The 109,354-nt window shown below is 31.7% G+C and overlaps 7 protein-coding genes, 2 long non-coding RNA genes and 1 other non-coding gene across 22 annotated transcripts; 8 read left to right on the top strand and 2 right to left on the bottom strand.

Annotated features, from left to right (window-relative positions):
• The first annotated feature begins 24,465 nt into the window (after nucleotides 1-24,465).
• On the top strand, nucleotides 24,466-30,512 carry LOC108329106 (UBP1-associated protein 2A). Of its 4 annotated transcripts, XR_008247024.1 has the most exons (3): nucleotides 24,466-25,959; nucleotides 29,364-29,900; nucleotides 30,231-30,512. XR_008247024.1 is itself a non-coding variant. In XM_052873112.1 (2 exons), exon 1 carries the CDS (start codon nucleotides 24,565-24,567, stop codon nucleotides 25,957-25,959), a length of 1,395 nt encoding a protein of 464 aa, XP_052729072.1. In that variant the 5' UTR covers nucleotides 24,466-24,564; the 3' UTR covers nucleotides 30,231-30,512. The 4 variants fall into 4 exon arrangements, 3 of the variants coding, with proteins under 3 accessions (XP_052729072.1, XP_052729073.1, XP_017418624.1); XM_052873112.1 differs by lacking the exon at nucleotides 29,364-29,900; XM_052873113.1 differs by lacking the exons at nucleotides 29,364-29,900; nucleotides 30,231-30,512 and adding an exon at nucleotides 26,484-26,861.
• A 1,985-nt stretch (nucleotides 30,513-32,497) lies between these two features.
• On the top strand, nucleotides 32,498-36,604 carry LOC108328150 (uncharacterized). The gene is made up of 8 exons (XR_001832088.2): nucleotides 32,498-33,219; nucleotides 33,381-33,486; nucleotides 34,367-34,584; nucleotides 35,222-35,311; nucleotides 35,503-35,572; nucleotides 35,803-35,893; nucleotides 36,156-36,212; nucleotides 36,394-36,604. It is a non-coding gene; the product is annotated as an uncharacterized LOC108328150 (long non-coding RNA).
• A 17,853-nt stretch (nucleotides 36,605-54,457) lies between these two features.
• LOC108329775 (ABSCISIC ACID-INSENSITIVE 5-like protein 2) lies at nucleotides 54,458-58,990 on the top strand. The gene is made up of 3 exons (XM_017564149.2): nucleotides 54,458-56,066; nucleotides 56,168-56,239; nucleotides 58,466-58,990. The coding sequence occupies exons 1-3, from the start codon at nucleotides 55,269-55,271 to the stop codon at nucleotides 58,544-58,546; spliced, it is 951 nt and encodes a 316-aa protein (XP_017419638.1). The 5' UTR covers nucleotides 54,458-55,268; the 3' UTR covers nucleotides 58,547-58,990.
• A 1,231-nt stretch (nucleotides 58,991-60,221) lies between these two features.
• Nucleotides 60,222-63,389, top strand: LOC128195473 (uncharacterized). 4 transcript variants are annotated; one of them, XR_008247057.1, is made up of 6 exons: nucleotides 60,222-61,158; nucleotides 61,713-61,747; nucleotides 61,832-61,961; nucleotides 62,041-62,166; nucleotides 62,303-62,388; nucleotides 62,957-63,389. It is a non-coding gene; the product is annotated as an uncharacterized LOC128195473 (long non-coding RNA). The 4 variants fall into 4 exon arrangements; XR_008247056.1 differs by having other exon boundaries at nucleotides 60,223-61,158; nucleotides 62,060-62,166; XR_008247055.1 differs by having other exon boundaries at nucleotides 60,224-61,158; nucleotides 62,120-62,166.
• Nucleotides 63,390-67,909: 4,520 nt separating this feature from the next.
• LOC108326946 (myb family transcription factor PHL7) lies at nucleotides 67,910-73,658 on the bottom strand. Of its 4 annotated transcripts, none has more exons than XM_017560577.2 (7): nucleotides 73,125-73,658; nucleotides 72,445-72,669; nucleotides 71,568-71,644; nucleotides 71,411-71,459; nucleotides 71,266-71,323; nucleotides 71,105-71,174; nucleotides 67,910-70,271 (listed from the first exon to the last, which is right to left on the bottom strand). In XM_017560577.2, the coding sequence occupies exons 2-7, from the start codon at nucleotides 72,653-72,655 to the stop codon at nucleotides 69,903-69,905; spliced, it is 834 nt and encodes a 277-aa protein (XP_017416066.1). In that variant the 5' UTR covers nucleotides 72,656-72,669; nucleotides 73,125-73,658; the 3' UTR covers nucleotides 67,910-69,902. The 4 variants fall into 4 exon arrangements, with proteins under 4 accessions (XP_017416066.1, XP_017416067.1, XP_017416068.1 ...); XM_017560578.2 differs by having other exon boundaries at nucleotides 71,417-71,459; XM_017560579.2 differs by lacking the exon at nucleotides 73,125-73,658 and having other exon boundaries at nucleotides 72,441-72,636.
• A 730-nt stretch (nucleotides 73,659-74,388) lies between these two features.
• LOC108329559 (translocase of chloroplast 34) lies at nucleotides 74,389-79,799 on the bottom strand. Of its 4 annotated transcripts, XM_052873214.1 has the most exons (10): nucleotides 79,709-79,759; nucleotides 79,549-79,605; nucleotides 79,218-79,326; nucleotides 78,985-79,092; nucleotides 78,766-78,890; nucleotides 78,368-78,632; nucleotides 75,875-75,904; nucleotides 75,028-75,096; nucleotides 74,770-74,931; nucleotides 74,389-74,668 (listed from the first exon to the last, which is right to left on the bottom strand). In XM_052873214.1, the coding sequence occupies exons 3-10, from the start codon at nucleotides 79,314-79,316 to the stop codon at nucleotides 74,555-74,557; spliced, it is 972 nt and encodes a 323-aa protein (XP_052729174.1). In that variant the 5' UTR covers nucleotides 79,317-79,326; nucleotides 79,549-79,605; nucleotides 79,709-79,759; the 3' UTR covers nucleotides 74,389-74,554. The 4 variants fall into 4 exon arrangements, with proteins under 4 accessions (XP_052729174.1, XP_052729173.1, XP_052729176.1 ...); XM_052873213.1 differs by lacking the exon at nucleotides 79,549-79,605 and having other exon boundaries at nucleotides 79,709-79,799; XM_052873216.1 differs by lacking the exon at nucleotides 75,875-75,904 and having other exon boundaries at nucleotides 79,709-79,755.
• A 308-nt stretch (nucleotides 79,800-80,107) lies between these two features.
• LOC108328557 (uncharacterized) lies at nucleotides 80,108-81,900 on the top strand. The gene is made up of 3 exons (XM_017562437.2): nucleotides 80,108-80,500; nucleotides 80,628-80,752; nucleotides 81,627-81,900. Exons 1-3 carry the CDS (start codon nucleotides 80,200-80,202, stop codon nucleotides 81,828-81,830), a joined length of 630 nt encoding a protein of 209 aa, XP_017417926.1. The 5' UTR covers nucleotides 80,108-80,199; the 3' UTR covers nucleotides 81,831-81,900.
• A 1,429-nt stretch (nucleotides 81,901-83,329) lies between these two features.
• On the top strand, nucleotides 83,330-84,631 carry LOC108328531 (metacaspase-9). Its single transcript, XM_017562410.2, has 2 exons — nucleotides 83,330-83,785; nucleotides 83,942-84,631. Exons 1-2 carry the CDS (start codon nucleotides 83,431-83,433, stop codon nucleotides 84,535-84,537), a joined length of 951 nt encoding a protein of 316 aa, XP_017417899.1. The 5' UTR covers nucleotides 83,330-83,430; the 3' UTR covers nucleotides 84,538-84,631.
• A 4,696-nt stretch (nucleotides 84,632-89,327) lies between these two features.
• Nucleotides 89,328-89,409, top strand: TRNAS-GCU (transfer RNA serine (anticodon GCU)). Its single transcript has one exon. It is a non-coding gene; the product is annotated as a tRNA-Ser (tRNA).
• A 14,454-nt stretch (nucleotides 89,410-103,863) lies between these two features.
• LOC108328374 (uncharacterized) lies at nucleotides 103,864-107,062 on the top strand. Its single transcript, XM_017562235.2, has 3 exons — nucleotides 103,864-104,088; nucleotides 104,194-104,724; nucleotides 106,694-107,062. Exons 1-3 carry the CDS (start codon nucleotides 103,935-103,937, stop codon nucleotides 107,023-107,025), a joined length of 1,017 nt encoding a protein of 338 aa, XP_017417724.1. The 5' UTR covers nucleotides 103,864-103,934; the 3' UTR covers nucleotides 107,026-107,062.
• Nucleotides 107,063-109,354: the final 2,292 nt, after the last annotated feature.

Raw genomic sequence — 109,354 nt, 5'->3', positions numbered from 1 at the left:
TCTTTTTCACAATTTACCAATTTATTTATAAAAACATATTTAAATAAGAAATTTAAATATAGTTAAAGAAAAGAGAGGGGTTACAATTATACATAAGATAACATTTTTTTAAAAATATATACATAAGATAACATTTTTAAAAAAATATATACATAAGATAACATTTTTTTAATGAAAATATTATACAAAAGATATCATTTACATTGCAAATATCGAGATGTTACAAAACCAGTATAAAAATATTGTGTGTATTAGTTTATGTTTTTTTCCATTTCATTGGGATAGGTTGATATTATCAAGAAAAAAAATTGCATGATCTATTATAATAATTTGTATAATAACATAAAATAATGCATCTGTTATTATTTGTAATTGATTATGATTTGTTAAATTGATTAAATTCGAAATCTGATTAAGTGATTTATTTTGAATTCTTTGTTAGAATTTCACTAAGTTAATTATGTTTTTGAATCAATTAAAATGTATGATTCAGAAATCATGTTTTGGTAAAATCCTTAGTCAATCTGAATTAACAAAAGGAAACTTTCAAACTAAACATTTTTTTAAAGGGTCAATTCAACACCTTTCTTTTTCTGGCTGAGTACTCGTTTTAGTGATCACACAAACGACATTTGTCGTTAACAATGTATTTATTGTTGTCTTACACCTATCTTAATGTCATGTCATTATTGTATTCTTATAAAAAAAGGGGTTCATAATTAGATTGTATGGGGTTGGGCAATTAGTCAACAGCATAAGACATTAGACATGTGCGTGAAGCTTCACAAAATTATGGAAATGCCAAGATGTACTCCCATGTGTATTCATTTAACGAATGGAAAAAGATATTGTTGACAAACACATATGCGGATTAAAAATTGAGGGAAATGATAAGTATTATTAGCATCATACATTCAATCACAAGTGTATCCATTACGCAATAATAGATAGTAAATAATTATTGTTTTCTGAAAGGAATGGTGCAATCCATATATAATTAATAACAAATTTAAACAAAAAAAAGTTATTCTTAAGTAGCACGATAGGCTCATTCAGTATTATTAACCTAAAATGATTATATAATATTTTAATGTATATTTGTTAGCGTAAATATTCACATATTAACCTAACATATGATCAAATATTGATAGTTTGATTACATTATGATATTCTTTAATATCATATATCTACAAATATTTGGATAATCAAGTAAGATATCACATTATTATGATTATTCTATTGACTATCATATATCAGTAGTTTGATTATTTTTATAATTTTGATATTATATATTTTTATCGCATAAGTCATACGGTCCAAAAACTCTATAAATAATACACATTATATTTCACTAGAAAATATACAATCACTCATATTCATTTTCTTCTATTCATAAGATTCAAACTGCTCAGGATCTAGTAAGAATACATATGTAAAAACAAATATCAATCCTTGTGGGATTTTCTCAAACACTTGGAATGCATAATAGATTAAGAATGATATGGTATATTATTGTTAGGGTTAAACTTCACTAAACCTCATTCTCATGGACATCTTTACTCAACTTATTTTTAATTCAATATTAAACCTCATTCTCATGGACATCTTTACTCAACTTATTTTTAATTCAATATTAAAGTCGTCACATAAGTTTACTAAAATCCAAAATTTTTAGTAGATTGAGTGTAAGTTTTTTCATTCAGAGTCAATTTTTTTGAGCATTTAATAGAAAAACATGTTTTCACAATAAGGGTTTATATATAACAACTAAAAACGAACATTTATGTACTAAAGAAATGGTAGACCATTTAATTAACTATACTAAAAATGTCAATAAAATATGTTTATTAACAACTACACTGTATATAGACTTGAGTCAAGTTCCTTATCTATAAGGATAAACATTTGAATTCTTTATAGATTTTGCAAGAAAGTTAAAAATGAAAAAGGCTTATATATTATATCTATTATAATCATGACGTAGAGTTGGTAGATGAAGGCTTTCAACAACACTGATGATGGTATTCACAATTTTTTAACCCCACAAACACTACGACAAAATGGTGAGATAGAGAAATATCATTGTAAGAAACTACCATAACTTTGTCAAATTCTAATTCAATTATTAAGCACTAATGGGCAAAGGTAATAAATATAATATGTCATTTACAAAATAGAATCCACATCATAGCTATTATGAAGAAAACTCACAATTAATTATGGAAGGATAAAACAATTGAATATCAAAGACAACCTTGAAAGGAACAATGTTTAGGTACAATGAAACTTCAAAGCCTATAATTGATAACTTAAGAACCAAAGTTGTGAGATAATTCATTCATAAAAGATCCAATAACCATAAACCTGATAAGATATTACTAGAGTTGAATGATTCTTACTCTAAGTAGGTTGATGAAAAAAAAGTAAAAGAAGGAGACTTTTCTAATCAACCAACAAACGCAAATGAAGAAACACCCAATAAGCAGCTAGACATTATTGATAGAGCACCAATAGGTGATGCACCAAGTCACAGAGAATTATAGGCTTTACCAACTTTATCATAAAGAAAGAACAATCGTGTGTCTCTATTAGCATCTTCATTTTATATTTATAGATGATCAGAATGACGCGGTTGTAGATAAATTTATATTTAATATTTTTGTCATAATTTTCATATTATACATCTTTAATCTCGCATAAAATTCCTTAATATTAATGTGTTCGAATCTTCTGATGAAAAAACACGTTTCCTTTTTGTTTATGCTCATAAAAGTATAACCTCTATATATAAAATAATATCATAAATAATATATTTTCTATTACAAATAAGTGTTGTTGTTGATTGATATAGATTCTTATCATATTTTACTTAAAAGATAATCATAGCAAATATTTATCCAAATGTATATATTAAACCTTTTAAACAAATGTATTTCTTGAAAGTTCACATGATACTTATAATTTGTATTAATTGTTTAAAGACAAAATATGTATATGCATGCCTAAAGTAATATTATAATGAAAAATAATCAATTCTTAATCATATTTATTATTATTAAAACTCTTTAAACGATAACTCATCAAACTTTTTATACTATTGTCTTTACAAATAACTTAATTAGGACATTATAATAATAGAATTTACAAAGATAAAATTATTATTTTATAATTTAAAATATTTCTTCAATGAAACGGTACATTCCAAACTAATATATATATATATATATATATATATATATATATATATATATATATATATATATATAAAAGAAATTTAAAATGAAGTAATAGAAAGAAATAAATCATTGTCATCAACCTTTCAAGATTATGCTTTATTTTTATTTTTTTACAATCAATGGAATACATTTTTTTTCTTTTATAAATACATAATTTGTTATTGTTTAACGCTATAAAATAATGTCACACTCGAAATTATAAAAGTTAAGCTATTTTTTTCACTTAAATTTTCTACCACGTAAAAGTATATTATTATTTATGTAGAATAATGACGAGAGATGTAGAATTGAATATATGTGGGTCCTATTAATAATGGATCTACTGCGAAATCACATGGGATTGGTTAGTACATTTGGATTCTGTATGTATAATCATGGAATTGGAATTGGAATTGGATGAATTATGTACATGTCTTTGATTAGGAATATGTATGCTATACAATCTCCCGACACTTCATATGCACTTGCAGAGGAAAAGCAAGACAATTCATTTGCAAGTAAGTGAAATTCAAAATGTTATTTTAAACCTGAACCATTTTTATATTTACTTTTCTCTAAATAAAAAAGTGAACTTATTAATGATTTGTTGCTAGTTCTCATTTTATCTTTAAATACTTATATGAGGATGTGTTGATTTATGTGAAATTCATTATAAACATATAAACTATTTTGGTGATGTAAAAATTAGAATATATATATATATATATATATATATATATATATATATATATATATATATATATATATATATATATATATATATATATATATATATCAATTATTTAACTTATGTAGAAATAGGAGAATATATATAGGCTTTATTTGGGTGGACTTTTATTCATAGTTGGTTAATGTTAAATTTTGTGAGGCCTTTAAAATAAAGTTTTTAGATGTAGTAAGTTAAACTATATAGGCTTTATGTTTAAAAAGCTTATTACACATTGGAGTTATCTTTCTTCTCTCATTAGTGCAGAAAAGGCTTTAAACGTCTGTTATTTTGACCTTTTAACGTCGGATCCACATCCGACGTCTTTGTGGGTGACGTTAATCATACGTCAGACAGTGTATACCCGACGTCTATGTAGACGTCGGGCTGGATATACCAGACGTCTATATAGACGTCGGAGGTGGATATAACTGACGTCTATATAGACGTCGGATGTTGGATATAACAGACGTGTATATAGACATCAGATCTAGGCATATCCGACGTCTATAGGCCCTGAAACGTTTTGTTCACTGTAACTCATTGGACGTCGGTTTATGCATTTACAGACGTCTATAGACGTCGGACAATGCATTAACCGACATCTACTGGGTGTTTTTTTTTTAAATTTATTTATTTATGCAATAAAACCACACCTGAAAAACAGAAAATTGTCCCAGAATAATATACTATAATATATATATATATATATATATATATATATATATATATATATATATATATATGCATTTTATATAAAGAAAGTTCTACTTAATGTAAAAAACAATCCAATACCAAAACTATCAAAATATAAACTTAAACTAAACCAAAGTAATGTTCAACAAGAAATATAAGTGATCCTAGCTCCATCTTTGCAGAAGATAAGTTGTCCACTCTTGCCTTATCTGTCTAATTGTGTCCTCTGGTATAGAAGATGTACTCTTGAAACGCTGCAAAATGAAGAAAGATTCATTATGGTTTCATATATGTTTAAAGATGAATTTGATTTGTAATGTATTCAAGGTATGCATCATTACCTCATTCCAGCCATCTGTAATAACACCTCGAATGATGGTCTTAATCCAACACATGACATAAAAGTCACATTCCCATGAATCTAGCTGTTGGTTACACTAAAATGACAAACTAAATAGTCAAGAATTTAGATCATTCAATAACATAGAAAATGAATTAGAAGTATAAAGGACTTACAATCTTTGGATACAAAATTTGAACTAGTTGACCTCGAGATTTAACAATAACTCTATTTAGATTGAAAACACAAAGTAAAATTAATATAACTATATTTATCATAAAAGTTTAAGGTGAACATCAAATTCAAAGTCATTTTTGGAGAAACACTTACCCTTGAAGCATGGTTCTCAAGTCAGTTTTCATCTTCTTGTGCAACGAACAAAACCATATAATTTTATATTGTTTGGGAATGATGGTCATCAGTTGCCAGTGCGACCTATCACGAATGACAAATAGTTATTTAACTAATTAAGTAAACTTTAATAATGAACTTTTACATATAACAACACCTACCCATCAATGTATGGCACAAGGTATACGTCTCTTTTTGACTCATCCATCCATGTCTGCAAATAATGTTGTTTGCTTTTAAGTGTGTTACCAAAAGATTGAATGGTCTGAGGTTCAACAAATTCGTACATGGAAGACCGACCTTGGTCTACAACGATTGTGTCCATGTACCTAAAACAACAAAGTTAAGTTGTTAAAAACTAGGAATCTAAATAAAACTAATATGGAAGACAAAATTAACTATCTTACATGCACCACAGTTGAATGATGGAAATATTCAACATCTTGTCTCCCCCAATCACCTCCAATGCATCAGTCAATGTGATATATACTGGCACATGGGGGGAGACCAAATAATCTCAAATCCCAGTATAGTTCTAATGGTGCTCTCTTCAACCTGGGTAATCTTGTCATTAGCTTTGATAGAGGATCATCCTCCGCTTCAGCCATGTCATCATCTTCATGTATGACTGTATCATGAATCGGCTGCTTCTGAAGACGTGTGAACTGAAGATAAGAATTTCAAAGTTATCAACAAATATTTTTAAATTTAACATAGAAATAGTAATAACAAAGACATTATACATGTGGAGTAGCAATGTGTGACATGATCAATGTTCTAGGCCAGACTATAAATGATCCTATGGCCTCCCCCACAAAATGAATTTCTGGAGTGGGTACAGGCACCTGAGCCTGGGGATCCTGAACCTTGTCAATCGTCACACACACGTGGTGGGGTAATATGGGAACACCATGAATAGTCTGTCCTCCCTCAAGCACTCGTCCAACAACCACAATGCATGGGGGATCCCCATCAACCAACAACTCATATTGATCGCTATACTGAGTAGGTTCTACAGCAGAGCATGATCCTCTAGTGCTGACACGAGGTGGTGTGGGACTTTCAGCGGGCCCCATTGTGCCCTCCATCATGGAATGCAGCTTCTCTTCAAGCGCTCTTTGTATTTCTTTTTTTTCTTGTAGCTGCTCCATGAATCGTTGCTCCATTGATCTCATGCTTTGGTTGAGTCTTTCCTCCCACTGAAGATCCATATGCCTCAATGCCTCAATGCCTCCTGACTCATTGATTGAGTGTTTTTCTGTGTAGGGCCAAAGTAGTCACGAAGACCAATCACCCTAGGAACATTGATTAAGTCTTTTCTATTTTTTCACTATGATATGTCACTTATATCTTGTTTATTCTTCTATCAAAGCCTGTTGTTGGAATTATTGTGAAGAGATTTACAAATCTCATATATCAAAATCAAGGATATAATAAGTCTTCTTTCTTCCTTATTTTGAGAAGTTCAATCTATGTTTTTCCGCTCTCTTGATTTTCTTTTAGTTGTATTTGGATTTTCTTTACTCTCATGAATTCTTTGTGTGTTTATGAGTCCAACCATGTTCTCATATAATTGATTTTATCTTCTCGTGCGTATGTAGATAGGTTTTATGTGGGTGGAAGTTGCGAAAAGATGCTTTAGAACTTAAAAATACCCTTTCAGGTGAGGGAAGCTAAAATTTTGAACTATTGCATGATGATTTTTGTTTGGTCTATAGATGTGTATTGATGTGGTAATTTGGTATCTTAAATTGGCTTGCTTATTGTTTTTATATATTGGTATGAAATGATTATCCCTAACTTACATGTTTATATATGTATGTATGGTTGAAATTGGGCTTTTCTTGGAAAGCATGTTAAATGAGATAAGTTTGGTTGAATCAATAATTTATTATGAAATTGAAGATGTTTCTGACTTGGTATAAGCTTGATATTTGTTTTTTGGGATTTTTGGAACTGAAAAATTACATAATTTGAGTTTCTGAATTATGCAAACTCACTATGCGAGCCTTATACCTCATTAGGTGAGTTGGGTTTTCCTGTTACGAGTCATTTCGAAAAAAATGAGATTCTTGCTTTGTTAATCCAAAGATATAAATCTTTTTTTATTATTGTTGGGATCTTTGGTTTGATGTCTGTAGTTAAAAAAGGTAATCTCTTATGATTGTCTATTTTAGGTTTCTCTTTTATGAAAAATATTTTCGTGAGGAGGTTTTTGTGCATTATTATGGCCTTGGGTTGATCTTGATAAAAGTATGTATTTTGGGAATGATAAATGTGTGTGATATGAAGTGTAAAGCATGCCAATGTGATTAAATAATTTTATATATTTTTTGTAGATATGTGTTATAAATATATGAATGAAAAGGAAATGAACGAGGAGTATAAAAAATATGAAAAGTTTCAAAGAGGTTATATCCTATGAAATGGTATTAGAGGAATGGAATGAAATATTTCTAGGAGGTTATTTCAATATAAAGGGATGTGATATATTGCTTTGTATGTTATGTTTTGGTTGCATGAGGAGGAAATGTACGGTAAGATAGATAGTTATACAATTGTTAGGGACACTCTTCTGAAGCTCTCTATTCGACTGTCAGACTCATATAGAAGACGATATCTAGATGGTGAAGAGGTAAGCAGATTCCTATAATTGGCTTTAAAGATGACAAAACAGGTCACCCGACCTAGCCCAACCCACCACGAGTTGGTCACTTAGTGAGTCAACTTAACCCGGTTCACTTAGTAGTGAACACAAGAAATTTGAACTCGACCTTATCACAAGTTGGTTCACTTAATTAAAAGAAAGTTACAACTTTTTTTTTCTTAAATCTAACAAATTTTTAATATGTAACCAAAATCTAAAAAGTCCAAACATATTTTAAAAAATTATTTTTTTTACATTTTAGACATGGGAATGAGCCTCTCTCCCCCCAAATTTTAGAAAAAAAAAGTTTGCTTGTATTTTAGGTTAGACTGTTAAGTTAAGAGTAAGGTGAGTTTTTTTTATATCTAGGTTGATGAACCAATTTCTTAATGGATCAGGTACATTTTTAGATTTTATTGAAATTTGAATTTTTTTTAATTCAACCCGACTCAAACCTGTAGTGGATTGGGTTAGAAAAAGAGTTTTAACCCATTTTGATAACTCTAGCTGGTTTAGAGGTTAGCTACCATTCTCTTTTAAGTTATAAGTGAATTAACCCTATCAAAAGGAGGTTTGATGATTTGATAAATTTGGGCTGGTCTTGACATATCATACCATATTATTTTGAAAGTTCTACAATAGGTGCATAGCTTCTAGTATCCGGCCAATTGCATAAATATCCAAATATTTACTCTAATGTTATTGATTGTATATGTATTTTTCATTTGTGTGATGACATGAATATTGGATTATGTGATTGGTTGGTTTAGATTGTGTTATAAACTATTTTTATAAGTTTAAAGTTATTATTAGTTTACTTTGTTTGTTGGTGTTTATTGTGTTCTTTCTTTTAAAATTAACGTTATTATTAAGTGAGTAAATGATGTTACTGTCACGTAAGAAAGAAAGTAGTATGATTATAGTGTTGTAACTTCTTCAACAACTTATTTTGGTCATGTATTTTATTTTAAAAAATCTTATGTGAATAAGACTATATATTACTATGTTTTTATGTTTATGTATGTTTTATCCCCTTTATATGACTAGGTTTGCTTTATACTCAATCATATAAGAATTTGAGAGAATAAAAATGTCTATTTTATCGGGCTGTTACAAATGTAAAAGAATATCCAAAATGTCAGACATGGATTCAATTTAATATAAAATATTTATAATAACTTAAACATATTTTTATATTTGATGAATTATTAAGTTGTTTTTTATTTCTAAAAAAAGTTAATATTTTCTTCCCTAACAATTATTTTGTCGGTAATATTTTGAATAGTGAAATAAAGTGTTTTAGTGATTTAGAATTAAAAATATTAAAAAATGGATATTTTATTAAGTACTAAAAATTATTATTTACAACTATATTTCAACTGTGAATCATTTATATGTTATTTAAACTGTGTATCATTTAACCTTGCTTAGTTAATAAATTTTAACATACATTTTTTTTAATTAATCATAACCATGCTTTTCTTTTATACATTTTAATATACGTTTTTTTAAACTAATGACAATCAAATCAATATAAAGACACTCTTGATATACTGATTTAGTTATAAATGATGTCAAATGGATGAAAATAACAACTCAAGAATAGCATAATATGCATTTGAAAAAAAAATCCAACTGGCAATAATAGAGTAAATGAAAAGAGTACCGCAAAATAAGAAATATACATAGACATAAATGTACAAGAAATAGATCTACTATTATCATTAAAATGTACAAGACAATCTCTAAAAAGTAAATAAACAAAAAACAATGCTCGGCATATTAGAAAAAATAAAAACTTCAAAATAAAGTTGGAAATAAAATCGTTATCGAAACGGTAAAAATTAAGAACACCTTTTAAAAATATGTTGATATTAAATATGAATATGAATACAACATTTTATAACTTTGAATATAAAATTAATGCATAAAACAAAATATTATTAAAAGGAAATAATACTTTTAAAAATATAATTAGGTTACCAATAGAAATAGCAATACAATATTAATTATATGAAAAGAGAACAATTATTACTATCATAAAAAAATTAAAAAAGAAATATTTTTATTATAAATAATGATTAAATATAATTTATATCTAGTATCATATTGTAAATAAAAACATTTTTCTGGCACTGTGCATCTTCGAAAGAAATATAGAAGATGATAAGAAGGGTGTCTGTTTTCCATCACCTAAAAATAGTTAAATTAAATTAATTGATGACTTTTAAGAAAAAATTGTTGCAACACTTTGAACATTTGTTTAGTACGTGTACTGTCTAGCTAAGATGAGTATTCAAATCAATCAAAACCAAATAATGGAATCTCACATGCCCTAACAGGGCATTATTTAACTTTGCTCTTTGCATAGGACTTAAACTTTTCCAATTTAGAGAAATATGCTCTCAACTCAATCATCATTCTCATTTTTTATAAAATAATACCATTAAGATTAATTATTGTATCTAATGTTCAGATTATTTTATTATTTTGATAAAGATTAAATATGTTTTTAGTCTCTTAATTTTCATTAAAAATTGAAATTAATTCATTTTTAAAAGTTTCATACCAATTTAATCTTTTATTTTTAGAACTACATGGATTTAGATCTTTTAACCAAATTTTATTAAATTTATTTGATGTTTCAAACGTGTTTCACAGTTAATATTAAAGTGAAAATATGTCAAACAGTGTAAGAAACTCAAATGTTATCATGAAACACTTTTGAAGTGTCAAATAAACTTAACAAAATTTAGTTAAAAAGACTAAATTCAAATATTTCTAAAGTTAAAGAGTAAATTGGATCAAAGTTTTCAAGATTGACTATTTTCAATTTTAGTTGAAAGTTAACCAATAAAAACATATTTAAACCTTCTAAAAAAATTTATTTTTAAATTTAAAGTTAATTTTACAAAATGAATTATAAAGTGAAACTTCTATTTATTTATATATTATAAAGTTGTACGATTTGATAGTGATTTTTCAATAACAAATAATCTCATACGATAGATTTAGAATTATTTTAATACTATAATGAAAACTAAATTTTAATACATGTTATAATATTTACACCTACTTATATATTTATAAATTTATTATATGTTTAATTGGTATGACATTTTCAATATATGATATAATTTTTAATACATGTTGTAATTTTAAAAGTCATCTCAAAGAACTAAAATGAGCATCAAAATTAATGAAAACTGAATAATGTAATCGCAAATTATTAAAGCATTTTTAACTTTGCTGTGTGTGTAGGGTTCAAACCTTTTCAAATTAAGGAGTGATGTTTCAATCACCAATTCTCCTTTAAGTCTACTGATGTCAGTAATAAAACTTTAAATTTTTCTGAGATAATATTATTAAAATAAATTATAATGTAATTCTGCTTTAAATTTAGAAGTGTTTACATATTTTTGGAATTAAAAAATAGCTCCAAATTATATATTTAAATTGTTTTTTTTAAACAATAACGAGTATTAAGTGTAGAACGAAAGTGATTTTGTGAGGCGATTGAAAGCTGGTGGATTTGGGACTAGACGAGGGAAGTGGATTATGCATTAAGATTGTTGAACAAAATCTAACGGTTGGCATGCAATGGACACAATAATGCATGAGAAATGTTGAGTGGTTGAAGGCAGAGACAGAAGGGAACAAAGAGATGTTATGACTAGTCCAACCCAATCTGATTGACAGGTTAAATGCGATTATTCTTTAGAATGTTTTATATTTTTAAATTATTTTATGTATTTATTACAATATAATTAAAATTAATTAATTTGATTTACCTTTATATAACAGTATATAATTAAAGTGTTTCTTTATCTCGTCAAATATTATTCTAAAAATAATAATTTAAACTATAAATATTATTAAAACATTATAGGATTTTAAAATATTAAATTATCAATCTATACAATTAAAAGTAATAAATAATTTTTTTTAAAATAGTAAAAAAATAATGAAGATATTGTTGATGAATTATAGATTAATTCACCTTCAATTTACCTGAAACTCTTTAACCCATACAATAAATGAGTTGAGTTCAGTTTAATCCATGAAAAACTAAACTTTTTCCAATTTAACTCAACTTGAACCGTGATAAATCATATTAGTTTATAGATTTAAACCTATTTTAATTTCTCTACTTCTAAATAATATCGTGATACACTAAACAATATATCCTTTTTTATCATAATTTTAATTAATGTATATAGCGACCGGTAAGTTATAAATATTTACTTTTTATTTTTTTCTTCTACAATCAATGTAGAAAATTTTAATTTATATTTCTTTTTATTAAATGTGAGATATATACTGATCAATGTTATAATTGATATAATGTCCATATATTATCAATCAATGTTGAAATTATCACATTTCCTATATGTTTGTTATTGTTGTTTTAATCGGGGTAGAATATTTTAAGAAATAAAAGAAAATTATTTATAAAAAAAGTGTGAAAGATATTTTATTATATATGAGGCAATTCTCTATAAACACTTTTAGCATAGAAAAATAAGAAGAAAAAATAATTTTTCGTAAATTACCTTTCCAACTAATTTACGACAACTTTCTTATATGACTTTTCCAAATATTTATTTTCAAATGGTGCCTAAGCTAATTTCATCTTAAAGACAGGTTTATTTTATTTTATTTTTTAAATATAAGATTTGTAAAGTGTTTTTTAATAAGGAGTTTAACTGAAGTTGTTTAAAAGTGTTTTTATTTATTTTATAAAATTACATATTAAGTGGGTTGTAATAGTTGATTTTTTCAGTTTCATTTTAATCCAATATCTACAGTTTTTGCACGCGATCTATTATCTAACTGATCATAGTGAGTATAACTTCAAAATAAAATTATTTCAAAAAATTTGAATAAAGATAAGTAAGGGATTATTTCATAATTATAAATATATTTCTATTCACTCTACTTTACTTTTCTTTTTTCCTATTCTCTTAAGTTATTTGTGAGACGGTAGTGAATAAATAACCATTTTGACCTATTAGAATTTGTTTTAAAGTAGTGTCTTTTTTTAAGTTCTTAAAAGGTTTTAGTACATCATTGAACCAACATAAGACCAATTGCTGAATACAACCCACTTTTTAGTTACACACCCCTTCATATCTTTTAATTTTTTTTCTTCAGGTCTTCCTTTTCATATAATTAAGTTTTGGATTTTATTTTTCGTAATCGGAAAATGTTCCGAAGATTTATTTTGTGATATTGCAATGGCAAATTCAAAGTAATTTTAAGGCTCTAGAAATTGGGGTAAAGAGTAGTAGATGTAGTTTCTAAAAGGTTTAAATCCTCGGATGGTCCTCGTATTTATATGGGAATCTCAAATGGGTCATCATTTTTTTTCGGTCTCAATTGGGTCATATTTTTTGTAAAAATGAGCTAATTTTACTCTAACCGTTAAGTACTCTTAGACGGCGTTAAGTTTAGCTGAGTTGTATTTTATATTTTGATGTTGTGGCATTGTTCATTAAAATTGAATGGCTGATGTGTTTTAAAATTGTTCACATCACAACTCAAATCAACTTCTTCTTCTTCTGTCTCACCACTTTCTCTCTCTCCTATCTCTTCCAACGCTCAAAAGCTGCAATCTTTCTTTGTTTTTTCCTCTTCTACTTCATCTTCCAACTTCTTTGTTTTTTTATTCAAATTCATTATTATCTTTCAATAAATTAAATTAACTTATTTTTCATTGTTTTTTTTTCTTCAGATCACTAGTTTTCATCTGAATCATCATTTATTTTTCCTGACCAATTATCGCGTTTCACATAATCCGAAACACATGTATGGTAAACAGGCTTTATTCTTCTTGACCAATATCAATTACGCACTAAACATACACTACTTCTAGCTTCTGCAGTATTTTTCCTATTCTTCATTACTTACCTTTATGGTATTTTAGTCAGTTTTTTCCTTTTATGAAAAAGTGTTTTTTGGATGGGAAGAAGGTCTGCATAACCGTTAAATATTCATCTCCTCTTATTTAATAGTCTTTGAACAGAAAAGGCCAGTATGCATCCGATGTCATGGATGCATGATGCATCAGCTGCCATGTTAAACTTTGCTTTCGAAAGGAAAAGCAGAGAAATAAAGTCAATTATTTTATTTATTTTTGTTTTTAATGGATGCCTCATTCATACAGGTGGAACCCTTTCAAAGTCTTCAATCAATGAATTTTGCATCCTGACCCAATTAATGTCAGTAGAAGCACCACGCATCAGCTACTTTACAATTAAATTAATTAAACACATAATTAGATATTTTTGTAATTCTAAAATTCCATTTACTGATGAGTCAAAGTCCAAAGTAGTTAAAGTAGAGAAGAATAAAGGATGGAGCAATGGAGAGATATTTTTAATCCAGAGAAGGAGATGATAATGAAAAATGATAGAAAATGGAGAGGACTGGAAAAGTTGGAAGATGAAGTAGAAGAGGAAAAAACAAAGAAAGATTGCAGCTTTTGAGCGTTGGAAGAGATGAGAGAGAGAGAAAGTGATGAGACAGAAGAAGAAGTTGATTTAAGGTGTGATGTGAACAATTTTAAAACACATCAGCCATTCAATTTTAATAAACAATGCCACGCCATCAAAATATAAAATACAGCTCAGCTAAACTTAACGTCGTCTGAGAGCACTTAACGGTTAGGGTAAAATTGGCTCATTTTTACAAAAAATATGACCCAATTGAGATCGAAAAAAAAACGATGACCCATTTGAGATTCCCATATAAATACGAGGACCATCCGAGGGTTTAAACCTTTCTAAAAGATAACACTTGATTATTTATTAAAAAATTAAACTATAAATAGTTTTTTAATAATCGAGTTTCATATTATAAAAATATTCTATTTCTCTAAAATTATCTTAGAATTTTCTTTGTCTTCTTTCTAGGTTTCTAACCTAATCGTTCATCTTATTGATGATCATGAACCATTAAAAGAGTTATAACAGAGAACTTTATATATATTTTTAATCAAGATTAAAAACATGGTAAGTTTAATTTTACTTTAATTTTAGATGCATTTTAGCATAGGTAGAGTTGACCGTAAAGATCATGCATGTATCTCAAACTTGTGCAAAGTAAATCTCTATTTAATTGTGATCTTGGTAATATATTTAGTTCTTTGATCTAATGTTTGTGTAGCTACTTAAAGGATCTAGATATAAAGCTTTATGAACATCTATGACAGAAGGGTGTGTTCTACAACATATAAAGGAATCTAGTTTTAAATTTAAATATATTGTTGTGTGATGAAATGAAATTTGTATGATGATGAATTGTTGTGTGGAACTTGATTTGAAATCATGTCTTTATGGTTATTTGTTAAGTTGGTTATGTACAACTAACAAAATGCTTCAGATGAATATCAGGGTCAAATTAGTTAGTGCACTAATTGGTTCTCCAATCAAGCTTATATGGTTACTTGTTATATTCCTTCAGTAAAACTATAAACTGCTCAACATGTTATGAATTCTTGGTTTGGTGAGTGGTTATCCAGAATAAAATGCTTAATTGTATTGGTCTCTTTTGCACAAGAAGGTGGTCAACATCATTTCAATTGCTCTCATATCTTGCTGTAGTTAGTGATTAGTTGTATTCATGCTCTGTGGTTGGTTCTTATAGTCATTATGTACAACTTCCACAATGGTTAAGTTTGAAAAAATTGGTCGCATTTATTGGTATAGAAACACTGGAACAAAAAACCTTGAAAACTACAGACAGAGAAAACGTGCACAACACCAGGAGTGAGGCAATGAGGCAAAACCCGTAAACCTTCACACCCACGGAAAACCTGTAGAACCACCAATTGATGGGGAGCGAGACAAAACCAATGACACCGAGAGAAGAACAAAACCAACAAAGGTAGAGAGAGAACACCAAATCCAACAAGAAAAGGGATACAACACCAAATCCAACAAAGGTTAGGAGCAAAAATGAAGTGGGAATGAAAGGGGTAGCAACGAACGTGAATAGCAAGGGGAGAGAAAAAAACCTAATCCAAAAGAAAAGTTCGAACAACAGGGAGAGTGAAAGAAAAACTTTCCAAAAAGTGATATTTTTCCCACTTTTCCCTCAATCACTGTGCAAGTTTTTTTCCAAGGATGAGTTGTTATCGTGTGCATTTTGTTCCAAAGGATGAACTGGAACCGTGTCAAATGAGTGTAAAGTACATGTGGACATGTCAAGCTACTACTACTTATAATAATAATAATAATACTATTAGAAAGTGAGTTTATGCCTAACTCATCCCCACAAAACCGACTTTATCTCTAGTTGATGTGGGACTTCCAACACACCCCGTTCACGCCGAGGTATAGACATCTCGTGCGTGATAGTAGAAATTGGGTGGTCCAATAGCGGCCCGATTGCGGGTGGAAGAGAAGAATAGAATGCCCACTTAGAACTCGCTAGGATAGGCTCTAACCATGGCTCTGATACCAGCTGGACAAGGAATGGAACCATCAACAAAGCCAAATTTATTCTTCATTTGTAGTGCCATAGACATCGAGCGAGCCCATCCATGATAATTGTGACCTTCAAGAATCGGGGAAACAAGCACCAATGAAGGATTCTCATTAGGATGAATGTAATAGTCATATGTTGTATCTTGCAACGATGCGAGAGTAACAGAGGGAGTAGCCATAAAAGGAGAAGAAAAAGGCAGAAAAGCCAAGAACGAAAGGTAGAAAATGAAGATCTGGACAGGAAAAGAATTGGTTGCGGAAGAACGTGATAAAAAATTAATTTTCTTCTGATACCATGTTATGAGAAAAGAAAGGATAGAAATTGTATTTCTTATTCCATAAGAAGAGAGTACAATTTTACATGTTGTGGAAGCTAAAGCTCTATATTCTGCTTCGGTTGATGATCTAGATATAGTACCTTGCTTCTTGGATTTCCACAAGTTTCTCAATCTAAACCTTCTTTTTCTACCTTCAATGGCAAAGGTAAACCCTCTCCTGCCAATGATTATGGCCGGGGAAGATCTTCATATCAAGGTTCTCAGGCTCGTTATCAAGGTTCTCAGGCTCGTTCCTCAGGGGGAAGGTTTGGTGCACCTCGACAATGCACTCACTGTGGCAGGACAAACCACACCATTGATACTTGCTTTCTAATACATGGATTACCACCTGATCTCAAATCCAAAAGAGTCCACAATGTTACAACAGATTCTTCTACAGTAGTTCCTTCTTATAATAATTCTCCGGCACAATCACATTCCGCAATTTTGGGACTTTCTCAAGAGCAAATTCATGGTTTATTGGCACTTCTTCCTCAATCTAATCCCACAATCCCACATTCTACTAATCTAGTGAGCTCTCATAATGCTTCCACTTCTTCTCAGGCTCAAGGTAATATCTATTCCAAATGGATTCTAGACACAGGTGCTACTGATCATATATCTAATTCTTTGTCTCATTTTATTTCTTATCATAGAATCTCACCAATTACAGTATCACTACCCAACAAGAACTCTTCATTTGCTCATTTTTCTGGCATTGTTTCACTTAGCCCACACCTTACTTTACATAATGTCTTGTTTATTCCTAATTTTTCTGTCAATCTTATTTCGGTCACAAAGTTAACTAAATCTCTATCTTGTAAACTTAACATTTCTGAATTTTCCTGTGAAATACAGGACAAGTCAACCCTGCAGATGATTGGCAAAGCTGAAGAAAGAGATGGCTTGTATGTCATGATAGTTCCTGCACCCACACCCCTTGGTTCACCAGCTGCTATTACTTCTGAGAATTCTATTGCTTGTTCTACAATAAGACATAACTCTATAGATATTTGGCACTATAGACTAGGGCATCCTTCTTTTTCTTGTTATACCAAATTACGCAACATGTATGCCACTTTACCCAATACAAAATACACGCATTGTGATGCTTGTCATTATTCTAAGCAAAGAAAATTACCTTTTCAATTAAGTACTACTGTTTCAAAAGCTCTTTTTGATTTAATTCATGTTGATATTTGGGGGCCCTATAGTACTTCTTCTGTTGATGGTTTCAAATATTTCTTAACTATAGTGGATGATATGTCTAGATACACATGGATTAAATTAATGACAAGTAAATCAGATACAAGATCACAACTTATTGGCTTTGTTTCTTATATAAAAACACAATTTGGCATTGATGTAAAAGCTGTTAGATCAGATAATGGTAATGAGTTTGCAATGACAAATTTTTATAGACAAAAAGGGATACAACATCAATTATCATGTGTTGAAACACCTCAACAAAATGGAGTCGTTGAGAGAAAACATCAACACATTCTCAATGTTGCTAGATCTTTAATGTTTCAATCCCATTTGCCCATAATTTTCTGGTCTTTTGCTGTTCGTTATGCTGTGCAACTCATTAATATTTTACCTTCCAAAGTTTTGACATATTTTTCTCCATCTCAGCTGTTACACAATGTTAAACCTGACATTACTTACTTACGAGTTTTTGGCTCACTTTGCTATGCTTCAACTCTTCAAACTCATAGAACAAAATTTCAACCTCGTGCAAGAAAATGTGTTTTACTGGGTTTTAAAACAGGAGTGAAAGGCTACCTTTTGTTAGATTTCAATTCTAGGGAAATTTTTCTATCAAAGAATGTAGTATTTTATGAAAATATATTTCCTTTTCTTACTAGTGACAAGCACTCACCTATTAATACACAAAATTCCTTGGATTTTGTCACCAAAATTATTTCACCTCCATCACCTCTTTTCTCAGAAGTTACTGATCAACCCTCTTTACCACTTACATCTCCTCCTTCTATTGTTTCCGACCCTGTTATTTTCTCTTCTCAGCCTGTTTCTGTTGAACCTGTCACTACTACTCCACAAAGGAAATCAATTAGGCCAAAACATACACCATCTTACCTGCAGGACTATCATTGCAACATGTCATCTACTTCTTCCGCCACTCAGTCATCCACAGGTACCTTATATCCTATATCTTCATATCTATCATATGATGCATTATCATCTCTTCATAAATCATATGTCCTTAATCTTTCCCAAGTTAGTGAACCTAAAACCTATAACCAAGCCATCAAACATGATTGTTGGAGAAATGCCATGGATAAGGAAATTGCAGCTTTAGAAAATACCAAAACTTGGGTTTTGACTGATCTACCTAATGGAAAGCAACCTATCGGATGTAAATGGGTATACAAAATAAAGAGGCATGCTGATGGGAGTATTGAACGATACAAGGCAAGGCTTGTAGCCAAAGGCTACACACAACAACAAGGTTTAGATTACTTTGAGACTTTTTCACCTGTTGTCAAACTCACAACAGTAAGATTGGTTCTAGCTTTAGCAGCTTCCAAACATTGGTATTTACATCAACTAGATGTAACTAATGCCTTTTTACATGAGGATCTAGATGAAGAAGTATACATGTCTCTTCCTCTTGGTTATAAATCTGAAAAACCAGGACAAGTTTGCAAGTTGTTGAAGTCTTTATATGGACTCAAACAAGCCTCTAGACAATGGAATTACAAGTTGACAACTACTTTACTTTCTTTGGGCTACACACAATCAAAATCAGATTATTCACTTTTTGTCAAAAGTGATTCTGCTCATATTACCATCTTACTTGTTTATGTAGATGATATAGTTTTGGCAGGTGATGACATCCAGGAAATCCAAACTGTGAAGGCTCTATTGAATGCAAAGTTCAAGATTAAAGACTTAGGCCAACTCAAGTATTTTCTGGGCTTAGAAATTGCAAGATCTTAACAGGGCATTAATTTGTCACAAAGGAAGTATGCTCTAGAGTTACTAGAAGATGCAGGATTGTTGGGGTGTCAACCTGTTTCTACTCCTATACAGCCAGGCACAAAATTTTCCAAGACAGAAGGGAAACCCTATTCAGATGTGCAGGCCTATAGAAGACTTCTTGACAGGTTACTATATCTAACCAACACAAGACCAGATTTATGTTTCGTTGTTAGTACTCTCAGTCAATTTCTTTCCAATCCTTTGGAAGATCACTATGCAGCAGCAATAAGAATCCTGAGATATATCAAGAACAATCCAGGACAAGGATTATTCTTTCCCTCCAACACAGAACATGCTCTCAAGGCTTTTAGTGATTCTGATTGGGCTGTTTGCCCTGACACTAGAAGGTCTGTGACTGGTTTTAATGTGTTCTATGGTGCATCATTAATTAGCTGGAAATCCAAGAAGCAAGGTACTATATCTAGATCATCAACCGAAGCAGAATATAGAGCTTTAGCTTCCACAACATGTAAAATTGTACTCTCTTCTTATGGAATAAGAAATACAATTTCTATCCTTTCTTTTCTCATAACAAATACTTATTAGTTTTTACATGTTGGTGTTGTGTTTATGTAATACCCAGTATTGATAAATATTATCAATTTTTCTAAAAAATCTCTTCAAATCAATTTATAATATATAAGTAAGAGTCAACTCTGAATTTATAAGGTTAAATTAAATTTAAAGTCTATTTTCTAATATGATATCAAAATTATACATTAGAGTCTATTTTAACAAAAATTGTTATTTGTTGAATCATTCATTAATATTTAGTTTCACGTTCGAGATATATATACTTGATGAGAGTGAAAAAATGTGTTAAAAATTCAAATCATTAATTGATAATATATAAATAAATACAAAATCTGATTTACAAATTACAGTTATAAAATTGAATTAGTCTTAAACCTAATCTTTTAACAATTTTATCTATAATTAGTGTCATATCACAAATACAAAGAGGGGACAAGAAAAAACAGAATAGAACAAAATTTATTTATATAGGATGGTGGTAGTTCATGGATCTCTGACTAAATCAAATGGATACTAAATTTGGGCTCTTGAAGAATCTCCTCCAACCGAATTCCTAGATCATTCTCTCCTTGCTTTGTCCTTCCCAAGTGCCAACCTGATTTATCTGGGCTATTATCTGAAGAGGAAGCAGCAATGGTAGAAACTTGGCTTCTGTTCTTGGTACGGACAAACAAAGAGAGAAGAAGTACAATAGAAGCCATGGCAAGGAGAATGAAACCCTAGTTTAAGTTTCATTTATCATACAACTAACCTCTGTGAAATCATATGTTTATAAGTAGAGAGATGTTGTTGATGACTCACCAAGAATTGATGAAAACTTTGACTTTTCATCACAACAAAATTGCATTGGAAACGGAGCTACAAAGTTGGTTAGGAGTTGTTGTTTCATGGGTGCTCTTTTCAACACCTGTTTTTTTGGACTAATTATGTGTCATTAGCTCACCAGTAAAAGAAGATCACCACCACCCTTTCAACCATGCATTCTTATTTTTTATTTAATTTTATCCCAATATTAATTAAAAGAAGTTATATGGTCTTTTATTATTTCTTACGTTAGACCAATATTAATTAGTTAGAAAATTATGACTTCACACAATCAATTTTTTTCTTATTACAAAATTATTAATGTATACTTGATCAAATCATCATCAACTAACAACATTAACATCATCTAATTCAAAAGATTCCATTGATTCTTTCTAACTAATAAAACTTGTAAAATTTGATGATAGTTGAAAGTATTTTTTTTCTAACTTTCTATTCAATCAATTCAAAAGTTCTTTTGACTGGTATCATTAATTAATATCATTTGAAGAAACATCATTAATGTTGATCAAATAAATTATATAATGTTAAACAAATAAATATTGATTAATTTCAACTAAGAAATATCGCTAATATATATCTATAACTATATAAAGAGGATACACATTTTTAGGATGTCTTCTTTTATTTATTTTTTCAATTTTATTCTTTTAATTACTCTTTTTAAAATTTAAATAATTATTCATATTTTCAGTTTTATGTAATTATTTTTCTGAATTCAAATAATTATTAATTATAACATAATTACTTACTTTTTTAATTTAAATAATTACTTGTAATAAAAAATTATTTATACAATATTATTTATAATATTTATTATTTCAATAACTAAAATTTATTTTATTCATAATTGTATTTATAATTATATTTTTTTACTATTTTAATTATTATTTTTAAAATTTAAATAATTATCTATAATAATACTGGATAAATATAACTTAATAAATATAAATTTACTTTATATATCAATTTAATAAAATTATAATATCATCACCCACAAATATAATATTATAAATATTTAAAAAAATACGTATAAATAGACGCAATATCCTTTGTTTACGTTAGTATATAAATGAAAAAACAAAAACTTCAATCACAGTGTGATTCTCGCAATATCAAACTAGCAATCTTTCAATCAAGTCATACAGAGAGAATAAGGAGGAAAAACATACTTTAAAACTAAAAAATATAAAAATTACATTTTTACTCTTTCTTTTTATAGGAAATTTGAAATTCTGTATTTTTTAGACAATCAAATTACTTTCATAGATATGAAATTTTTTAATTTCTTTTAAAATACTCTTTATTCAAGTACGTTTTTATGGTAAAACATTTTAAATTTTCTGTTAAAATGAATTATCTTCTGGAATTTCATCTAATAACACTATAAGGCTTCTTTAATCTCATGAATTTTATTTTTAGATCGAATTGTGTCTATTAGTATGCTGATGCTGAAGAAGAACTATTTGAAATGTGAATTTTATAATATGTCATTTTCATAAATATAAAAATATTTGTTAATATATATAGAAATAATGTATTGAGCATATTTAGTACACGTATATCATAATATACTCAAAGAATTGATAAGCCGAAAATTAAGTGCTCATACAAATTGATTCATAACCTTTTTCAACTTTAAACTTGAGCCCTATGCAAGAATCCACAGTCCAGAAAGAAAACTAAACTAGTTCCCTTTTAAGTCGTTCAATTCAAACAAAGAATCCCAATGTTTGGTTTCTCTTAACATGGAACACTGGTTAAACCATTATACGTGTTTATCTGATCAACAAGTATAAACTCTGGAGAATAGTGAAATATTAACAAGATTCATAAACAAAGATTCCAAGTTTCATTGAAACTAGGAAAACAAAAGAAAACCATGTAACATCCTATTTTATCTCACACTTAATATTTTAATATTTCATAGTTAACACATTGTATCATTATTATATTTGTTCATAAAGAAATATAAAGGAGTTCACATAAAAAATAAATATTCTTAATTTCAAACAAAAACACTCATGAAATGACTAGAAACTATTCTCCATAACTCATGAAATAAAGTGATAATCAGTTTATTTAAAATCGTGAAATTAAGTTCTCTAATCTAAGTGCACATCTCAAATTCAAAATCCGAGCAGTCAAAATGGAGTAATATATCTTAGAAATCATATATAAAAATTTAAGCTTACTTTAATGGTAAAGGAAGTGGGGATTGAGATTTTACCAAAGTAACTTGAAAAATAGAAAACAAGAAAAACATAGTAAAGAACAACCAACACCCATACAAATAGACAAATAGCTAACATTACTAAAATCCAATATGTTCATATCTCATATTACCATAATCATGAACCTAAAATATACATCTATCATGCATAAAGAAGAGAGTCAGCTCCCCCTACCTCTTGTCTTGAATAACTTCAATTCTTCTATTATGTAAAGTATCTGAAAAACACTAGAAATGGGAGGGTTGAATAGTATCAATGATTTTTTTTTGCAACCCTTTTGATATAGGACGTTCGTCGAGTTTTGAATTTATCAAATGAATACTTAAACGCTTAACCTTGTAAATGATTATAAAAAAATAGTTTTTTAACTTGTTATTCAGAACGTATTACAGAGTTTGTAAAAACTTCCTTAATTGAATAAGAATTATTTAGAACGAAATGTTATTTTATTTAAAAATAAAAATGTAACTAGATAAAACATGCCTTAACACAGAGAAAACATAATTAAATCAATTTTATTTTACTAAAAAATAAAATAAAAAGTAAACAAAAAAACTATAAACTCATATAACATGCCTTAATACGGAGAAAACATAATTAAATCAAATTTTAAAAGTAAAACTTAATTAAAAAAATCTATATGAAAACTTTTAACCAAAATTAAAATTAAAAAACTAATTAAACTTAAAATAAAATATAACTACCATAATAATATGCCACTACAAACATCATACACTTTACCACTTTCGAAACAATTGTGATGTTGGTAATACTACTATGAACCTATGGTGCACGCTTTGGTGGGTATTCTTTCCATAACTAATTTTGAATGAGATAAGATAATTCCAATAAAATAATTTGCTAAAATTAATTAATAATCTCAAAAACAACTCTTAAATAACTTACGCACATCAAGGAATAATACGTGTAGATTTAGAAAATCGACAATTAAAAAAAAATTTAAGAAAATAGGAGGAAACCTGAGTCCATACCATCCCCTCAAATTTTCTTATCGGGGAAAAGCAAAATAGAAAAAGAATTGTGGCGACTAAAAAAAGGATATAGAAAAAAAATAAAATAAATATATACAAGAGTATCATGTCATAGTGAATGCGATTGATTCCAAAATCCTCATCAGAAAAAACCCTAGTGCCACCCCTGCACTGCACTTGAGAAATCACCGATGGGGAAGAAGCGAAAGGTAGCACCCAAATCTTCTCAATCCGCTGAACCTCCGCTCAAGCAACACCAACCTGAACCCCAAATTGCGCCACCCGAGTATGAGGAAGTCGAAGAGGAAGAAGAGGAGGAAGAAGAAGTAGAGGAAGTAGAAGAAGAGGAGGAGGAGGAGGAAGAAGAAGAAGAAGAGGACGATGAAGAGCAAGAACAGCAGCAAGATGAGGATGACGACCCGATCGAAAAGCTTCTGGAACCTTTAAGCAAGGACCAGATCTTAAACCTTCTATGCGAGGCGGCGGCAAATCACCGCGACGTGGCGGACCGGATCCGCAAGGCGGCTGACGAGGATCCCGTGCACAGGAAGATCTTTGTCCACGGGTTGGGGTGGGACACCACCGCGGGAACCCTAATCAGTGCGTTCCGGCAGTACGGAGAGATCGAGGACTGCAAGGCCGTCACGGACAAGGTTTCTGGTAAGTCCAAAGGTTACGGCTTCATCCTCTTCAAGACGCGGCGCGGCGCGTGCAACGCGCTAAAGCAGCCGCAGAAGAAGATCGGCAATCGCATGACGGCGTGCCAGCTGGCGTCCATCGGCCCCGTCAGTAGCAACCAGAGCCAGCCGCAGGCAATGCCTTCCTCAGCGCCGACGCTGTCATCGTCGGCTTCGGAGTACACGCAGAGGAAGATCTACGTGAGCAACGTCGGTGCGGAACTCGATCCGCAGAAGCTTCTGGCGTTCTTTTCACGGTTCGGGGAAATTGAGGAGGGGCCTTTGGGGCTGGATAAGCTAACAGGAAAACCGAAAGGGTTTTGTTTGTTTGTTTACAGGAGTCCGGAGAGTGCGAAGAGAGCCTTGGAAGAGCCTCATAAGGACTTTGAGGGGCATATTTTGCATTGCCAGAAGGCGATTGATGGGCCCAAGCCTGGGAAGTTGCAGCAGCAGCAACACGGGAACGTGAATGCTCAGGTCCAGCGGACTCAGTTTCAGAGGAATGATACTGCCAATGCAGGTGGCGCGTATGTTGGTAGTGCTGCAGCAGCGCAGCCGGGACACTTGATGGCCCCCGCTGGGCCAGGGATTGGGTTTAACCAAGCGGCGTTGAATCCGGCTTTGGGGCAGGCGTTGACGGCCCTCCTGGCATCGCAAGGGACGTTGGGGCTGAATTTGTTGGGGAGTATTGGAACGAGTGCTGCGGTGAACCCTGGTGTGCCTGCTGCAGGGGCTGGAGTACAGAGTGGCTACAGTGCTCAGTCAAATATTAGTCCGGGTGTTATTGGTGGATATGGGACCCAGGTGGGGTTGCAGGCTGCATATCCGAATACGAATCAGCAGATAGGGCAGGGTGGTTCTGGAAGAGGGCAATATGGTGGTGGTGGTGCGCCTTACATGGGGCATTAGGTATGGTTTTGGTTTTTGTGCTTGATTTGTGTCTTTGATGTTTGATTTGTTTTCCTGCTTGGCATTAGTTTTATCAGTTAGGTACCATAATGGTATTGTCACTGGGAATGTAGGATATATTTTGGAGAAATTGAAAGCACTGTAGTGGTTTTTCCTTTTTTGGTATCGTATACGGTGTTTTGGCAGAGAAGAAGAAAGTAGGTGGGTAAAAAAGAAAAGGGAAATAGATGAGGAATAGGGTAGAAAAATAGGTTGTTTGATTTAAGTAAGTAAGAGAGTAGAAATATTTACATTTGCGATTTTTTTGTTTTTTTACATTTTATTTAATGTACATTCCTTGTAATCGATAATGATATTTGTGTCATAATCGATTATATGGGATCCAATGAGTCTAAAGCATCGCACACATAGCCTGTTTAGTCACCACCAAACAGGGCATTAAGGCATACATTGTCAAATTTTCTAGTGTGGCAAATAGGATTTTTTGATTGCATAGCATGAACTCAAATTGCTTATTCTTTCAGGTGACAATAGTAGCCTCTTGTGATCTAGAGTTTATATGCTGGAGCACGATCTTATAGTGTTCACTCTCGTTTATTGATTGGATTATGGCTGTTTCTATCTGTCACTGGACATGGAGGATGAAACAATTAATTTGGACAATGTAGACGGATATCTTAGGAGTTTGATTGAGGAGTGTAGTTATGGAAATCTTTTTGGAAAGCAATGTAGATAAAAAAGGTGCATTAGGAGTTGAAAGTAACTAACCGAGAATAAAGAACGATGATGAACTAGGGATAGGTCGTAGTTGGACAAATAGATGATTTCTATAGTTTTTCATTCATAATCATTGTTGTTTATTCCTTGCTTTTTCTTTTGGATTATCTTTTTCTCGTTTACAATTCCTTTGTTCTTGACCTTTTCGCATCTTTTGTTGAGTGTACTCCTTTGTAGAGCTTGTTATAATCATGTTAATATTTTGTATGCTGAAGTTCCCATATTCAATAGGGAGATTACATCCTTTCTCTTTGACCTCTTGTCCTCAAATATAATTAATATGTAAATGATTGTGTTTGCTATTCTTTTTTTCTGTTGGATTAAGAATGACCACTTAATGGTCGGGCAGCTCTTATTGATTAGTATAGAGACATGGTGTGTTCTACAGCACATTGTATAATACTTTATATCCACGGTCTATATGTAGGAGCTTAAAATGTAATTTTTGTGTGTTTAGTAATATAATTTTTTGTCAGTGTTTTGATTAAAGTATATATCTTTATTACCTTGGACCAACTATGGAATAGACATACAATAATATATAGATAATCGAAGAAATGTGACTTCCTTATAGATTTGATTAAGAATTTTTAATTTTTAATTATAGCAACAAAAAGCGGCTGGTAAATTCTTTGGTATGTTATGAATATTTGCTACAAAGGAAAATAGAATTGTTAATTTTATGTATATATTGTCATAAATTGATTCATGTTGTTGTCCCTTGGATGTGGAATAGTAGGGCCCTACATGAGAAGCTTGTGTCTAACACTCTTTGAATTGTGTTCGTCAATTTCTTGAGAACAGAGGGGATTTGGGTCTCTTATTTATTACCTGAAATTCTGGTTGTAAGTGAAACAACAAATTTTCAAGGTTATTGCATATATGTCCTATTTGTTTAAGCAAGCTAATAGAAGTTAATTCTGTGATACATCTTTTTGTATATATTTTTTTCCCAGAAGCTAGAAGCAACTTTTTGAGTCCACCTCGAAAAAATTACATATATATTGTAATTTTCTGATACATCTTTTATTTATGTCTTTCTTCCATACGCTATTTATTTTCTCTTCTGGATAAAAACTCTGAAGCAACTTTAGAGCCCGGAATATAATTTTTTTAACGTATCAGTTTTAAAAATATTTTTCCTTGTAAAAGCAAATGGACCCTTAACGACATGCTTTTGAAAGTCTAATATATAATCTGTTAAAACTTTAAATGTTCCTCGGAGTTTCTGGTGGATTCTGTAGAACAGCATAAGCTTTACTGTTCATATTTTTTTTTTCCTGCTTATCTCTCTTGTTTGCATTGACATCAGTGATGTCTATTATATTCATCAGCTCATGCCTATTGCGGATAGGGTCATATTTTACTAATTTGTTAAATGCATTGTATTTAAAATTGAGATTTTCCCCAGGAGGGGGGCACAATTGTGAATACAATGTGAACCAGTGCATCCTACCTAAATAAAAAGTTGTTTTTAAGCTTAAACTATTTCGTTGAGAGTAGGCAATGGGCTCATTCATGTTAGGTGCTTCATCTAGGCCTTGGGTTGGAGTAGGTAGCCACCCTGCTTAAATGTTAGTGTCATGCATTGGTGTTCAATATGTGGACTATTACTGATTCCAGTTTCATGTTTCCCCAGACATCCCATGCTGTCTGACCATATAAGATAACAATGTCTGGATTAGGTCTGACGGCAGCAAGAGATTCCTAATCTTTTTGAATGCGTTTTCCATGTCTATGTAAAAAAAATGGTCTTGGTTTTTTCTCACCGTTTCATATTTTTTTCTGTCCTATATTTCCTTGGTAAGTGATTTTCTTTATATTTGCAACACATTTTTTTTTTTTAAACTTTTACAGCTGTGATATTCTCATTACCTTGAGATGTCGAAATTTTGATCTTGGAATTTGATTTTCAATAGTTCCCAGCCAATTTTGCTAAAGCGTGGTTTTTGAACCCTTCCATTTTTTCCACTTAAATTGTTTTTCATGCTTTTTTATTCATTTTTGCAGATTCCTCATAAGTGCATCAGTATTTTATTACTGGCCTGGTGATTCTTCTGAAGTTTAAGGAGCTGATGCAATTGGCGTGTTTATAATGAAATGTTACTTACTAGAATTATCAGAACATTTAAAATATCAAATGGAGTTATGTTTTCGCCACGACTTTTTCTTGTTTTCTTCCGTTTCAAAATATTGTAGTATTTTGACTTGTTTAACTTTAAAAAAATCCTATGGAACTGTTTTTGTATTGGAGTTAACGTTTTATCTGAATTATGGAGGAGCTTGGGATGCTGAACAAACTATATTTTGAAATTTATGTTTGTATTGACCGTTGCGCTTCAACTTGGTATTCATAAGTAGCTTCAAGTGTTTTATATCATTAACTGATACTGTTTTCCTCTGTTTTTACTATTTTATTTGTTTCTTACTTTACCTTTTCATTCTTCTTTAACCTGTGATCATCAAAATGAAATGTCATTGTATGTCAAGTGCTTTAGGATATCAATATCATCATCCCCTTGAGACGATAGGTTAAAGCCAACATATCAAGTCATTTCTTTTTCATTTTGTTTTTATTTTACTTCTGTTAACAGTGTGTGCACCTAATCTTTGCAGTTATTTTGCAGGTTTGATGGCCATGCTTTAAATATTCACCAATGTAATTTGATTAGGTTAAAAATAACAAAATAAACATGTTTGGTTCTCATTTAACTTGAAAATGCCAATCTTGCTTTATCATTTCCAAGCTTGTTTAAAATTGTCCTTTGAAGTTGTCAATGCTGTGGATTTTTTGTTGATCACTTTGGGGTTTCTCTTCTCCCGGTGATATGTCTGGGAAATTGTTTTATTTTATTTCTCAACCAGATATGAAATGGTTTTTTCCAATCACTCTATCAGAAATGTTAACTGGTTTTATGAGGCTGACGATTATAATTACTTTCATGTTTGTTAATTTATATAATGGTTTTCAAATGTTTTGCTAATATCGGCTTTATACACTCTTCGATTCTAGAAATCCTTTTAAACTTGATGTAGTGTCTTTATATTGGGAAAACCAAAATTTCCTAAAGTTGTGTTTTATGATAGTTAGTCAGCTTTGTTATATTGATGGATTGATGTCCTACTTACCGTCAATTGAATAGGTGGCTTTCATGGACTGAAAGGTATGATACAGTGTATTGTCTCTAATTTCTTATCTTTATTTTCGTTGAATGACAAGTGTTTTGACATTCTTTAAGTTTGTTTGGATAAACTTAAAAGTATTTATAGAAGGATCATTTAAAGAAAATAAATTGAAATAATTTTTATTATATAAGTTAACATAGTTTAGATATAAATTCTGGTGTTGAAACTTTGTTATTGGTTTTTCCAAATGTGACTTTTTTGATTTATGTAAATATATTTTTTGTCTAAAATTGTTGATGCAAAAGTTTATGTAGACATATTTGTTGCACTACTTACTGGATATTTGGAATTATTGTGTATTTAAATAGGAATTTACAGAGGGCTGTTGTTCAGTTTCTCAATCTTTGCTGCTTTTGCCTGAGTGTCTTTGTATTGGAGAAGATCTGTCGGAGAAAAATAAATTCTCAGTGATCCTATAACTGTTCTTGTTTGGACGCTGCTATCAATATATTGAATAGAACTAGGGACATGTTTGGATGAACTTTCTTACGGATTCTTCTATGAATCAAAAATAGGGAAAACATGGAACTAATTTCTTGAGGTAATATACTTTTATGGGTAGGTTAATCTTATTTTATTTTTCTTTTATCTTTAGAGTTTATTTAAGAAACTTCCTCAAATAGGATTTACATTACCACTGAAGTTTCTAGGAGATGCCCATTTCATTCTTTGTAAATTTGTGATGTTATTGCATTCTTGCTTTTTTTAACTGCTGTAGACTTGGATTAGCTGTTTCAAATTAGACGATAAGTCTATTTTGAATTTTTAACCATAATCTTCGTAAAAGAATTCTACAACCTATTTCTATATTAATCTATAAAATCTGGCAAGAACGATAAATGTCCCATTTCCTCTAGGTTTGTAAGCTGTTGATCATGCCCACGGTATATCATATCATCTCTCACTTTAATGAACTCAAAATGACTCGAAATTTAGTCAATTGTGCGTCTTCTTAAACTAAATTCTAGTGAATTGTCATTTAGTTTATAATTGGCTTCTTAAAATAATTGAATGAATTGGTAGTCATCATCAGTGTTACTTTATTTGGATCAAGGTGTCTAATATTTTCTTTATGGATTTTATTATAGTATATATAATTTTTATGGTGTTTCTTGTTCATTATGTTAGGTTTGAGATTTATTTTATATATTCGTTTCTTATGAAATTTTATTTTTTATTCTTATTTTAAAATTTAGGATTTTAGATTTTATGTTACAGCATGTTCCAATGAGATCATGGTACCCACAATAAAAGCGTCCTGGTTGGTATTTTCTTTAGCTTAATTTTTGAATTACGTAAGTTATTTAATTGATATAGAAAATTAAATTTATTTGTTAAATTGTAAATTTTAAAAGATTTTATTTTGCCCCGTATTATATTTTATTAATTTGTGGAGTATAGTAATTTTACACCTTGATATTTATATTAATTTTTTAAAATTATCTTTATAGAATTAAATTCTTACGACCGTCATGCTTAGGAATAAAATTGTGTAAATTTGGTCTCTGAAAATATTGTATATGACTTCTCATAGTGTAAATTAAACACGTCAGATGACTAAGTTTAAATTTGTTTAACTTAAAATGAAGACAGCTTTGTAATACCATGTGTTATTTGTTGTGTTTTATAAATAAAAATGAAAATCTACATCATTAATAACCTTGATATTCGTATATATATTGGATGTAATTGGGTGGAAATACGTTTTGTTATCCCATATCTATTTTTAAAAGGAAAATTTATTTTCATATCCAAACATAATGAGTATTAAATTTTTGTTTTATTTCCATTTTAAAATTAATTAATTATTTGAATATGCTTTTTTACAATTTTAATATTAATTAATTATTTTTATAAAATAATATAAACTACGGTAAAAGAAACATAATATTACTAAATTAAAAGGAAAGTATTATTTTCAATATCAAATATTTAAAAAATTTATAACTAACTACATTTTTCATTATAATATCAAATAAAATTTCATAAGAATCAATATATTTATTAAATTTGCAAACATAAACTTAATTGATAAAATTTAAAAATATTTTTATAAATATAAAAGAAAACCAGATATTTAAATTAAAAAACATTTCAAATGTTTGTTTACTTCAAATTTTTAAATTTTAGCTAAATATTTTTTTATACACTAATAAAAATTATAATACATTGATTAATCAAAATTATATAAAGAATAAAGATTAAATTAATAATAACTGAAACTTAGTAAGATTTTTTTAACTTTTGAGTTTTAATACTTGGATAAATATTCATGAAAATTATATTAAATTATTATATCATAATAAATAAAATTTATTTATACAATTATTGGAGTAAAATTACCAGAAAATAAAACTAATTATATAAAATATCAAAATATTGTACATGATAAAATAAATAATACATAAAAATATTAAAAAAAATAATTCAATGTGTATCTTAGAAACAATTTTAAACTATTGAACAAAAATGTACAAAAAAAATAAATGTATAATTAATGATATGATAAAATGAAAAAATATTTTAAAATAAAAAATTTCAAATATCAATTTAGTGGAACGGTTGGTAAGAAAAGAAAATTGTTTCAGTGAAATGTTCTAACTAAAAATAAATAAATAATAAAAATAAAAAGATAAGTTTTATTGGCTTAATACCCTATTTTGTCTCCAGTTTCACTTGAAAATGTCAAATTAGTCCATCCTTTAAAAAGTGGGTCAATTACTAATGGAAAAGATTTCATTGATATAAATTTTATTAGTTAAGGACGTAATTGACGTACTTTTTAAAGGATGAACTAATTTGACATTTTCGAGCGAAACTGGAGACAAAATAGGATATTAAGCCAAAATTATTAATTAACATACATAATTTTTTTTTGACATTGTGAATGTGAAGGGCACACCTTTCGCACACCATGGCGGAACCCACCAACCGGAATCAGAACAGGAGTTGTCTGAGAGTTCTGAATCCGCAACCGGAATCAGAACAGGAGTTGTCTGAGAGTTCTGAATCCGCCATCGTTGACTCAGCACACCATGACGGAACCCACCGAACCGGAATCAGAACGGGAGTTGTCGAGAGTTATGAACCCGCCGACGTTGATTCAACATTGAATGGTGAGCCAAACCAGAAGCGAAGTAGAGATAACCACCATGACGAAATAGACTGTGTGTCGAAGAAGCAGAAGCTAGAGCAGAAGAGGAAAGGGAACATTTAAACAGAGAGGATGAAGAAGAGAAGAAACCCTCGGGTCTGGTGAAATTAGGTTTCATAAGTTTCCCGTCCTTCCGTGGAAAGGTTCGATATATTTTTGTAGTGACGGTTTGGAGTGAATTCACTGCTTCACAATCTCCTATATAATAAATATTTAATCTTATTGCTTCATCTCTTGATTCGTATATATATTATCATAACAAACCTAGCAGTGTATAACTCTTAATCGAATGATCTTCTCTCAGTGGCAGCAAGCATGTCAAAGTTCGACATGTCTGATGCAGATTGAGCTGATAAATGGTGCTCCAGATCAAGGTGTTCAATGGCCTGACTTCCCAATTACTCAGCAAGGTACTATCACACAATAGTATATCTGTTAATTCATTTATTTGATTTCTACTTATGGTTGCAATTGGCCAGGCTAATTCTTTATTGCAGGAATTGCCTGCAAATACTGAAGCTGGAATTTAATGGTTCCACTTTAACCTAGAGAATTTTAATATTAATGGAGCTTTTAAGAGTATTCGTTTTCATTTTTAGTAAAAATTTGTTTCATTTTTTGCTTTAACAGTAACGAACAACTCTGTGATAAAAATATGGCAAAATATATTACTTTTATAAGCAGTTGCATGACACTTAATGATCAACAACTCATACGAGAGAGTTGTTGCTTGGAAAGTACTGAATGAAGAAGAAAATGCTCACTGTATTTGCTTTATGTTTATGAACTGGTCTTTTGTTTGACCTTGTGTTCTGATGACAACTGTGCTTATGTACTTAAAGTGTTAGATGAAGATTTACTCTTAAGACAAGAGATCTGATAATTGGTCATTTACTGTATTTGCTCTAAATACTTGGCTTGCATATTATATGACTATTTATCTTAACTTGTTTGCTTATTCAACCTCCAACTAATATTGAATACATAATGTTTCACCTTCTGATATGCCAAAAATTTATAATGATGCCCTCAACTAATATTATATGTTTCACCTTCTTAACTTGTTTGATCTACCGTAGTTCACATGCCATGAGGCAATAAGAGAAGTTATTTACTTCTCTATCGTAGTGCTATGCACAATTTACAATTATCAAACTCTTTCTATATTGAATACCATTCTGTTAAAATAGAATACAATTGGATGTGAGCAGTTTCTGCCTGGTTCTTTTCTTCTCAAGAAAGTGTAGATTTTATCAAATAATTGAGAAAAAAAACACTACACTTATGCAGAGCACGGTGAAGGAATTCAAATTCTCCATTACGAAGTTGGACAAGAGTATGTGGCTCATCCGTGCCTTGGTGGAATGAGCTTTCTGATTGTGGAAAAAAAGGACTTTCAATTAAGCCAAAGATGGGGAATGCTTTACTTTTCTGGAGCATGAGGCCTGATGCAACTTTCAAGCTTTCAGGCACGTTGGGTTACGTAGCCCCAGAGTATCTTTTAGATGGTACGAACTGAACTCATATGACATATAATTTTATAGCATATGCAATGGTCTGACAAGTTATTGGGCCGATAACTTAAATATACTTTTATAAATAAGACCTGTGTTGTCCACCAAAAAAATGATGATGATTCTACTTTATAAAAAAGATTTTAACTCTCTAAGAAAAAAAATAGTTATTTATTAGTATTAATGATTTTAAGTTTAAAAAAACTTCAAAAAAAATTAAAAATAAATTTTAAAAAATTATGATATATTTTAGTATAAATTATTTTATTAGTAAATAAAAAAATATTTTTAAATTTATTGTAGATGTTTCTAAACCTTTAGGTTGCCAGTGGTGTAACATGATTAAACAATTAATGTAGCATTGTCCCACTTCCGTCTCAAAGTGGAAGCCTGTATGTTTCAAAACATACTCCAGTGCATGTCGACCATATAAATCCTATGTTGTACATATATGTAGCACTACCAATGTTGTCTATTGAGCAAGATATTTGGCCACCATAACGAATTTATTACGTATCTTCTCATCTCATTCCTTTTATATTTGACACTCTAGTATGTTGTTCATAGCATATCCAGATATATTTCTTACAATTTCACTTAGGTGTGTTTAATGGGATGTAATCCTTGCTAGGATCCGATGGTCTCAAAAATGATAATAGCTTCCAGTCAACTTGGGTGTTCAAAGGAGATAATCACCATTGCTGTTGTTCTTTCCGTCCAAGTAAATCTTTTTTCCCTAGTCATTGCTATTGTTTTGTAAACAAATTTCATACATTTTTGTTACAATCTTTTATTTTTTTGCTGAAGTTGGGAAATGTTAAAATGAAATCTATCAGTATATCATCTTAAAAGTATAGTTAAACATTAATGTATAGAGTAGTTGACCTTAATTTCAAAAATCTATGTATATAGTCCATCTGGATCTCAGAGAGAGATACAAAAGGAATCTGATGAAGCAAAATTGAGATTTGCTGCTGCCGAGGTAATTTAACTTAAGTCTATGTATATTTATATCTTTTGATGATTGGTACATACAGGGTGACCATGTAACGTTCTTTAATGTATATAAGGGGTTTCATCAATCTGGTAAATCTTCACAGTGGTGTCACAAGAACTATGTAAATTATATAAACAATATAGGCATTTCAATATAGTTCATGCGCTCGTTTCCTTTCCAATATTGATGTTGACATGGCTGCTTAAATTTCACAGAGAAACGTTCTTGAAGTTAGAGAGCAACTCAAAAGAACTGCAAAGAGGATAGGACTAGTCTTGAAATCTTGTGAAAGTGATATGCGGGCAGGTTGGTTTTCTTCTTTTATACTTATGGTTTTGATTATTTTTTAAAAAGACTGGATTCAATATTCTCTTGATTTATTAGTGTAATCATTATTTTACTAATTATATATCTATATCTGGAATTCATGTTGGAAGATACTAATTAATGTTTATTTTCTGCTTAATTTAATGTACTGCATGGTGTATCCTAATCTTGTTATCTCTCTACTGGTCAAGTTTTGTCAAGCTTTATTAATTTGTTCTTGTATGTGAATTTGGATTAACAGTTTGAAAAATCAGCTGACCCGGAGCTTCCTGGGCATCTTCTACTGGAACAGTATCAGGTATTTAACAAGATGTGCCAAATTTGTTTTCCCTGGCAAGATTTCCAAAATTGCTTCTGTAAAGCCATTTGTGGGCTTCCCTTGAACATTTCATAAATTATTATTTGGAAGTTGCAAATATATTTGCAAAGTTCCTCAAGTTTGCAATTAAATATAGCTCAGTAGTATTTGAAAATTTCAGATACTAACAAGTGGAATCATCAGTGGAGATCAAGTGGTGGTCAAGCGCATATTCTCGTTAATTTCTCGACCATTTTTCCAAAAAAGCTCAAATATTCTGGGAAAGTACTGGATCCATACATTGAAAGATTATAGTTATATATGCTTATGCCTAAGCCCAAAGAGGAAGGTGTGCCAGAATTTTTTCTGGGAATTTCATTTTGTTTATTCAATTGAACGTGTTCATTAATAGAGTATATTATTATAAAATGATTGGATGAGATCATCATACAGGAAAATTGATTGAATGTTAAATATAAATATATGATTTTATTTATTTTTTTTAAAATGATTTTTCGATGGTTTTGGGAAACCCCTGGTAATTATCGACAGTTTTGAAAAATTCTAAACATTTTGAAAATTGTCGGTAATTGTGACGTTGTTTTTCTCAATAGTTTTTGTAACTGCGGGAAACCTATTTAATGGGGGTTAAAACCTCCAGTAAGGTAAAAAAGACCCTTAGTAAAATTAGACATTTTTGTAGTGATATATATATACATACGTGCCTTTTTGATTGAAGAACATTCATTCAATAACAAGAAGTTAATGTGTTTGTGGCAGATAGATATTCATCGTCGTCTTAATAACAACTTTTTGTATTAGTTTTTTTATTTGTTAGTTTGGATTTTTTATGTTATATTAAAACAATTTTTGTTAGTTTAGACTTTTTTACATAATTAAACAATTTTGTTCAATTATAAATTTCGTGGAAAGATGTGAGATTTTATATGTATGAGAGTGTATCATTTTACAATGAATTAACAATAACCGTAAAATATTTATACATCTTTTCACATTATACAAATATTAGGATTGGAGTAAGTCAATATAATTGGTAGTAACAACAATAAATGGTACAAATCTTTGCATCCTACTTGTATAAAAAGATAATCACAATCACACCTCGAGATAACAGTGGGTTTAAAAAAATCTTTTTGTAGGTGAACTTGTAAAATTAATATTAGTATATACAAGTTATTTTAAAATGAAACTAAAGAATAATAATATTACTTACACGAAATGACATCCATGAATGTGACCAATACATATTAATTGATGTTGTCTTATATAAGAAGGTGGTGTGCTAGTGGGAAGATTGTATAATTTTGACCATATGACAGACAAATTAAGAGGATATTATATCGATTAGCAATTAGCGTAACCAATGTCTGATATAGTCATCCACTTGTCCATATTAGTTTGTAAGGAATGAAACAAATTGTTATGAAAGAAAGATGTAACAAATAATAAATAAAGTGTCAAGTATAGGAACACTAATGATTATGGCTCCATTAGCAAAGACCTCTGAGTTCTTCAAGTCGTTCATAGCTTCCCACTAATGTTGCGTATTCATCAAGCCACTAACTAAGTTCTTTAAATAGGTCATGTCGGATAAGAGATCATGACTCTTCACCTAGTCCCAACGACGCAACAATGCATCTATAACCACAATGACCATCAACAACGACATCAACAATATCGAGAATGTAAAGGTGACAAATTTGACAAAACTGATCTATCATGGACACTCTCCTTCATTTCACAAATTTAGCCTTAGATTGCAAATTTTTTTTCTCAGATGAAGTTTCATCAGTGGAATGCAAGGTGTCTACGTGCTAAAAATATGAGGAGTCACACTTTATAGACCTTTCATTCGAACTTATGCAATAGAGGTATCATATATGTCATTATAGGACAAACAATTTTAAGTAACTCTCTCTTGATGTTCACTTTTCATCCAATGTTAACCTTTTTGAAACGTTCTTGTACCATATCATGTTCACGTTGAATAAATAACTCTAACTGCGATTCATTTGATACAATATTTGAAAAGTTTAATCTGGTCCACATGATATGAATTTTAGTGAGAGGAATCATCCTAGGGTTATATCATGCTAATTCACAAGCCTAGGGTAGACTGTAGGTTCGTCTCAAAACACATCCACAACTTTTACTATCCAGTCTTATATGTTTTACTCAATTGAACTCCTCAACAATGAGTCCCAAAGCATATCTCGACACACATCCAACAAGTCTTTTTATCTATTTCCATTAAAAACTTCACTTATAAGATTAAGACTTATTTCAAATGATGCCTATATGTTATTATGTTGGAGGATGATGGCGTGATGAATAACATCCCAACATGAATGCTTCTCAATACTTTCTTGAGGCTCTAGTGAGCAAACTCAATTCTGATAGACATAGCATGAAAATATCATAAAACGTATAACATAAATAACTAAATAAAATAACATTAAAACATATCTGTTTGATGTTGTGTTCCCTAAATGCACAACTCTGTTTGTTCACGTCTTTTGAAAAGTATGACTTACACGAAATAATCCAAGTGTGATTTACATATTTAAAGATTAAAAGCCACGAACTACAGGCATCAAATCCATGTCTTTGTCACTAGTAATCACATGTGGATTGTCCTCAAATGTCATAAATAAACTTCTAAGCCTTTCCAAAACCCAAGTGAAATTATTTTGTTGTTCACTTGATAAGAATGCAAAGGCCACTGAGAAGCTTAACCTTGTAGATGTCACACCAACAATCTTAAGCAAGGGCACCCGATATTTGTTTTCCTCGTATGTCGTATCCATCAAGAAAACAATATTAAATGCATTAAACAATTTCACTGCATCAGGATGTGTCCAGAAGAGGTGACTTACCACCTCAGATTCATTGACACATATACTTCAATGAATGTATTTATCACGATCTAACATCATCATCAACTACTGTAATTCAGTTATTGATCATATCAATGATCGTTTGTATGTATACCTTGCATTATAAATTTGCTTGATTGTTGTGACATTACAATCATTATTTCTTTCAAAGTCAGTAGTATATTTTCAAGCTTCACTTGACTCAATAAGTAATGATTGTTTAGTGGGATTTAACCTCCCAACAAAAGGGGGACCAACTAAACTCTCTACCAAATCATGGTTATAATATATGCATATTACCTTCAATACTTACCCTTCTCCATTAGAATGTGACTTTCCCCTCAACTTGAAAGGACACTCACAATTTCTTGTGCCATATATACTCGGCTGAACATTAAGTTTGTATTTTCTATACTTTTCACCCCTTTCACATCCTAACAAGACCAATATCTTTCTTCCAGGTTCACCATTAGTTTTGTTAGATCTTATAGTTATGACAACAAACCCAAGATGAAAGGCAATCCCTTGAACTCATTCAATTAAGTCATCTTGTGAGAAAAATATTTGATCAAATGTCAAATTATTTGTGTAATCTCCTTCTACTACTTCATTGATGAAAGAAAACAATCTGTCGCAAAACTCAAATTTACTCATGAATTTATATCGAAAGGATAATCTTCTATCTTACAATATAATCACCTATAACATAATATATTCACCACTCAATACCTCATTTCATTGATAACAATACTAATAATAATACTTAAAGAATAAAAAAAAATTCTAACAAATTTAAAAGTAAATTAAAATAATACAACTAAAATAAATCAACCTTAATCGGGTTTCTAAATTCGACAAGGCTTTCACTAGATTTTGAAATCTGATGAGACCTTCAACGAATTTTGAAATCTGCTTAAACTTTTATTGGATTTCAAAATTTAACGAAACCTTAATTGGATTTCAAAGTTTGGTAAGATCAAATTTTGAAATCCAATGAAGACAAAAGTCCTTGATTTTTTCTAACCAAATTTCCAAATTCATGAATTTCTTAAATGGCTTTCGACATCCGGTTTGCATCCTAAGCTTAGAAATGCACAAAAACCAACTTTAACCATGTTAAAACGCTTATACGTTACTATGATTCCACAAAGAAGAAGAAGGGGGTCACAAAGAGGAGCACGAACACTAGGGCATTAGGGAACAACCACTGCACACCACGAAGATAAGTACCAGGAAGGAGAAATGGACCACTAGCATGATGAAGGAGAAACTGAACAACAAAGTCATTGGGAATGCAGGACGAGAGTAAATATAGTGATAGAATTAAATCAAATTTGGTAAGCAGTAATTACTGCTTACTTACTTTTTTTTTCTTCATCATTTATTGGGAGGTAGATCTGTTCACGTTTAAAAGAAGGGTTCATAAGCTTAATTTTTACCTTAATGGGAAGAAGGGTTTGAGAGAAACACGTTTAAAAGATTTTTAACTTAATTTTGTTTTTCAAACTTAATAAGCTCAAAGAATATTTGAAACATAACAAATTTATTGCATTTCTTTATGTACTGCTCTAATTTAATGTGCATCTCATGGGTGGTTAAATAACACAAACACCATTAATGTATAATACATATTTTTAACCTAATTTTTTGTTTCTTTCCCATTTATGTCTCTTCCTTTCCTTGTGGTTATTGTTCTTTCCTCCATGTCAGTGTTCTAGACCGGTTGCGGGCACCCTTTTCGTTTCTACCATCAACTGTTTTTGTCATAGTGTTTTACCAATGTTATTGTTGTAGTAAAAGAAGGTTCTTATTTGAATTTTTTTACTTTTGTTGTTGTTCTGTTAGTTACATTCTAGAATTACAATTTGAGGAAATGACTAGATTTTACAAACTATAATGTTTTCCAAAAGTAAATATTTTTTTATTGTGTAATGTAGAAGACATTTCTGACTTTAGAAATACATTTGAATTGCTCTTAAATATACTTTTCAAAATTTAATAGATTTTAGACTGTGTAATTTAGAATACAATTTTAAATTTAAATATATTAAATCTTTGAAATATACATTTGGAGTAATACATTTTGCTTGTTAAATTTATAATGCATTCACATTTTTATGATTTTTTAAATAATTAAATTGGATAATATATGATTTGTTTTAATATAGACTGACATGTACTAAGATAAGAGGTGATGTTTCTCATGGTAGGACCTACTATGTCAGTTTGTAGGAGAGAATGTTGATGTCAGTGAGCTAATGTAATGGATGACATGATTATTAAGAGGGAATTTTTTGGTGAAGCTATAGATACATCTCTTCTTGCCATCTATGTTGATGATGATGCCAAGAGACTATCGGAGGTGAGAAAAGAAAAAAACCATATTATACTTAGTTGTGATATTTAGATTTGTGGTAAGAAAATGTTATTTTAATAATTTTTTTAACAAATTTTTTACCATTTTTTATAACAGTTTATACGATAATTTATAATTGGTCCGTTTTAAATATATAAATTAATAAAATAATAACATTGTCAACAAATTATTAAAATATCGGAGTTTTTTGTGGTATTCTTCGTATAAACAAACATTGGTTGGGAAATCGAGGTTGCGATGGACTGTTTATCGGCCTTTGTGTTGTGAAGAGTGTCACAAAGATGCCAATAGTTTTGACCTTCCTGTTGGTGATATACCTTGGATGATGTCTCAATATTGGATGTCCCTGCAATTACAATTATGTTGGTTGAGTTGCTAGATGTATCGTTAGCTAGGGCATTTGAATTCTCAGGCTTATTTGTAATTTCTTGTATGAATATCTTATTGTTACATTATTTTCATTATTCTTCTTTAAAGTAAGTTAATGATTTTCGATTCATTAAATTTGTAGTCATGTCAATGACCAATAAATATTTATTAAGTTTTAAATATGCCAGCATATGAGTAACTTACAAATATATTAACTAATTCATAATTATGACTCTTTTCTATTATTTCAAAATTTATCATCCTCCATTGTTAAACGGTTTACTCCTTAATTTAATCATATTTTTTTCTCCAATTACAATAAAATTACAATAATTTGTAAATCTTTTTTATTTATCATTTCTTTCACATCCTAAGAACATATGTATGTTTTTCATGTTATTTATTTGTTGTATCAAATATTACAAAATCAAATTTAAAATTTACTTTCAGCAATTCAACTCCTATATAAAATACCTACACAAAATTACATTATAACACGCAATCTCTTTCGATTAATTCATTTTATGTTGTCTCAAATTTTTTTGAAAATTCACTCATGTGATATAACTTATTAATTTAATACGATGTTTTGGTCTAAAATTCTTTATTTCTATCAACAATCATTATTGAAGTACTTGTAAGAATGATCACAAAGAAATGTTAACTTTTGATGTTGTGCAACGATTTAATAACGTAAGTATAGACTTAAAAAATAACACTAGTTTAAGTTTTAAATTAGTGAATCTGAAACTTCAAATTTATAAATTTGCAATCTAAGATACATTTAAACTTTTAGATTGTATTTTAAATTGTATAATTTGAAATTTAAAATTTTATTTTGAATCCAAAAAGTCAAATTTCTTTTATATATGGCATTCTCTATGAAATCCAAAAGAATTTCCAAACGGTATTATTTAATAGTCAAATTCAAAATAGTGACTAGATAAATGTTTAAAACAAAATAAGCAACTCAAAGATCTAAGCTTCCCTTTATCCACTATTTTCACTTATCATAATCTTCTACTAATATCCACTCGACACTTTAAATGAAGTATGTAAAAACACTCAAAAAACCTAGAACAATATAATAATAAAAACCGACAATCTCCATCCATTGACATTTAATACCTTAACACCCACTAGACACTTTAAATATATGAAGTATGTAATTAGAACACTCAAATAACCTAAAAAAAATGGATAATGATACTTTGCCAACATTTTTTTGACAATATTTTAACATCATCTACTTGCCATTATGTGATTGATCCAAAATTACTCCACAATCAATAATAATAATCATAAACACTAACATGGACCAATCACAGAATTGTTGGGTACAAACAAAGTCCCACATCGGATAAAATAAGAGATGAACATGAGTTTATATACACATAACATATCTTCATTGTTAAGATGCCTTTTGGAGTGGTACCAAAAGCAAATCCGTAAGGGCTTGGCCCAAAGCGGACAATATCTATGTGTATGTGTGTGAGTTTCACCTCCCTACAAGAATGACACGTAGATGATAATACCTTAACCCTCTTTTTGGATGAAAGATCTCAACCATTCCAAGAAATTGAAATACATAAAATTTGAATTACTTACAGAGATGATAATACTTTAACCCAATTTTTGATATGGAATGACTTGTCACAACTTTCGATATGGGTCGATTCTTGAAGATTCAACCTAGGCCGACTAGACCCAAACTTCATCACAGATTGACTCAATTAGACCTTTGATTCGAATAGACTCAACTAGACCTTCAATTAGTGCAGGCTTAGCATAACCTTCGATCAAGGCCGACTCGACTTGATATTTGATTGGTGTCGGCTCGAATCGATCTTCAACCAAGGCTGACTCAACTTCGGTCGAGGCCAACTTGGCTCGACATACGACTATTGCCGGTTGGGCTCAACCTTTGGCCCAAACCAACTACTCAACCTTTGGCCTAGGCCAACTGGAATCAGCCTTTGGTTCGGTCGGCTCAACTCGACCTTAGGTCTTGTTCGATTTGGCTTAACTTTTGGTCTTCGTTGACTTGGTCCAACCTTCAGTCAAGGCTGATTCGACTCGACCTTCAGTTCTAGCCTACTAGGCTCAATCTTTGGTTTATGCCAAGTCAGCTTGACTTTCAGTTTATGCCGAATTGAGTCGACCTTTGGTTTATGCCAAATGGGCATATATCAACACAATTTAACCTTTAGCTTGGGTGACTTGAGTCGACTTTGGGCTTGGATCCATTCAGCTCAATCATTAGTTCAGAACTAGTTGACTCGACCTTTGATCTTGACAAAAGATCGAGTCAAGCCAGTTTCGATTAATTGTCGAGTCAGCTTCAACTAGATGGTGAGATGACCTGATTCAACCTAAATTGATGAATCGACTTTTTAAACTTTCAATGGAAAACTCTTAATTTATAGAATTTTAATTTCCTTTAAGTGAATTTTAAGTTTTATTATTTTAATTATTTAAAACAGTCTTTTAAAATTTCTCACTTCTAATTTTATTTTAATATCCTTGTCTAAACAAGTCATCTAAATTTAAAAAAAATTAAATTCTTCAAATAGAAAACATTTAAAATTTAAATTCTTCAAATAAAAAATTACTTTTTTTTTAAGTTTCATACGAGGATAAATAAATACCCCAAATTTTGGCACATATATAATTTAGAAAATATGTAGATCTATTAAATGTATCAGTTAAACTTGATCCTGATAACTTATTTAATAGATTTATGGTGGTTGGACTAATATTATAAATAGAAAGAATTCCTTGTTATCCAATATGACTCTGTTTAAAAAAAAATAAAATTGAACTCATGTTAACAAAATAATTTTAATTTTAAATATAATAATATAATATATAAATATAATACATGCATATTATAAAATAAAATAAAATAAATATTAACACGATCATTTTATATACAATAATTATTTATGAAATGAACTAAATCCATAAATTTACAGGCTATATTTTAAAATGAATGGATTATGATTCAGTTCAATTAATTAAGTTGCAGATTTTGTAGTTTAACTTGATCCGTTTATTGTAAACCTTTTAGTTTTAAGTTGATATGTTTTGCAGCTATTTTAGACCAGTCCAGTGGACTAAGCTCATTTTCAAATCTCAATGTCATGGTTTACTAATAAATACAATTTTTTTTATATAATTTTTTTGTCTAAGACTATAGTGGATATCATTCCAATATATGCTCGTGAATTTGATTGATTCTTCCCATGCATGTGTTGGAAGGTAATTTAGAATTTAAATATTCTTCTAAAGTTTAAAATTTTGCAGTCAGGTCTTCCTATTGCAATGACTTCTTACTTATCAGTTTAAACACTCTGCATTGAGACAGATTGGTACTCCTTTATCCCATGGAAACAAGAGAATGTTTCTAGATAACTATTTATATTTTATGTTTATCAAGAGAGAATGTTTTTACATTACACATAATATCATAGGTTTTTCTAGGAAGATTACACCATTTTCAATTCAAAATTTGAAGTTAATGGAATATTGGTCTACTGTTCCTGACCATGAATACTTAATGGTGATCTTCTTATAATGTTATTTTAAGACATCAATAGACATGTCTGTCTGAAATTTCTGAAAAAAAAATTCGATACAAGTAATTTTTATATCAATTTTTTTTATTAATACTGTATTTGTAAACCGACCAACAAAACGAAGAATTGACTTTCTCATGAAAGTGTCTAGAATTTACTAGAAAGACTTAATAAAAAAAATTAACTTCAACAGATTGACGTTTCCTTACAATTTTCATGTCTCTATTAAGTATGAGATTTAGACTTTCCGAACCCAATAATCTTTTGAAATGTTGCATTATAATGCTTGTTTGAAGCAGTGATATTACAAGTAAAGTAAATGAAAATATGAATGAGACATAAAATGAAGTGTCTATATAAATAAGTGGCATGAATGACTTATAGAAGAATATGATAGTAGTGTGGCATTTCAAAGTTGATTGAAATGGTGAGATCAGAATCTGGTTCTGAATTCTGACACAGGAGTGGCCTCCAACTTCCTCGAGAACATGAAGGAAAGTGGACACACAGACAATATCTTCTGAACTCATATATTATATATATATTTATAGTCTTCAGACAAAAACTAAATAATAAATATATTATTTGTGTGACTGTGATCGAAGCATGGCTATGTCTCTTTATGCATAAAATAGCAGACATTGGTTTGGCAGATCCATGGGAAGAGAAAGAAGTTAGTTGATAGAGAATTAAGAATGTTATAGAATATTGAGAGTGTGAAATGGGTAATTATCTAAGAATGGAAAAAGGTAAACGAAAGAGCAGAACTAGGTTTGTTGTTGATATGTGGAAAGAAAACATGTGCACGTGGAATTGGTCCTCGGTGGAATGCGCACGCGCATTCTTATGCATACATTACATGTGCCTTTCAATCACTTTGTCCGTTTGCTCCTTCCTTTCTTCAACCCTTCTTTAACATCATCTTTTCAAAACTGCTAATTCTATGCTTTTTTATATCTCGATCGTCTGTAAAAACAATGCTTGCAAATGCTGCCTTCTATCTTTCAAATACACAAAATATATTATAAACATATTTGCAATTGAATATCTTAAACTACTTTGTATTTTTCTTATATACTGTGGTTAAGAAGGAGTTGATTGGCTAGTTAGAAGGGAGAAAAAAAATTATAAGTTGATCCATAAGTTAAAAACAAAAAAAATTAAAAAACTATAATAAACTATTTAGCCAAATAGCTTACCTTACAAAATTTTCCTTTCCATCCCTCTTTGTGTCTTAATTGATCTTATTTTATCATGATTTCTCAATCAAGCCTTGAAACTATAAAATCAAGATCAAACTTAATCTCTGAATTTTGAGGAGCTTTGAAAACTATATGGAAAATTAACGAGAAGTTTAAGTATGAGAAAGAAGTGTTGTGTTCATCTAATACGTTATGGAAAGTTGAAATATCACAAGAAAAAGAAAAATCTAAAAAGAAAATTTGAATGTATTAATGAGAAGAGATAAGAAATAAAAGGAGTGACAATTGAAAAAATGAAAAGAAGGAGAGGAGTTTTGTGTTAAGTATCAACCTTGATGAGAATGGAATGGTTAGGTTTACATTTTCAATTCTTTCCTCATTGTTCCTCATTTTTTATGATTGTTAACATGGATTCTTTCTTATCATACCTTCACTTTAACCATATTACAAACTACATGAAAGTCCTTTTAATCTTGATTGCATTATGTTTTAAGTAGTGAACATTAGATATCTTCGTTTCCTTAATGCTCGAAACATGTTATTGATTGGTTTAGATGCTTTTAACTTTGACAGATAACAATTTCTTGCTCACATCTTTACTTATAATCTTGAACAAGTGCTAACAACGTGTAGAGTTTTATAGGCTCAATCTCAACTAACATAATTTTCTCTTATTCTTGTTGTTTCTTCATCTGATGTCCTTCGTCTAGTCTCTTGTCTTTGTCAAGAAATGCAAACGTCTAAGTGTCGTTGACTCAAGTTTTACACATCCATCTTATGACTTATTGTACTTCCTTAGGACTCTCACGTACATATTCCTCAATCTTAGTTCAATTTTATAATTCTTATGAATTCTAGGAATTGTTGCAATAATAGGTAAAAACATGAGTTTTATAGCTAAAAAAGTGAACTAAGACTGTTCATAAGTTTTTTGCTTAAATACTCTTTTGATATTTATTTTGGTCGATTTTGTTCAATTATGTTCAATTTTGTCCTTTTTCATGATGTTGTCTAAATTGTTAACGGAAGATGAACATTGTGTGTTACATATCAGTTTATGGAGTTTCTTAATTTAAAAGAAAAGATTTTTTCTTGATTTAAAAAAGTTTCCATGTATTAAGTCAACATTGTCCATCATATCAAGTCAATGTCAATGTCACGTGTTAAGGCATTATCATATGTTTGTCTTTCATGTTGTTTATTTATGTATCAAATCTCAATGACAATTACAAAATCAAGTTAAAAATTTACCCTCACCAAATCAACTTGTATATAAAGTATATACATAAAAATACATTATAACATATGCCTTATGTCACATTTTTTTTTCACAAATAATAAATTTGATTTATCTCATATGTTATAAAAGGTTGAATGAAATCTCTTTCAATTATAGCATCTTGTTGTCACAAATTTTTTAAACAATTTACCCATGTGAGATAACTTATCAATTTAATATGATGCTTTGATCCAAAATTCTTCCATTTCTATCAACAATCATTATTGAAGTACTTGTAAGAGTGATCACAAAGGAATGCAACTTTTGATACTATGGTACGATTAAATAACTTAAGTTTTAAATTAGTCAATATTAAAGTCCAAATTATATTATAAATTTGTAATCTAAGATACATTTAAACTTTTAGATTGTGTTTTAAATTGTATAATTTGAAATTCAAAATTTTATTTGAATCCAACAGTTAAACTTATTTTATAAGTGACATTCTGGATCGTAAAATCCAAAAGTTTTTTAATCTTGAGTGCATTTTGTTTTAAGGAGTGAATATTAAAGATCCTCATTTCCTTAATGCTCGAGACATGTTCTTAATTTGTTTAGATGCTTCTAACTTTGGTGGATAACAATTTCTTGTTCACATCTCTACTTATAACCTTGAACAAGTGCCAACAGTTGTAGAGTTTTATAGGCTCAATCTAAACTAGCATAATTTTCTCTTGTTCTTGTTTTTTCATCTAATGTCCTTCTTCTAGTTTATTGTCTTTGTCAATAAGTGTAAAAGTCTAAGTGTTGTTGACTTAACTTTTAGGCATCCATCCTACGATTTAATGTACTTCCTTAGGATTATTACTTATATATTCCTCAATCTTAGTTCAATTTGAGTTATATTCTTCGTTTGGAGAGTGCGAGTTTATTTGGGGTCAAAAGACATGAGAGAGTTGTCTATGTGTTGTAAAAAATTTTACACGGTGTTATTCTTTAGTTGTCATTAGACAATGACTGTGGTTTTTATCTGTTTTGGAGTTTTCACGTTTATTATTTTGTATCCTTGTGTTGATCATATTTCTCTATTGGTAGGGTGATTCTCGTGTAAAGAAGATAATGTTGTTCATTAATGATTGGTTTTTCTAGCAGGAGTGAACCAGAAGAGGGCAAAGAATAAGTTAGTAGACCTCATTGCCATGTCAGAAAACAAGGAAATTAAAAAAAAGATGGATAAGATCATGCATAAAAAAATAGATTTTTAGTAGGGGATTTCAAAGAATTCAGTTGTTAAAAATGTTTCATGGAGAGTGTTGAGTGATAAAAGAGGAAGCAAAGGCATAGTAGATGGAGACGTTGGGGAAATTTTCTTTTTGCTAGTCTTTAATTTTCTTTCCATGGATTGGTGATGTTCTTTTAGATGATCTTTAAGGTTTCTATGTATTGTTTTCTTAGGTGAAGCTATAATATTCGAGTTAATTTTTATTTACATCCAGTCATATCATTCACTTGTTTTTTTCGTTCATTTGATTTACCTTTCTTTTCCTTCTATCTATCTTCTCATCAGTCAAGTTATGTTTGTTATGAACTCATTTAGTATATGTTATCTTCTAAATTCATTTCTTACTTTTCAATTCAACTCGTTTGTGAATCTGAAGTTGTTTAACTTTTATGCTCAGTTCATTTCAAATATTACATTTGCTCTGCTTTGGTTTTGCTAAAGGATTCATGGAAGAGCTTATGCTTTGTTTAAAACATTTTTAACTTCTTTATCACTCTCCTTAATCTTCTATTATTGCTTCAGTTGTTATTTTAGTTAGTTTTTATTTTTGTTTTTGTTTCTTGTTTCTTGTTTCCAGTTTACTCATTTGATCTATTTTCTTCTATTATGTGTTTTTACTTTATGTTTAGTTTATTGCCAATTTTACTTGTTGTTCAACATTCAACATCTTACATTTTTGTTCATTCTTCTGTCTTTGGATTTTATTTTATTTAATGTTTTGTTCTTTTACTCGTTTTTCACTTTTCTATTTCATTTCATCTAATGCTCTTCACTTCTTATCATCTAAGGCTTTACAATTTCACATTGTCTAACATCTTTATATTATGAGTGTATAATGCTTGTTTTTGCATCGTCTAATGCTTTTACTTTATTTTCTTATCATATAATGTTAGATTGGTCTAGTATGTTATTATTGTACATTATCTCATGCATTGTATTGTTTGTTCATTTATTTTCATTCCGTCTAATGCTAAGTCCTTTAGTCATTTATTTCTTTAAGTTATGTTATTTGTTGAATTCATCTAATGCCTTTATTTTAAGCTCAAATTTTGTTTGGTGATGCTTCTACAACAAAGGCTTCCATCACTGGTCCAATTGAGAGCACAAGAAGAAGACGAAAGAGTGAGTGTTGTGTGTGAGGGAGAAGTGTTGTGTGTAAAGATGAAACTAGGTGAAGGTGTGCATGGAGGAAGAAATGGATAATGTTTTTTTTTTTTGCATGGAAGAAGAAGAAGAAGAACTGAAAAAAATCTCAAAGTAGTTCCATTTGTAAATCGACACATACAATGATACATATTGAAGACATATGCACCTTCAATTGGCAATCCAATCCACTTCATTGCCGATGGAAGCTTGGTTTTTCACTTTCACTTTGCTGTCAATGGAATCCACAAATTGTCTTCTCATTGTCTTGTCGTAGATAGAGAAATCTCTTATTTTCATTTTTAGTTTCTTATTTTTCTTATCAGCTCAAATTTTCACATCACTAAATTCTTATGTGCACGTGAGTATAAATTGTCATTAAACCATGTCTAAGCAGTCAACATTAACGATTTAAACATTATTAACAAAAAAGGACTTGATCAATGCACATTAATGAATTTGTGGACGTAATTGACACAAAATTAAAAGAAGGGACCAAGTTGATACACTCCCACCAAATTAAGAAGTATGTATATGAGTAATTAAGCCTTTTAGTTTTTATGTTATTTTTTTTAGTGTTGACCTTTCTTATATAAGATTTAACTCCAGTGTTTAACATAGTGTCCAAAAACCAACACCGATTACCTTTTTAATTTTTAAAATTTATTATTTGTAGTGTTAGCGAGTGAAATTTTTTAATATAAAAATTAAATGAGTATAGTTTTATGTCTCTATAGTCAACGCTTTTTATTTGTTTTTTTTCTAAGCTTTATTAACTTTGCATTGTTAGTGTAGACTGGGTTGGATTGTGTGTAACTTTTTTTCTTTTGTAATTGTTTAACTTATGCTACTAGTCCCTTTTTAGTTGATGCTACTATGGTCCCTTTTATATCCCATGCTATGTTATTGTAACTAGTTCTACACATTCTTGTAGTGATCATTAATATAGTTGAATACACATATAAACTCATCAATATATAGTAACACCTTGTTGAACGAATAAACTTCTTCACTTAAATGATATTACACTCTTAAATATATAATAAATGCATAATAGAACCTGGACGCATCTTCTTTCTCCATTTCAACCTCGATTAGGGTTTCATTCTCCCCTTTCCAAAAATTAGGGATCCTTTAAATTTACTATTTCTAACCTCGATTCTCGTTCAAAAATTTGTATTCTCATATTTGTATTTTCCCAAATCTTACATACGACAGCAATCTCCTTTCAAAAACCCAATTCAAAGTGAGGTTCATGTAGGGAAAACAATTGAATTTAATTTATGGTGGTGACCTCACTTGTCTGTCCTTATCTATCGTGGAGGTAAGGTTTTCTTCATCCCCTTTTGCTTTATTCATTGAAAGGATTCGTTGAAGATGTATGGTTGTGGTTCATAATAAAAATGAGAAAATTCATCATTCTTCCTTTTTTATGTTGTTCTCATGATACATAGGAAGGTTGGCCTTAAAGCCTTTCAATTATGGTGTTTAATTCGTATTTTCCAATTTTGGTACTTTATTAGTGAATTTTCCTTGTTATTATGCTCATGCTTGGTAATGAGAATTTGCTTGATATTGATATATTAGCTTTCATTCTTAGAAATTTTCATTATTAGGAGTTTTCATGGTTAGGAATTTTTATTATTAGGAATTTTCATTATTAAAAATTTTCATTATTACAAATTTTCCTTGTATATGAGTTGTCGTTGTATAATATTAGTTGTTTAACAATATATAATTTATCTTTTTGTTAGTTTAATATTATTTGTTTTCATTGTATTGGTAGGGTTTATTTAGGTGTAGAGAATAAAGATCTCTACACTGATTGAATACAATTTAGTTATTAACGAAAAAATTCATCAATAATGTTTCTCTCAACTTATCGACATATTATCGTCTTCATTATTTACAAAAAAAATATTCTTTAATCATATTTAAAAGTCGTTATCAAAGACCAAATATTTGCCTTTAATTTAAATTTAACAATTGAGGATATGTTTTGGTTATTACCAAGAAATTCGACTCAGAGGGCAAATTACCAACGACATAATATCCATTAATAATTCAAAATTATAAGTTATCGATATATTTGACTACAAATTTTGATTATGGACACTAACAATTTTATAGTGTGAAATTGTGAAAAGTATACACAAGTTCTTAAAAGTAATAAAATAACCATGACAATGAAGCACTAACTTAAATTAATTTTGGATGAAATATTTGAGAATAAGATGAGTTTTTTTAATTAAAAGAAAAGATAAAAAATTTCACATCTAAAGTTTAGATTTATTAAAAGTTAGAATCCTCCAATCCGTATTATTATTTTCAGAAGAGAAAGAAAAACTGTTATGAAACTCTTATTATTTATGGATAAGTTAAAAAAATATAGTAAAAATAAATCTTTGAATTATATTTCAACATTCAAGATTAAAAGTTAAATATATGCAATTTTTTAAGTAATGCATGGCCACATCAAGGGTTAAAATTGAGCATGCTTGAAGTAATAAGAAAATGAAAAAGATAAAAAGTATCAATTTTCACTATTTGTTTGAGAAAAAGAACTAAAAAGAAAGAGAAATATTTTTTTGGTACTATAATATACACACTTATCCCCTAAATTGACATGAAATGAAAGAGTTGGTCCCTCTTATTTATCTTTTTAATTTTACTTTCATAACTTTTTTAAACTATTTATTTTTCTCTCTAATTTTTTAGACCAAACTTTGGAACTAATCACCAATCCCTATTCTTGCTGTTCAAATCAAACATTGAAATTTCAGATTAGGACTGTTAGTTAGTTATACTTCCATTCACATAAATAGTGTCATGTTTCTTGAAGCTGACATTTCTATACCCAAAAATTTCTAAGACACTGTACACTGCAATTGAACAACAAAATTTATAACTCATATGTTACACTCAGTTCAGTCAATTATTTGAAGAAACATATCAGTTTTTATAATTTTCATTTATGTCAATTTTTTTTTACATGAAGCTTCTCTATTTACTCATAACAAAAGCATAACATCTTTGAAATTAACTAATTAAAAGGTAATTAATGTTGCTTTTAAATAAACTTTTATAAGATTAATTAAGTTCTGAGATTATGATAAATTCGGTTTCTACTTTTTTTTAGTGCTCAAAACTTTTATATTTTCTAATTGAATAGATACAGTTTAACTTTTCTTTTACACCAATGTTATCTTGTCCTACTTTTTTTTGAAGTATTTAAATATGAAAATTTTGTGTTTATTAAAATGACGAATGATTTTTATTTATAACGTGTTTGATAATAAAATTGTACTGAGTAAAGAATTATCTCTTCTATCATTGATAAAACATTTCTTATTATCTAATAAATTCCCAATTATAATAATAAAAGTTATTTCTATTTTATATTAAACACACGTGTAGAAACAAATTAACAGGATAAAATAATTCTTATATTACGAAAAAATTAAATAAAAAAACTCAATTAAAAGTATAAAAAATTTATATATTTAATATAACAAAAATTTTCAATAATAATTTAATTAAAAATATTTAAATTTATTAAAAGTTTAAAACTTAATTAATTTTTCATGTAAATTCAAATCTGTAACAAAATCTTCATCATTTTCATTTCACAACAGCCAAGTGAAAATGAATGGAGGTAAGATTAAAGCGGAAAAGACAAAATAAAATAAAATAAAAACGTAACCTTTGTTAACATTTATCAGTTGCGAAGATACCCTGCAGTGTCGGATTGAAGAATCAGAGTGCATATATATTAAAGCTTAAAATTTGGATGCAACTCTTTAAACATTTTTTAACGAGACTGAGAATTATTAAAATGAAATTCCAATTTGAGCAAGAGAAAAAGAAAACTGAAAGAAATATATCATAATAAATCTTCGAACTTTGCATTTATATTTTAGCCCATTTATATTTATATTTGAGGAAGAGACGAAGAAAGGGTTAAAATCTAAAACTGTCAATTTATTAAAGTTTGAGAGATTAGAAAGTGGAAAGAGAAAAAATGATTAAACTTTTAGTAGTTAGAGAGTGAGAGGGGAAAGAGAAGAAAAGTAGAGAATGTTAGAATATTATGATACAAGTTAATGTTATATGATTATACAGTAATTATTGAATTACAGTGCATTAGTTATAACACATTATCTTTTCCAAATAAACAGTGATTGTTCCTCGCTTGGCGTGGTTGTTGTTCCCAGTGGCAAGGGAAAATTGAAAGGCCCACCTTGTTGTAAGATTCAGATTGGATCCTGCAGCAGCAAGTAGGTGAAGGACTGAAAGTGTAGTACCCTCAGATTTTGTTTTAACTTAGCAAGTCAGAATAGTCTATTCCTTCACCACTTTCCAAAATTTCTTTATTCATTTCTAAATTCTTCTTTTTCCCTTTGAAGGGAAACCTTAATCATTCTTTTGCTTCAGATAAGCATTGTTCTCTCAGAATATTCAACAACACTCCCATTTTTCATACAAAAAACACTTCTTTCTACGCTCAGGGTCCTGCAGGATCAATTTTGGCCTTTTCTTCTAGGACACACGACATAGTAGTGGTGGTGATGTAACAAAAATCATGACATGCATATTCAGTTCTAGCTTTTTTCTCTGCTGTGGGTCTCTTCTGCATCATCATTTTCTTTGATTCCTAGTTCTATTTCATATCTGATCTGGGTCACCTTTTTCCTATTCTGGGTCCGGTTTTCTCCCACCCCATTTAACACTGCCTGCTTTGTGTTTGTTTCTTGTTTTCACCAAATCTCAGAATTCAAGACAATATCCTCGTCTTTTGTTTCTCCGGATTCTAATTTGGTGCCAAGTTCGTTCATTTAGATGTCGCGAGAAATCACTGGATAGACTCTTTTCTTTTGGTTTTCAGGTGTCTCTGTTGCAATTGAGTTGTGGGGGGATTGTGAATTTGGGTTTTATTTATATTTGGAAGCGATACATGTAGACTTGTAGGGTGGTTTTGGGGTTAAGATAATGGGATCTCAAGGTGGGGCAATCCAGGAGCCAAAGAATGGGTCTTTGGCAAGGCAAGGGTCTTTGTACAATCTCACCCTTGATGAGGTGCACAACCAGCTTGGAAATTTGGGGAAACCCTTAGGAAGCATGAATCTTGATGAGCTGCTCAAGGGTGTGTGGACTGCAGAATCTGGAACTGATGCATACATGCAGCAAGGTCAGGTAGCTTATGCTGGATCATCTTTGAATCCTCAAGGGAGTCTAACATTGTGTGGGGATCTTAGCAAGAAAACAATTGATGAGGTTTGGAGAGATATGCAACAGAAGAAGAGTGTTAGTCAGGAAAGAGAAAGACAGCCTACACTGGGTGAGATGACTCTGGAGGATTTCTTGGTGAAGGCTGGTGTGACTACTGACCCTTTCCCTAATGACGATAGTGCCATGGCCATGCCAGGGGTTGATTCCCAACACAACACATCACAACATGCTCATTGGCTGCAATACCAGCTCACCTCAGTGCAGGAGCAGCCACAACAACAACATCATCAACATCAAAATCAGCAGAATACTATGATGCCGGGTTTTTCGGGTTTTATGGCTGTTCAACAGCCTATGCCGGTTGTGGTGAATCCGGTTCTGGATGCAGGATACTCTGAAGCAATGCCGTCTTCTTTGATGGGTGCCTTATCTGATTCACAATCTGCAGGTAGGAAAAGGGCTGCCTCAGGTAATGTGGTTGAGAAAACTGTGGAGAGGAGGCAAAAGAGAATGATTAAAAATAGGGAATCAGCAGCTCGGTCCCGGGCTAGAAAGCAGGTTATTTTTGTTTTTAGTTTTTTTTTTCATGGTGTTTTTGCTTTCAAGTCTTATTTTTTACTTTTCTCTTTTATACAAGCTGCGCATATTTGAATGGGCAGGCTTACACACAAGAACTGGAGATTAAAGTTTCTCGTTTAGAAGAAGAGAATGAAAGGCTTAGAAGACAGAATGTAAGTTTAGATTCTTTTGTTAGTCTGTGTCGTTGCTTTATTCTTGTCTGCTGGTAGTTTTTGGTGTCAGATTGATAATGCCATATGGTTGGACAATGCATGGTTGAAATGTTGGCGATTTAGTTTACCTTGCCAATGGTTTTCTATTAAGTGGAGTGTTTAAACCAATTGAACTTCAACTACAATTTAACAATTGACATTTGGTTTATCATTGTGTATATTTAGGATTACAATTACATTTTTTTAATTATTTTGATTTTGCTTGGATACGATCTTCCTCTCTTTTTAATTACACTATTGAGGTGAAGCAGGCCATGACCTTAGGCTGGTGATCTGCTTTTGGTCTTGTCATATTCTCTATTTTCCTTTGTTCTGTTCTTTCTTTCCTTATGCATGCATTATTCTGAATCTTCTTTATTTGACAATTGAACCTTTGTGTCTGTGTGTGCCTAATTTTTCTGGGTTTTGGCCCCAGAAGACATGCGATTTCAGGACATGTTCATTTTATGGTGATAATCTCTTTCTTGGAAACAAGTTCTGATTTAATGATGATTTCTGAATTTGTTAGGTCTAAAATATTTTCTCCTTTCTTTAGCAAGGAATTATTTTTTTTTTCCGGATTAATGTTTTTGAGGGTGTATATTGTTAACTCTCTGTCTGCCATGGCTCCAAGGAATTCTTTTTGAAATTTTTGGGTAAAAGAATCGCAGAAAGTGTAGGTCTTTATGTTGATGACTTTATCAGTTTGTGGTGAGAGATAAGGTGAAATATTTAGCGTTTGATTGTAGCACGTCTTTTGAACACCTATACAAAGAACAGATCAGGGTTCTTTAAAGTTGGACATAGGACAGAGGCTCTAAGATTTTGTGATCATATCAGATGAAAAAAAAAGTGCTGAGAAGGGTCATAAGGAGGTAGCTCAGCAGACTTCTCTAGAGCTCACTGTTGAGTGACAAAATAAAAAAGAAAAAAAAATTGTGTACGAGTAAATACTTCTGATGTTTTTTCTAACCCTTGATTACATATAATTCCCTAACAAACAGTTCATAAAACATTTGTGTTACATCTAACTTCCAACGTTTAAATTGTTTCCAAACTTGAGATTAGGTGTTTGACTTCTCTCCCTTCCTTATCTGGAGATGTATTCTCTGTAGTAGTGTGGAGAGGTACGAAGATTTCAATGTTAAAAAGATAGATTCACTTTGGCTAAAGTTTGGAGTACTTTATGGCTTCAAGATATGGCCAACCATTTTGCTTGCAGTTAGTCTGGCTGACACATTTCAAGTCAAGGCTACAAGAATCAATATTAATGCACAAAACTAAACCTAGTTCTGTTGAAATTGGGAGAAATAAGTTGAGTGGTAATGATCTTGATCATGAATCTCTGCTTTCTGTTAGTGTTTTGAATTGTACAATTGTAGAATGATTTGATTTTTGAAGCATTTAATTATGTGTCAGTTCAGAACTATGTCTGCAGCCTTAAGTATTTCCATTTGGAATCACCCAACCTTGTACTGATCACAAAAGGGTGAATTTATAATGTGAGCCTACATATGATTGCATATTGTTGTGATATTATATCTCTGTTGGCATAAATCCTTTTTAGTTTGTTTTCAGTTTTAATGTAACATTTGGTCTTGGATCCATCTCTTCATTGTAAGTTTACCAACTAAAGGGAACCTGCCAGTTATAAAAGTCTTACAATGAATGTTCAACTATGTGAATTTCAGATGAAGAGCATGAAAATGACTATGTTTAGATCGTAAAAATGACCCTTCTTTTAAAATATAGAAAAACAGTTCTATCATGTGTTCATGATTAAGCCAATTGTCTGTGGTTGTCTTTTTGTGGAATCAAATGGAAATATCTGTGGTTAGATTTTAATAATAGATGAGCATGCATAATTTATCCACACCAGTTATATATCTTAGAACTTTCTTGGACAAGCATTCGATCGTAAAACTTGAAGGACATAGCTGTGTCTGTAAGATGGCATTACCCTTCCATAATGATCTTTGAACCACAATATGGTGTAATGTAAGCTCATATTTTGAGGTTGCAACTAACCAACCATAATTGTGTGTTTCTTTTTCTTCAATTTTCTAAACTATGTACATTGTTGAATAAAAAATAGCACGCAAAAATAGTTTTATGTAAGAGCTTTGGAGATGATTCTGGATGGTTTATCTCTCTCATAATAACTGTTTTTTATGATCTTTCTTTCAGGAGATAGAGAAGGTATTGCCAAGTGCACCGCCACCAGATCCTAAGCATCAGCTGCGCAGAACTAGTTCAGCTCCCCTTTGATGGCTTCACTGCAAACCAGTTTCTACCAAACTTCCATGCACTTCCATAGATCTCATTTGCGACATATATGTTTGGCACTCAAGTTTCCAACATTTGGAAATCTATTTTTCTCTGGGAAGTGCTGCTATTTATTCTCCTCAGCATGTCCCCTTGTAAGAGTGTTTTCCTATATGTACATTTTCCAACTTACTCTGCACTATAAGCATGCTTTAGTCTAATTTTGAACACAATATAGCTTTAATACCACTTCTAAGGACAAAATATAGATGTTGTAGTATAGATGATTTGATGTTGTTCTTCGGTTAAATTTGAAGTTTTTATGTAACTTGTGCTTCAGAAGTTCATATAAAGGTTGATGCATGTTACTGAGATGAAATTCCAATTTTAATTGAAGAACATAAATAGAAACATCTATAATATTGCACTTTTGTTTTGATCTTTTTCTTATGTCCTATAACCAGTTAACCATTTTGGTTTTATATACTAATTTCTTGAGGATAAATGCTAGCAACTCAGTGCATTCTCACCTGTACAAGGCAAATGTCAACCTTAGCACAGAAAATGGTTTTTGATTTGAGGTTACTAACTACAGCATGATTGGAAAATTGACGTGAGGTTCTAATCATATTGAGGTGACTACACCAAAAAAGAAGTTTGAGGTGAGAGAACGTGATACCAAAGAAATGAATAATATGATTGTTTTAAATCAAAATTGCTTTGGTAAAGTATATTTGACTGAAAGTGGGACAAAAAGGTGCAGTAAACAACATTTGAGTCCCTTAAAATAAGAAAATTTCTGTCTCCAAAAGTGCAATGTTTTAATATTATAGTCCAAGAATAAAAGCACATGTATTCACCAAAAAATAAATTAGTCTGAGATTAATAAGTTGGGTGATTTAAGTGATATTCTTTAATGTATGTTTAAAAATTCAAGTGACACAAAATAGTTGAGTTTAGGTATTCATCTGATATTTTAGAGACTTATTTTGACTCCTTTTTTTTTTAGTTTAGAGCATGTTTCAATAGTATGTTTAGCTTAATTCGTGTGTCTTGTAACTGTGTAATGAAATTCACTCCAATGGGAAAGTTGCCAAAAGACATGTTTAATCTAATTTTTTTAATCCTAAAATTGATCTTTTTTACATATATGAATTGTATTATTTTGCTCGTAGGTTTTTAATCAATTGTTTAAGCAAAGTCAGTTTATGCTCCAAAACTAAACCTTTTTAAGCAACTGTCTTTTGTATTTATCAGCCCTCTTGAACACTATCGGGGAAGATGATTTTTGAAATTAATGTGATAACGTTTTACTTCAAACTTATTTGTTACTACATTCAATTTTGTAAAAGCTCTTTCAAAATTTAGTTTGTAAATACAAGTCGATACTTAGAGGGCACTTCTGAATTCATAGGACCGGAGTACTGTTGTTGCCAAATCACTGTTTCATTGCAATTGTTAATCTGAAATGTTTGATGTTTTATAGATTCGTGAACCATTATTAACACCTATAATGAACACAATTCTAACTAATTAGCCATTTAAAACACTTCTGGTCTAACTAGATTTTATCGTTCTTAATGGACCTGCCTTCAGCGTGAGGCCTTATAGATTCTCAATAACGACTTTGCACGTTTAAAATATATAGTGCATATTTCTTAGGGAAATGATACTTCGACAACCAATTTTGACAACATTTTGACACGGGCCACGTGTCAAAATGCCATTGGTTCAGGTGGAAAATGATTTCAGAATTTTATTTGACGTGGAAATGCAGTCAAGTGGCAGAGAGGTTTGAAATTGGAGGGTTTTATTTTCAGTTTTGGCAATTTGAATTTGGGGCATTGGGAGAGAGAGAGAAGAGAAGGTTGAGAGAGAGCGGGAACCCTAGAGCGAGAGTGTCGTCGGAGTCCGTCTTCCTCGGACCAGTTCCTCCGACCACCCACGAGTTCCGCTGGAGTCCGTCTTCCTCGGACCATCTAGGTGTGCCACCGGAGTCCGTCATCGTCCGACCAGGCACGAGTTCCGCCGGAGTCCGTGTTGGGGCATTGGGAGAGAGAGAAGAGAAGGTTGAGAGAGAGCGGGAACCCTAGAGCGAGAGTGCCGTCGGAGTCCGTCTTCCTCCGACCAGTTCCTCCGACCACCCACGAGTTCCGCCGGAGTCCGTCTTCGTTCAACCTATAGCGTTCCCATTGAGGGTCGCCGCAGCTCCGTCTTCGTCTTCCGTTCGACCCAGCCACGACTGCCGTCGGAGCTCGTCTTCTTCGACGTATACCGTTCCGATTGAGGGTCGCCGCAACTCCGTCTTCGTCTTCCGTTCGACCCAGCCAACCAAGCGTGCGTTTTCAGCGTCCATTCCTCCCACCCTCTTCGTTCGACCTATAGCGTTCCCATTGAGGGTCGCCGCACCTCCTTCCGTTCGACCCAGCCAACCAAGCGCCCGTTTTCAGCGTCCGTTCCTCCCACCCGCTTCGTTCGACCTATACCGTTCCCATTGACGGTCGCCGCACCTCCTTCCGTTCGACCCAGCCAACCAAGCGCCCGTTTTCAGCGTCCGTTCCTCCCACCCTCTTCGTTCCCTGTGTCGGACCCACTGGCAATCATGTTCATTAAAGGTTGGTTTATTTGTATTGAGTGGAATGAATTTGTAATAGATGTATGATGTTGTTTATGTACGATGTTGCTTATGTATGATATGGTGTTTGTAAGGTGTACAAATATGACATGTTGGATGGCGGTGGAATGTGATTTATGTATGATGTTGGTGGTTTGTTAATACCCTTTGTTGAATAAATAAATTGTGTGGTGATTGATACTATGGACATGAGAACATAAACATTATTGGTACGACGATACTGAAAATGTTTGTCCCAAGTGCCAAAATTTATGGAATAGAGGACCTCCAAAAATAATGTAATGTACTTTTTTTGCCTTTGTTGTAATATAGATATTTGATAAGTTAATAGATGAAAGAAATCTGGTTGGATGACTTTGATTTATTAGAAGGTCCTTTGATATAAATAATGATATTGTGTGGTTGTCCATTTCTTGTTAATCCTTTCCAATTTCACGTATAATTGAACTGTATTGCATTTTGTAGTGTTATTGTTTTGTATAGATGTTGTTTGGTTATTCTTACATTGTTTTTGTAATTTTGTTGGATTGGTAGTCATGGATTGCACAAAAGAAGAAGGTTACAAGAATGTAAGTAGATTTAATATTATTAACACTTATAACTTTGTTTGAAAAGAGGTTATGATGGTTTTATTGTTTGAAAATGAATTGTAGTTGCGGTTGCGGGCATGGAGTGACACAAAACCAATAGTGGACATTAATTGTATACTACGCTAAAGTGATAGGAAACCGATCTTCACTAGCAGAGCAATTAGCATGTCTGACGTGTGAAAATGCTATATTGGTATATCATTTCTTCTTTATTTTTAGTGAATCACTTTTGTAGCTTTGTCACCAGTTACATACTCTCTACTGCTCTTTAGTGATCAATTGTTCATGTAGGAACCATTACATGCTTCCCTAGTTGTATCAATAATTATAATTGGAGAGAATCATTGACAGGGCCTTTATCGAAAAGTGATGGATATTGAAACCAAACTTTTTTTTGTGTAAGTGCTACCCTATTTATAGATAGAAGTGATATAATTGCTCTTATAACGAGACTTGGTACTTAATATTTGTTTATTCCCTTCTCTTATATTTGTCTCCCATCACTTTATTATTAACTTGGAGAGTTTGAAACAGCAATGCCACCTTGGTGACTGAGTTTTTCTTCATTGATGCAATTTTCCAGCAAACACCATCTGCTTTTGATTGGAACTCCTCTCTAGGTATATTTAAATTCATGTCATTGTGCCTACAATGATTTACTTATGATGTCTTGAACTGTTTTAACAACATGGGTTCATTTGAAATTGTTTGGTTTGTTTTTTTGCTTCTTACTGGGGTTTTGTTTAATGTCTAGAAAGCATGTGAGTCTTGTGATAAGAGTGAAGAATTTTATTTTCTTAAAGTCATTCATGCCGTAGTGGATTTGTTTCTAATAATGTTTTATTTACAACTTTAAATTATTAACCAGTTTCATTGATGTGATTTTTTAGCCTTTGGGTATAAGGAAGATAAGGTGCATCATGTTAAATTTTAAAGAAGATTTCTTAGGCATAGAAAAATGACTTACGAAGACTTAGTTATAACACTATACATTTGCCTCTCCCCTCCCCTCTTTGAAATAGTAAGCAAATGTTTATAAAATGTAATGTAGAGTGTCTTATAACCTCACATCTCTTAAGACTATTGCAACCATATGCACAAAAATAAAAAATTGTAATAGTTTTTTAAGACACCGTAGGATGTTATGAATAATGTATGCATTGGTCTGATCAATATTTATATGTGCAGGATTACGACACAATAGTAGTGGAAAGAAAGATTGAACTATCTAGAGGGCAGAAACAATGGGTGGAAATTGCACGAGAATAGTGAAGAATACAAAAAATATTACTACTATATGAGGCCATTAGTGCATTTGATGCATCTGAAAAAGTGGTTCAAGATGCACTAGAGCGTGTTATGGTGAAGCGAACCATAATAGTAGTGGCTCACAGGTTATCCACTACAAAGGATGTTGGTTTAATTGTAGTAGTAAAAAGTTGTGTGATAGCATAGAAGGGAACACATGAAGCATTAGTGAGCAATGAAGGTGATTATGCTTCCTTAGTAGCATTGCACGCAAGTGTTTCTACATTCTAGTTTGCTTTCACCTTTTGATTTTATCCGAGAAATACCGCTCTGAAATATTTTCATACCAATAATTTTGCAACTTTAAATGTCACTCTCTGTCTTCATTCTGCATGGATGTTCACACACACACACACTATATATATATATATATATATATATATATATATATATATATATATATATATATATATATATATATATATATTTCATTTTTGTTAACATATATCATTAATGATTTTATTAAATTTTTTGTTATTCCATTGACTATCCAAAATTTGTATAAATGTCTCAATTTGTAGTTTGAAGCACGATAGCGTTAACTTGATAATAATATAAAATTCTTTTCTAGACTTTTTCACATTTTTAATATCACGTCATTTTATTTTCTACACTAGAATTTTATTTTACTGTAATGCACTTTAATTATTTTTTTATTGATAAATAAATAAATTTTTATTTGTAAAAAATATAAAACACCACTTAAAATCATTAAAAATTATATTTAAAACATAGAAAATTAAAAATATAACAAAATGTCAAATTTTTAATTGAAATTTATAAGAGTTTTAAAATAGAAAGTAAAAAATTAAAAAAATAGTAAAAATATAGAATTTTTAATTGAAATTCATAAAATTTTAAAAATAAAAAATATATATACAAATTTATTTAAGAAGAACTATAAAAATAGAAATTTAAAAATATAACCATTTAAGATATTTGAAATAAATTTCACTATTTTTATTTTATTAATTATCCACTTCAAAATCAATGTCATTTTCATAGTTGGCTTTTCTGTGCAAAACTTTTGCCTCAAGTATCCACTTATTTTGTCTTTGCTACCACTACTGTTTCTACACCATGAGTTTTACTAAATATGGTTCCTTGGTCATGAACTTCTATATAAATACATAATAATTGATTTCACATGACTTTTAAATTGAAGAAATGATGAGAAATAAATTAGACAGTCCAAAATGAGTGTAATCTTCGTCGTTGACCTGCCTATGCAAAACTTTTGTCTAAAGTACCCACTTATTTTGCCTTTACTACCACTGTTGTTTCTGCACCATGAGTTTTACTAAATATGGTTCCTTTGCCATGGAATTCTATATAAATGACATAATAATTGATTTCACATCACTTATAAGTTTAAAAAATGATGAGAAATAAATTAGGTAGTCCAAAATGAGTGTCATCTTCGTCGTTGACCTGCCTGTGCAAGACCTTTGCCTTAAGTACCCGCTTATTTTGCTTTTGGTACCAATGTTGTTTGTGCAACATGAGTTTTACTAAATATGGTTCATTGGCCATGAACTTCTATATAAATGGCATACTATGTGGTTTCACATCACTTTTAAGTTGAAGAAATGATGAGAAATAAATTAGGTAGTCCAAATGAGTGTCATCTTCGTCGTTGACCTGCATGTGCAAGACTTTTGCCTTAAGTACCCGCTTATTTTGCTTTTGGTACCAGTGTTGTTTGTGCAACATGAGTTTTACTAAATATGGTTCCTTGGTCATGAACTTCTATATAAATGGCATACTATGTGGTTTCACATCACTTTTAAGTTGAAGAAATGATGAGAAATAAATTAGGCAGTCCAAAATGAGTGTCATCTTCGTAGTTGACCTGTCTATACAAAAATTTTTCCTGAAGTACCCAGTTATTCAAATTAAAGGTGTTTGGACATGATACTCAATATTTAAAGTTGGAAAAATTTATGTTCAAGTCAGTGTTGATACTCAATATTTAACGTAACTCTCCACTTATTTGAACTATGCTCCCACACATATATTGAAGGTATATTTCTTTATTTTTAACATCATTTGGTTACTTAGGCAGTATGTTTTGATCATGATGGGGTGTCCTTGTTCAAACTAAAGGTGTTTGTACATGATACTCAATATTTGAAGTTGGAAACATTTATGTTGAAGTGAGTCTACCCTGGTGTGCATAACTACTAACGTAACTCTCCACTTATTTGAACTATGCTCCCATAACTTCATAATCTCGATTTTCTATTTCTTTTAAGTCTATCTAAGCATATCAAAATCGCTAATATGTGATGGTATTATTAAAAAATAAAACTTAAACAAACAGTCCTATTATTAAACAAATTAATAAAAAAAATTCACAATTTCGTCACATTTTCATTATGCTTAATTTGAAAGTCATCATCATAATGATTGTACAGTTTAGGCAATTTGGATATTAAATTTTCTCTATAAAAAAGTCATTCATTACAAAAAGGAATGCTTAGGGAACAAAGTCGTCACATGGCTAGCTAGCTACTTGTAGAATACTCGACTTAGGTGACTTTTCTAGCCTTTTTAATTTCTACACACACGTGAAGAAAAAAATACTTCCATAATCTAAGGTCTGAAGAATGATTTTGAAATCATATTACAAACAGAAAATACATCAGAAATAATTTTGTAATTTCATTGTAGTTGAATGTAGATATTCTAACCATATCTCGATTATTTTATTTCTTTTTCCAATTTTAATAACAACATATAACTCACCCTTTATAATCAGAAAAAATTATCAAATCAAACACATTAACTTACTGTTTGATAAACTGGAGGTATAATCCTTAAACATATGTATATATATACACCTACGAAAGAACAATGTTTGAAAAAGGTTTTGTTCTATGTACAAATCTAAAAGAAAATCCAAGGGAATGGGTAATTTTTCAAAAAGGTACACAATTGGCACCCATTCCCATGTTCTGTCGTAAGCTTTAAATTCACTTGACCTCCTCATCTATGATGATGCTGTGGATTTCAGAATTAGGTGATAGTTTGAACTTGAGAATCTTGTGAAGCTGACAAAAAGGTTTCACTTGCTTTGTTGAAGTTTGACTTGAATCAATTAGTCTTGTTATAGAGAAAAGGTTCACTTCAAATGATCCTGTCTCTTCATGAACCACAAGGGCATCTGCATGTTATCAAATAACTTAATTTAAAGGGGGAAGTAAATCAAATTAAAACTTAGTTCCATAAAATCATGTCTTCCATAAAACATGAGCATCTTAACAATTTGAAAGGCATCGTTACTGAGTGAATAAAGGATTATTATTATTCTGAAAACATATATAATTCAACAATTGATTGACAGATAGAAATAAATTAGAATAAATATAGAAATAAAGATATTCTTCATTGCTAAATCTTCTACAAGTTCATTTTAAAGTTTACTCGAGACTATAGCTGCACCATAGGTGGAGAAGCAATAATACCAACTTCCAAATATAGATTACATATACATGATCTATTACTGCTATATAAAATAGTACATAGGATAACATGATGGATGGGGAGTTAATTAACGGATGCTACTAAACATGCCGACAGATAGAGCAACTGAGAGAAATTTGGGAAAAAATATAAATAACAACATTGTAGGAAAATGCCCATGATTTTCAATCTCAATGAAGACAGGAACTAAGACATTGTAAATCTTTTACTTACAAAGAAAATGCGGAAGAATCAGATTAGCAACCTAGACAACACAAAACTATAAAAACAAAACATTGATGGGAATATCTTTCAAGGGAGGAATTACAGACTTTTAGGTGCTTATAGAACTATACAATAGAACCATACAACAAAACATAGATGGAAGGGGACATATTCTCCCATCTTAGAGTTCCAACATTATCAATCCCTTACATTACCCAACATATTCTCACAAGAATAACAACCAAAATTAACATGGGAAGATCTTTTGAAGACTAGAGATTTTCTAATTACTATATAACCATAAAACAAAAATGTGAACGAGCAATATGGTATTCTGCTAGAAAGTTCAACTGACCTCGCTTGATAGCGTGAGACCCTTGACAAGATGAATCCAGCCAATAGCCACATAGACCAGGGTTTCCAATGAAACTGCAAATAAAATGTGACGTCAAAAAAAGCCAATAGCCACAACTCCATAAATCTCAAAACAATAACTCCACAATCATACTTACATCAAACAAAGTCCAAAATACAAATAATGTTATTTAACATATCAATGAAACAATAAATTTTTTGCAGAAATAAGCATTAAAAACTTACAAGTTTGGTTGGCTTGGAGTGTGCAAGTGTTGTACCTGCAACGTAGTTGACCTGGTTGTGCAAAACATTTGCCTGCAGTCCTCACTTATTTTGTCTTTGCTACCACTGCAGTTTCTGCACCATGAGTTTTACAAAAAAATGGTTCATTGGACATGGAATTGTATATAAATGGCATAATGATTGTGTCAAAAGAACTAAACCAGTAAATGGTCAAAAAAATTAGAAAAAAACTTCATACTTTCCACCCAAAAACGCCATCAACCACTAAATCTTCTACACAACTTCAACCCACACTTAACCATACCTTGAAAGGGTCCGGCGACACTCCGGCGATGCTCCGGCAGCCACCGCAAGGGTCCTCTATTCCATAAATTTTGGCACTTGGGACAAACATTTTCAGTATCATCATACCAATAATGTTTATGTTCTCATGTCCATAGTATCAATCACCACACAATTTATTTATTCAACAAAGGGTATTAACAAACCACCAACATCATACATAAATCACATTCCACCGCCATCCAACATGTCATATTTGTACACCTTACAAACACCATATCATACATAAGCAACATCGTACATAAACAACATCATACATCTATTACAAATTCATTCCACTCAATACAAATAAACCAACCTTTAATGAACATGATTGCCAGTGGGTCCGACACAGGGAACGAAGAGGGTGGGAGGAACGGACGCTGAAAACGGGCGCTTGGTTGGCTGGGTCGAACGGAAGGAGGTGCGGCGACCGTCAATGGGAACGGTATAGGTCGAACGAAGCGGGTGGGAGGAACGGACGCTGAAAACGGGCGCTTGGTTGGCTGGGTCGAACGGAAGGAGGTGCGGCGACCCTCAATGGGAACGCTATAGGTCGAACGAAGAGGGTGGGAGGAATGGACGCTGAAAACGCGCGCTTGGTTGGCTGGGTCGAACGGAAGACGAAGACGGAGTTGCGGCGACCCTCAATCGGAACGGTATACGTCGAAGAAGACGAGCTCCGACGGCAGTCGTGGCTGGGTCGAACGGAAGACGAAGACGGAGTTGCGGCGACCCTCAATGGGAACGCTATAGGTTGAACGAAGACGGACTCCGGCGGAACTCGTGGGTGGTCGGAGGAACTGGTCGGAGGAAGACGGACTCCGACGGCACTCTCGCTCTAGGGTTCCCGCTCTCTCTCAACCTTCTCTTCTCTCTCTCCCAATGCCCCAACACGAACTCCAGCGGAACTCGTGCCTGGTCGGACGATGACGGACTCCGGCGGCACACCTGGATGGTCCGAGGAAGACGGACTCCGGCAGAACTCGTGGGTGGTCGGAGGAACTGGTCCGAGGAAGACGGACTCCGACGACACTCTCGCTCTAGGGTTCCCGCTCTCTCTCAACCTTCTCTTCTCTCTCTCTCCCAATGCCCCAAATTCAAATTGCCAAAACTGAAAATGAAACCCTCCAATTTCAAACCTCTCTGCCACTTGACTGCATTTCCACATCATATAAAATTCTGAAATCATTTTCCATCTGGACCAATGGCATTTTGACACGTGATCCGTGTCAAAATGTTGTCAAAACTGGTTGTCGAAGTATCATTTCCCTATTTCTTAATACTATCTTCTAAGTCATCTAAAGAGTAAAATCATTCTTCTGTTATAATTAAACTTAGAACTAGAAAATCTTGCGTGATATAAAGCTATAATGGTTCAACATGGTGACAAACTTTCGATAAGAAATATTTTTCAAAGCACTACAGACTAGACTCCCATTCCAAAAACTCCTTTTATTTCCACTTTAACGAATAAACAGTTTTATTGAACAGTTTTTTTCTTCAGTACATAACCATGACTTTGAACTAAGTTAATAGCTAATTAGTAATATCTTGTAAACTTCCAAATTATATACTAAAATTGCTGTAAGTACATATGAATAAAAGTAAATAAAATCCTTCTATATTTGTTCTTCTGGGGCTTTTAGTACAAATAGTAAGAACAAGTTTTGCACCAAACAAGGGTATTTAGTTTATGGATGAAAGCCTCTAGCCACATTACTTTTGTCTTTAACAAATTTATTATTTTATAGGTTTGATAGCATCACATTGACGAGTCTAACTGTGCCAAGGCCTGGAAGATAAGTAATATAAAGGGAAGCTTGTCACAACTATTTCCATCAATAAGAACTAAGTGCCATCTCCCATGATTAGGTCGGTTACAAGGATCAAACAATGTCATCTCCAGGTATTTGATACTGACTTGGACCATAGCAACCTGAACATCAAGTATCCTGCACCCAACAGTCATCATCCATGACCCACACAGCATTTCTGTTGGGTGGAAGAGTGCATTCTTTATGACTCTCACAACAGGAGAAGAATGCATCTATATCTACATTAATATGTACAAATGGATTGCATGGAAATATATAAATATATATATATATATATATATATATATATATATATACAAAGCATGATTTGTATTTTCTACCAGAAAAATACACTACACATTACAATGAAGACAGAACCTACAAAAGGAACCTAGTTCTTACTGTCCACTCTCCTTATGTTCATCTTTGTTTGTCTCCAAATCAAATCCAAACCCAGCATCATCATACAAATTTGGATCCAACTGACCAACATTGCACTCATTCTTTTGTTCAGTCTTCCTTACATGGGAAGCAGTGAAGCCATCCTTGGAACCATCATCGATTCTCTGTTTTTTACGAGGGGACAAAGTGCTTGCAAGGGCATCACTAGATCCAGAAGCCTCCGAGTGCGGATGAGTTTGCTTATCATGCGATAAAGGAAGTGTTTCGGAGGTTGTTAAGGTATTACCTAATTTCTGCTGTTCCTCTATGATCTTTTGTAAGTATTTACCCTGTGCTTCAATTCTCATTTGTAATTGCTTCTGAACCTGGAATACATATAAAAGGCTTTATTATCCAGAAGTGCTTACTCATAGAAGCACAGTGCTGAAAATTAACAAGCAGCAGTTATCTTAAAATCGGTGTACGTAAGTCCTGAGGCTACATAATTCTTCTTCATATAAGAATAATTTAATAGATACTTGTGATGAGTCCACTCAGCTAGCATATGATGCATGATTCACATATACAAACATAATTGGCATTTTTCAAAGAATTATGTAAAATATAACAATCAAGCAGTGTCTTTTATTTATCCCTGATGTACTTACGCATCGTACCAAAAGTTTTGGTGAATGAAGAAAATATAATTAAAAATTAAATCTTAACCATTGAGGTAAAAATGGACTCATCTCTCAAATGATAAGTAACATCTGAAGTTTTCCACAGTAAGTCAAATTTCGGTCAATCACTCATCAATCACATGAATGTTTATTCAGTCATTTCTTTTCAAGATACATGTCACATGTTCCAATTTCATTCAATCAACAAAAAATCAAAGGAAATGACATATATAAGGATGGCTGAAGTAGTGTATCCAAGTTTAACCATACAATAGGCGAAATTAGATACTTGTAAAAACATTTTCGAATGCTGTATGAACTCTAAACATAAGAGAAATGAACTGTATGTATGCTATCATCAGGGACATACAAGAAGTAAATTATTCCATGCTATTCTTAAGCCATTATTTTTGTACTATTTCCTGTTCACAGATTAGTATGTACTATCATTGTTTCTTTTTTGGTCTTTTAGCAGAGTGTTGTAGGCTAAATAGGGTTCTCTTTTAACAATTAGTAAATATTTAAGATAGGTAATAAACCTCAAGCTGCTCATGCAGACGTTTCTGAACCTCCATCTGCATTCTTAAGGCATCATTGATTGGCATTCCCCTGGAGGCAGTAAAGATTTTAACAAAAGATTAAAAGAGGAAGCACAATAACGAGTTATAGATTATCTTAGGAAAACAATTGGGATACCCACGGAGAAGAATCTGCGCCAGAAAAGCTGTCTCCAGAATTCCTCTTCTCATCTTTAGAGTCTAAAAAGTTCAAAACGATTTTTTTAAAGCCCAACAGATTCTAACTAATTTGTTTTAGGGAAGCAAGGACAAGAAAAAACAAGGCACCTTTACCATCAGCTGGTGATTCAGGTAAATACTTTGCAAGACGATATTTCTACATAAAATAATGTCATCAAAGAATAAATAGGATCAATGTAAAATTAAGTATAAATGTTGACATTTTATGTGCACAAGCCTAAATTATTAAACCATATGATAATACCTGTAAATGGCTTTTAACATGATAAATGGTCAGTCCAGGAACACCCATCACTCTAAGGACACCTTTTGGTGTTGCCCCTGCCGTGAATAATTAAATCAATTTAAAAAGTTTACAGGAATATAGCTATATTTTTACAGATTATCTAAGTTAAAGAAGTAAAAGCCAACTCAAAAAGGAGATGAAAAAGGGTAGTATTTTCCATGAATGGATCCACATCAAATAAAAATAATCAGCCACTAAAATATGAAAATTCAAGTTCTGGAAAATGTAACTCTGCCATCCAGTGTTGCATGCACACAACGTGGAAGCCAGAAGTTTCAAATAACAAGATTAGTTGTCAAACAATTGATTCCACAGAGTGAAAGGGACACTAGGAATTAATCCAACATGACTCACCATTGCTGGGTTTTTTTTTATCACAAGAGAATGTGTATCAGATCTGACCACTTTCTCTTAAAAAGAATATCGTCTCTTCCCTCAAGAAGTTTCGAAAACATTAAAAAGGTGAACTGAGTTTGAAGAAAAATAAAACTAGTCATTAAAAAGAATATTGGCACTAGTCATTTATAAAAAAGAGATTAGCTCTCATTTAATGGCTACATTAAATAGAACTCAATTCCTGCAGTCCAAGCATGTTATTATCAACTAGAATAACCTTGGACTGCAAGTAACCAAAAGAGAAATTATCTCAACGGTTACTGGAATAAATTGATCACAGCATTCAATAGGTTACATTACATACTAAATACTTGACAATCGGACAAGCAATTCCCATATTGCATTCTCTTTCCTATACGCTTTTGCAAGAGAATAATAAATTACCAAGGAAAACCCTACATAAAGTGCATCAATCTCAATATTGAAAAGAAATACCCACTATCTGGTCCACCAAGTTGTGTAATGGCATCCACAAAACGGTCATGAAGATCAGATGTCCACCTTAAACGCTGTTTCCCACTTCCTTCCGCCGGTGTGGCATTTTTTCCAGCAGATCCACCCAAAACCTCAACATTTGCAATTTGTTCAGCACCACCTTGAGATTTATAGGGCACCATACTAGCCGATGGAAACTTCTTTGCGTGGTACATAGTTATATTACGGGCTACAGTTTACAAGGAAAAAAAATCAGAAAAAAATGAGCTGCTGAGTTTTGCAGAACCAACAAAACAGAATCATCAAATTTGGCCCGCTCTATTGGCATAATCTGCTGAACTTACAAGAGAAACAAAATCAAATCACCAAACTTTATCCATCATATTGGTACTTCCACAAAGCACTAGAACTAAGATTTTAAATTGCTATCCAGTCTAAAACACCCCAAAACCTCGATGTTGCGGTCAAAATCACGGTCTTGGATCGTTATTTAGAACCTTGACTATAACTTACACATAATCCATGGACTTCACATTGATAAAAACACAAATAAAGCACTTAAACTAAATTGAAAAAGAAAAAAAAAATAGACTTAGGTGAATTAATGGACAGTAAAACTTCGTGAGACTACACTAGAAAACTATAAATCTAATAATAAAGGAAATTTAATTAGATTTAATTTACCTAAGCGAGAGTTAAAATTGGACGAGAGATGTCGAACGCCGAGATTGTGGAGGGTTTGAGGAGAGATCTAAGGAAACTGATAATGAGATAAGAGTTGGGAGAACTCATTCTCCAGCCCGAAATCGACGCATTAGAATTGGAGAAAACGACGAAGAATTGAATTGGCGGAGGCAAAAGTGGCGTTGTAAAATTTTGCGGGAATCTGAGAGAGAAAATGGAAATTTTCTCGGGAAAAGTTAGAGATTGGGGATTGGTGGTGGTGTTTGTGTTGTGAGTGTGATTTTTTTTGTTTTGTCTTTCAGGAAATGATTGGATTTGAGAGAAAGAGAGAGACCAGTTATGAATCCCAGCGTTGAATTGAACAGACGGCGGCGTTTTAAATGGACGGTGTCGTTAACCAAGGTGGCGGGTCCCACGCGCCTGTCACGTGTCACTGCTTTTTGGTTGTATTTGTTTGTCGTCGTCTCTCTTTGACATCAACGCCGTTTAGCCCTCCCCAATACTTAAGATTCCTTGCATCGGTGCAGGAAAATGTGGCCTGGCCGACTAATAATATTAATATATTTCTTTTATTTTCTATAATTGTAAATAATTGTATTCGTTTTATATCCTTCCTTCTTTTTACTACTTTATTTCATTCATGTCTTCATACCAGAGTTGTTAATTTTTTAATAATCTCCTTCAACCATTGCTCAGAAACCAATTTCTATAAATTTCTAAACGTTCAATATTAAAAGATAATAAAAATAGTTCTATAAATTGGTGACAACATTTTAAAATAATTATAACTTTATATTTTTTTCATGAAACTTCAATTTTATAAACCAGACCATTTGAAGGGTAAATTTCAATTTGAACTCTCAGTCAAAATCAAACCAGCCCTAAATATTGAAGGAGCTTAGAAAAACCACAAAAGGTTATGCTGTAAATTAGCCCAAGTAAGAATTCCTGATGTTTCATGCACTACTTACCCACATTTCGCATAGGGCACTCATTTTATGCACCCACAAATTTGTTTCTACCAATTCCTGTTGAGTTTTCCAATATCTGAAAAAACACATACCAGAAAATAGGAAGAAACACCTGATTTCAAGGTTTTTAAAGCTTCAATGCGACCATTGTAGACAAAAAATAGTTGATACTTTAGGCTACAGTTTTAGTATATCACAAGCTATCAACGATGGTAGTTAAATCTTAGAGATGTTTACAAGACATTAACTACTAACAAACTGAATCATGCAAAAAGCAAATTAAATTCCCAGCATACAGGAAATCCTCTAAAGCTTGATTAAATTCCTATGCCGCAAACTACTAGCAATTACAGTAAACCAAAACCATCCAAGTTCACTCATAAAACAAGGACAATAAACAAATTTGTAAGCAAAGGAAGCTAAACATAAATGGAACTTAATGGGTACAGAAGTGCACAGCTAATAAAAATCTCTCTTCCGGAATGCGGCATCGCGTTTCTCCCATGCTGGCTTTCTCTCATTTTCAATGTCCCTCTCGATCAGTCCTTTTATTGGCTTCATGACAAGGAAATACTGAAGAGAGGATAAATAAAATAAACAGAAGAGAAAGAAATCAATGCTCCCATCAGTGTAATGAGAAAACAAATAAGCCTCAAAGTTCATAACGTGCTTACTTGAAGAGCAAACACGAGTGGAATCCATAATTTCCCTCTCTGATTCGGATTTGGCCCTTCAATCAAATTCTTATCAACATGAATAGACACACTTTTGTTCAATGCGATTTCTGTGATTGTTTGGACTAGATGGGGAATCCAAGCAGTCCCATTTGGAAGAACCTAACACCAAGAAGTACACGTTATCTCAATCAGACTAAGCAAGATAAATGAATGAAAAATATATAAATAATAAATGCAATGAATCAAATATCCAACCTTTTCATCGCTGTCATTTTTGTTGCATCTCCCACTGTTCTCAACTAAAACAACAGGCATAGAAGCAGCCTAAAATTTTACCCAAAAAGAAAGCAATATATAATAAGCATGGAAATTATGAGTTATAATAAACACGTGCACGAGAAAAGGCATGTTCAAAATGCATCAGATAACAATTTTTGAATTTCAAATTATTAAAAAATGAAGAAAACAAAGAAAAGCCGGAATTTTTTCTATGTAAGAAAGAAACATACATACAAGTTTATACCCAACAAAAAAGTTAATTTATACATCAGAACAATGCTCTCCCAATTCTTAGAATATCTATCAAATAAATATTCAGCATGACAACTTGTTGAGTTTAAAATAAATAGAAGCTTGAAAATGGGCACTGTCTCATAACAAAAATAAGGATAAGCTACGAATCCTGGTAGGTTGCTTTATCCATCGGCATTATTCATTTTTCTTTCTTTAAAATTATTTAATAAGTATGCTTACGTCTCTAGCCCATTGATTCAGTTCTGTCTAATAATACCCTCAATAATTAAGCATCATCTTTGCTGACCAAAAAACAAATTATGCACGCTATAATTTAATTTTACAATAATGTTTCATTGATGTAATTTTTTTCTACAACAATGTTAAGTGTTAGCACATCTAGGATGTATTGTATTATATATTTTCAATAATTTCTTGTATCACTGAGTCCATGACATATTGTATACCTATCTTGTATTAATTATCTTGGCTTCATAAAGAATGATGTATCCTCGAAATTCCATATATTTAATTTCAACAGATATATCCTTGACAGGATAAACTAAATAGCATGTCAAATTTAACTCACCTTACACTCAAGAAAAATCCAAAGGGGCACCTACACTATAGACAGAGGTCAACCGGGAATGTAATAGAGCAGAATACGAGCAGGGATTAATAAAATTATGAATTAACACAAAGGGGTAGCTTGCCAACAGATATTTATGCTCATTGTATCAAACTAGAAGTCAGAAAAATAACTACTACGGCGATATGGCACAATGGGACAACGCTACTTGAATATTAGAAATACAAGTTAATAATGTATACTGCACATCATGGTTATCAAACTCACTTGTTAAATATGTGTCCACTCATGGCTTCTGAGTAAACTCGTTTCTCAATCAAAATCAATAGAATCAAGTTTGTAACCTATTTGACAAGTTCGACAAGAAAAAATTTTAAATCCAAAACGACTTTGTATGGAGGGTGTTTTTGAAAAAAACTCATCAGATTAGGGTTCCAGATTAAGCCCCTTCTTTCTTCTTCTGAACTTGCTCTATCGCACACTACAAGCCCCCCTCTTTCGCACTCCTGTCATTTCACCATCTCTCGCCATCGCCATCGCCCTTGCTCTCAACATCATGGTTGCCGTTGTTGCTCGTCATTACCTCGCTTGCCGTCATTAACCATTGCCATTGCAACTCACGATCCTATTCTTTATTTTGAAAGCAGGGATAATGTGGGAGGAAAGTGTGGTATATGGTGGTCTGGTAGTTTTAGGATAGAAGAAACAAGAGCTAATATATTATATTAGCTATGAATTAATTCTTAATTGATTTTTATAATTAGGAATTAGGTTTTTACCTAAAATAGATAAATGTGGTATATGGTGGTCTGCCATTGTTAAACATAGATAAATGCTAAAAATACCTAAAATAATTTAACATTAATTACAAAAGTTTATAATATTAAGCTAATACTAACATGAGTTGATGACAGATCAAGCGATAAAGAAACTGGATGGCATCCCCTGCATTGCACAACTTTTTTGAAAAACCAAATTGGGAAAGAGGGTAAAAGAGAGTAGACACACAAATCAAGGAATACAAGCTAGAGCGCATCCCCAGCATTGCAAAGTCTTTCGAAAAAAATAAGGCAAAGAGAATAAACGAGAGAGTGAAGTGGAATAAAAAGTGAGCCCTGAAGCTCTGTCCAGAGGACAGGTGACAATGGCTGGACAGTTTTAGAACACTATTCATAAAGAATAGTAATGAGGTCAAAACTCACGAGAACTTGGATGACAAGGGGAATAAACAAGAAAAAACGGAACAGTAAAATGAAATACCAGTGTCTGTCCGTTGGACAGAGAACAGAAGACGTAGGCAGAAAAAAAGTACAATTAGAAGCAACCAAAACTGAAATCATAGCTGCTTCAGGTTTGCTGGAAATGAAGGTGCTCTTTGCGGTGATGCTGTTAGGTTTCATGTTCACTCTCAACTTTTCACAACAAAAACAGAGTAGGTCTCTCCCTTTCTCTGAAATAAAGATTAGAATGTATATAGAAAGAAAAAACTGACCACTCGTCCCACATATTATGTGCAATGTAGGAATTTTCCTCAGTCAACAGTAGTGGAAGCGATGACCACAAATTTTGGAAGTGACCGATATCCATGACTGAGACACCGGCCAAACAAGCTCTTTCCTATGGAGTCTAGAATAGCGGTCTGGCATCTCTATTCATTCATGTCCCACAAATAAATTATACAAGTAAATATTGTATACAGAATATATTATATTTTAAACACAATTGATAATGAACATAATAAATTTAGTTAACATTAAATATAATAAACATAATGATACAAGTAAAAACATATTATAGTTAATATGCTAATTATATAATGTGGACTACATATGAAATAAGAAAAATATAAACTGAGAAATAGATACTCTCATATAGCCCAGGTAGTAGTCCATCACCTTTTACCGTCCTGGTTCAATTCATAGAATTGTCACTTTCGTGGTCAATTCTTAAAGCTTAAAAAGGCATATCAGATTTAATATAGTTTGAGAGGTATTTAGAACTGTAATACGTTGATAGTTTGCACATCCTCGACTTCTTTCAATTCTCACAAAAAGTCTTGAGAAGGTATGCCCTTTTCAGAGTCTTTTACTTCAATGGTTACCTGGGACGCAGTTAAGCCAAAACCCACTTGAAGGCTTAATTTGATTTATAGACTTTTAAGGTTATTGACTTCTGTTTTTAGCTTTATAACGTGAGTTATGATTACTAATTATGGATATATCTTTCATTTCATGTAATATTAATATTTGAAATTTAAATTATTTAGCTCTTAACTACCATCTTGAAAATTGCAGCGATCCTGCTGTCTGAGATCCCACTATGTCAGTTTTCGGGTTGGTAGCACTGCCCCCACCATTTGGGGTTTATGACTACATGCCGATTCAAGGAACAGGGCACTAAAACAAAAAATGCTTTGACTTTTAATGCTTACTTACAATTTTGACAAACTTAGATGCATTTGAAGTATAAGATTCAATTTACAGGAATAAATACCTGAAAGGCTTCTTTCTTTATCCTGGCACCTGACCTAAGAACCTTCAAGAGAGCCTCAGATCTTTGTGAGAAGAAGTCATCATAAGGCAATCCATCTGGTGGAGAGAACTGGGCATGCGTGAGTGCTACTATAGCCTTGTTCCATATTCCTTTGCCAAAACTATCTGTTATAGCTTTGGCAACCAATTTATCCAAGTTGTCCACTCGATACACATCCAAGCGATCCACATAAAGCAACACATCTATGGTCTTGTTCAAAAGAAAACTACTCACACACACACAGAGATTCCAAAAAACAAAAAGAAAAAGAGCAGACACAGTTAAAAAACATATCTAAGACCATATACATGCTTACAGGTAAAGCATCACATGATAAATACAAGCAATTAAGCACATACCGCTTTATTATATCAAGTGCCATATCATTGATGTAGCCCCCTTCAATGAGACCAGGAGTGTCGATAATGTTCAATGTAAAACCAGCCCTTGATCGTGACACCATCACAGGTCGTGGCCCTTCCGACTTCGCCACAAAAGAACAACATCACATAAACAAAAAATCGGACAACAGCACAATAACCACCCTTAGACCTTCACTTGAAAGTATCATCTCATACCTGGAAAGGACTGATCGAAACCACTCTTTCCCCAATGATGGAGTTGACAGTTGAAGATTTTCCAACACCACCTTTTCCCATCACAAGTATAGTCAAGGAGTTCACATTCTACACCATAACAAACATGAAATTCGCAGGCAGAAAATAAACAAACAAACGTGTATACAACAGTAAAACAAAAACAATAAACACGAAACATAGGTATAATTAGATAGGGTAAATAAAAACAAAACCTCTTGTTTAAGTTTTCCCAAGAGTTCAAGCAACTTAGTCTGGGTAGCAGGGGCGAATGTATTGATGCCAGACCACTCACGGATAATTTGGGACGCCATCGAAGATATTCTACGAAAACAAAGTCGGAAAACAGAAAAATAAAATCAAAACTCGAAAAAAATTCCGTTTTGATCCATATTCCACAACACAAGGAAAACCTAACCGGCTAAAACAACATATATCATCAACCAAAGATTCAGCTCAATTAGAAATGTAACTCGAAATCACAACAACAGTCTCTAGAATACAGGCACGAAAAGGGAAAATAATAATTCGTGGGAGATAATAAACCTTGCGGCGAACACTGTGAGAATGTAATTTGCGGTGAAGAAATAGGGAACAAAGAGAGTGATGAAATGAAAGAGTAAAGAGAAGAGAATAGGTTATAGATAAATAAAGAGAAAACGAAAGAGGTTAGAATAGTGTAATGGAAGCACTGCACCGCCCTTACCCTCTTATCCGACTGTTCCAGTTTCCGCTTTGTGATAACAGCAGCGCCCCCACTTCCCCCAACTCCTTCTCCTTTAAATATCATGTATTTTCTCTACTTTAAAAATTAAATTATTTTATTTTAAAATTTTAATTCTTTTAAGAGAGAAGATTTTACACATTTCCCAAAAAAATAAACTCCTGTGAAATATCTAATAAGCTAATTGATAATTTTACAAGTATATCATAATATAATAATTATTTTATAAAAAAAATTACAAACTTTGTCTAAGAATTATTTTTTCAGAAATTATGATATGTTAGTTTTAAAATAGACATCGTCTTTTGTTATTATGTTTTAAATCCTATAAAGAAATGGTTTTGTTTTCTTACACTATAGTATAGCAGATAAGATTTTCGACCAAATACCTTATGCAAAATACAGCACACTATAAAATTTGATCCACGAGAAAAGCAGAGATAACAAAACAGAGATAAACGAACAGCTGCACAATGTCGACCCAGAGAAGAACGAGTTTCATAAACTCCCAAACGACGACGTCGCAACAGATCCGTCCCTCCGTCATCACGTGGTTCCTCCAGCGACCGCACTCCATCCCCATCCTTCTCGCCATCTTCCTCTTTCTCGCGTGGATCTCACTCCGGGTCCAGCTCGTCTACCACACTCCCCCTCACTCCTCCCACCGCGACGCGCTCGTCAACCTCGTCAGGTTCCACGCTTCCCACATCGCCAAGGACAACCGCGGCTGGCTCTTCGATCCTATCGTTCTCGCACTCGATTCCGGCCTTTCAGGTTCCAATCGTGCCTTTCTTCATGCAATTTCAATGCGTCGTCGTTTCGTGGTGTTCTCGTTGTTCTTGGTTCGTTCGGCATGGAGAGATATTTTGAGGAGTTATTTATTTTGTGTTGTGTTGTGCAGGTGGAGCTGTGACGTGTTCGTCGCTTCACGTGGGAGAAATTCGGCCTGGGAAGCGAAGAGGAAATCACAGACACCACCATTGTAACGAGACTTTTCTCATTTGGGGCGCTGCAACCAGGTTTAGGGTAACAATCTGCACTTACTCATCTTCTTCGTCATCTTCATCATCCTTCACTCTATGTACTTTCACTGTACATTCTCACTTGTAATTAAAAAAAGAAACTTATTTATTTTCTTTTCATTCTTATAATTAAAAATAAATCATTTCCACCATTTTAATTTCTCTTACATGTACCATGTTTTAACTTTTACTTTCTAAATTCAGAATAACTAAAAATATTGAACTTAAAGTAAATGTTTGTGAAGTGATTTTTAAAAGAATTACTTATTTAAGAAGAAGATAGACTTTGCTTTTCTATTTACAAAAAAAAAATGCACAGAAAATTTCTTATTTTTAACATAAATATAGAAAAAAAGTTGAAATTTATTTATCTCATTAAGGAAAAAAAAACAAGGAAATTTATCCATAATTTGTAAAGTGCTTATTTTTAAAATAAGTAGATTATACCAAACATTAACAGATGTCTGCTTATTTCATTAAAAAACACTTTAAAAAAAAAAAAAAAAAGCGAGTACAAACACCATTAAATCAGCATGTATAAAGACTAAACATATTAAAATCTATATGTAAGTACAGGAACTAAATAAGTAATTAAATATGGAAAATAATTTTTTAAAAATTTAATAAAATACAGTGATTATAATTTGTATATGATTATCTAATTTATAAAAGTTATATTAAGAGGGATTTATGAATGCAGAACAGAGTGTGAAAGTGGCACATGGTAAATTTCTTTAATTGCTAGTACACCAAAATTAAACTTTGTTTAAAATGAAAATGACTAAATGATTAAAATGATAAGTAAACAAGATTTTTGTTATGAAATATTGTTAACCATGACTCTGAATCATGAGTTGCAAAATGGTTGAATTATGCAGTTGGAGAACAGTGAGCAAGATGATGGTTATGCTGAAGTGACCATTGGGAGGGATGAAATTGCTGTAGCTACAAGTCCGGTTGACAAAGCTCATGCTTTAGTGAACATTGATTCCACTCGGAGTATCTTCTTTATAGGTTGTCAAGACAGTGTTATGAACAATAGTGCCTCAAGTACTGACTTTAATGTTTGGAAAGATCTTTGAACATTTTTTATTTTCATTTTTTTATTCTGAATCTGAAAGATCTTTGAGCCAGCATGATGAAATTTTAACCTATCACTTGTCTATATGTATATAGAACTTAGTTGCAAGTTCGGCTGATGATGAATGTGAGGATTTTGCAAGGAAAAAAGATAGATCCAAGGGAAATAATGTTACGTTATAACCTTAGGCACAGTAAATAGGGGCTTGTTCCAAACATTCTAATCATGGACTTGTTTTAAAAAAGAATTCAAAAATAATAACTCTTTCAAATGAATTTTAAACATAGGATTTGTTTTGTCCAAATCAAACTAATTCTGTATTGTAATGTTTCAGCCACAAAGAATGATACCTTAAAATGTTTAATTTGGATGGGAAACTCGTGTCATGTCCATAACTTTTTTGTCCTTCTACCTCACATTTTTGTGCCCGTGGGAGAAATGTGTACACTATATGAGGTTTACTTGCACGCAAGGGCTATATGATGAACACAACGATGATAAGATTAATTAACTTATTTTAAACAAAAATATGTTTATAAAGCTTAGCTTACCTTGCAGGTAATCTGAGAATGGCCATGTGATAGCTTAGCTTTACTTTTTAGTTCGGAGATTTAACTAAAAATAACAAAAGTTCGTCTATTAGATCTTTTATTAAAAATAATAATAATAATAATAATCAGTTGTTTTGAAATTCTCGAAAGCCACGAATCCCTTCGTCTATAAATGATTGGTGCAAACCAATAAAATTTGAAAATTTGAAAGTTCTCAATAATTAGAGACTCTATGTAGAGAATCTGCTTACACTTATCAACCTGCTGTAAAATAATCAAATAAGTTACAGGCAAACGAACCTGGCCTTAGCTGATTGTATACGTGTCTTTGATATCATTTTCAAGTGTTAGATTCGATTCATATACGTGAAGGGACTAACTAGTATCGTTGTTGCTTAGACTTGGATCAAACTTTCAAGATTCCAGAGACAGTCAAAAGTCTAAGTTAAATATTCTTCTCTGCTTAATAAAAGTTACTTCAAAGTCAAATAGGAAACACGTTCTTTCTTTCTTGTTACTTAAAAACTAACCAGAAAGGGCAAAAAAGAAGGTGATTTCACCAAATTCATGTCACTATTCATTCACCCTTTTCATAGTCTTCAAGAAAAATCCCTTTTAAACCGCTTTGGAAATTTCCTTATCCAAGTACTCAAAGAGGTAACAACTTCAGATTCACCAATTGGCATCTTTAAATTGAACTTGTTATATAAATTAGTGATTCCTGCAGCTAACAACTTTTCCCGCTGCAACATAAATTACTCTAATTATTGTTTCCCAAATAACATTGCAAAGTTGCAATTGTTAGTTGAGCGAAGTTCTTCACACACAGCATGTTTTTGTCCAAAACAGAAGTTCCCTGGCTTGTAAGCCAACACAAGCGTCTCATAATGTTGCTTGTGGCAAATCCAAAGGGGTAGCCGAATGCAATGCTCCCCGGAGAACTATATAAATGGAGGAAACTAAGCGAGCAATAATCACACAGAGAAACCAATCTTTCTGACAAACTTTGTTTTATTCACTGTCTTCACATCTTTGAAGTGAAACCAAAAAATGGAGGCGCAGAAGAAGAGGGTGGCAGTTTTGGTGGGTTGCAACTACCCCAACACCGCAAATGAGCTGCATGGTTGCATAAACGATGTGTTGGCCATAAAGGAGACTCTGGTGAAGCGATTTGGGTTTGATGACAGTAACATTGAGGTGCTCACTGATGCACCAAACTCTTGTAAATTGCCCACTGGTGCTAACATCAAGCAGGCACTGGCTAAGATGGTTGATGGAGCTAAAGAAGGGGATGTGCTATATTTTCATTACAGTGGACATGGAACCAGAATCCCTTCCAAGAAACATGGCCACACCGTCCACCATGAGGAGGCTATTGTGCCTTGTGACTTCAATCTCATCACTGGTTTGTATAGTTACCTTGAAATATTCACTTCTCACTTCACTTCACATCACATCATTCATCTTTAAATTTGCACAATAACTCCAACACCTTAACCATGCTCAGGTAAAGTAGTTGTATGAAAAATAAGCTATGAAAATATCATTACTCATTTTTCAGATTTGGACTTCCGGCAACTGGTAAACAGGCTAGCAAAGGGTGCAAGCTTGACAATCCTCTCAGACTCGTGCCACAGTGGAGGACTCATCGACAAAGAGAAAGAGCAAATAGGTCCATCTTCATCGGTTCAGAAAGGTTCCACATCGAAAACCAGTTACACCCTTACCCACAAGACAATCCCTTATGATTTCATACAGCAACACCTATCTTCCCTAACAAAAGCCACCGCCACGGACATCGGCACCCATATGCTAGAACTCTTCGGCTCCAACGCAAGTTTGAGGTTCCAAACGGCGTCGCATGCTCTGTTGGAGGCGCTAGGACCCGACGAGGGGATCCTGCTGAGCGGGTGCCAGGCGGACGAGACGTCGGCGGACATGAACCCTGGCGTCGCCGGGAAAGCCTACGGGGCATTCAGCAACGCGGTGGAGATGGTGGTGAGGGAGAAGGAGGGTGGGTTGAGCAACAGAGAGGTGGTGGTGAGGGCGAGGAAGGTGCTGCAAGGTCAGGGGTTTGATCAGCATCCTTGCCTCTATTGCAGTGATGAGAACGCTGATGCTACCTTCCTGGGACATCCTCAGAAAACAGAACACTGATATGTGAGATTTGAAATGTGTTTCTGTGAGGTTAATTTCATAATGTTCTGTTGTTGTTGTATGAATGTTATCATTTACATTTTCTCTTTGGTTAGGTCTATCGCAATAATATCAATTATACCAATAATATCAATTATACCAATAAAGTTCATGTATCGTTTTTCATATAAATTAAAGTTGTTTAGTAAAATTATAAAGCAAATACTTATATTTTCCAAATTATTAAATAAAACCTTAATTATCTAAATAAAATAAAATATTTATCTTTTCTAAAATTATTTGATAAACTCTTAATTATTTAAAAAGATAATAACAAAAATACAAATAAAAAAGATAAAAATAAATATAAAAAAACATGATAATATGAATTATCAAAATACTCTTAAACTTTTTCATATTTTATGAAAAATAAAACTAAAGACTCATGTCAACTTGTCATACTAACACATAACCAAATGACTTTTCAATTAATCTTAATCATGCAACTAGAAGATAATTTTACTTGTATCTTCAAAACTCAAGATAAAATGACACGCTGTTTATTCACTTCAATCCTAAAAACAATATAAGATATAATAATCATACTATTGAATTAAAAAAATAGCTCACAAAGAATGAGTATTTTGTTTTACACACAAGTGTTTATTAATGATCACTCATAATCAACATATTACAAAACCACTTCATTAACTTTTACATATCATCTAATTTACACAATTCATACAAGGGGTAGATCAAAATGTCTTTCATAGGTTATAATGAGGTTTGACTAGAAGAAATATGATTTTTCAAGAATTCAAAAACACCATTAATACTAAGAGAAACAACCAAATGTAAATAATTGATGGTAACATGATATTCTCTACAAAATAATTTTCCCAAAAATTTTCATATCTTTCTTATAACATGACCATTTTTTATCACTTGGAATTTGTTGTCTTTTTCTCTTTTTTTTTTCATATATATATATATATATATATATATATATATTCACATATATTTTTTCTTGGGGTTGGGTAATGATACCCTACCCTAAATTTATTCAACCAAATGATCTCATACTTTTATTTTACTCAACATTAACTTGTTCTCCTTGCTAAGGTGTGGGACACGATATTTTTTCTCTCTAAAGGCTAAGGGTAAAAGAATGAAACAATTATGCTAAAAAAGGTTAACAACATATGATTAACATATTGGTTAGTTAGCCAAAACGCTTTAAACACATTATTCAAAACAATTTTCTTTATCTTTTTTAACCATTTAGGTGATTGTATTAATAAGAATCAGGTAAAAAGTAATTTTATGAAAATAATTTGCTTCCCTTATAACTCTTTACACACAAGTTCACAATACTCAAATATTAAACAATATGTCATACTCTCACAATAAACAAAGACTCATTTAATGGAAAACACTAAATATTCTCTCAATCAATATTTATCTCAATTATATACACAATAGTTACCTCAATTATATGCACAATTGTGAGACAAGAAAATCAATGCTCGAGAGTATCTAACATAGAATTAAAAGTCACAATTAGAATAAGTTTAAGATTAAGTAAATGTAGACACATATTAAAAATTTGACAATTCATTAATACAAAAATAAAAGAGAAATAGAAAAATTAAATTATTCAAATATAAATAAAGAAAAAAAAAAACTTCTTTTCTTAAAAAAAGAGATGCAAAATTTTGTTAGGCGAGCTTAGGATGCCCAACGAGTTTAGGTCGCCTAACAAGTTGTGAAACAATGACATTTGGTCACTAGGCGAGCAACACTAGCCTAGCGGTTGATGTGAAAATTTTTAAAAATAAATAAATACCTTAGAAAATTTAAAAAACTTAGAAAATATATGGTTGTCTCCCAACAAGCGCTTGTTTAACGTCTTTTAACTTGATGCCTAGTATTCATGGTTCGTGATCAATCTTTTTAGGGTGCTTCTTCTCTTCATCACAGCTATAAGGCTCAAATTTTTCACAAGTCACCATTCTAGTCCTTTTTGGGTAAAGATCTTCAATTTCAACACTCCTATAAGCTTTGACTTCTTTAACAATCCATTTCTTTGACCATTTTGATCTCCATCTTCTAGGAATAATCTTTAGTTTAGGTTGATAAAACTCCATGATGATCATGTCTATAATGCAAAATAAGGAAACACTAGAAAGGACAAGTTAAACAATTTGTTTTAATTATAAATAAAATTTAACTAAACATGTAAATAATAAAAATAAAAGTAATACAAACTATTTAAACCTAAATTGGTAAATAAAATGCAATTTATTAAATAAAACGTCAATATTCGATAACAACTCCAAAAACTTATTACAATATTGACAAGGGTATTAAATCGTACAAATAATAAAGTGGATAAATCCAAATATCATTTTCAAGTTGAGACTCGTGTTGTTCAGTAAAATTGTGATTATTTATTGATTTAGGTTAAACAATTTAAAATAATAAAAGGAATAAATTTTTCATAAGATAAAATTTAAATTATTGAAAGCAATTAAATGATAAAACTAATAAATGCAATTGAGACTTCTCTAAAGTTGGATTTCATGTTCCAATTCAATGTGAAAACAACAAACTTCATAATTTTTAATCTAGCATTTACACCACTTCTAATAAGTCCTAATGTCTTATAGACAAGTATAAACTTATTAATAAAAATCTTAATGTCTTAGATTTTTTTTTATTAAGTGTTCACATTAAGCATTAAGTTCAAATGTTAAGAATGACCAATGATGAACTCTATGTCTAAATCCACAATCAATTAGTTGTTCTATCCTAGTATAGGTTCTAATATTTCATCTAATGATCAAATACCCATAAATATGCAATCAATCAATTCATGTAGTTAAGATGGAGAATAGAACACAAGAGTAATGAAAAAGAAACACACCGAATAACAGAAATTACAAAGAGTTAAGATACATTACATCCAACATCCCCGTGAATAAGGAAGTTAGTTAATCTCATAGGTTCTAAACACTAGAAAAGAATAACGATGAATGTCTCTAGCCTCTAGAATGAGCCTTTGCTTTCTCTCATTTTAGATCAAGTTTCATGTCTCCCCAAAAGGCAAGATTTATAGGGGTTTTTTTCTAACTCTATGGAGCCTTTTATTTAAAGACTTTCATAATTGGACTGAGTCTGAAATTTGTACTTAAATTTATACTTGAAATAACCAACTCAGTATATTTTTTAATTTTGAATTATTTCTATTTATTTGCAAAATTATAAACCAAATACCTATACTTTTAAATTATTAAATAAAACCTTAATTATCTATAAACAAAAGATAAAATACTTATCTTTCTAAAATTATTTAATAAAACTTTAATTATTTAAAAATTTAATAACAAAAATATCAATAAAATATGAAAATAAACATGATAATGTCAATTATCATGACCAAAAGCACAATTGTCTTTTATAAATTAAGCTTTTTATAAATTAAGCAGGGCTGTCAAGAGAAGTTTCTCCTATCTCATACTTTCATTGCTTAAGTAACAAGTGGTTACTTAAGCATTGAGGAGGAAATGTGGATGACATTTTTTAGAACTTGTTGAATTTGCAACAAAGTCTACTTTCTCAAGCAATAATGTGATGGTTGAGTGATATGGAAGGATTGTAGTTGTTCAAGCAATGAATGAGTGGTTAAGTAAGAGATGATCAAACCAATTCTTTCTCCTCTAAAGATGGTCACTTAGGTAACGGAAGGACAATTGAATGAAATAAACCGCCTTAATTCTCTCTCATCCAAAGTTATTGAAGAACATAACGTCACTCAAGCAAGAAAGTCTTCCTTTATATGAGGGAATAACGTCAATAAACAAAGATGAAGCTCAAATGACATACATATGTTGATGTTGTATTTAACCAGAGATGCATATGTGATTCGATATATACATACATACAAACACACATGATTAGATGTATACTAAAATAATGGTTTATGTATATTGTGTGTGGATATGTTTATGATATTGTGGCCTAATATGATTATGCATGTTGATAATTATTGGCTGGTGAAAATAATATGTTTTGGAAAGTTCCACATCACCTAGGATAAGCTATGGAGTGAGTGCGGTAACTATATAATGGACTTTAAGTCCATGTTTTTTTCCACAATCAAAGACACTTTAAACTTGTATTTGACTTTTCTTATACTTTTATTGTAGAATGTTGTGAGATTTGAGTTAAATTCTTGCTTTGTAAAGTGTTAGTATACTTAGGATCAAAAGACATGAAAAAGTGGTCACAAATTTTCAGATAATGTTATTCTCTAGTTAAGTAGACAACTTCAATTAAAAAAAAAAGTCATACATTATATAACTTCATTCTTACTCTAAAGTCGTATCAACAAGAATGACTTTACCTATTAAAGTTGACAATTTTCATCTGATTATGCCCTATTTTGTAATATTAAAAAATTCTACTCCTTTAAATAAATATACAAGTAAATTAACCTTATTTAAATTAAACTAACCATAAAATGATCATCAGCAAAAGGGTGATGATGGAGGCCGGGACAATTGGAGCTTTTAACCACTTTGGTGGAAAGTAGGAGGGTGCAGAAAGAAATGACTAGCATAGATCAACCCCATTTTTTTGCCGGCCAATAATATTTTGTATACAAGAAAATAGTTGACCCCACTACGAAAGCATCAAGATAAACACTCTGTATTAATTCTCTGCTTATTTTCTTTACTAATTATAATGTCGTTGAAGTTAGAACATATTAAGTATTGTTAAAATGTAACAATATTAAAATATAACATAACGTCGCTTTGACCGAGTGGTTAAGGCGTGTGCCTGCTAAGTACATGGGGTTTCCCCGCGAGAGTTCGAATCTCTCAGGCGACGTGTTTCATTTTTAATTATTAACTTTATTATAAATATGCTTAATGAGGTTTTTAAAATTAATATCTAATTCTTTAGCATTTATTTGCTTTTATATTATTTATGTTAAATATACTCAAACAAAATTCTTAATTTAATGATGATATAAATGTATTTTTTGAAGCATGTACATCCTTTGGTAGATTAATAAATTTAAGTACATACATTTGTTATGCTCACTAAATGAATACATTGTTTTATCTATGAATTTAAATAACTTTCACCCTCGTCACACTAAATAAGTGTAATATAAAGTAATTGTTTAAGATTTTGTTACTTTTAGGTTCTAACATAGAAACTACTCTTATTATTTATTCTATTTACAATTAGATAAGTTTCATATTTAATATCAAATTTTTATAAAATTGAATTAAAATTCGATTATTTAATTATAAAATGTAATATACCTTTAAAATCAAACTCTAACTTATCCATGATGTTATTTCAATATACAAAATTTTATCTTTTATCGTGAGATGTAAAATTACAGATATAAAACAGTTTATCAGTGCGTATATCAATATATATATATATATATATATATATATATATATATATATATATATATATATCAATATATATATATATATATATATATATATATATATATATATATATATATATATATATCGTAAATATGTTTTCCTATTGATTCAAAGCAAAAGTATTATACATAGCATATATTTTATACTTACATTTTCTCTAGATATTGTTTCAAGAAGAAGACTTAATAAAAGAATTTATATTTTTTTCTTAATTTTTCCTATTTTCGCAGCAATTATGCAAAATTTTCGATCTTAATTCTTAATTTTAATTTAATATATTTCATGTCAATAGTTATATATATATATATATATATATATATATATATTCATATTAGTTAAATAGAATTTTAATTTAAATATGAAGAAAATAACAACTCAGATCAAAAGAATATCTTGGATTATTAATATAAGTCATTTGAAAAAAGAAATCAAACACTACCATGTATTAGTTATAGAGTAATGGTATTACATGTATTTGAATTTGACATTTGAATGATACGTCCATGTGATACTGTAGGTCTTATGGTTTATGTATAGTGAGTGGATTTTATTAAGAGTAACAGCGGAAGAGGAAAGTTGAAAAGATTATCTCGGATAGAAGTCTTTGAATCTTTGAATGTGGGTAGTTTGTGATAGAAGTCTTTCCAATGACTCATGTAATTAATGAAACTCTAGCGTTAAAATCTCATCAATTTTTCCACCTTTTCCTTCAAAGTAAAGGTTGGAAAGATTATATTGAAAATACTCACATTGTTGGCATTACAAGAATACAGGGAAGGATAGAAGACGAAGTTATTAAAACTTTATTTCATCTTCAATTACTCAACAATCAACATTGTTTCATTTAATACGTAAGTTATTAAAGTTTTCACTAGTAAAAACACAATATAATGTCGATGTTTTTTGGCTTATGATGTCAAATTTGAAGCCGACATCATATTAGAAGATGTTAAATTAACGTCAGATTTAAAAAATTTGACGTTAATTGACATCGGACATAGAACAATCCGACCTCAGACATGGAACAAATTGATGTCTATTGTAAGAACAACCAACGTCAATTTATAGGTTGTTTTTGTCAATATTTTTTTCCATTGAAACCATGAAAAATGAATATACAACACAAGAACTACAAAAATTTCTAGAATTTTAGAAATAGTAACAACCAATGAAAAGTGCAACAACAAATGAAAATACAACAACCAATATACATAAAAAATAAAAAATGAAACTAACCATGAAGGTAAGGTAGTAGATAGGTGTCGCTGTGAGGGTGAGGAGAAGACAACCACCGTCGAAGAGGGAAAAAAGAGAACTCAACGACGCTCCAAATGATGTCTATGCACGAAAATAATTGGTTAAAATGAAAGAAAATCATACATAAAGTCACTAATCAACGAACATTTGTGTTAAGTGGAAGAAACATTACCCACTACAACTCAATCTCTTTTCTTGTTTCACACAAGGAGTAAGACATTCTTCCTTTTTAACATAATATTCTTAACATTTTTCATATTAGTCTTCATTTTTTATCTTTCACTATTACTTTTATTAACTCACTACTTTTATTAACTCACTATTGCAGTAAGGGGAAATAGTATCGGTTAATTTTGCTTATAGACACCGGTTCTGCAACCGAGGCATATACGGACGAGGTAAAAAGGGGTGGCTTTATGCCTCGGTTCTGAACCGGATTAAAACGAGATCAGATTATGCCTCGGTTCTTAGATAATCAAGGCAATAGCGTGTTTTTTTTTCGGTATGCACAGTCCACTTCTCCCTCTTCGTTACACAGTCCACTTCTCCCTCTTCGTTGCACAGTCCACAATCCACAGTTCAAGCAAAACAGTCCACAGTCCAAGCAAAAGGGTTATTGAATTTTCCTTCCCTTTCACAGAACCAAATCTCAAAAGATACAGAACCAAATCTCAGAAGCAAATCTCAGAAGCAAGCACTCCAACAACAACTACACTAGCCTAACAAAATCGCTCCCAAAATAACAGAAAAAAAAGTATGGATTTTGATGCAATGAGCATTGCGGAGGTTGTCATCACGCACTCTGAGAACGATTTGGGGAAGAAGAGAGGCTCCTGCAAGGCCAAACCAGAACAAAGAGAAGAAAAGATGAAGGTTGATGTCTCCCCTTCTTGCAGAAACGCCACCACTGCAGGACGCCCTTGCCGCGACCTCGCCACGACCTCGCCGCCACCTCGCTGCGATCTCGCCGTAGCCTCGCTGCGGTCTCGCTGTGACCTAGCCGCCACCTCACCTCCACATAAACCACCGCGATTCGTTCAACTCTTAGATCGACGAACCTCCCATCATCTCCAAGGCACCATCTTCTATGCTCGCCAAACGCCTTAGATCGGCGAGTCTCCCATCATCGCCGCCGCGGTACTCGTCTCCACCATCGCGCCTCCCCTCCGCTTTCGACGCCGGCCACCATCGCGCCTCTCCTCCGCTTTCGACGTCAGCCACCATCGCGCCTCCCCTCCGGAGCGCAAGCTGCTGCAATGGAGGAAATAACATCCTCGCGCAGTGGCTGCCAAGTGGTAGAAGAGAGATTCCCCTTTTTGTTTCTGCTTCTGCTGCGAGAGGAAAGAAAAGCGTTTCGTGTAAAATGAAAAAGGAGATATGAGAGTAGGTCATGTGCGAGAGGTAATAGGCCTCGGTTCTCCTTTAACTGAGTCAATACGCCAAAACACAGACATCGATTCCACCTTTAACCGAGTTAATAGGTTGTGATATGTGCTATATGTTTCGGTTCTCACTGAACCGAGGCATATAAATTCATCAAAACTACAAAATTGTCACCGCTTTCTGATAGGCTTCGATTTTTCTTAGACCGAAGTCTATTAGGCGAGTTAAAAAGCATATTTTTTACTAGTGACTGCACATTAATCCAGGTTGTTTGAACATATCAAATTAATGTAACATTCAAATGTCATGTAAAATTATTATTTTCCTTGCTCTGGAAATTTAAATGATAAGAAATATAGTTTTAAGAAGTCAAAGTCTTGAATAAAAACCAATTTATATTAATACAATAGAACATCGCCTTTACGCCCCCACAAAATTATACATTATAGCTTAAATAAAATATTTTTCAATATGATACATTAAATTTAAAGAAAAATCATAGTTAAAATAAATGAAATAAATGTTCGCTTAATTTTTAAATAATGAGATAAAACATAAATATGAAGTAGTTTTGATAGTTTAACGGTTGTTTATTAAAGAATAAAATAGACATAACCCCAAATCACAAGAATCGGAAAAAGAAAAAGAACACGATTCAAACCGTATCTAGCGAAGCCCGTCCCCGTGCCGCGAAGATGTCACCGCCGTGGTACCCACCGCGCGACGCTGAGGATGGAGGTTGCACCTGGCCGCCGAAACTTGTGTTTCCTCTCTACCAAAACCGAATACAAACCTCCTCCTTTGCCATGCTCCTTGTGCGAGAACTTCACACCTTGTGAAGAAAATGTGAAGAACAACGTTCGAGACGTGAAGGCTTCAAGACACGAAGATAAGCCTTTGAGACGCGAACTAAAATCCGAGAAACGTAGATAAACGACGCGGGAAAGAAGTAGGATTGGGAAAAATGAGTTCAAAAACTGAGAGACATACGTAAAGGAAGGCTAAAAAAAAGGAGAAAAAGGACTGAAAAAATATTCATAAAAGAGATAAATTAAATATTATGGACAGTTTTTGTATAGCCATCGAAAAGTTTTAAAAAATAAAAAAATAAAAAACATAGCTGCGATCTTTAATAAAAAACTTCCGAAAATTACTTCAGGTTTTGAAAACTGTCGAAAAATAATCAACCCTAAGATATATTATTTTTGTAGTATAAGATAACATGTGTGTATTAAATAAAAATATCCTCATTATTACGTATAATTATTATATATAATTATAGATTACTGGAATATGGCCCACGTTTAAGAGAGAAGACCAGTTGTAGCACAAGCAACATAAAAAGCAAATGAATTAAATGTGTGTGTTGACATGTAACCACAAGTCATAAATTTAGTTACATATATCGATGACTCTGGATTAAAGTAAAAATTAAATGTATATTCTTAACAACCCCAAAAGATCATAGGATTGGACAAATGAGAGTAGTAGATGGCTTGTGAAAAAGGCAATTCAATTATTAACATGAAGATGATATCTCCAAATATGGCATACCATCCAAACTCACCTTAAACACAAACATTTGGTAAGTGTTAAGTGGATTTTATTAAGAGTAACAGCGGAAGAGGAAAGTTGAAAAGATTATCTCGGATAGAAGTCTTTGAATCTTTGAATGTGGGTAGTTTGTGATAGAAGTCTTTCCAATGACTCATGTAATTAATGAAACTCTAGCGTTAAAATCTCATCAATTTTTCCACCTTTTCCTTCAAAGTAAAGGTTGGAAAGATTATATTGAAAATACTCACATTGTTGGCATTACAAGAATACAGGGAAGGATAGAAGACGAAGTTATTAAAACTTTATTTCATCTTCAATTACTCAACAATCAACATTGTTTCATTTAATACGTAAGTTATTAAAGTTTTCACTAGTAAAAACACAATATAATGTCGATGTTTTTTGGCTTATGATGTCAAATTTGAAGCCGACATCATATTAGAAGATGTTAAATTAACGTCAGATTTAAAAAATTTGACGTTAATTGACATCGGACATAGAACAATCCGACCTCAGACATGGAACAAATTGATGTCTATTGTAAGAACAACCAACGTCAATTTATAGGTTGTTTTTGTCAATATTTTTTTCCATTGAAACCATGAAAAATGAATATACAACACAAGAACTACAAAAATTTCTAGAATTTTAGAAATAGTAACAACCAATGAAAAGTGCAACAACAAATGAAAATACAACAACCAATATACATAAAAAATAAAAAATGAAACTAACCATGAAGGTAAGGTAGTAGATAGGTGTCGCTGTGAGGGTGAGGAGAAGACAACCACCGTCGAAGAGGGAAAAAAGAGAACTCAACGACGCTCCAAATGATGTCTATGCACGAAAATAATTGGTTAAAATGAAAGAAAATCATACATAAAGTCACTAATCAACGAACATTTGTGTTAAGTGGAAGAAACATTACCCACTACAACTCAATCTCTTTTCTTGTTTCACACAAGGAGTAAGACATTCTTCCTTTTTAACATAATATTCTTAACATTTTTCATATTAGTCTTCATTTTTTATCTTTCACTATTACTTTTATTAACTCACTACTTTTATTAACTCACTATTGCAGTAAGGGGAAATAGTATCGGTTAATTTTGCTTATAGACACCGGTTCTGCAACCGAGGCATATACGGACGAGGTAAAAAGGGGTGGCTTTATGCCTCGGTTCTGAACCGGATTAAAACGAGATCAGATTATGCCTCGGTTCTTAGATAATCAAGGCAATAGCGTGTTTTTTTTTCGGTATGCACAGTCCACTTCTCCCTCTTCGTTACACAGTCCACTTCTCCCTCTTCGTTGCACAGTCCACAATCCACAGTTCAAGCAAAACAGTCCACAGTCCAAGCAAAAGGGTTATTGAATTTTCCTTCCCTTTCACAGAACCAAATCTCAAAAGATACAGAACCAAATCTCAGAAGCAAATCTCAGAAGCAAGCACTCCAACAACAACTACACTAGCCTAACAAAATCGCTCCCAAAATAACAGAAAAAAAAGTATGGATTTTGATGCAATGAGCATTGCGGAGGTTGTCATCACGCACTCTGAGAACGATTTGGGGAAGAAGAGAGGCTCCTGCAAGGCCAAACCAGAACAAAGAGAAGAAAAGATGAAGGTTGATGTCTCCCCTTCTTGCAGAAACGCCACCACTGCAGGACGCCCTTGCCGCGACCTCGCCACGACCTCGCCGCCACCTCGCTGCGATCTCGCCGTAGCCTCGCTGCGGTCTCGCTGTGACCTAGCCGCCACCTCACCTCCACATAAACCACCGCGATTCGTTCAACTCTTAGATCGACGAACCTCCCATCATCTCCAAGGCACCATCTTCTATGCTCGCCAAACGCCTTAGATCGGCGAGTCTCCCATCATCGCCGCCGCGGTACTCGTCTCCACCATCGCGCCTCCCCTCCGCTTTCGACGCCGGCCACCATCGCGCCTCTCCTCCGCTTTCGACGTCAGCCACCATCGCGCCTCCCCTCCGGAGCGCAAGCTGCTGCAATGGAGGAAATAACATCCTCGCGCAGTGGCTGCCAAGTGGTAGAAGAGAGATTCCCCTTTTTGTTTCTGCTTCTGCTGCGAGAGGAAAGAAAAGCGTTTCGTGTAAAATGAAAAAGGAGATATGAGAGTAGGTCATGTGCGAGAGGTAATAGGCCTCGGTTCTCCTTTAACTGAGTCAATACGCCAAAACACAGACATCGATTCCACCTTTAACCGAGTTAATAGGTTGTGATATGTGCTATATGTTTCGGTTCTCACTGAACCGAGGCATATAAATTCATCAAAACTACAAAATTGTCACCGCTTTCTGATAGGCTTCGATTTTTCTTAGACCGAAGTCTATTAGGCGAGTTAAAAAGCATATTTTTTACTAGTGACTGCACATTAATCCAGGTTGTTTGAACATATCAAATTAATGTAACATTCAAATGTCATGTAAAATTATTATTTTCCTTGCTCTGGAAATTTAAATGATAAGAAATATAGTTTTAAGAAGTCAAAGTCTTGAATAAAAACCAATTTATATTAATACAATAGAACATCGCCTTTACGCCCCCACAAAATTATACATTATAGCTTAAATAAAATATTTTTCAATATGATACATTAAATTTAAAGAAAAATCATAGTTAAAATAAATGAAATAAATGTTCGCTTAATTTTTAAATAATGAGATAAAACATAAATATGAAGTAGTTTTGATAGTTTAACGGTTGTTTATTAAAGAATAAAATAGACATAACCCCAAATCACAAGAATCGGAAAAAGAAAAAGAACACGATTCAAACCGTATCTAGCGAAGCCCGTCCCCGTGCCGCGAAGATGTCACCGCCGTGGTACCCACCGCGCGACGCTGAGGATGGAGGTTGCACCTGGCCGCCGAAACTTGTGTTTCCTCTCTACCAAAACCGAATACAAACCTCCTCCTTTGCCATGCTCCTTGTGCGAGAACTTCACACCTTGTGAAGAAAATGTGAAGAACAACGTTCGAGACGTGAAGGCTTCAAGACACGAAGATAAGCCTTTGAGACGCGAACTAAAATCCGAGAAACGTAGATAAACGACGCGGGAAAGAAGTAGGATTGGGAAAAATGAGTTCAAAAACTGAGAGACATACGTAAAGGAAGGCTAAAAAAAAGGAGAAAAAGGACTGAAAAAATATTCATAAAAGAGATAAATTAAATATTATGGACAGTTTTTGTATAGCCATCGAAAAGTTTTAAAAAATAAAAAAATAAAAAACATAGCTGCGATCTTTAATAAAAAACTTCCGAAAATTACTTCAGGTTTTGAAAACTGTCGAAAAATAATCAACCCTAAGATATATTATTTTTGTAGTATAAGATAACATGTGTGTATTAAATAAAAATATCCTCATTATTACGTATAATTATTATATATAATTATAGATTACTGGAATATGGCCCACGTTTAAGAGAGAAGACCAGTTGTAGCACAAGCAACATAAAAAGCAAATGAATTAAATGTGTGTGTTGACATGTAACCACAAGTCATAAATTTAGTTACATATATCGATGACTCTGGATTAAAGTAAAAATTAAATGTATATTCTTAACAACCCCAAAAGATCATAGGATTGGACAAATGAGAGTAGTAGATGGCTTGTGAAAAAGGCAATTCAATTATTAACATGAAGATGATATCTCCAAATATGGCATACCATCCAAACTCACCTTAAACACAAACATTTGGTAAGTGTTACACCCTATGTATACATTAAAAGAATATTATTCCAAAAAATATAAATATATACTATATTACAAATTTCAAATATTATAAAAAAAACTACTAACTTCCTACAACTATGTATATCTAGAAAATTATGTAATCACATAGAATAATATGATCATAGTAATAAAAATTAAATAATGAACTAATATTTTAATTAAATATATAATACAATCAATATATAAACGAAATTTAATAATTAATTTAATTTTAAGATGATATTAGGATATTTTTAAAGATAGACATATCAAATTTATTTTGAATATGTGTGCTTCCAATAAGTTTAATGTTAAAAGTTGTAGAAGTGATTATTATTATGAAAGTTGGTGTGAAAATTATTGTATTGTATATGGTTGAGTATCTCTCGATCATATCAATATTGATTTCATCTTAGAACGATGCAGTACAAATTACAAGTGAATACTTCTATATATGAGTTTTTCATAACAAATGGGATACTGACTGTTTTGTAAATGTTATCAGAATATGATTAAATATTTGCTCATAAAAGATAAATGGACCATTAGGCCAAAGTCTAGGCTCATACCAGGTAAGGGACCATAAAATTAATAATTATATTATAAATAACACAATCATTAATGTATTTTATTTACGTTCTCATTAATTACATGTTTAATATTTTGTTGACGTAAGCATAAGAGTGTTTTTTGTAGACACAATCCTCGTTCATCTTATGAAGGACAAATATTTAGTAGGAAGACAAACACTTTGGAATAAAAGGTTAGATGTTCGTGGAGTTGTTGAAGTCTTTACAAGATACGTCTTCAACTCTGTAAAAACAACTATCAACTTATATATATAGTCATATATACCCAATGTCTACATACAAATATTTCACCCAGTATCAAAGTGTGAGGCCTTCCCTCCATTGATAGCAAAGACTCTACCAACTCTCTCTAGGTTTGGTCTCCTAACCAAGAATGTTGAATCTTATCACTATGAACAATAACATTTGTCTTCTTTTTCAATGGACAATCTTTAGGTAGATGTATTAACTTCTAACAGTTGAAACAAGTTCTAACATCAGATGTGGGAGAGAACATTAACGGGTTTAGTGTGCAAATATATGGAACATCTCAAATATGTTTTTTACTACTGATGGGAAAAGAAACAATAATATTTTTATGCAATGATATTTCGTATAAAATTTTTAGTTGGTTTTGCAAAACAAACTTTCTATTTGTTGACATTGAATAAAAATAGTTGAGATTAGTGTGTTGATATTCTATTGCATGTGAAAGTTGCAACATGACTAGGTAACCATTTATCTAATAGAGTATAATGTGACATCACTTGTGCTTTGTATTAACTTTTTGTTTTGAACATGTTTTTCTTGTATTGATGATACTATTTTGAGCAAACATCAGTAGAAAGTTAGTATGCTATATTAGAGTTTTCAAGAAAATGTGTAGATCAACATCATGACAATTCTTTAAAATAATTTAATAAATTTAAATTGAGGTTGTGTCACTTGTTATATATATATATATATATATATATATATATATATTGACTCGTGTCTTCTCTTATTATGAGCTTTAAGTAAGTGTTGTCTAGTACTTGTTAGGATAAGAATATCAATTAACATAACCCTAGTATATAAGCTTCATAAAGATACAATTTTAAGACTTTTTTAAAAAAAAAATATTTATAACAAATATATTAGTTTACAAATTGTTTTATTCTAAGACTTAGTTATTATGGTATAAATTATTGAAACAATTGTTGAATTACTTCTTATCATGACTAGATCATATAGTCTTAACATATATAACCAAAGTATTTCAAAAACTACATTAGTTTATACACATTTGTGTTTTTACGTAACACAATCTGAGTTTATTTAGAATCACCAGGACTAGTGTCGTCTATTCATGTACACGTATAATTATATAAAAAGCCAAAAAAATACAATAAAAGTAAGCTATCTAGAATCATATATATATATATATATATATATATATATATATATATATATATATATATATATATATGACATTATTCAAACAAGTTCATCAAATTTATTTAATCCATTTCAAAGCATTGATAAAAACTTTCAAAGATAGTAAATAGTTGTCTTTTAAAATATTGGGTTAAATATGTTTTTAGTCCCTAAACTATCAAGCGATTTTGTTTTTAGTCCCTCTTTCATACTAAGGTACTTTTTAGTCCTTTTCCTTTAGGAAAACATAATTTTTCGTCCTCAAAAACCAACAGCCTTAAAAAGGAGCTGAGTTGGCTAACGGTGGAGTGTCACGTCATCTTTTTTCTCACACTGAGTCAAACTGACCCTCACTGTTCGGTCACCATCATCATTCAGTCACCATCACCGTTCGGTCACCATCATCATTCAATCATCATAACCATTCGGCTACCACCAATACCGTTCGGTCACCACCAATACCATTTGGTCATTCAGTCATCATAATCATTCGACCATTACCAATATCGTTCGGTCATTAACAATACCGTTCGGTCACCACCAATACCGTTCGGCCATTAACAATATTGTTTGGCATTACCGTACGGTAAGGGACATATTGACTCAATATCAGAAAAAAAAAACATGACGTGACACTCCACCGTTAGCCAGCTCAGCTTCTTTTTAACGTCGTTGGTTTTTTAGGACGAAAAATTATTGTTTCCTAAAGGTGAAAGACTAAAAAATACCTTACTTTGAAAGAAAGACTAAAAATAAAATTGCTTGATAGTTTAGGGACTAAATCCTAAAATATTTGTATCAAACATGTCTCACTAAATATTAGCACCTAAACTAATTTAAACACTTTTAGTTTACGCACAATCCTTAACTCAATAAATTAAGATAATTTCATTACCCAAATAACTGTACAACCAATAATACACAGTTGGAGTAATTCTTCCTCCAACTTTTCACCATCTAATGTCTTATTTCATGCAATTTAGATCATTAGTTAAACAAAAATATATATTTTCATTAAGAAATTCGTGTGTTTAATACTATAATGCACAAACTAGTTCCCCATACAAGTATTTGACATAAATCACGCAATCCTACATAACATGCTCAATCACACTAAATTTCATACAATTACTTAAATGTAAGCCAAAAAATCTCAAATAGTATATATCATCGAACAATTACACATATATATACATCAATAAATTAAACAAATAGACATACTAGCTTTACTTTTAGGTTGCTTAAAATAAAACTCGCAAGAGACTCGCCGAGGTTTTTCAGTGCCAAAAACAATGTAAAAAAGTAAAGAAAAAATAATGCATTCTCTACTTATTGGACGATATTTTCCAAAATAATTAATCAACATAGCTCTAATCAATTATATGACATTTATGTTTCTTTCCTTTTCTCAATAAAATTAAAATAATAAATATATACAAAATAAATAAAAAATAATATTATAAGTATATTTAAAAAAAAATCAAATAACTCTCATTTCCACTCAGTTTTTTTTCATCAATTTTTCCCATTCATCTTCTTTTCCCCTCTCTCTACTAAATGTTGAGGCTTAACAACACCTGCAGATACATTCATGACAATTTTATATTTTTCCTTTTTCTAAAATGATAGGGAAGCTGCTTTATTTTTAGAAGTGTGGTCGCAGAATGCCTTAAAGTTGCGGTGGCTATTAATTATTTTCTCTCAACTTGTTGGTTGTTGAAAGGTCAACATATTTACTGCACGTTATTCAAAGTACTCAATAAACATTTTATTAAGGAATTGCAAAGTAAATATTCTACAACCTTAAGAAATTATTTTAAGAAATTGTTTTACAGAAAGAGACAAATCTCGTTACGTAAAATGTAAAGCTAGATTTAAACCAAAAAGTTGGCCTTATAATTGGGTATATATATATATATATATGTATATATATATATATATATATGTATGTATGTATGTATATGTATGTATGTATGTATGTATAAAAGAATAGCACAACTCTCTTCTTTTGCAACAAAATTCCAGGGTTTTACCAACTTGACATCGATGAGACAATGACTATAATCTTTTATATTATTTTTCTTCTCTTTTTATTTAAAATCGATGACTTTAGATTTAAGCTATGAATGGTAATCATTGAATAAGCCAAAAGCAATGGGAATCCATTGATTATATTTTTATATGGTTACCTTCCTATGCATGCTATAGTAAAAGACATGCATTGAGGTGACACAATTTGTTAAAATAATACGAAATAATCTATAACATGCTCATTATCCTATATAGTGATTAACTTGATTAAAATGATTATTAATCTGATTATCTAAATATATAAGAATGATTTCATTAATTATTTAATTGAGAGGGCGGGACGAGGATCAGCCTTTATTAATTTAAAGAGTAGATCTCTTATACATGTTAAGTATTAACGTGATTATATAATTTAGACTAAATTAGTTACAATTGTTTCCTTTCATAAATTTTTGTATAAAGTTTATTTAAAATAATATTAGTTTTTATCTTAGAGTTTTAGTTTTGTTTTAATATGTTTAACCGTTTAATATCACTTATAAATTTAAATCAAGAATAATTTAAATATTTTTTTTTCTTAATCTTCTTAAGGATAAAATTAAGACGAAATTCTAAACTTTAAAGTGAATAATACTTTGAGTAATGGACTAAAACAATATTATTTTAACATACTTAATGTTAACATATTGATATTATATAAGAATGAAAAAATTACTCTAAAATCAAATATTCTTTCCTTTGATCCTTAATTTTTGAAAAATGAAAAATTAGTTTTAAAAATGAATTATACTTTTTTTAGACCTTTACTAAAAGACTTGTTTTGATATATTAAAAATCTCATTGAATGGAAGTAAAAGATAATTTAAATATATATTTTTTCTGTAATCCTATAAGGTGGTGTTACAATAGAAAATAACTTCAAAAAACATACTTTATTATTAAAAAAAATATAGAAAATAATTTTAAAAATATATTTCATTTTTCTTAGACTTCGAGATCCAATTTTGTTTCGGTATGAACAATAGTGCTATATTACTTCATGTTAAGTTTTGGATAAAAATATAATTATGTAATTTTACAGCCAATGACTTGTTAATCTTTTCGAAATATTTATATCTTGTGATAAATATTTTCCACTAGAGGTTTTAAAAGTACAGATGAAAAGACTAAATATGGAAGTGGTAGCTTTAATAAAATTAGGTATCCCTTATCCTTGTAAGTCAGATGACCTAATAAATAAGGAAGGGATCGATATGTGTTAGAGAATACTAGAATTAGTGTATTCCCTACGTCATAAATTAAGTAGGTCACACAACCTAATCATGCACTCCAACTATTGATATGATGAGGTACTATGACTAAGTGTAAAAACAGGTCGCAAGAGTAATATCATTAACAATAATATTGTCAATTTATTATTAATTAGATGCTTAAGTAAGATTAATTTATCCTCGCAAAGAATAAATAAATCTGATTAAGATAATGATTTTCCAGGTTTAACTAGTTATTTTCTTTTTCATTTTGTTATATAATTGAAATTGAAAGCAGGTTAGAAGTAGGGGCATGACTCCATTGTTAATAATGAGTGTCATGCATAATTGGATGCCGAAGCCATGACCAATTGACCATTCCTTTTACTGCTACTTTTCCTTTTCTTTGGGGTGTCATTCACATCCCGTGCAACAAACCTCTCTTAAACAAAATACTCTTTCTAATCACATTGTAAAAAAAATAATACTTAACAGAATGGAAAATAGAATGGAGAGACGTAATTATTAACAAATTAATTACCATTCCGCAGATAAAAAAGAAAAAGAAAAAGAAAAAGAAAGACAGTAACGAAAAGAGGAAAAGTAACCGAGACATGATAATTAACATTCCACGTGCAATTTGCTTTAGTTTACGTTGTTTTTGTCATAACCGTTGCTCTTTCACACAAACACAGGGGTAGGCGTGTCAAACCAAGGAAGAGAGACAGACAGAGAGAGACTGATGAAGCGACAAAGCAGCGCGGTGTCGCCGTCGTCGTCGCGGAGAGAAACTCCGCCGGAGAAGCTTCACGCCAAAACAATCGGCTGCATGTCCGGCATTCTCCACTTCATCTCCAGCTCCAATGCGCGTCGCTCTCGGCGCTTCCTTACATTTGGTGCGTTTCGTTTCGCATTTTTTCGGGCCCACACCATATCTGTTTCGTTCTTTTCTCGGAAAATTTTAGTCACACAATATTCTTTTCTTTTGTCCTTATTCTCAGGAAAGAGGCAGATTAATAAGAATTCCACTCCCGCCGCCGCCGAAAATTCGCGACCGGAAAATGCGAAGGCTGCCGCCAGCGAACGGAAGCTGTCGAGCGAGGTTCCGCGGAGCCCGACGTTGCCGGCGGAGATTCGCTGCTCCATTGTGAAGGCGCCTCCGGAGGAGAGCCGTCGCGAGGGGCCGGCGATTGTAGCGAGGCTCATGGGACTAGAGGCGGCTTCGGCGCCGACGGATTCGGTGGCGGAGAAGAGGCAGAAGCTGCTCGGTGCGTTGCAGAGATGCGACGAGGATCTCAAAGCGCTGAAGAAGATAATCGAGTCCGTGCGTTTGGCAGATCCTCCTCGGCAGTCACCGTCGCCGGCGGTGGCTTCCGTTGGCTTGGATGATAAGTTGAGAACGGTTTCGGAGGTGAAGTGTTCAGTGGTTAACGGTGACCAACAGCAACAGCAACCGAGTCCTGTGTCCGTGCTCGACGAGTTCACTCGTTCTCCACTCAGTCCGAGTTGCCCCTCGGGACGACATTCATTTGGTAAGCCTCCGCTTAACCGTAGTATCCATTCCCATTGAGCATTTTCATTATTTTAAATTTAGATAAAATTCTTTTTTTCACTTTAATTATAGATTAATGTGGCCAAATAAAAATCTACGATAATTCTTCTCATTTTGTAAATTATTCTATTATAAGATATGCTTATAATAAAGTAGCTTAATTCTACTTCTGCATGGACTCAAGAAGTGTAATTAGCTTCGTTGATTTAAAACCTGTTATACTGGAAATTTTTCTTAGAACGGCTTTGGTTTTACAAATGTTCACTTTTTTCTACATTAAGTTATTTATTTTGGTTCTATAATTGATTTTGAACTCTTACGTTAGCTAAAAATTGTTCCGAAAATTCATTAATTTTGTAGAGTAAATACATCCAAACATAAATTACATTTCTTTGAAATCAATTTTATGAAAATTCTCCCACAAAACGCTGTTAGGAAATTAGTTTTAGTTTTAGATAATACTCAATTATCATCTTATTGGAGCTAGATATGTGTGGTACGAAGACAGACGATACTTACTAATAATAATAAAATGAAAGAGAAAGAGAAAGTGAGACTATAATCCTAAAAAAATGATTCTATAATCTAGTTTTAACTCATGTGGTCTGAATATTCCATTCCTTGTTACTATTTCGTACTCCATGTTTTTATATCGTGGATTTTTCAGGATAAGGAATAGGATTTAGATCATTAGATGAGCTGATTACCTCTTTTGGTCTCTTTCATCTAATCTTTTGCACATGTTTAAAGTTTTTGTTTTCTGATCGGAACACATGTTTAAAGTTGAAATGTAAATTTCCAAAAGTATTTTCTTTAGACCCTAGTTAGGTATGAAATGTCTAAAGTGGACAAAGAATGGGCACAGCTGGCTAATTAAGCATAGTTATTATATTTGGATTAGTAGCAAAATTGGTTTCCTTTAAATTTTGGAATTAGTTTTAAGATTATGCCAAGTCAAAAAGTAAAGTTATTTAATTATTATTATTGAAATCAATAAATAAGTGGCATGTGCTATAATGCCAATTCCAAGCATCTTAATTGTCATTTTGTGAAATGACATCCAGAATCCCTAACCCGAAAAGTAGCATAGTTTGTAATTACATTCGATGGTGTTAAAGTAGTTAGTACTTAGCCTTGAAGAGGAGAGACAATGATGTTTGATCGAAAAGCACACTGCTGCTGCCCATGATTTTTAGGATTCCATGTTTCGAAATCATAACTTCTTTGTATTCCACACCATCATGACCTTCATAGTGGGAGACAGATTAATTCCCTTTTACCACTGCAATCATCTTGCACCCAATTTAACATAAAGTGATCCAGAGATATCTGTTAAAACCAAACCACCGAATAATTATTCTTCTCCTAATGTTCCTTTTCTGTACGTTTCACCACAGATAAAAATATCTCACGTTCTCTACCCAGCAATTACTATATGTTTTTAGCTAGAAACCAAACTTAAAGAATATTTATTATTTCTGATTCCTAAATAACAAAAGACTAATAAAATGTAGTACTTTGGTCGATGGATGTTGGACCACAATTTATTACTCACTCTAGAGACTGTGCCTCATGAATTGAGGCAGTCAAAAGATGTTCAAAAGAAAAAGGAGGGTGGAGAGAGAAAAGAAACACCCACCTTTGGTGCTTTACCTGCCACCCAGAGAGGCACTTTTTCAGGGATTTGTTAATTTATAGCCCCACCCAAACCACCCATCTCCCCCAACCACCAAGAGCGTTGTTGCTTGCCTGCTGCTGCTACTACATCGTTGATAAGTCCAATTTTCAAATTATTTATTTTTTATATTAAATGTTATCCAATTCTTTAACAAGATTAAAGCACAAAGCACAAATTCTTCTTCTTCTTATTATCTATAGTACTACTTCTGTATCTGTATGATGGATTAAAACATAATATGATTAACGATGATGGACATTTTTGTGTGCAGCGCGAATACAACAACAAAAACAACAGTTGTTGAAGAAGCCGGGGGAAGAAGAAATCAGCAGTACTTACATATACGAGAGAATGACATGTGAGTCAGGGTACAAGAAAGTGAGCGACGAAGACCATTTGGTGATGTGGAGTAGCAAAGCCATGATAAAAAGTGTGGATGAAGTGTGTAGGGACGTTGACTGGGGAGAAAAACGAGAGCTTGGAAGAATTGGGTTAGCTTTGCAAGATTATATCTGCAAGGATTTGATCGAAGAAATCGTTAGAGATTTAGGCTGTTTCTACACTCTGCCTTTTGAGGCCTGTAGGAGAAGACTTTGCTTCTAAACTATACATAATGCTCATAATTATCACTTCTTTTGCTTCTTTTTTCCCCCTTAATCGCTTTTCTCTTGTTAAACATAAACTTACATGGCTTTACAGATTACATTAAACTTAATTAGCAGGTTACTCGTAAGCCATAATTAGCAATTTATTTACTTTTTTATAAAAACACTAATTTAATGTTAATTCACATTATAACTTTTTAAAAACTATTTTTGACATTAGATAGTCATATAAAGTTCTTGGTTGTTTCTAATTAGTATTCTACCAATATAATGTGTGGATAATTTTCTTATTTTCATAATATTTTTCAAGAACGTAAATATTAAATATTATTATTAAAATATAAAGCACTTTAAATAGAATAAATATGTTTGTATTTCTTAAATTTGGATATGAAATTATAATTCATTTTCTTCCAAATTTTGATACATTTTAATCTCAACCTTGAAAATTGAATGTATTTAGTATTTTTAACCTAATTATGTTAATTTTTCTTCTACATGATAAACAATATTTTTGGTTAACATTTGAGTTGGAAGGTGTCAAACAGTGTAAACAACACACAGTTGATACTTAAAAAAAATTAATATTGTTGGCTTATGACAATTATATCTTTTCAATTTTAAAGTTTGGGACTAAATTTATATCTAAATTTGGAACATAAAATAATTTCAATCTTATATCAATATCTTTCGTAATGCATTTTGTCATTTTTTATGTCTACCATGGGACCTAGTTAATATGTTGAGGCTAGTCAATGAGTGTTGGGAACAACCATATGAGTAGATAGAGAAGAAGTTAAACATGTTTTTAGTCTTCAAACTTTGACCAAAAATTAGAATTTTTCTCTTATTGATGTTTTACTGTAATCATTTTTTCTAGCAAGTATATTGCATAGTTTGTAATATAACAAGAGTCGTATCAATATGAATTTAGTAGAATATACAGTGTTTAAATTATTTTTATTTGAATAAAAAAGTGTTTGAGTTGTACGATAAGTATGAAAACAAATTTGATGTATAAAAAGTGTTGATTTAAGGCAATAAAGATGCACTAAAACAATTTTAAGTAAAATTTTAACTTCAATATGTTAAAAACATGTTGAAACTAGATTTCACTACTTTGTCCCTCTCTTATACTGATTTAATCATTATTTACAAAAGTGAAATTATTCATGTCCTCGAAGTTATCTTTAAATATAACCCTAGGTTTATTCTTAGCGCATAGAGAAATCATCAAACTTCAGTATGATTCCTTAGCGACGACTTAAATGAATCACTTACATTGATATTAGAATTCTATAACCAGCTATATATAGTCTTAGATCTATTTGTAACATCTAAGGAGGAGAATAATTAGTTGGACCACAATTTGAAATCAATTCCCACTCAATCCTAAACTAGTGAAATAAGATGAGTGATCAATTCATTCAACAAAAAGCATAAACTATTTTACAAACATTTAATGAAGACATACTTTGATAAATAAAACAATATCAATACAAGAGAGTTTCAAAGGGTTAGTCTCATGCTCTAACACTTCAGCTCTTGAGATGACTTCTTTGAGAAAGAGTCTTCATGACTTAGCCTCAAGTTTAGTGTTTGAGGTTTTATCTTCTAAAGGGTTTGCTTTTTTAGCTCAGTCTCAATTCTGTCGTTTAACCACACCAATCACATTTTCATCAAGTTTGCTTAAAATTAATCATTTTTTTTTATTTTTCCACTTTGAATCTCTGTTAGTGATAGAAATCGCAAAACAAATTAAATTGGAGTGAATTTAATTAAAACTTAACAAAAACAAAGTTGATATTGATGATGGATTTTTGTCAACCTTTCGAATCACGAAAGCTAATGACTAAGGTTAGAGGGTTGTGTATCGTCCAAGGGTTACCAACCTCAACATATAAGTAGATCTAGCAAGAGTTTTTTTACACAAGCAAAACAATGAACTTCATTAATGATCATTTTCAGGTCGAGCTACACCAAAAGTAATGCAAGAGTTTTGTGTGGAAGTATACTGAGGTAACCATGAACTTAACCATAAATCGTTTATGGGTCGTGTTTGATGTCCCCAACTTTTAACAAGCTTGAAGACCCATGGAGCCAAACCATGAGGAATTTGTTGGATCTTTAGTTTTTTTGGTTATTAACTTGTTATCTTTTGTAATATTTTTTATTATCTTATAATCTTTTGTAGTCTTTTGTTATTATCTTTGTAAACTTCTGTTCTTTATTCTTATAACTGAAATATTATCCTAATTTTGAGATAAAAAACTATTTGTAATTATTTAACTTATAAATAAAATGTTAATCCCACAATCAAGGGACAT

This window comes from Vigna angularis, chromosome 2 (genome assembly GCF_016808095.1).
Source record: "Vigna angularis cultivar LongXiaoDou No.4 chromosome 2, ASM1680809v1, whole genome shotgun sequence".
In the NCBI taxonomy this organism is placed as follows: Eukaryota; Viridiplantae; Streptophyta; class Magnoliopsida; order Fabales; family Fabaceae; genus Vigna; species Vigna angularis.
This window is presented reverse-complemented; position numbering and strand designations above follow the sequence as displayed.

Excerpts from the sequence above, each read along its gene's own strand:
- LOC108326946 (XM_017560577.2), bottom strand. The coding sequence starts at position 72,655 with ATGTACCACGCAAAGAAGTTTCCATCGGCTAGTATGGTGCCCTATAAA. Across the intron at positions 71,645-72,444 it reads ACAACTTGGTGGACCAGATA|GGGCAACACCAAAAGGTGTC; the intron begins GTGGGTATTTCT and ends TATTCACGGCAG. Across the intron at positions 71,324-71,410 it reads ATCACCAGCTGATGGTAAAG|ACTCTAAAGATGAGAAGAGG; the intron begins GTGCCTTGTTTT and ends TGAACTTTTTAG.
- LOC108328557 (XM_017562437.2), top strand. The coding sequence starts at position 80,200 with ATGTCGACCCAGAGAAGAACGAGTTTCATAAACTCCCAAACGACGACG. Across the intron at positions 80,501-80,627 it reads ACTCGATTCCGGCCTTTCAG|GTGGAGCTGTGACGTGTTCG; the intron begins GTTCCAATCGTG and ends TGTGTTGTGCAG. Across the intron at positions 80,753-81,626 it reads GCGCTGCAACCAGGTTTAGG|TTGGAGAACAGTGAGCAAGA; the intron begins GTAACAATCTGC and ends TGAATTATGCAG.
- LOC108329559 (XM_052873213.1), bottom strand. The coding sequence starts at position 79,316 with ATGGCGTCCCAAATTATCCGTGAGTGGTCTGGCATCAATACATTCGCC. Across the intron at positions 78,633-78,765 it reads GCACTTGATATAATAAAGCG|TTTTCTTTTGAACAAGACCA; the intron begins GTATGTGCTTAA and ends GTGTGTGAGTAG. Across the intron at positions 75,905-78,367 it reads TAAAGAAAGAAGCCTTTCAG|GTGCCCCTTTGGATTTTTCT; the intron begins GTATTTATTCCT and ends TCTATAGTGTAG.
- LOC108328531 (XM_017562410.2), top strand. The coding sequence starts at position 83,431 with ATGGAGGCGCAGAAGAAGAGGGTGGCAGTTTTGGTGGGTTGCAACTAC. Across the intron at positions 83,786-83,941 it reads TGACTTCAATCTCATCACTG|ATTTGGACTTCCGGCAACTG; the intron begins GTTTGTATAGTT and ends CTCATTTTTCAG.
- LOC108328374 (XM_017562235.2), top strand. The coding sequence starts at position 103,935 with ATGAAGCGACAAAGCAGCGCGGTGTCGCCGTCGTCGTCGCGGAGAGAA. Across the intron at positions 104,089-104,193 it reads TCGGCGCTTCCTTACATTTG|GAAAGAGGCAGATTAATAAG; the intron begins GTGCGTTTCGTT and ends CCTTATTCTCAG. Across the intron at positions 104,725-106,693 it reads CTCGGGACGACATTCATTTG|CGCGAATACAACAACAAAAA; the intron begins GTAAGCCTCCGC and ends TTTTGTGTGCAG.
- LOC108329106 (XM_052873112.1), top strand. The coding sequence starts at position 24,565 with ATGGGGAAGAAGCGAAAGGTAGCACCCAAATCTTCTCAATCCGCTGAA.
- LOC108329775 (XM_017564149.2), top strand. The coding sequence starts at position 55,269 with ATGGGATCTCAAGGTGGGGCAATCCAGGAGCCAAAGAATGGGTCTTTG. Across the intron at positions 56,067-56,167 it reads GGTCCCGGGCTAGAAAGCAG|GCTTACACACAAGAACTGGA; the intron begins GTTATTTTTGTT and ends TTGAATGGGCAG. Across the intron at positions 56,240-58,465 it reads AAAGGCTTAGAAGACAGAAT|GAGATAGAGAAGGTATTGCC; the intron begins GTAAGTTTAGAT and ends TCTTTCTTTCAG.